Source organism: Hirundo rustica, chromosome 6 (genome assembly GCF_015227805.2).
Source record: "Hirundo rustica isolate bHirRus1 chromosome 6, bHirRus1.pri.v3, whole genome shotgun sequence".
NCBI lineage: Eukaryota > Metazoa > Chordata > Aves > Passeriformes > Hirundinidae > Hirundo > Hirundo rustica.
In genome coordinates, this window is record NC_053455.1 from 23,282,097 (window position 1) to 23,414,080 (window position 131,984).

The 131,984-nt window shown below is 48.0% G+C and overlaps 8 protein-coding genes across 11 annotated transcripts; 5 read left to right on the forward strand and 3 right to left on the reverse strand.

Moving 5' to 3' along the window:
- Positions 1-7,351: 7,351 nt before the first annotated feature.
- Positions 7,352-10,033, reverse strand: FOS (Fos proto-oncogene, AP-1 transcription factor subunit). Its single transcript, XM_040068472.2, has 4 exons — positions 9,747-10,033; positions 9,100-9,345; positions 8,878-8,985; positions 7,352-8,757 (listed from the first exon to the last, which is right to left on the reverse strand). Exons 1-4 carry the CDS (start codon positions 9,885-9,887, stop codon positions 8,143-8,145), a joined length of 1,110 nt encoding a protein of 369 aa, XP_039924406.1. The 5' UTR covers positions 9,888-10,033; the 3' UTR covers positions 7,352-8,142.
- Positions 10,034-33,026: 22,993 nt separating this feature from the next.
- On the forward strand, positions 33,027-48,798 carry TMED10 (transmembrane p24 trafficking protein 10). Its single transcript, XM_040067044.2, has 5 exons — positions 33,027-33,303; positions 37,332-37,452; positions 41,792-41,865; positions 46,069-46,195; positions 46,633-48,798. The coding sequence occupies exons 1-5, from the start codon at positions 33,076-33,078 to the stop codon at positions 46,752-46,754; spliced, it is 672 nt and encodes a 223-aa protein (XP_039922978.1). The 5' UTR covers positions 33,027-33,075; the 3' UTR covers positions 46,755-48,798.
- Positions 48,799-53,097: 4,299 nt separating this feature from the next.
- NEK9 (NIMA related kinase 9) lies at positions 53,098-80,282 on the forward strand. Of its 2 annotated transcripts, none has more exons than XM_040067024.2 (22): positions 53,098-53,352; positions 54,511-54,688; positions 57,741-57,796; positions 58,645-58,715; positions 62,464-62,569; positions 65,540-65,671; positions 66,660-66,770; positions 67,332-67,396; positions 68,345-68,395; positions 69,125-69,317; positions 70,539-70,683; positions 71,654-71,854; positions 72,242-72,288; positions 73,115-73,270; positions 73,699-73,807; positions 74,343-74,504; positions 74,877-75,047; positions 75,260-75,319; positions 75,893-76,083; positions 76,314-76,478; positions 77,164-77,376; positions 77,777-80,282. In XM_040067024.2, exons 1-22 carry the CDS (start codon positions 53,164-53,166, stop codon positions 77,897-77,899), a joined length of 2,895 nt encoding a protein of 964 aa, XP_039922958.1. In that variant the 5' UTR covers positions 53,098-53,163; the 3' UTR covers positions 77,900-80,282. The 2 variants fall into 2 exon arrangements, with proteins under 2 accessions (XP_039922958.1, XP_039922959.1); XM_040067025.2 differs by lacking the exon at positions 53,098-53,352 and adding an exon at positions 53,832-53,910.
- A 1,203-nt stretch (positions 80,283-81,485) lies between these two features.
- Positions 81,486-85,230, reverse strand: ZC2HC1C (zinc finger C2HC-type containing 1C). Its single transcript, XM_040067026.2, has 2 exons — positions 83,509-85,230; positions 81,486-82,841 (listed from the first exon to the last, which is right to left on the reverse strand). Exons 1-2 carry the CDS (start codon positions 84,739-84,741, stop codon positions 82,575-82,577), a joined length of 1,500 nt encoding a protein of 499 aa, XP_039922960.1. The 5' UTR covers positions 84,742-85,230; the 3' UTR covers positions 81,486-82,574.
- Positions 85,231-86,117: 887 nt separating this feature from the next.
- Positions 86,118-87,321, forward strand: ACYP1 (acylphosphatase 1). Its single transcript, XM_040068429.2, has 2 exons — positions 86,118-86,274; positions 86,664-87,321. Exons 1-2 carry the CDS (start codon positions 86,191-86,193, stop codon positions 86,877-86,879), a joined length of 300 nt encoding a protein of 99 aa, XP_039924363.1. The 5' UTR covers positions 86,118-86,190; the 3' UTR covers positions 86,880-87,321.
- A 271-nt stretch (positions 87,322-87,592) lies between these two features.
- Positions 87,593-108,057, forward strand: MLH3 (mutL homolog 3). Of its 2 annotated transcripts, XM_040068431.2 has the most exons (12): positions 87,593-87,612; positions 88,402-91,746; positions 95,994-96,064; positions 97,052-97,156; positions 99,152-99,224; positions 99,868-99,939; positions 100,902-101,010; positions 104,303-104,462; positions 105,115-105,138; positions 105,320-105,401; positions 106,671-106,822; positions 107,559-108,057. In XM_040068431.2, exons 2-12 carry the CDS (start codon positions 88,470-88,472, stop codon positions 107,634-107,636), a joined length of 4,203 nt encoding a protein of 1,400 aa, XP_039924365.1. In that variant the 5' UTR covers positions 87,593-87,612; positions 88,402-88,469; the 3' UTR covers positions 107,637-108,057. The 2 variants fall into 2 exon arrangements, with proteins under 2 accessions (XP_039924365.1, XP_058277161.1); XM_058421178.1 differs by lacking the exons at positions 95,994-96,064; positions 97,052-97,156; positions 99,152-99,224; ... (5 more) ...; positions 106,671-106,822; positions 107,559-108,057 and adding an exon at positions 95,236-95,567.
- A 348-nt stretch (positions 108,058-108,405) lies between these two features.
- Positions 108,406-114,345, reverse strand: EIF2B2 (eukaryotic translation initiation factor 2B subunit beta). Its single transcript, XM_040068432.1, has 8 exons — positions 114,168-114,345; positions 113,419-113,539; positions 112,720-112,868; positions 111,860-112,023; positions 111,492-111,587; positions 110,501-110,638; positions 109,778-109,844; positions 108,406-108,888 (listed from the first exon to the last, which is right to left on the reverse strand). Exons 1-8 carry the CDS (start codon positions 114,328-114,330, stop codon positions 108,731-108,733), a joined length of 1,056 nt encoding a protein of 351 aa, XP_039924366.1. The 5' UTR covers positions 114,331-114,345; the 3' UTR covers positions 108,406-108,730.
- Positions 114,346-123,746: 9,401 nt separating this feature from the next.
- On the forward strand, positions 123,747-131,096 carry PGF (placental growth factor). 2 transcript variants are annotated; one of them, XM_040068518.1, is made up of 7 exons: positions 123,747-123,872; positions 124,044-124,083; positions 124,703-124,899; positions 126,315-126,391; positions 128,051-128,080; positions 128,171-128,233; positions 128,944-131,096. In XM_040068518.1, exons 1-7 carry the CDS (start codon positions 123,807-123,809, stop codon positions 128,963-128,965), a joined length of 495 nt encoding a protein of 164 aa, XP_039924452.1. In that variant the 5' UTR covers positions 123,747-123,806; the 3' UTR covers positions 128,966-131,096. The 2 variants fall into 2 exon arrangements, with proteins under 2 accessions (XP_039924452.1, XP_039924453.1); XM_040068519.1 differs by having other exon boundaries at positions 128,171-128,190.
- The last annotated feature ends 888 nt before the right edge of the window (positions 131,097-131,984 follow it).

Sequence of the window (131,984 nt, forward strand, 5' to 3'; positions counted from 1 at the left end):
TCTTGACTAACTGTATGGGGACTAAGATCTAGTGAAGTATTTGCCCTTGGAACCTAAAGGTACATAGATATGGATAAAACTTTTCTCAACTAGATGTTCCTAATCAGAATCATCCCTTCTGAAGGAGAAGGCATAGGTAGCTCGTGTGACTATTATTCTGTGGCTCCTAAAGTGTGGAAACCATCCCATCAGCTTGCTATGCCCCTTGACTTAGCTTCCAGGCAGATACAAAGATCTTGAAAATATGCATCCAGGTAGAATAACATGTTTCCATGAGTGTTATTTCACTACCAATTACAGCTATGTATCTGCCATTCAGTGAAAAACATCAGTTCATATTTCCCTTAAATTCCACCTCATATTTAGGATGATTTGGAGATAATTTATCAAACACTGCAGTCATGGGGATTCCTTTGGGAGCACTGAACACGTTACACAACCCTTGCAACAAGGTAAATCCTCAAACCTGCCAGAGCTTGTTTATACCTGACACAGGCAGCATCTACAATGCAAAGTGAAGCTGGGCCAGGAACTGTTCTGTGGTGGAAGGGCTGGGCAGTCACTCACCACACCCACACTACACAGCACTTGGATGGTGGTCACCTCCAAACTGCACATGGTCCCAAGTAACTCCTATTATTTCAGGAGTGTTATTTCAAACAGACAGATTTTAATAAAAGAGAACTTGTGCCATAGCCCAGAGGGATGATTTACAACATGAAGCTAAAGGACTTGTCCTATGCCACAGCACAGAGGTGTGTTTGACAGTATGAAACCTGCTGAGATGTTGCTGGATCACTCGGAAAAGTGGAGGGGGTCCAGTCCCACAGTCTTGCTCACTGCTCATTGGACTCATTCTACCCTCTGAAATACACCCAACCATCATCTTGGAGATTGCTGGTTAACACACACGAAAACTGTTTTAGAAACCAGAATTATTACTGTGTAGCAGAGCACAGTGGAAAACCTGGAGACAAATGCCCCAAGCTTGATTCCTGCCCTCTTTGATTCAGCAGCACAGGCATAGCCAAGGTAACCAAGTTTGTGGCGCCTGGAAATTGCTGACAAATAGCAGCAAAAAAACACAGCCATGTGGGGCGTGGGGGGAGGGAGGAGAATGAAGATGATGGGAGGATCTGAGAGGCCCATGGATAGTTAAAGCTTTGAAGAGCTGAATTCTTTGAAAGTCCTGGAGCGAAATCCTTATCTGTGCCGAAACCCCATTCTTGGCTTTGTACTCAGTTCTTATGTAATGACAGTGTATTACTTTATCTTCCCTGGTGTCCTCGAGGTTAGTGACACATCATCATTTAGGTTACATTACTATTTTAGTTCAAATGCCATACCACATGCCTAAATGCTGTAACAGAGCTTGTCCTTCTCCACCGTGTGCTACTGACAACTGTTGTTTTTCCTACAATTAGAATTCAAATGCTTCATAGCAGGAATTTCATCACTCTCATGCTGAAGCACCAATATACTTCAAAGCAGTGTCAAAATAATGTTTTATTTAAAAACCAAAATACCCTCTCAGTATCTGAATTCATGTACCTTTCAGATGATATGCTTTAAGACTAACACCGTTACTGTATTTTGTGGCCTTTGAAATACCATTACCCATTCAGGGGAAATATTTAATTTTGCAAACAAAACTAGATAAATACTATATTATGAGTTGGTTTCTCTTCCCTTCTTCCCAAGCATGAGAAGATTCAAGATGGGCTATTTAAAAAGCACTCAATCCTTACCAAGTGGAATATGCAATGCAATCAGAATTAAAATTACTCCTTTAATGTTGCAGCTGGTTGTCCATAGCCAACAAACCAAGATACAAAACATTTGTACAAAAACAGAGCTCAAATCTAATCAGTGAAGAAGAGCTGAAAATCTGTTGTGCACACTAAAGATGCCAGGGGCATGGCAGGGGACAGGACACCACACCACGGAACAATAGCTCCTTAATTGGAAATAATAAAGATACATTGTCCACATGCTAGTTACAGCCTTCTTTTGTTTTCTCATCATATCCTGTTGATATAATATCCAGGTCCCTTGTGAACATCCGCTGTTTCCAAATGAGAAGAATGGGTGTTGTTGGTTTCACTTCAGCACCTCACTGGGTCACCAGCCTACCTCTGCCTGGAAAGGCTACCGGATGCAGCTCCAAAGAACAACCTTATCAGCAAAAGATCTGAACAGATAAGGTGCACGGACATATGAGATCACATCTTTTGGTAATTTAAACAAATTCCAAACACCATTACAATATGGAAGCACAGGAAAGAGCGAAAGTTCAACTAAATCCTTACAAACCCACACAGAAATAGTCATATTTGGTGAAATCAAGGACAACTTTTGCCCCTCTGTTATCAGCCAGCCTTCTGACACTACCTGATAGCAACCACTTGAAGAAAGCAGTAAGGACAGAGTCAGTGGTCAATGTGTTGTGCTGCTTCATCACAGTATTTCCTAAGGCCCCAGAAATTTCAAAATCAGGACTTGCACAGACAAAGGTTGTGTATTTAATAGTCCTCACTACTTTTATTTGTGTTCATTTTCAGGACTTTTCATCTCAAAAACACACAAACAAACAAACACCTTGGAGTATCCACGAAATCAGGCAAAAAAGTTTTCTACAAGTGCCCACAACATGGGATGAGCTATCTTGTCAAGTTCTGGTTTATTCCATGTTTCCCCAAGTTTTGCTTGATGTACATCATTCTAACACTGAAAGAAATCTCCCCTAACTTGTGTCTGTGAAGCTGAAGAGTCCTAGTTAACTTACCTACTTCTGACATAGAAGCTGTCCCACACTTCCTAACATTTATCTACTTACTGTCTGAACCTCTTACGGCGCTTTGTATCCTTCTAAAGATCAGAACTGCACACAACATTCAAAGCACTGGCACACCATGGATTTATCCTGTGCCATAATGACACTCTCTGCTTTTATTCTTTTGCTCTTATTCCTTATCTCCTAACACTCGATTTGGTCATTTACCAAGCCTTGAACCGAGGTTTTCACAGAACTATTATTATGCCAAGATCTTGTTCCCAAGTGATAAATCAGCTTCTAGGCTGTTACTGTATGATTGAAATGAATTGCTTATCTCCCATTTAAAACACTTTAAATGTATGTAATCAAATTGTACCACCCACTCGCTTTGTATTGTGACATTTTACTACCTTTGCTCTCAGTCCACAGGCTGTGGAATTCAGATCCTTGTGGAACTTTGCATATTGACTCATTCTACCAAGAAATATTTTTGCTCCATCTTACAGAGACCTCTCTTTAATGCAGTGTCATCTATCCACATGAAAACTTCTCTTATTATACAGTTTCTTCAGAAGATTTTGCTCAAAGATTTTGTTGAATACTTTTTAGAAACCCAAGTAGAAAATATCAGCTGAATGTCTCTTGTCCACACGCTTTGCTGACTCCTCACAGGACTCCAAACAATGTGTGAGACCAGGAGTTCTCATTAGAAAGGCTCTGCCAGCTCTCATGGTACCCCATTTTCTCCCTGCACCCACTAGTTCACCTCTTTAAAATTTTCACTAACTTGGCTGGTACAGAGAACAGGTTCATTGCTCAGCAGCTCTACAGAACTTAACTTTTCATGTGTCTTTTTGTCTTTCTTTCTTTTTTTTTTTTTTTAATTGGCATATTAACTATCTTCCCATTCTCTGTTGTCAAAGCCCTTCTAAATGTAATATTACACAAAAGCCATTAGTAAGCATCTCAGCTGTTTAAGTCTTGACTTCTCTTAGAACCCCTGGATGAATATAATGCAGTCCAATTATTCAACGCTTTTTATTTTAGCCATTTACTTCACTACCTTTTCTACAGACCTTTAGCTTGAAACATATCCTCTGATAAATATTTCACAAAATCAAGTTTAAATACAGGAATATTCTTAAGATCCTCTACAGTGAGAGCAAAATACTAACTTAGTTTTTTCCAGAACCTTATCTCCTCTGAATAATCTTTTTTTTTTTTTTTTTTTTTTTTTTTTTTTTTTTTTTTTTTTTTTTTTTTTTTTTTTTTACTGTCCAGTGGCTCTGATAACTTTCTTGTTGGCAGGCTTCCGGTTCTATTTTGACAGAAAGCACTAGAATCAGATTTTTGTAACAATATAGTAGCAAAAAGTAACAAAAGGACAAACGTCAGGAAAACTGGCACAGCAAGTGAGCGAGTGTTCAAGGGTGTAGGTGCCTGGTCGCCCGGCTCACTGCCGCCACATTCACAGCGCAGTTCTTGTGCTGCAACTGTAGTAAATATATATATATATAAAAGGGGTAATTATTTTCTTCCACCTACTGGAGATAAAAGTCAGTTGTTAACTGTGTATGTAGGGGGAGGAGGGGGGGCGTGGTTTGATTTGATTTATTTTCCCACCACCACGGATCAATTCTTCCAGCTCAGAGCTGACTGTGGAGATTTCCAGGCGGAGGGGTGATGCCACAGAATCCTAGTTAGGGACAGCGAGAGCTACAAACCGTTACCTGTGAGCTCACCTGGGACTCGACACCCAACTGCGTGAAATCCCCATTCCTTCTCCTGACACCTCGCCCCGCAAAGGCAACGAGAGCGCCGGACCAGGAGGAACGGGGACGCCGCGGGGACGCTGCCTGGGCCCGTCCCGGTGCCCGTCCCGCCGCCCGGGAAGCGCCGCGCCGCCGCCTTGCCATATATGGGCACGGCCGGAAGCGCGCGCGTCACGCCGCTGGCTCGCGGCGTCCCCGCGGGGAGCGGGACGTCACGTCACGTCCCCGGCGCGCCCGCGCGCGGCGCCCCGGCAACCAAACAGTAAACACGCGCAGGCGCGGCGGGGCGGGGCGGGGCCGAGCCGGGCCGGGCCGGGCCGGGCCGTGCCCGCCGTGAGGGGCCCGCGGGGCCGCGCCGGGGCCGGCCCGCCGCGGGAGCCTCGCGCTGATCTCAGGTACCGGCGGCGGCCGCCCCGCCGCGGCCCGGGGGCACGAGCGCCGCAGGCGGGGTGAGGGCGGGGCGGGGGTCGCGCACAGGAGCGGGTCGGGACTAGGCTGCTGTCAGCACCGAGATCCGCAGCGCCCTCCTGTACCCGGGTACCGCTGTGCTGGGCTGCCCTCCTTCAGTCTACCATAAACGCGTGTCAGGATCTTCCCGTTGTTTCACACCTCTGTTTTCTGTAATTCGTAACAACAATTCCACTGTGCCTTGCGTTGTGTTGAATTGCATTTCTAAGAATTAATTACGCTGCTGCCCTGAGAAGGATCAGGAGCTAAGGAAGCATCAGAAATAACACGAGCGTTCCCTACGTGTCTTATCTCGTTCCATTGTTGTGTTTCACAAAGCTTTGTGCCGGTATCTCTGTGATGTATCAGATACAGCTTGTAATTGAAGCACATGCTTGTAACACACTGCGGGCAGAGATTGCTGCATTATCCCTCAGTTGAAGATAGTGGCAAGGTTCCCCCTGTTTTAAGTGCGACTTCACTGCATAATTCTTAAACGCTAGGAAGCAGATAAATCACGTTCGTAACACAGCATAAATTTTATTAAGCACATCCTGAATTCTGGGTTCTTTGTGGCTGAAGGCAAGGAGTAAGGCTTGAGCCCGGGGTTAGACATAACGTGTCTTAGATAGTGCCACCCCTGAATTTGACATCTTTGCATAACAAATGCAAAAGCTTACATAGACTTGGCACTTGCTATCACTTCTGTTAGAAAGAGAAGCCTTGGTTAGGCTGCAGGAACTGCTGTCTCTCTGAATTTAGCTCTAGATTTTATTTTAGTCTGTCCAGTGATCACGAGAGATGATGGGGCCAGGATCACTCTGCCTACTCGGAGGGAACTGTGGTATTTTTGGACTTTGTGGACCCCTGTTCCTTTGTGCCTCTGCTGAATGTCTGGTGATTTCAGCAGCATGCATGGGCTCCCAGAGACCTGAATTGTTAAGCTCTGAACTTGATGGTCTTTCAGCAAGACAGCACATCGTGATTCTAGATTTACTGACTTGACAGGGTTTTTTGTCACATAAGTCTGACTCTCTTGTAGCATCACCTACCACCTACATGACTGCTTCATGGTTCAGTGCTACTATGCATTTGCTGCACCTGGGTGTTGCCTGTGTAAACTCAAGTGGCAACGTGAAAGTAGCTGCTTCTCAGTAGCAAGTGGGATTAGTCTTTGTCACTTGTCAGCTCTGCCTACAGATTAATGTTGAGAGATGAGAAACTGTGCTTGTAATATTTGCTTTTAAACAGGGCAGGCCTTGTTGAGCAAGTCATGGAGCTGCAATACTCACTACTGAGATGAGATACAGCCTGTGTGTTCTGATTAGGGAAGGGGTGGAAAAAAGCAGAGCCTGCTGCAGTGACCAGGAAATGGGGACTTAGAGAAACCCAACTCTGAATGCCAGCCTACAGAGATGCCCTGAGACTGTAGTGTCAAGATGGCTTTTGGCTGTACACATGTGCCAGCACAGGCGACACCTTTATTTTCACTTTGAAAAAGGAGTTCTCAAATTGGAGCGACAGGGCTGGAGGCTGTCAGGGAAGCCTTGCTACTCTCAGGGGACCCTTCATGTGTAGCTGCTAGGGAGGGAGCAGACTACTGCTCTGCATGCAGGGATAACCTGGCCCAGCTGCTGTCCTGGCAGCAGAGCACATTTCACTGCACAAGTAGCAGGGGGGAACAGAGGGTAGCAGCCCCTCTCAGCTAACTCAGCAGGAGAGACCACATTTTCAGAGAGCCTGAGGAGGCAGCACATTCCTAGAATGTGTGTGCCATTTGCTATAACTCATTTATTCAAGGATTGGGCTGGCTTTAATGGAAACTGAAGAGCCAGTGGTTTGCCTTATACCACTCAGCCCAAATTGAGGAGTGCAGAAGCCTTTCTCCTCCCCTCACATCTAAAGAAGGTAGGCCATAGCTACTCCTAGAGGAGCCATACCACATCAGGGACACCCAGAGCCAGGAAGAAGGAAGCTGGGCTGCTGGAAATAATCATATATGCCCCAGCCTAGAGGTGTCCTTTCATCACCTTTCTAGCAAGACCTCCAGTTAGCTGGTGAAAGGCCACAGCAGGTGACACACAGACACAGAAAGGGACCAGACCCAGACAGATCAGCTGGGAAAGGCCATAGGGAGTGACCCTGCTACCTACCAGGATGGGTGTAACCACAGCCAGCCCTGACTAGCACCAGGACAAGGACAGGGCTGGCCTAAATGGTATTCCCACCCTGATGCACCCTAAGCCTCAGGCAGATTGCAGTTGTCTGCAGTTTATAAAGCCCAGACAAAATTAGAGGCTAGGGAACCCCTTTGAGGTTGCAGGGAAGCAAGTGCAAAAGGTAACACAAGGACAGCTCCAGCAGTCAACTTAAATGCTTTTATTGACAATGTCTCTGAACAATAATAAGCAAACAATGCTTAAGTTTCATCCAAATTCACTTTCCACATGTCAAAAAAGACCTCAAGGTAGAAAAAAATAAAATAAAAATATAAATATCTGAGAATCCATCTTAATAAATAAATTAAAAACACAATAAAAACGTTTTCATGGAAAACTTATGTCAGAACATTCAGACCACCTCAACAATGCATGATCAGTAAAGTTACAATGAACATCAATGTAGAACTACAGTACATGGATATAGCTATTTATCTACCTACTAGAAAATAAAATAGAGTCTCTTTCCCCCCACGTAAGATGGGTCATTGCTAAGTCATCAGAACACGATATTGCCAGGAACACAGTAGTTATTGTTAATCAGCTGCACTAGATACGAGTTGGAGATACCCAGCACCAGGTTAAATTCCAATAATTTAAAACCAAGAGATTAATTAGTTAATGCTAGTGATACTAAGGAGGGGAGGGAGTCACCTACCCAGCCATGTGGGACATGCTACAGACTACCAGCTCTCATGGATGGGCCACTGGGGACAAGACAAACTCCATGCGATTTGCTACATCTCTGGAAGAGGTAAGAGACCTCGGTGCATGACGCTCTGCCAGGCCCCGGGGCGCCAGGCCAGACAGGGGGTGGCGATGGCAGGGCCCTCCCCAAGCCTGGGGAGCCCCATGGGGCACAGCTGCAAGTCCGTGGGGGTGAGTGGGCAGGGGAGGGGGCCCAGCAGTCAGTCAACGCTGGAGCCCTTCACAAGGCCAGGAGGGTGGGGGAGCTGAGGGAGTCAGACGAGGGCTCATTGCTGCTGCTGCCCTTCCGGTGCGCGGCAGCGCAGCTGGGGAAGGCTTCTGCCTCGGGGTAGGTGAAGACGAAGGTGGAGGTGTAGGTGCTGGGACACGGGGTGCAGGTCACCACAGGGGTGCAGAGGGGCTCCAGCTCACCGCTGGTCCCGGCCGTCAGCGACTCCCAGTCCGACGGGTAGAAGGAAGAAGCCCCAGGCAGGTCCATGTCGGGCACAGAGCGGGAGGCCTCCCGCGGCCCCGTGAAGAGCAGGTCGTCGAAGGGTTCAGCCTTGAGCTCCAGCCCGCTGCTGCCGGTCTCCTTGGGAGGCACGGCCGGCGGCGCTTCAGGCATCAGCGGCAGAGCAAAGGCGGCCTCCTCTGTCATGGGGGGGCTGGGGGTGCCCAGGTCCAGCGCGGTAGCGGCACTGGCAGCTGCCAGCTCCTCGGAGAAGCACAACTCCTCGGGCATCTTGCAGGCGGGCCGGTGGGCCGCCAGGATAAACTCCAGCTTCTCCTTCTCCTTCAGCAGGTTAGCAATCTCCGCCTGCAGCGCGGACTTCTCCTCCTCCAGCTGGTCGGTCTCCTGCAGAGAGAGCGGGCTGTCAGCCAGGGCCGGCATCACTCCCAGCTGGAGTCCCCTTCCTCCTGTCATCCCCGCCCCGGGTACTCCCTCTTCCCCCGCCACCTCCCAGGCAGCACTTACCGCCTGCAGCGTGTCGGTGAGCTCCCGCCGCCGGTTGCGGCACTTGGCCGCTGCCATTTTGTTCCGTTCCCGGCGGATCCTTCTCTTTTCCTCCTCCTCCGGGGACAGCTGCGGGCAGAGAAAGGCCGTTCAGTCCCGCTGCCAGCCCGGTTCCCCCCGGCCAGGGAAAACCGCTGGCGGCCCGTCCCCCCAATTTCCCCAACAACTCCAATCCGCACTCACCTGTTCGACTTTGCCCCGGCGGCCAATGCTCTGCCCGCGGCCGCCCGGCGCCTTCAGCACTGCGGGGCGGGAGTAGGTGGTGGGGGCGGGCGCCGAGACGCCGTAGGGGTGCCCGCGGCTCTGGGAGGGGGCCACCGAAGAGATGAGAGTAGGCTGCACCAGCCACTGCAGGTCGGGGCTGGTGGAGATGGCCGTCACCGTAGGCACGAAGCTGGAGCTGGAGGCGGCCAGGTCGGTGCAGAAGTCCTGTAGGTCAGAGGAAGGGGGGGCTGCCGTCAGCGGAGCGCCCGGGCCGCTCCCCGCCGTCCCCGGGGCCGCGGCGCCGCGCTGCCAGCGCCGGCTCCACACGAGAGCGGCCTGTTATAAATATCTCTGACGTCCGCGCTGACGCAGACGCTGCTCCGGAGTCTCCTCAATGAACTCGCGTTTTATCAATGAAGCCGCTTTACACACCCGTCGCAGAGCGCGGCCCGGGCTACGGCACCCCCCGACCGCCACACCTCGGCACCGGGGCCGCTCCCCATGCCAGTCCCCGACCCGACCTCCTCCGCGGACACGGCCGGCCCCGCGCCACCCGCTGCCGTCCCGTCCCCTCCTGAGCGCTCCTGCCCCGGCCAAGAGCGCAGCCGGCACGCTCGGCGACTCACCTGCGGGTTGACAGGCGAGCCTATGCTGGAGAACGAGTCCGCCGGGGAGGGGTAATAGGTGAGGCTGTCCCCGGCCGGGGAAGCGCTGCTGCAGCGGGAGGACGGCGCCTCGTACTCTCCGGCGAAGCCCTGGTACATCATGTCGGCTCGGTGCGCGCAAGCCGGAGGTGAGAGGTGAAGCGACGGTGGCGAAGCGTCCTTGGGGAGGAAGCGAGGAGGGGTCGGCTGCGTGCGTCCCTGTGCCCGGTCCGCGCCGCGCGTCTATCCGCTCCACCGCCGGGGCTGCCTGAGCTGCTGGAGTACCGCGCCGTGCCTCCCTTTTATACCCTATTGCCGACGTCACCGGGGACGCGCCACCCGCGCCCACGGGGGGGGGCGCCCGCCCCGCGCCCGCCCCGCGCCTCCTCGGAGCCGCCCCGCGCTCCGTCTGCCACCGCCCCCCCCGGAAGAGACACACGGCACGGGGCGGGGGCCGGCCGCAGGGGCGGGGGGGTCCCGGGGCAGAGCAGGCGGGAGCGGCCGGGGAGCTTCCCCCCCGCGCGGAGTGGCACGGCCGGGCTCGGGAACCCACTGACGCAGATATCCTTATATGGGATACATCCTGTGCGAGGGGGCGTGACTGACGGGAAGCGCTCCAGGCTCCAGCCAAGTGCGGCGGGCGGGCGGGCGGCGCGCGGGACGGGACCGGACGGGACGGTTCGGGACGCGACGGCCCCTCCCCCCGCGCCTGGCGGGACTCTGCGAGGGCTCGGGGACACCGACACTGCCCTTGAGGCCGCCGACCCGCCGCAGGTGACCCCCTCCCCTCAGCGGGGCCCCGCACAGCCTTGCCGCGGAGCAAGGTCTCCAAGGAAGGCGGAGAAGAAGGGGCCCTGCCGGCCGGGGGTGCGCTTTGCGCTGCAAGTCAAGCCCCATCTCCAGCAGTGAGCGGGGTCTGCCCGTAGCTGGGCACAGGTACTCGGCGGGCCCCACGCACGGAAAGCTCAGCTTACACCCCTCCCTGCAGCGAGGAGCGCGTTACGCTCGTGTGTCACTATTGACTATTATGTACATTTGTAATCATCGAGAGTGAGGGCAATGGCACAGGACGGCGGGAAGCCCTGCAGGGAAGCCTGAGGGGCCGCAGCCCCCCCGGGAAAGTTGGGAGAGCTTGGGAGCAGTGTTCGGGGGAGGCTGGGATAGCCGCCAAAAGCATGGGCAAGAGGCCACCGGGAAACCACCGAGGAGGAGAAAGAGGGGCGAGGCTCGTCCTTTCCTCCAGTTTGGGTTTTGTTTTGATCCTTGTTGCAGCGAAGCCCGGAGACACCCACCCACGACGGGGATGTCAGGCAGCCCTGGCTCAGGTCAGGCTAAGGTGGGAGCCAGACCGCAGACTCGCCTTGCACGGGAGCCAAGAGATCGCGGCTATAGATAGTAACAGGGAAGCTGCAGCAGGGAGCGTGTTTACAGCAACAAACAGAGCCTGCAGCGCAGTCTCCAGGCAGGAGCGTCACCCAGCCAGGCTGGGATCCTGCTGGCAGCCTCTCCCTCTGTTTGAGCTCATGGGCTAAATGCAGCGCTTGATGCTGCTGCTGTTGCTGTTGCTGCGCGAGCAACCTCCGTTCTTAGAGATCTGGGCCACGGGGGCGGGAGAACTGGGCCAGCTGCTATTTCTGAACTGCCCGTCAGAGCAGAGGGGACAGCCAAGGACTGCCGCAGCTCACGGCCCATGCCGCTCCCTGGGAAAGGACCTGGGGGGGCCCCTGCTGCTCTCATCAGTACTCAGTGCTGGCCCGTGGGCTGGTTCATCTCGGGGCAGGCATGGGTCACCCCAGGTTCCTGTGCTGCCAAGGGTTCTTTGCCCCGGCCAGCATTCCTCGCATGCCAGCTACTGAAATAGTGGGGCAAGCACGGTCTCTTTAGCAGCCTCAGGCTGCAGGTGAGGAGGCCCTCAGCACTGCCCAGAGGAGAGATGTGCCAGCAAATTAGCAAAAGCACGACCCTGCCATCCCTGCCAGCGGTGAGCAATAGGCCAAACCTCTGCAGCCACATCCCCAGCAGCGCCTCGGTCGACAGGTTGGTGCCCAGCATGGGCAAGAGCCTCTGACACAGTTTCCAGTCTCAAACATTTGCCAGGCACATTTCAGAAAAACACTGTTTAACCCTGCTGTCTAGAAACTGCCCCAGGGTTCCTCTAGCCAAACTGCCTTCCCCAAAAGGTGTGTCTGGAAATCAGGGGGTAATCCACTTCACCAAACCCCTCCAAACAATATTTTTGTGGTGCCCATGCAAACCATCTGTTGCCATCTCCACTGGTGACCAAGCATGATCTGTTTGTACCAGTCGGAAAGTGCACAGATGCTGCACATTTCTAACACGTGGAGGCAACGAAACAGAGAAAGCGAAAACACATGACGTGGGTTTGTTGTTTTCTCCAAACACAAGGTGCACATGTTTTACCGCAGTATGTGTGAGAACACAAAAAGGAAGCAGGCAGTACCGCAGGGACGAAACAGAGTCAGAGCATGAATCCTCCTGCCTGTGTGAGCGGGTTGCCCTCCCCACATGCCAGGCTGATGGAGATTCCTCACCTCCCTTGCAAGCTGGGAACAGGAAGAGGCATTAGACCCTCACAAATCAGTGCAATCTGTGGAGTGGACCATGAGTTCAGTGAACACTACAACATTATTAAACCTGTACAACCAGGGCCAGCAGGATTTTGCCAGGCTCTGGTGCTGCTTGGCTGGGCCTCATCTGCAGGGACACACCCCCTGAGGGCCTTTTCCCTTGCTTCAGACAGGCCCACTGCACCTCTGGGTCCTGTGCTGGTGAGGAGGATGTGGCTGCTGACTACCACCAGGAGAAAGATGGCTCTTCCCAGATGCCTGGCCAGACAGAAGAGGCCAAGTCCACTGCACTTCTTGGGCATCACAATGGTGCCAGCAGGGCAGAAGGACAGCATCTATCTGATGAGGATCTTGTCCTGCATGCCAATAGAACCCCTCCACCTTCCTGGACTTTGCTTTTCCTCCTATCAAGCAGGGAGATGGGAAAGCTTGCAGCTCTGAGGCTTACAACAGAACAGCGAGCTCCTAAGCCTCAGAGTGCAGAACTGGAACTTGGCCCTACTTTCACACCCCTCCTTTCTCTGAGCTTGCAACTCAGGCTGGCCTTGGAAAACTACAGCAGAAAAGCACCTGAGGCATGTGAGCTAGCACAACTCCACAGCCAAAACCCACTTCAGGCACAAGAGATGGCTGTGCCTGAAGCAGCCATGCATCAGGGGAAAGTTCAAGCCAGCAACATGGCCCTTTGGTAGTCTCATGACCATCTCAACCCACTCTTTGTCAGCAGCGCTGATTGTAGCATGGTTCCATGTTCCCTCTCTACACACACAACATGATGGACATCTACCTCCAGCTAACCAGGGACTGTTGGGGTTCATTGGGAAGGAGACCAGAGAGCCAGAGTTCAGCAGCAGAGCTATCACGCAGGGGACACTGCTGTGGACACAAAGAAATAACTCCCCTGCACTGAGAAGTCATCACTGCCTGGCCAAGTGACGTCATCACTATCCTGCCCATACTATCAGAGGATCTGCACAATAACCTGAGCACCTGTTGGGGTACAGACTTTATGGGCAGGATCCAGGAGCACGAGTGAAATTCTTCCTGCATACCCCTGCACACTCACTGCTCCTGGTGTCCTCCAATGCATTCACTCCCAGCACGGCACAAGGGATCCCATCCCTCCCCTTGACCCCAGAGAGGCTTGTAAAGCCAGGCAGAGGCTGCAGGGCTCAGAAGAAAACAGGATGGACAAGCAGAAAAGGGGGTTGAAAAACAAGTGGTGGGAGCCTGCCCCCTCTGTTGGTGTGACTGGGGAGCAAAGGGTGGAGGAAGGGCTCATAGCATGTTATCTGAGTGGCCTGAACTCCCTCCAAGACACACTGCAGCTGTCACCCTCCTACCTAGCCTGGGAGCCTCCAAGAAGACAGGATTCCCACCTCTATTGGCCTTAAAGGTACAGTGCATACCCAAAGCAAAGTATAAATAGTAATTAATAATCACAGCAGCTGGGTGTGTGACAGGGACATCTTAAAGAATAAACACCATGAGCAGAGACATCCCGGCATCTCGTGGTCGCACAGCCGCGTGCCATGAGCCGCCAATTACTGCAGATGATGCTGTCAAGCCATCCCACATATTCTAACCAATTTTTGCCTGCACCTTGCTGGATACTAACTCACCAGGCACAGCTGGACGTTGCTGCACGCACTGAGGAACCCATGCACCGCTTACAGCCAGCAGGTGTAAAAGAGCTTTGCCCGTTGAAGCGTTTCCTCCGCACCCTGTTGCCCCAAGGCCAGGTTATCAGCCATCACTCCACTAGCCAGGGTTCATAACCCAGAGTAATTCAAGCACAAAGTTCTCCAGATAAAACTCCAAAACTCCTGCTGCTGCCTCCACCAATGTGCCGTGTGTGCTATGGCAGTGCGACAAAGCCGGAACACCGTGGCCATGTCGGCCTCTTATCTCCCCACCACCTCCAGCACCATAAGCCCATCCCAGAGCATTGTGCATGCTCACAGTTATAGTCCCAGGGCACTGATCAGCAGGGAGGAGAGGACAGGAAAATGTGCTCGGTGAAAGGCAGCATGTTCAAACCCAGTGACAGACAGGATGATGCAGGACTTTTCTGATTATCAGACAAGATCCAAACAAGGTGAGCATAGCTGTGATTTATTTCCTTGTTCGAACACCACAAGATGCCTGCAATAAAACCCCACACAATCAAGAGAAAGCTTGGGCTTCCTGTTGTGTCCAAGAGCTTTCTGGGGGTGGGAGCTGTATGGTCACATTGCACAAGCTACCTCCTTCCTGCGTGGCTGGGGAGCAATACTGATGCTTCTGCTGGGGGCTGGGTAAAGGGGTCCTGCTACTCTCTTGGTGCAGTGGCTCTTGAGTAAAGTGGGTCAAAGGCAGCAAAGGAGGAAGTGCTGAGAAGAAGGAGGAAAATGCCACTGTGCTTAGCTAAGGAGATTTTGTTACAGATGGAGAACAAAGCAGCTGAAGTGAAGGGACAGGATGTTGAAGATTGTTTAGCACGGGACAAAAAGAAATCTTCGGATTGTTGTGACTGGGAAGTGCTCTGGGGAAAGAAAGGCTCAAGGGGACTCAGGGCAAACGAAGGATTGCAAAGGATAGTCTGGGAGGAAGAAGGACACTCTGAGCCTTTGTCACTGCCTGGAGAAACAACCCTACTTCACTGGAGATAGTGCCCATGTCACCTTTCTCCTGGGCCATTCAGCCTCAGATGCCAGTATGCCAGGTGGGCTGGCTGCCCCGGAGGACAGTCATGAGCACAAGTAAGGTCTCCCTTTTTGAGACTCTTGTAGTGATGGGGCTGTCACAGCGACTCACAGAGGCTCAGCCCACTCTGGCTCACAGGCAAGTCACAGTTGCAGTCGCTGCTGCTGAAAGCAAATGGCAAGACTTGAAAGCAAGGTGTTTGTACCTTTTTTGGTACCTCTGGTTGGACAGCCAGGCTGCACTCAAGGCAGAGACAAAGGGAGCAGTCAGCTCAGTGCAAAGATGCTGCCACTGCAGGAATAGAGACCCCAATAACAGAGAAAGAGAATAAATAATAAGGCATGGCTACACGGTGAGTTGGCCTTCTCTGCCCTAGCAACAAACATTGGGAATACCCCAGGAAGCTGAGGTTCCTTAGATGGTATTTAAGAAATGTAACAAATACAAAATTCAATATTATTAAATTGTCTGGGGTGAACAGTGCCATGAATATGTAAACATGTAAACAGTGCAGAGCACTGCCAGCCCAGCCCTGAGGCTTTGATCCTCCCCATGCATCCAGATCTGCCAAGCAATTTGGTTTGGCAGGAGGCAGCTGCTGGAAGCAGCTTTTGTGTTAACTCATTCCTAAGTATCTGCGCAACCAGAGTTAAGCATATCCCTGTGCAGAGAGACTTGGGAGTAAGACATTTACAGATCATCTGTGTGCTCTGCTCCACCTCTGCACAGTGAACAGGGTCTGGAGGAGAGTCTCTTGCTCACAGCTCATCCCAAGTCAAGAAAAGCTCTTGCCATCGTCCAGGCCCGTAAAAGCCTCTGAAGCAACTGTCCATTTTCTTCCCCGTCAAGGTCATATGTTAAACATGTAGACAATAAACACATCAGAGAGTCTAGGCCTGGAAACTGTAGGACCTCTCACAGAAGAGTACAGCAGTCCAGTTTGGGACTGTTTGACTTGGTGATTGCACATGAAGGACATGTCCTCTGTACTTTCCTCCCAGGAGCCTGGCTTCCAGGGGCACAACTGCGAAGCCAGTGAAGTCAGGTTAACTTGCTTTGTCTGTTTGCCTTAGGATCTCAATAGAGCTCAGTGGGCTGCAAAACTGGCATCTCTCACCCACATGAGACACCACTTGACGGTGCTGGCCTCCCTGGCCAGTGCGGATGTTGGCAGGCACCACCCTAGAGAGAAAGGCGCCCTGCGCGTCAGCACAGAGCCCCAGTAAGGTAGCCTGGAGGGGTCCCCATTCCCAGTTCCTCTAAACAGGGGTTCCTTCCTGCCTTCTCCAGGCAAACCCAGCATCTCCCAGGAAGCTGGAGACAGCCTGGAGAGAATAGCCTGGTGCCGGTGAGGAACTGGAGTATGGAGCTGTGAGTTTGGACTCGTGCAGCTGAAATGGGGCACCGCGCACTTGGCCCCACTCAGCACACACCAACCTGTCAGGGCCCACTGTCTCCCTCCTGCCATGCAGCACAGCTGTGCAGGACCCCTCCAGGTTGCCAGGCCCACCTGGACTAGACACTGGAGTTTTGGGGTGTTTGCTGATGCCAACATCCCAGCCAGGCTTCCAGACCTCCCCACCCTGACAGCCTGCAGGTTCAGAGTGGCGGGTAGTGTGTGTGGGATTGTATGAGTAAGTATGCGTGGCAGTGGACACATTCGGTGTGTTTGCACGTTACTTCCAGACAAGTGCAGAATCCAGAAAAAACAATAAAATATTGTTAAAAGCTGTGCTGTCAACCTGGCAACCTCAGAGAGACACGAATCACTGCGATGTACTGGGGACTGGCATTTGGTTAGCAGGCGGTGAGCATTTGTAGCGCATCACTTGTTTGGCTTTATCCCCTTTCCCTTTTATTATCATTATTACTATTATTTGCCATTATAATTACATTTAACTTTGTTTTCAATTACACTTCTTATCTCAACCGACAAGTTTTACCTCCTCCCCAAGTTTTACCTCCTCCCCGTTTCACCGCGGTGGCAGGAAGAGAGGGGAGTTGAGCGAGAGGCTGCGTGGTGCTCGATTTCCACCCGGGATAAGCCCCGACAGTCCCTCTGGCCCCCGCCGGGCCCCTCAGGCCCGGGGCCGTCAGAGGCGCAGCCCCGGCCCGAGGCGCGGCCCGTGGAGGGGGCGGTGGCGGCGCGCGCGGGCCCCGCCCCGCGGCGCCCCCGGCCAATCGCGGCGCTGTTGCCGGGGCCGGGCCGGGCGCCTGCCGTTGCCCGGGAGACGGCGGGCCGTTGACAACACACAAACCCGTGACGTCGGCGCGTGGTTCCCGTGGAAACGGGATGGCGACGTCATCGCCTCCCCCTCCCGCCTCCCCCCGCCGGAGCGCGCGTCAGCCGCGCGGGAGGGGCGGGGCCCCGTCGCCACGGCGGCGGGCGGGGCGCGGTCGCCACGGCAGCGGGAGCGGCTGTTGTTTGTTTGGGAGGCGGCGGCCGAGGGCGGGCGGGGCCTGCGGCGGCCCCGGCCTCTCCGCCGGCGTCCCGCCCACGCGGCTGCCGGCGGGGCGCCTCGGCCCGGCCGGGCTCGGGCAGCCCCGCGGGCCAGGATTCCCCGCGGGCGGGAGGCCGCGGTGCGGGTTGTGGGTTAGCAGAGCTCCCTCCGGCCGGCAGCCCCACGGGCGGCTTGTGGCCGCTGGGCGCCCCCGCGCCGTGCGGGCGAGGGCTGGTAACCTGAGCGCGGAGATGGGCCCAGGGTTAAAAATAATGCCGCCGAGAAGGAGGGTTTATTTTTAACTGGGGTCGGCGGTGCGGCCCTCTGCACTGAGGAGCCTGGCCGGCAGTGCGAACAGCACAGCTGCGGGGAGAGCTCGGAGCTGGGAGGGTCAAATGGATGGATGGACGGGCCACTATGCAGGTACTGCTCTGAGAGAATTAAGTGCACATGAGTTCTTGCCCTGCACGGGGTCAGCACCGCCCGCACATGTGCCACAGGTCTGCTGTGCCCATCATCCAGGTTGCTGATGTAAAGTGCACGTCCAGCAAACTTGAGAAATCTAGCCTTGAAACCAGTGGAAAGAAACTGAGAAGTGAACCACAGATGTTGCAGTGTTTTCTGGTCCATCTCTTGAAGAGTGGCCTGATCCCCCAGCATCCTTTGCCAGTCTCATCCTCTGAAAAGCCTGCTCTGCCAAAATTGCCCAGCAGCCCAGCAGACTACCAAGTGCCATCCATGCTCCTGTCGCCAGCAGCGGGGGTGCCCAGCAGAGGCCAGATAGACCAAATGTTCTTCCCTGCATTCCGGGGCGGCAGGGGCTGCTCCAAAGAGCCCTGCTCCTGGTGCAGTTTCCTCCCCGGCAGACGGCCCCTGGATGTTCCTTCGGGCGTCTTTCTCTCTGACATCAGCTTCCTCACTTACAATACGTGGCGGCCAGAACCCTTCTAGGTGAAACACCCGGCGAAGAGGGCGGCCGGCGGACGGACCCACCCACCGGCATCCCCGGTTTCCCCCGGCCAGGACCGGCTGGGTGGCTCCCTGAAATCCCAAAAGCTGTCATTGCGCTGGGGGTTGCGCAGGCGCTGCTGGCAAACGGGAGAGGAGGGAACCTCGGGGCCGCCCCGGCCTCGGCCGATGAGCCGGGTGCCTGCGGGCTGGGAACTCCCAGCGACTGTTCCCGCCGCCGCCATCTGCTGAGGCCAGCAAACTGGAAACCAGCTGCTTGCCCAACCCTCACCAGCAGCCAGGCTGTTGTCATTGCTATTTGCTTTACATCAGCTCTGTTTGGTTTGGCAGGCTGAGGGCAGCAGGTTCAATCCGGGCGATTTTACGAGGGCTGGTTCCTGTCCCACGCCCCTCGGTGGGGAACACGGCGTTCGTTGAGGATACCCTCGCCCTGCAGCCCCAGGGCAGGAAAGGGTGCGGCTGAAATTAGTGTTTGCTTCTCAAGGGCAAGCCTGAAGTGCCGGTGTTTGGGAAGGTAATCAGCGGGCGTGAGAAAAGGCTTTCCGCACGGTCACGGCAGCTCCCCGCATTCCGCGGGTACCCGGTCACCTGCTCCCGGACACCGCTGGCCGCGTGGGAAAGTGCGGGTAGGTGGTCAAAGGCAGGGATCACGCCTGGGGCTTGGAGGTGCAATGCAGAGCATGTCCAAAGTCACCCGCCAGGGCTGGAGGGATGTCCCATCAGGACGTGTACCGTCCCACAGCCTTTGCCCCGGGCAGTGCCTGCTACTGACACCCGCACGGGGGGGAGGGAATGCTCCTGATGCATCCAGGCAGCTGGTGCCCATGATGTGAGGGCTTCTCCACCGTGTTTCATGGAGGTTTGTTTACATGAGAGGATGTTTACGTGAGAAAGGAAAACTATCACTAATTACTCCAATTGTTCTTGCTGCTCCCCTTGTCCCAAAACAGGCTGTCTGCTCTCTGGTCCCATCCCAGTGCACAGGCAACAGTGCTGCTAGCACAGGCACTTACAGCTCCTGGGCTGCAGGGAGACAGAGACCAATTAGCCCAGTGTCCTCCACATTTGCTCATGCCTTATCTCAGTCAACTGGATATTTTCAGTGCCCTATCCTGCCAGGCAGGGCTGCCGCTGGGTTACCACCCTGTCTACTATGAGACCTCACCTGCAGGAAGGGAGGGAGCAGTGGGGCAGAGGACAGGGAAGAACCAGCAGAGCAGAGGACAGAGTTCAACACCCAGAAGTACATCTGCCCAACCCAGTCCCTGCTGCTCCATGTGTCACACAGGAGCTCCCTGTGTCACACAGGCCCGGCTGAGTGATGCCGCAGGACAAGAGCAAGCAGCTGAACACCTGAGATGTGAGGGAGGTGGTAATGTAGCCCTGTGGTGCTCCTAGTCCCCTCCTGCTTGAGTCACAAATTTCATTTCTTTGTTATAGGCATAGGAACATGTAGACATATGGCATGTCAGTTCAGAGAGCTGACTTGAATGGAAACAGAACAATTTATTTCAGCAGGTTTTATTTCAGAAGGTCAGCTCAGGCCACTTGCTGCTCAGGCTTGCCATGGGCTGAACTGCCAGGATACCCTCCCCACTGTGGGACCCCATTCCCAACTCCTTACAAGGTCCAGTTCTCAGCTGTGGGGTGGAGAGTTGCCCTCTTGTGCTACCCCAAGAGAAAACCCTTTGCTGTCTTTTGTCACTCTGTCCTCTGCCATTTTATCAAGCTGAACTGATTGAGAGCAGAGTCAGGAGTCAGCCAGTGGATGGAGAAGGCTAGGTCCCATGCCAGGAGGAGTAGGAAAAGCCAGCCTATGGCAGCTTGGCTTGCATTGCTGCAGAGCTGCAACTTGAGTGGATGAGCACTTGCCTGTGCTGGCACGACACAGGGTGTGGTGCTGGCAGTTACCCAACCCTCTCTCTATCAGCTGATTCAAATCTGGGAGGCACAGCCAGCACCTTCCAAGCCAAGCCGGGGTGCACAGTGCTGCTCAGGAGCCTTCCAATGAGCTGTGCTGGAAGACGACTTATCCCACAAAGATAAATGATGGCTCCTCTGCCAGAACAGCTCCTGGGTCTGTTTTGCCAGGCAGTTGTGTATAGTGTTGCGCTGGCACAACAGGGAGGATCTAAGCAAGGTCTGTGGAGTTGGTATTGCTTACACCACTTCAAACAGCCTCAGCACCAAAGAAGTGTAAACACAGCCACAGAGGCAACTTCAAGCTAACAGGGCTCCAGTTATCAGCAGAGTCTCTGAGTACGAGCCTGGGGCACATCTTTACTGAATTGCTGCACTAGGAAAGGAGAGCTGGAGCTGAGCTCCTGCAGGAGGGCTTGTCCTTTCACACAATATTTGAATATATTTGCACTTCTCTGCAGAACTGAGAGGAGGCTAGTTGGCTGCTCTCCCATTCCAGTATATTCCAAGTCTATAACATTTTCGCTCCCTGAAGTATTTTAGTTTCTTCGTGCATTTCTTGTTTGCTCTGGTGCCAGTTCTGGCAAGTTTAGTGACCTTTGCCCCCGGGCAGCATTCCACATCAGTATTGGAGGGGGTTGCGTTACTGCATTACTGTGCAGTAGCATTACTCCTCTCCTGTGTCCACACTCCATCTGTAGGGGCTTACAGAGCTGCTGCACTCTCCATACAAATACTCTCCCTCCACGCACATTCGCATAATCTTTGGGATGCTCCCCCATATCCTACACTCCTCCTCTCGGCTCTGATTATCCTCTCCCTCCCTAGCAAGAAGGAGCACTCCGGAGTGAACTACTCACTGCGATCGTGACTGTTGTGAAACAGTTTATCTTCCTACGGGAGCGGCAGCCTTGCCTGTCAGCCTGTGCCTGGCGCTCACAACGCCTCCAGCACTCACAACCCCGCTTCCTTCTCCCTGACGTGCACATATGCACGCTCCTGCACGCACAGCCGGCCCTCCTCCGGCATGCCTCTTGCGCCCGCCGCTTTCCCCGGGGATTGTGCCAGCAAAGGGGATGCGGTGGTGTGCTGAGGGGGCTGGGGCTCCTGGCGCCAGTGGGGGACGCATGAGGAAGATACGGGTCCTGTTGGGAACACCCCAAGGATGTAGTTCTCCCGCCCCAGCCGGTTGCAGATTGGGTGGGTGGGTGGTGGTTACACGTGGACCGCAGCCCCCTCGTCCTGCGGGTTATCCCTCGCCCACCGTGCCTCCTCGGGAGCAGCCAGACGGAAGGTATGGGCACTCAGGCAGGCACATGCCCGGAGGGGGAGGGAGTCGGATGCCGTGGCCGCCACAGAGGCTCGGCGGTGTTCCCAGGAGGTGACTCTTTAGGAAGTGGGTGCGTCCTGCCGGTGCCACGGCGGGAGGCCCAGCGGGAACTGCGTGGGAGCAAGTAGAGCCACGGAGCAGGCTGGATCCTAGCCTGACCCCTGGTCATTAGGGAGAAGGCGGCTTTGACATGAGTCAGCAGGAGAGCTGAGTACAGGGTAAGCAGTACCCAGAGACTGGAGAACCAGGGAGGTGCCAATCAACATCGTGACACGTCCTAATTATTTTAGCTGGTGCTATTAAATTTGCTTGCTTGTACAAGAAACAAAAGCAAGAGGCATTCCCCAAAACTCCCTCCGGGCAGTGGGCTCTAGCACTTTACTCAGATGTTGGCAGACTCTTCCTATGTCAGACAGAGAAAGGAGTCCTGGTCATGCCGCCTCTTGCCAAAAATTCCCAAGCCGGCAAGCCCAAAGCTTGCTGCCCTGCCTCACTAGCCTGGGACCAAGCACCGGAGCATCGCTGACGAATACACCGCCCGTGAGGGCCAGGCGTGGAGAAGCCACAGCCCACAGAGGCGAGAAGCCCTGCGTAATGCCTCTGCTTCCTGCGGTTGGGAAATGGCCATTGCGCGCAGGCTGGTCAGCTAGCACGGGACGGGATCCCCGCCGGCTGCTCACCACGTAGCGCCTTACGTGCGGGAGGTCAGCCCAGGGAGCGGCCCCTGGGGGCTCACAGAGGCTCGGCCAGTGTCAGACAGAGGTACCCCTGAGTACCAGGAACCACAGGTAGCCAGGGCAAGAGCCCCCCCACGTCTCCTGCATCCAATGGCAGCAAGCTGCCCAGCACCCAGCGCTAGTGCTTGTCTGGCTCTGCCAGGCGCCTCTGTGGCCCCGTGGGCCTCCTGCACACCCGCGCAGGCCCCACCGGGAGGGCAGCCTCCTCCTCCTGTGGCCGCTGCTGCTGCCACCTAATGGAGCCGCCGCTCTTGCCCGGGCGAGATGAGAGCGGCAGTGCTCTGCGGCGGCCGGCCAAATCCTGCGCACCCCGGGCAGCCCGCTGCCCGCTTGTGCCCGTGCCCTCTGTGCCGCTGGGGGAGCGCGTATGATGTGCTGGCTCTGGAACGGGTGAAACCCCCGAGCGTATGTCAAACGCACGGCGAGGAGGAGAGCCAGCGTCTCCCTGAGGATGGTCACCCCGAATCTCATTGACACGCTCCCCGTACGCTCCACACCTGGCACACACGGCGCGCACGCACCGCACACCGCGCCCACGCCGTCGCACGGAGGTCTCGGCTGCCGGCAGCCAGCGTCCGAGCCTCTGGTTTGTAGCCGCTGGAAGCAAAGCAGCTCCCAAGCGACGCGGGTCGTGGCAAGATGCTTTATATAACCCACCGCCACAGAGAAAACCAAAATAGCTGCCTCCCTGCTGCTCAGTTCGTCTCTTCCATCAAACACGGATAAAATTAGAGCAGGCCGTGACGTGCACCTACGTCTGCGCAGGGACTCCAGGGAGACGGAGGGAGCCGGCTCAGGGCTCTGCCATTAGTGGCACAGGCTGCCAGAGCTTTCAAGTAAGATCTGTCAGCAAGGCTGGTGTGTGGCCGCAGGGGATAGATGTGTGGAAGAGGAGGCGGCAGGGGGGAGCACGGCTGCCGAAGGCTCACGGGGACGGCTCCGTGTCTCGTCGCTGCCTTTTGGGAATGCAGGCTCACACAAGCCGTGTTTCGGCGCTGCGCTTGACCCTCGCTTTTCCAGCATGGACACCACCGTGGGCGGAGCAGGGCTTGTCTCAGGGCTCTGGATTCACAGTGTCCGAGGCCAAACTGCCGAGCAGAGAAGTACTGGAATAGGAATACTTCTGCCAGAGCTTTCTAGCCAACTTCCTTCAGTGGGCTGGAACCCAGAGCTGCTGCTGTCCCCTGGGAGGTGACCTGCGGAGCTGGCAAACTCCCCTTGTCTGCTGACTTCGCAACCTGGTAGATCCATAGGCTGTGTAGTACTGAAAGGAGGTGAAAAGCTGACTCAGAAAACGCTGTGTGGAGACTCAGACCTTTCAAGAAGGAGGAAAAAAAAAAAAAAAAAAAAGCGCCAGGGGAAAAGCCTAGAAAGAAGCTGGAAAACCCACACTCCTGTATGGACACATAGATTAGGTCAGAGACTTTCCTTGCTCATATGAGAAATCTCAATTGCTCAAAGCTCCTCATTACTAGGTAAAAGTAGTAGTGTTATTGACCAAAGCACACACAGATGGTGTCTAACTTCTCTTTTGGATGTGTTGGCTTTGATATATTTTGCCTGGTTTACAGTTTGAGCAGAGGAGAGGAGCCAGGAATGTGGTAATCTGTTACTCTGACATTGTTCTGCTCTGTGACTTTGGGCACAACTTTCCCTGATGTCTGTGTGTCTGTATGGGTGCTTTGGTGTCCCATCCTCAATTCTGGAGCTGATGTTCTCCATCCTCATTCAGTTGACAGGTTGAAGGCTTGTGAAGGGGAGCAAGTTAGTATAATGTCAAACACTAAAGATGACAAGAGCCCTGGAGAAAATTACTGTGTTTTTCCTTATTTATGGAAAAACAACAACAACAAAAAGGACTAAAGGCTTAAAACTGTTTTCCTATCCTGAGGAGCATGTGCCCACTTGTGAAGGCAATATATGTTGCGTCCCCTGGACCTCTGTCACCTTCTCCCTCCACCTTTGTCATATGACGGTGCTGAATACATCTCCTTTTGGAGAGGTGGCTTGGATCCCAGACGGATCCTGGAGACAGAAATCACTGATATGTGTATATAGCAGCATGGCAAGAGGTGAGTGAGGCAGCCACAGGAGCAGTTCCTCATGCTGGGCTGAAAAAAACCAAAACTCCAAACCACTCAGAACAAATGAAGTCTGTTCATCTGTTCATCATGAGTACCTGGAGGTGAAAGCTCAACAGGAGTGAAGTGGCTGGATGAGAGGAGGAATATCTGTGTCACATGGTGAGGTCCTTCCTCACTCAGTCCTGCCCTCAGCCTGGCAAGGCCAGCTGGAAGTTGCTTGCATATCCTTGGGGACATTGTTTGCTGAGTATCCATTGACTACTGTTATCTCACTGGTTTCTGAGGAATTGCCCTGCTGCAATCCAAATGTCAGCCATACGGTGCAGAGCACTTGGTGTGTTCCCTGTGTCTTCTGTTATCTTCTTCTCCTTTGGCCCATGACGATTCCATGGGATATGGAGTGCCTGGAGTGGCACAGACTGGTGGTGTGTATTCAGTGAGGCAGTTCAGAAAGTGTGTTTGGGAATCAAATAGCGAAATCCAGCTTCCCTGGGTTGGTACCAAGGTCTGTGTGACTCCCCCAGCCACAAACTCCTCACTGTACAACTCAGTGCAGCCTCATTCTCCTGCGATGCTAATCCCAGCGGGTCCTGCCCAGTGCTGCCCCTGACAATGACCCCACGTGCAGGCACAGCTCCTGGTGCTTCCTGCCACTAGGCAGGAGGCATTCATCTCCTGGCTGCCTAGGTTGCCAGGTTCTTTCATTCCACTGAAATGGCTTTGTTTATTTGTAGGAAAAAGCCTCTGAGAGAGCAGAGAAGACAGAACTGGAAAGGGCCAGCAGGAATGGGACAGGCCAGGAGGGGCTACAAAACATGTCCTTTCCTCACAAGCCACAAGTCAGCCCTGCTCAGGACAGGCTGGCTGTTGCTAAAGAGTTATGTGACACCAAAGGCAGGTGAGGCAGCCAGGGACCAGCTGCTGGGAAAGTGAAGAGAGGGTCACACACAGCCAGAATATTGTAAGCCTTTTGTGCACTCACACCTTGCCTGTGCCTTCTCCTACAAATCAGCTCTTAAGGATTGGAAGATGTAACATATGAAATATCAGGGTATATTTGTAGCAGAAAAGGGCAGAAGAGCATTGTGATATGGTCTGGGACTTCACTGAGGCTGTTGGAGGACTGGTTTTACTAGCGGGATCTCTGCTGGGATGAGATGAATGGGAAGCAGGATTAATTTGCAATTCCTCTTACGTCAACACTTGACAGAAGACTTAATGACAGGGATTTCCCTCTGATTATCCTGGGGGAAATGGAGATCATTCTACGAGCTCACCCAGTGTCAGGCAAAGAGCCATTCTCAGGCTGTTTGAGTCTCTTTACATGTCAGGAATAAAAATTGTTTCCTGTGAGCAGCAGCAATGAGTGTCAGACCACAACTGTGGTCTGAAAAATATACTTACAAGAGGAGCATCTTTTTCCTCAAACCCTCAGCATATTCCTCTTTCATAACTGTTCTCTAGCTCAAAATAACCTGTCCTGGCAGCTGGTGTTACTTGCATAAAGAGGAAGCTGATGTCCTCAATGAGGTCAAAGGGAAGAGCACCCTGTCTAGACCAACATCCCTGGGGATTTCAGTCCCTGCCTCCTGGAAAACCCCCTGGTCCAGAATTGCCCGGGTGAGTCAGAGCCACTTGCACAAAGCCAGCACTGAGACAAACTCCAGAGCTATCCCATCACTCTGACAGCTCTGTGGAAGGCTTCTGCAGGGCAAAGGAAATTTCCACTTTGCTCTTACCACTTGATCCTCATCAGTCTTCATAGCCATGCTGCAAGATGGATGAGAACCTGTGATTACACATCCTATCCATCCTCACCGTGTGTTTTTCCATTCCCCCAGCTAGAATGCGTTCCTTGTGCAGCTCTCCAAAAGGCCTGTCTACCGATACCCTCCATATCAGACCCTGCAATGGCCAGCCAGGTGTTTGGTGCTCACTCAGACAGGCACACTGGCAAGGCTTGCATGGTCCCCTGGCCTTGGCTACGATGCTTAGGAGTGACTTAGTGACTGGTTGCCTATGGCCAACAGTGAGCAAAGCAGTATCTCCAAAGTACCTCTTCCCTGGGTTTTGGGGTGCCTCCTGCACCCCACCCAGCCTAGCAGCTCAGTTTGCCTTTGCAGAAGGAACTCCTCAATGCAGAAGTTGCCCATCTGCACCAAGTGGCCATGTAGGCTGTGGTTTGGGTGAGCCATCCTGCCCCCAGAAATTTTGCTGCAGAGGAGTTATTAATATTCCTATTGCCCACGTGCCATGCTGACTAGCTTCCAGAGATAAGTGCTCTGCTCATGTGCCTGTGGAGAGAGGGGACTTCCCAGGCCTAATTCAATGCTTCCCATTCCTGCTTTCTTACACACCAATCTCTGCCGAGGCTATGAATATGTCCTGCTGAATCAGTGTACATCCAGCCAACTTCCCTTTTTCACAAGGGGAAATATTTATAATCTAACAGTCAAGCCACCACGCAGTGCAGCTGGTGGAAGACATCCAATAAACATCCCATCTAACTGCTGCTTTGCTGCCAAGCCTCCTCTCAAGAACTGGTGACTTGAGCAGCATTCAGCTGCGCTGTTGTTGATATACAAGAGCTAATATTCATTATGCCGTTTGTTAGATGCTGGACATTCTGACAAGTTGCGGGAAGGAATGTTCTTCATGTTAATCTTCAAATAATCAGCAAGGTTGTTTTGAGTTGAAAAAAAATATGTCAGTCTGGAGGAAATCATTAAACATTCTCTTCAGTGGGGAACCGGGCTTGGTATTCTCCATTAAATCTATGGATGAAGATATCTTTGAAATATATAGCGTTGCTGCGCATAGATGTCCTCTTTTTTTTTCTTACCAGGTGATATGAGGATAATATAATTCAGAAATCATGGCTCCACAGCTACACCTGAGATTAATTTTGTTTCAAATTAGAAATTTGAGCTCTCTATTGTCTTAGTATTTCCTCCCTAGTGTTCTTGCACTTACTCTTAATGTATAAGAAGGAAAGATCTAAGACCAGATAGATAAAAATGCTAAATATCTGAAAAGTTAAAAATAATTAAAATTAGATCTTGAAGAAATACAACCTCTAGTAACAAAACGTTTCGACATTTAATCATCACTGTCATAGAATAATAAAAGACTTCAAGCTTCCTGCACAATAGAAGCTTCTTGCTGTCATGTGCAAAGCCTACACAAGCGTGTTTGCTTTTTTAATCCCTGAGTATTTTTCACATTGCTTTTGACATGTGAAAATCTCTCTGGATGGTTACATTAAGAATTCAGTTCAGAATTTTTCTTTTAAAAATGCCACTGAAGTCACAGTTTGTCTCAGCTGGAAATCATGTGGGAGAGTTGCCCTTAGACACCTACTCAAGCCTTTCCTGGTACCTAACTTGATATTTTTCCTCATCTATTTCCCTCAGTTGCTGTCTCCTCACAGCTTAGGTAGCCACCTTCCTTGGTAGTGAAATTGGCTATGTTCCCATCAGGTACAACTGGAGGACAGGTTCTGTGAGAGGCTTGCAGTTACCAAAATCTGAATCAGATTTTAAGGAAATACCTTTACAGGCATTGGACAGCAGCACTGGAAAGCATCTGATTAAAAGAGTCCAGCAATATTAAAAAGTATTGAAATTTATATGGCTAGCAGAAAGATCCAGATTTTTAAAAGTGAGTGCGTGTTTTAAAAAGGATAGTGTGCCTTCTTCTGAGAGCCTCTGGTTAGGTCTAACTCTGTTGTTTGATGCTGGAGTAAATAACGTCCTGTCTTTCTGCTGCGGACTTCTCCATTGTCCTATGCCACATCCATTTCTAGCCTTTATCAGAGAGCGGACAGTAGAGGAGCTGGTCTGAGTGGTCTGGAAGCTGGCTTGGGGGTCCCCATCAGGTGGCAGGGATGAGGTGAATGAGGACTTGAGCTGAGCTGCAGGGAGGTGGACCTGGCCAATCACCTCTTATTTAAGATGCTGTACGTTGGTAGGGACACAGCTCAGTCAGACCTCTGCAGAGAATCAATACACAATGTAACTGCTGATTAGACCTTGATTTCAGCATAAATTCAGTTTGAAGAAACCTGGAGTGATATTTATCTCACCAGATTTATATGTCTGGTTCAGGATGAGAAGACCTCTCTAGAATAACTTCTTTCTCTCCATTGCTTGGAAAAGGGATGCAGCCCTCAAAGCCCATGAAATGCAGAGATATGCATTTAATCAGATGGATCTCAGCTATGGTCTTTTAAGAAAAAGTAAATGTAAAGTTATGCCCCAAACATCAAATGTACTCTCTTCTGTGTTGTTTGGAGCCTGCACTGTGATTCACAACTGAAAGAAAAATAATGGTATGATTTAACACTCTGGAGAGTTTGCCTGTTGAGACAAGACAATACTCCAACCTTCTATTTTTTTAGAGTCGTGGCTTAGGTAACAAAACCTCTTTTGTAGAGATTCTTGAAAGCCTGTGTAAACAGCAATTTGTTACCCTCCCTGAGCAGAGGCATGTTTATCGCAAAGGTCAGAGGAGGACAGGGCTGGGGCTTGAGAGGCGGTAACAAGCCAGCTGCTTCTTGCAGAGTTTGGGAGTTTCTAGGTGAACTCTGTATTGGTGGTTGCTGGAAAAGTTAATCCCAACACTGTTGCTGGTGAGCAGGAAAGCCCAGCAGGCCTTTGCTGGACAGGGAGCTGGTATAGCTCATGCTGCTAGGGCTGTGGGAGAAGCAGGCCTTTGCCTGGAGCCATCTGTTGGCAATGGAAAGGGATATGGGCTTCCCTTGAGCTTCAGGAGGGCAGTATGTGAAAGCTGCTGGGAAGTGAAGTGAGAGGTTTCCTCAAAAAGATGGGAAGGCTGTCAGGCAACTACTTAAAAGCTAAAAACCTTCCTGGCAGCAGGAACAGCTCTGGGGACAGATGAGAGAAGAATCATGAATGCTCACTTCCTCAAAGTGGTTTGTCTGTGATTGAATCTGGGCTGCCTTTGATGAAGGATGTTTTGTTTCCCTGAATGAACTCATAATTTAGATTAAGCCCCATACACTTGATTTCAAGCAGTTGACATCCATGCAGGATTTTGAAGTATTTTGTAGGAATAACTTTAGGCACTTGGTGAAATGGAAGCAAATACATAAAATATACTGTAAAAATGGTTTGTTTCTTCAAAGGATTCAACTTAAATGATTCTTGATATCTAAAGTTGTTTTACTCCATGCCTCTTACCCAGACACAACATATTTTAGCTATATGGCCAGCACACAGTACATGTAATCTCTGGGACAGATTACAGGAGAGACAAAGCAGTGCAATGCCGTTTTATGGATGTTTAGCCAGTGATTTATTTTTAGTTGATTGAATAACATCTCTATCTGGATTGTGATCACGATGATGACTGTGAGAGTTATATCCCAGCAATGAGTTCAAATATAGCCCCTTAAAAGAAGTGGCCTTGCACTTTCTAGAAGTGGTGGATGGATAATTTTACATGGTTAGTAAAAACACTGATTAGCATCGTAAAGCATATGTAATTTTTATAGAACTTTCTCAGTAGCTTGTAGTGGATTGCCAGGTGCAAGGCAGAATGCAAAAGGATTAGAGCATAAAAGTAAGTCTAGAATAGTTTTTAAGAGGAACATTGTTTCAACTTTTTATTGTCCAAAAGAAGAAAAAGCAAAAATGCCACAGCAGCTGACGCAGAAGCAGTGAAATAAAAAGGTCTAATTACGTAATTCATACACATTCATACGCATTGTTTCATGGAGAGAGCAAATTAGTGTTGTTTTCTGCCATTTACCATAGACAAAAGATACATTTTGGTGTGGCAGGAATTCACTGCTGCTAACACTCTGTGAACTTTGTCAGTTGGGAAAAATTAGAAATTTGGTGGGAAAAGGCATATTTTCTCCAATGGCCTTTGCTGTCTCAGGCTATAGAGATAACCAAAGGTTTTAGCTCTTTTGCTAAAACAGAGCTGAAAGGTGAATAATTAATTGCTCTCCTCATCGTTTTCAAGACAGCAATAAAACTGCATTAGGGATATTTGGAAAGATAAAAGATATCTTTTATCACACGAACAGAATGGTTTGAATTTTGTCAGTGTGTCAAGATTTGCAGCTGATGTTAACGTTTACTTTGGGGATACACCCATTTGTCTGTGGATTGGTGGCAGTGAGAACGAATACCTGCTTCCAGCTGACTGCCGAGCTCCCACAACGCTTCATGCAGCAGATTAAGCTAAAATAGGTCATAGCTTCATCTGGAAAGTTGTGTAACAAGTTATCAATCTCTCCTTCACCTCTGTTCAGGGTTTTTGAATTACAGGAAGCATTTCATTTTGTTAGCCTCCACTATGTGGAAACATTAAGGCATGTCTCTGCAAGACTGTTATTTCCTAACCTGCAGCTGAAAGGATCTTCAAATGCTTTCCCTCTGCTGTAAGTTACTTTGCACACTCAAGGGAGATTGCCCCATTGCATGTTTAAGTGCTTTAAAGAGCCAAAAGCTGGGGATTGTGAAGAGACTCACAGCGGCTCTGTACCATTTTATTCCATAACACACTAAAGCACTAAAGGCTCTCTGAGGGGAGTTTATAATTAGATCTGAACTTGCCTATGTGGCAGTTTCTAGAATAATGCATCCACAGAAGGAGACTACAACAGAAAGCAGGAGATAAATTTGTTTGTCATAAATGTAACTCATCTAAAAAGGTACCATGACAAAATGGTCAAAATAGAAAGGGATTGTAGCCAGTCATATATGAGCTTTTTGATGGCCGAATTCACACTTTGATTTCAGAAAACTTCTGAAACTACTTCACTATGAATGAACCACTTTCCCTGGAAAAGAAGGCATTATAGAATATTTTAAACATGTTACAAGGCTGGATACATATCATTGTTTGAGGAATGTTCTGCATGATGAAATTTGTCCTGCTGTGCCTGTTTCATCAGGAGTTTTATGGTACAACAATATCTTCATATTCTGGTAATCTGTGTTTCTGAAATTTTGTGAAATCATTGCTACTTCTGCCTTAAGTGCTGCAATGGAAAGAATGTTTTCATTTGCAAATTTACTTTGACATATTGCAGAAAGAGCAAAATATTTATTATAGTTACATTTCCAAATAATTTAATTGTCCAAGTAAGGGAAAGTTTGTCAACTGATAAGAAAAATAAAAATGTATTGCAATGTCTATCAAGTGACTGTAAATCCACTTTAAACAAAACCTGGATTTTAAAATAAGGGCAAAGTGCTGGGAAGTTTTTGTTGTTTGGGGGGTTTTGTTGGTTGTTTTTTGTTGTTGTTGTTTTTGGGTTTTTTTTGTTTTGTTTTAAGGTTCTTTTTATTTCCTTCCAAGCAATGAGGTTACTCCACCACTGTACATTTGGGCTTGGTGCCTCTTCCTGCAGGAGAGCTTCATCATATTTTGTCAGTAAGTATGAGCACAGGCAGGTAAAAAGTGCTGAGCTGTTCTTTAAAATGCTCCACAGGTGAACATCCAGGCATGAAATTTGCCACTTAAAGCCTCTTTAGATTGAAGTTTATCCTTGTTATTGCTTGTCATTAAAGATATGTTTTCACTAGAGAGAGAACACAGCTGCTGATGTTTAAGGTATAAAAGTGGAACAATGATGTATTTTTCCTTACTCAAGCTAAAAGAAATAAAAAATATATTTTGCTTTCTAGCAATGTTACTATCCATGTCTTTCTTCCTGCTTTTCCTTACATCTTAGCACATGCAAATATTTGCAGCTGATCACAAGAGCTGACTACACCTGTGCACTTTTCCTCCTCCCTGTTCACAAGTTACGCTGCAGAACAAGTCACTGCTCCCACTTGTCGTGTTTTTCCTGGCAGCTCCACTACCAGGGCAGGAGTCTGGGAATGGAGATGATGCTGCCAGGGGAAACAGAAGCCCAAAGCTGGCCAGTGGTTACTTAATGCTATCGTCCTAAAGAGTAAAATATATCAAGAGGAAAAAAAAAAAGAACAAGTAGATCTGAGTGTATGATGGAAAAGGAGAGAAAAAAGTATTGTTCAGTCTTCAAAAATCATCATAATTTTATTTGCTGTTAAAAACACTTGGATACTCCTATTGAATGGTATTTGCAAGGTATTGATGCAAAGTAAGACATCTGATAAAACAATTTTCTCGTATGAAGAAGTCAAGAGGGAAGCTACTCCTCAAACAAGAAAAAAGCCATAAAATAAACTGCAAGTGTCCCCGCCAATGAAGGACTCCAGCAGTGAGGCAGTCTCACCGAAATTCAAACGGCTTGACACCCCCAGAGTGCTCCTCTGCCTCAGAGCACGGTTTGGCTTTGTTCTAATTTTCCAATTCTTTAACGAGCGAAGCCATTATTACTCGTTCCCCTCGGTTATTACGGGATTAACTTTATTGCTCATTTGTCTCCTAATGAACCAGTCCCCCGGCAGGGTCGCGCGTGGGCCCTCAGGCCCTCACCCCTCACCCCGTCAGGCGGCCCCGCCCCCGGCCCCGCCCCGCGGTGACGCCACGGCGGCGGTCACGTGCGGCGGAGGCAGGCCCGGCCCGGCCCGCCGCACTCGGAGCCGCCGCCATGCCGCTGCCGCCGCTGCCCGGCCGCCCCCGCCTCGGGCGGGCCCCGCTCCTGCCGCTGCTCCTGCTGCTCTTGCTGGCGGGCCCGGCGCGGCCCATCTCCTTCCAGCTGCCGGGCAAGGCGCGGAAGTGCCTGCGGGAGGAGATCCACCGCGACACGCTGGTCACGGGCGAGTACGAGATCGACGCCCCGCCGGGCTCCTCCACCGGACCCTCCGCCAACCTCAAGGTGCGGCCCCGGCCGGCCGGGGGGGCGGGGGTGGCCGGGGCGGGCGGCGCGGCCCCGCCTCCCGTCGCCGGCCGTGCGGGGCGGGGAAGGAAGGAAGGAAGGACGGGATGACGTGTTCCACGCGTGACACCGGCCCACGCGTGAGCCGGCCGCTGCCCGGCCCGGGCCTGCGCCGCACCGCACCGCGGGACTCGCCCCGTACCAGGGGCCGTCAGCCCGCCCAGGAGCTCCGGGGGCTGGGCAGCGAGGCCCCAGGGCAGCGTTTTAGCTTGAGCCAAATAGGAGCTTTTTCTCCCCCAAAGATCGAGTTGCAGCGGCCCGTCCCGCAGTCTGCCATTTAATCCGCACACGGTGCGGATTATCCGGCGCCTGGCGAGATGGGCCGCTGCGATAAAGCTGTACCAAGGCTGCTGACACCGTGTGAGCAGGAAGGAGTTATGGTGACGTGGCTTTCCGAGGGCTCCCTCCATGCCTAGGGCCTGGCACAACAGGCACAGTGGAATGGGGGCTGAGAAACCAGGTTCTGGTACACGGAATGGCTATTCTCATCTTGCTGTGTCGTGGCTTGCATGGATTTTCGGTAGGCAGATGTTTGCTGCAGGGAAGAAAATGATCCTGAAGGATCTTCAGGAAGTGCATGTTGGCAGAGTATACGTGGCTAATGCACGTGTGTGACACGCAGCTATTCAGCAGCTTCACTTTAATTCAACAACTTCACTTTTATGCTGCCCACAATCTGCCTTTCCTAGTCGTTCTTCAAAATTCCAACCTAATTGAGTAAGGTCTCTTGCTACATAGACAGTTCATAACAGCCTTCTGTCCCCTTTTTTATTTCTGTCTACTTTCTCAGAGGTTTCAATAGTAAGCACGCAAACAGAGACAGAATGGTCTGTTCAGGAGTTTCTGAACTTGGTGTTCTTGAGTATTTTAGACCTCCTGAAATCAGGTTGCCTTTCCAGCATCTGCCTGCCAATGCCTGAAGGCCTTGGCATTATTGGCAGTTGTGCTTGGTTATGGCTAGAGAAGGCTTCTTCTGGAGTCGTACTTTTAAAAAAAACCTTACTCTTCTGTTCTTGCATCATTTGTAAGAGGAAACTTGTCTGTGTATAGGCAGAGCCAGGCAGCGTTTAGGCTATAAAATGTTGATGTAGTATTTGCTTGGTAAGGCACATGTATTTCAGATGGAGTGCCATGTTCCCATCTGTCTCTTACTGCTTGGTAACCAAGCCTCCTGGTTCTCAGGTTGCCCACTCTTAGATCAGTTGACCCCAAGGTCTCTTCCAAAACTCAATTTCATGACATAAGACTTACCTAGGGAGGTGATGGTGAACCAGTGAATCCCATGTTTGAGTCTTGGTTGGCTTTGCTGATGAAGCTGGTATCAGGGTGTTAGTGCTTATGGAAGTCCTTTTTTGTTTGAACCATAAAATGAAATAAATTTTTAAAGCCCTGTATAGTTTGAAAAGCTACAAAGGAGAAAAAATAATGTATGCAGTTCTTGCTTTCCTTCTTATTGTTCAAGTATGCTGTGTCCTCCCAATATGCTGGGCTTGTTCTAAGTGCTGAAACCTCTCTGATAGGTGCCTGCTTTCTCTGTGGTCTGTATGGGAAAGGTCAGTTCAGGACGTGATGTCTGCAGGTACTTTCTGTTCTGCACTGGATGGCCTGCTTCTGCTCCTTGGATCGGGCCAGTGAGCAGAGGAGGGAGGGGGTTGGTAGCTCTGTGCGGGCTCAGTTGGGTTCCTGCCGGTGAGCTGAGGTTAGTGCGTGTGATAGCCCAGCGCTAACAGTGTCACCCTGTGTTGTGCAGGAATCCGCGGGTTCTGCTAGCTGGCTGCTGCCGGGGGAGCGTCGGGCGCCTGGGCTCTCCTTTGGCAGCCACGTGCCTCTGCCCCATTGTCGGGCCCGGCGGTGTCGGGCTGTTCGTCAAGGGCAAACAATGCCCTGTCTGTAGGGGATTGCCTTACCGTAAATAACGTTAGAATAGCATGAAAAATCCCTTTCAGGGTGACTCCCCCACAAGCGTTCTGGCTGGGCTCTTAGCAGCTTCTCCCGCCCTCGCACAGCCGGCTGAATGGGCAGTGTATTTGGCTGATCTGGGTGATGCTATTCAGTTTTGATGAAAGCGGATAGCAGAGCTTTTACTGTCCAGAATGCTGTTCGTGAGCTGCAAAGGGCAAAAATGGATCAAGCTGCATAAAGATTAGCTCTGGTGCTTAGAAAGGCTTAGGAAAATAGTGCTCAAAATAATAGGGGCATCTAAGAGCTGTGTTGTTATGACTACTTTTTTTGATGGAAAACCCAGTGTTCAGAATGTACGGTGTCACGCAGATGAGGCATCTTGGTTAATTGTGACTGCTCCACTAAACAGCACGTGCCATGTGTTGGCCAAATCACAGGCTTTTACATTGTGCTGGCATGGTCAAACATAGACAGTCCTCTACTGCAGATGGGCCTGGTCCCTAGGGCCAAGCTTCCCAGTGCCTTCCAGTGCCTGGTGGCTTCCAGACAGGAGGTAGCTAGTGGCTTGTGGCAAGGGGATGGCAGCACAGCTGCACAGGCATGCTTTCATGTGTTTGTCGCTTGAAAACAGGTACAGCTCTGAGCTGCTGCACAGAGAGTGATGCTCCTCATTGGTTCTCAGGTACTGACAGCGTATGGTGCAGGGGCAGCCACAAGAGAAAACCCCTAACAGGCCATTGTGGGATAATCTCTATATAGAGGAAGCCTGTTCCTAAAGTCTTGCCTGCTGTGGTTTATACCATAAAGTGTGAGAATTTATATGCTTGCTTGTTTTTCCTGCCTAAGGCAGCAATTCTCATCCATGGGTAGGTCCACACTTGTTTCAAATCCAGTGCCAGGGAGTTAATTAGGTCCTCTAATAAGAATAAAGAGTGTTTCCTTAGAATAGTTCTGGGTACATAGCCCTTTTGTATGGCCTTTGTACAGGGAAAAAAGCTGGAGTAAAGTAAAATGTCTGACTTACCTTTTTCATGCCACAAATTATTTTGTGTACTTTGGTCTTACATACCTTTAAAATTGTTCCCAAACTTTTTACTTTCTTCACCTCTAAGACTTTCAAAGACCCGTAGTAACCTTAGTGTCCGTGCTGTTTCAGACATACCTGTTAAAAATTAGCATCGAGGGAAAATGGGAAGTGTTCCAGTGGAATACACGCTGTTCATTTACATGCAGTGTTGTAACCTTCCATTTTTTTCACCCCTCTCCCCGGTCAGAGTGTTTCAGCTGGATGGAGCCTTTAATTGAGCACAATTACTCTCAAGTTGACGTCATGAAATGCATGTCCTTTCTTTTTATACTCTTTGTTGAAGCATTTTTGTAGACCTTCCACAGTTTTTGCCTATTCTTAGCAGTTTTACAGAGTTAGTGCAAAGCAGTCATTATTCTGTCTGTGTAGTCTGAATTGTCCTCTGAAGCAGCCACTTTTATGGATCTTGGCACCCAAACCTTGTGTAACTCAGGGCCACACTCGTGGTTCATTTCTAGAGGAATAGATGTACCCTTCTCCATTTCATTTTCTGGGGAACGTGACTCTTTTGTCCCATAAGCCTTCTCCCTGTCTGCGTTGCTATGGGAATTCATGAATTTTGCCTGCAAAATAAAGGCAATGAATGATAGTTTGCTTCAGTTGTAGTTCTTACATGTAGTCTGTATTTGGGATTCATAGGAGGAAGAGAAATTAGTGTGGGTTTCGGTTTGGGTTTTTTTTTTTTATTTGATGGTCAGTTGCTTTTTGGTGGTGTTTTTTTGGGGGGGTGGGTTTTGTTGGTTGGTTGGTGATTTTTTGGATCTAAGAGTTAATAATTACTTTATAGTCACTCTGACTTTGTCAGCTCCTGTTGTGTGGATGAAGGGGGGGGAATTGAAGTCACAAAGAAAGAAGGAAACTGTTGAAAGGAGAAAGCAGCAGATCCAAAGGGAAGGCTAGGATTACTCTTGCTGCACAGGCAGCATGAGCTCACGGCAGCAAAATACTGTGTTTCTTACCTTCATTGTCCCTCTTACAGATAACTGACTCGGCTGGACACATCCTTTATGCCAAGGAGGATGCCACTAAGGGCAAGTTCGCCTTCACCACTGAAGACTATGATATGTTTGAGGCCTGCTTTGAGAGCAAGCTTCCTGTGGGTAAGTGAAATGAAAAGTGTTCTGGCTGTTTCTAGCTTCTGATCAAGTTTGCGTAGCTGTGTGGAGTAGGAGTATGAGTAAAGTGATCCTGAATGTGGTCCACAGAGCACTTTTGACTTTTAAAGCTGACCTTCAGGATGTTGTGGCCAGTCTCATTGCAGAACTCATCTGCTCTGTGTGTTGCATTTGAAGTAATCCTCTGTGGCTGTTGTGTAGAGCGCTTGGATTTCCTCTGAAAGGGGAATTGGGCATTTCTCCCACAGAGGTCGCCACAGTTGCAATGAGTGGCAGTACCAGTGAGCAAACCACACTTCTTTTGCCAGTTTAATGCTTCTCCCCGTCTTGCAGTTGAGCAGGACAGAGCTGGGTGCCATCATCTCCAGGACTTCTCTTTCACCCCAGCAGGCCATTTCTTCCCCATTTGGTAGAATGTGACCTGTGCACAATGTGTTCTTGGCAGCCATCCTGCGGTAGGTTGACAACTATTTAATGAGGTTGGATTGTGTGTGTATAGGGAATGTGTCCTCGGTTTGCACCCACAACTGCTCTTGAAGTGATCAATAAAGGGAAGGGGAAATGAGCAGGATGTCAGCTTTGCATTTGTGCTACAAGGATGGTTGCCTAATGAATGCTGAGGCTTGTTTCCTGTGAGTGTGACGCATGTACTGCTTTGAATGGCGAGCTCAACTTCAGAACAAACTTGCTGAAAGTGGCCAGCATGTGGGCTCTAGTCTCATCAGTGGTGGTGTGAGCACATGCAAGTTTGTAGGTACTACATCTTTTCATGGTTAGTGTCAGAGTTCTGCTTCTTGGGCCCAGTATATCTTATCTAAAAGATCCCCTAGTGTTTCACAGAGCATTCACTAGCAGCATTCCTCAAATCAGTTGAAAGGCAGCTGCTCTTTTACTGTTTCTGCTCCAGATATAAGATGCAAATAGTTTGCAAGTTGAAAACTTTACAGAAAGAGAAGGCTATATTTTTTGCTGGGATTGATCTGGCTTGTAACACCTCTTCTGTGGTATTTTACAGATAAAATAGTGATCCCAAATGCTCAGGATTATGTTTTTGTTTTACTCCAAAGGTAGGACTTCCAAATGTTCCTTAACACATTGAGACATGCAGGCACTAGTGACTCATCTGGGAGTCACTCGTGGTATTTACTTTCCAACACCTGGATATTTGAGAAGTCTCCAGACAGTCCTGTAGATCTTTTCATAGCTTCCATGTGATCACATGCTGAAGTGGGAAAGGTTTCTTTCTTTAGTTGTGTCTAGACTCTTAGTTTGGTGCTTTTGAGCAGAAGTTTCTTGCCTAGACAGGGCCCCTTACAACTGTTTTGATTGTAGCAAATGTTTGTTACCTGACTCTCTTGTTGCAAGTTGGTTTTAAAACTTTCAATATGGTTGAGGATTAAGTATTTCTAAATGCAGTTTCTACCTTGATAACCTGTGGAGCACTGAGCTGCCAAAATCTAGAGCTCCTCAACGGAGTAGCTGGTCCTCTTCTGGAGGCTTTCTTTTTGGACCCAGGTGCCCCAAATTCCACCTAGAGTATCTCCAGACTTCCCATGTCTGCGCTGGAAGTGAAGGATGTATTAAAGTAAGGGGCGTGACACTCTGAGGCTTGATCATCTCCAGGACCTGGTTAAGGTACTTGGAAAGAAGTAGCCACGTCACAAGGAAGTACCTTGTTTCCTCTATAAGGTCAGCATGGGAGCGGGGCAACTTACCAAGTCTGTTTAATTCCCATGTTTCTCTTTAAAGGTTAGGGCCTTTTCCCAGTCTCATCAAGTAAGTAATCAGGACTTACTGCAGCAGCCCAGGAGGATGTTTGTGGAGTATTGAAAGAGACAAACTGTTGGTAGAGGAAACCTAGAGCTGTTGGATCTGAGGGGTCCAGGCAGCTGGGATTTCTCAATCCCTAACCACAGAAATGAGGAAGAGGAAGTGAGAAAGAGGTCTTATATCTAAGGTTCACCTTTTCAGAGTAGAGGAGTTCTTAGGGTGCTTCCTGGAGCTGTGGGTATTTGCACGATGGGCTTTTTTACTCTCCTCCAGACATAATGGTCCTGTCTTCCTGACCTGCTCCCAGGCACATTTACTCTCCCATGATATGCTAATCTCAGGTGAACAGCCTGGCCTCAACTGCATTCTCCCTGTAGGGCTCTTCTGTGTGCTAATCTTTAACTGGATGCTCCTTCTGTAATCCTTCTCTTCCTAAACTTTCTTAAGAGTGTTAGGACTCATTTTTTTTTCTGATATTCCTGTGGGAAAACTTTTTGATGGTTAGTTCAACCATCCTGCTTTTCCACTGACTTTGCAAATTAAGAGCTTCCCTAATTTCCCAGGAAACAGTTCAGATGAGATGACCTCCTGAACACCTGAGGAATGTAGGTATCAGTTTAGTTTATGATCTCTGAATCTTGACTTTTTTTGTCTTTGCTGCTGATCCAGCCTGCTCTGGTGGGCTGTGATTGCAGAAGCAAGGGGTTTCTGAGGATCTCATGAGTGTGAAGGGAGCTGCCCTGGGCTTACTAAACTTATAGGAGAGCAGCTTGAGTTTTTCCCTGCCAGTTCTTGACAACATTAACCTCTTGCAAAATGTCTGCTCTCCCTCCCTTTGCACCTGGCAGCTTTAAGGTTTCTGGTTTCTTACTGCTTCTTGGCAACTCTCCCTAGCAGTCAGGCAAATTAATTCTTCTAGTTCTGTTCTTCTGTTCACTGGCCTTTTCATCTTTCTTATCTCTTCGTGCAAACTTCAGCTCTCAACCCAAGTTGCTATAAATTGAGCACCATTAAAAAAAACTCTCACTGAGCTATGTGCTGTGAATTTTTTTTGCACCTACTGTTGTCTGTCCTACCTGCCTGTCTCTGTGCTTGCCAGTAACGTGTGTGGCATAAGGAGTCAAAACTTGCAGTTGAGGAAAGGAGTACTGGGGCTTCTATACAGCCTGTCTGTTAAAGAGCAGTGCTGGGACTTCAGGGGATCCGTACAGTAACAGGTCTTTTATAGGAAAACAGCAAAATTCCATCCTAATCATAATTATCTGTTGGGCTCTTCTATAGTGCATTCCCATAAGGAGACTTAAGCAGTTTGTAGTTGATGTGCACCATCTTATCAGTAAATTATTCATTGTCCTGCTAGCAGTAGAAGGCAGTTCTACTCTGGTGTTGAAGAGCTGTTCAGTGAGTAGGTAGAGAAGAAATTTGGGGATGTTGTATCAAAGATCTGGAATAACTTCCTAGCTCCAACTGGAGTGACCCATCATAAGCTGTACATTGATTTTGTTTGTGGACTGAGGGAATGCCCACCTGGCAGCCTTCTGAGGCAAAATGTGGGTATTGGACATGCTCCTGGATAGAGACTGAAATTCATAGTTTAAGTAAATTCAGACCTTGTGTTTTGCTGGCAGCCAGTTGAGGACAGCTGTATGTCCCAACATGCTGGGATTTGGAAATGTGTTACATACAGACATTTTCTTGGTGGGTGGTATAGTAGAGAATGGTACTCAGATATGCTGATGTGCAGCATTTTTGAGAGTATCTGATATGACTATCTTATATATATTTTTTTCCTCTTGTGAATGTTCTCAGATGGGACAGTTTGTAGCAGTTGAAAGAAGCTATAAGCCATGGTTTCCCTAGCCTGGGGGTTACAGCCTTGAAAGATACCTACTCTGCTGGTGACTGCAGCCTTACGTGCTGTTTGTGTGGCTCCAGCTGGCAGCTCTCCGAGGCAGTGTTTTCCCAGCTTCAGAAGCCTCTTGCTCTCTTGGGGTTTGCATTAGCAGTGTGGTTCTTGAGTATCTGAGATGGTTGGTAAAGGGATTGCCTTGGCTTCTGCAGACATTCCAGCATGTGAGGGTCAGTAGTCCTCATATGCCGTGTTCCTCAATTGGAGCAGTTTATAATTTGCTCCTTTGAATGTAAAGCCATTTGCAGCCCCAGTAACCCTGACAAGTTGCTGGTTCACCTCCTATGAACATGGGCTTCCCAGTTGAATATTTACCCCTCTGGTGACTTGTCTTTCACTAGGCTGTCTCATAGCAGCTGGTGTTCATATTCTATAATCCTCTGCAGTTTTTACAGTGATTTGCATCCTGTAGACACTCAGTGCTTTTAGTTACAGCTTGTTCTCATTATCTTTGGGAGGCTCTCCTTCAGCCAGATTTATTATGAAGTCTCTGTATTTTTAGGCTGGACTGTGCTGCCTCCGCAGTTAGCTGCAGACATGGAGGGAGGGGGAGGGATTTGAGTTCTTCCTCACTGGTGGGAAGAGCTGGTGATTTCCTGGCAGGCTGAATGTTTCACACAAGGAATCCTTTCATTATGCTTCCAGGAACAGGGAGGATGCCGGACCAGCTCGTGACTCTGGATATGAAGCATGGCGTTGAAGCAAAGAACTACGAGGAGGTATATCCCCTGGCTGCCTGCACTGCAGGCTCCCCTTTCCCAGCACTCACGTGATGCCTTTTGTAGATCTGGGCTCATGATGGGAGGCTGTTTTCCCAGTGGTGATGAAAGCCTGTCTACAAACTACAATTGCATTGGAGCTTTGAGTGTTACAGGAGGAGACAAAAAAAAAAAAAGAGAAAGACAAACATCAACTAGAATTGATTCTGTACTCTGGGAACTGGAGCCTAATGTGCGAATTTCTTTGCTAGGACAGCATGACCCAGCTTCTGGGCATAGGCACTAGAGGCAACAAGACACTGAGAGGTGAAGTTTCCCCAGCAGCAGAGGTCACTTTAAGTTAATATCGGACCTTCTCTTAAAGGTCAAGTTTCAATGTTACTGTTCTTACCTTCCTGCCTGTACGATGTACTGGCTCAGCAGGCCTGAAATGGTGCTTGTGTGTTTCTAAGAACTGTCAGTGTGTCAGTGTAAAGGTGCTTGGCAGAGTAGTAGCTGCTGTGGAATGGGTATTTGGTTTGAAGGCGTGACATTGGAAATAGGCATAAAAGCCTAAACATTTCCACCTTGGGAGGACATAGCTTGCTTACACCCAGGAGCCAGCTGTATATAATAGCTGTTACTTTGTGGCTGAGACAGTCATGACTGGTTTGGATGCTGAATTTTTACAGCAGCTATCATGCTTTTGGCTAACTAGAATTTGGGATCAGTCATCCCTCAGTACAGAGCCTGAGAAAATGAGAAATTATTGGTGGAGAAAGAGTCCTGTAAGTGACTGCTGTGTCCACTGTGCATAAGAGCGTGGGAGACGCCATAGAGAGGAGAGTGGGTAACAGAGGAGGCTGTGCATGGTTCCAGATAGAAAATTAACAAATTTCTGAGATGGTCGTGCTGGTGTTTTTATATCCTTTCAAACTTTGGGCTGTCTGGTCTTGCGTAATTTAAGTTGGTTGGAAGCACTTCCTATGTGGACTTAAAAGAGGTGCTTGGGGTAAGGGAAGAGCAGAGGAATCATAGCTTAAGTCAGTCGGGAGCACATCCTACATGGAGAGTAAAAATGTGCTTGGGGTCAGGGAACACTCATAGGGCCAGCTGTCTGCCAACTTGCTACTGAGGGTTTGCAAGATGTTGAAATTTTATGGGGTGAATCCCCGAGACCGTAACTGGGAGGATTATGTTTGCTGTATTTACAGAATCCCTTTAAATACCACCCCCCAGCATACTCCAGAGTTACATTACTGCAGTGCTACCTAGAAGCACTGTTGCTGTACAGAAAGGTTCTCTTTTATGCCTGTGTTACTGCATACTCACTGGTTGTACTGATAAAACTGTCTTGGAATAATTCCACCTCTTATGCTCATTGAGGTAAAAGATCTATGGAGGAGTACAAGAAAAGAAGAATTCAGACTTGCAGTCCCACTTGATACCAAATGCAGATCTTGGCAGCCCCGGCAAGCATCCTTGACTTGTGAGGACCTTTCAGAGTGGTAGACTGTGTTAAGCCTTTTTGAGCAGCATGTCTACAAAGGACCCAAATGGATTTTTTATTTGTACAGCTGCTATAGATGTTTAACCACACTGCTTTGCAGTGTGTTTTCTTTTTTTTTTTCACTATCTCTCTTCTCAGTTTGCTGTAGTAGTTGTGAGTTTTGACTTGGCAGGTTGCTGTAAGGCCTCAGAGGACAGGAATATTGCTTGGGTTTCTCTCATGGAATTGCAGCCTTTCTGAGCTTTTTGCTTGTGTTATTCATCTGTTATTGGGTACCAGTGACCTGTTGTACAGCCCTAGTTCTTCTTGTTGAAATGCTGCAAGGAGACTTTATTCAGGGGGTTTAATGAGGGTCACTGATACTGCCTAATTCTGGCTTAATAAACTTTTATAGATCCAGATATGCTTGGAGCAAAGCAGCTGGAATAGTGAGCTGGATTAGAAGATCTAACTGCAATGTCATACCTTAGTTATCTGGATTTGGGAGGAATAACTATCCATTCAAGAAGTAGAAATGAAGTTACAGAAAAGTAGAAAGATTTCTGATGGCACTAAGGATGCTTGATAACCTAGGTTTTTTTTCCCACATCGACTATTCCTTGTCAACTCTTGGCTATAGTGTGTTGCTTTCTATGCTAGGAAGAGAGTTAACGCTTTGACAAATCTTCAAGTAACCCCTGGGAAGCTCATTGGAATTGTTATCCTGGTGCTGGTGGTCCCCATGTTTTTTCTAGGATGATGATGTTCCACCATCACAGATACTTGGTGGGCTTTTTTACAAAATCTCTTGGGGCAGCTTCATTAGGGGTAAAAGGTTCCAGGACTGCCCAGGGAGGTTGTGCTGTTTAAAGAAAGACTGGACATGGTTCTTAGTGCCATGGTCTAGTTGTCTTAGGTTGCACTAGATCTCAGAGGACTTTTCCACTCTAATTGATTCCGTAATTCAGGATACTCATCTTGGAATACATGCGGGACTAAAAGTAGCTCAGATGTTTGTAGCTACACCTATTAAGAGCAGCTGAAGGGATGCAGATGGAGCAGATAAACCTTGGTTTTTCCCAGTTGCACCCTTGTAGCCTTCTGTGAATGAGGAAATGAGCCCTCAAGGAAGATAATGGAGCTGGTCAGTGCAAGGCTAGTGTTGTCAGTACAGCTGCCCACAACCTTGTGTGTGTTACAGACCTGCTGCTCTAGCAGTGTCAGCAGAGTCTGGGCTGTAGGCATGCAGGCACTGGTGCCAGTTTTTCATCAAAGCTCTGCTGGCAGGCATGTGGCCAGGCCACAGGATTTTGTCATTACAACCTATTGGCTAGAAAGCAGGAGAGGGTTAACCTACTCCTTCCTACCCCTCCTCTCAAACACACTCCAAACTGACACTGCTGTGCTGGCAGAGCTATAATATACAGCTTGTCTCAGCATAAAAATCCTCAGATGATTGTTTGAAGGCTTGCTGCTTGTCAGGATACGTATGTCATATGGAGACCCTTCAGTGGAATGGCTGATTAGCTAGCACCGGCTTGGTCACGAGTGTCTCTTCAGCTCTGGCTCTGATGCCCAGGCAGCTGCCTCTGGAAGGGGCATTTTGGGGATACCTTCATGCTGGGTGCCCTGTTGGCCTGTCTGTCAGCATGGGTCACTGAGAGATGGCCATCATGCAGCTTATATCTGAATAATCCTGTGTGGCTGAGACTGGTGGTGAACTGCAGGTGCTTTGTGTGTTTTCTGTAACTTATCTTTCTTCTGCTGCATTACTTGGGGACACAGCATCCGGCCTTCATGGCAGGGGCCTGTCACTTCTTGGTAATAGTGACAAAACCTATGCAAGAACCGCAGTTACCCAAACTCTACGCTGGCGAAGTGTCAGGAATTGCAGTTGGCTTCCTCTGAGTGTCCTTGTGTCACAGGTTTTATGTAACGTGTGTGTGAGGTTATAGCCACAGCCGGGGCAGAGACACGTCTACACGTTCAACTTGAGTAGTTGCTGTTGTGTGCTGTGCTTTCTAGTTGAATTTTGCAGCGGGTTTTTGTTTTTGGGTGCCGAGCGTGTGAGCCGTGGTGCCGCGCACTGGGCATTGCGCACGGAAGCGATGATCCAGCGTTCCCGACGGGAGCCGGGCCCGGCAGCGGCCCCGCAGCGCCACCCGGTGACTGCGGGGTCCCTGCCAAGAGCCCGTGCTGCCCTGGGGGTTCTGTCTGAGGGATAAAAGCCCCGAGCTCCTGTGGGATAATCAAGCCAGTGCTGCTGGGGACCGAGCTGCCTGGGCTTTCTGGGGCATTAGCGAAGTGAGTCTCGGTGCTAACAGCCTGTGTGCCTGTGGAACTGTATCGTACACATACGTAAGTTAGTCACCTCTATCTCAGTCTGTGACTTACACTCGCTGGAGGTTTAGTCATGTGGCAAGATCTTCTACCCACTCCTCAGAAGCCGACTGTGAACAAGCTAACATTAAGCCGAATAAGGAAGAAGTGTGCTTGTATGCCTGCTGTGCTCCTCCATTGTGTAGGAGGAGTAGTAGGAAAGTGTGTTTCAGAAAACAGGTGGGAGAAGCGATAGTGTTTTATGCAATGGTAGTTTCTGGCTTGTAGAGGTATTTCCCCGGGGGAAGGATGCCCCAGATCTGTAGCGTGTGGGGAGGAGTGGTTCAAACTGGCAATAGAAACCCATGTGGGAACTTCTGGTTTTGGCTGAGTGATTTGACTCTTCTGTTTTCTAGATTGCTAAAGTGGAGAAGTTGAAACCCCTGGAAGTAGAATTGAGGCGCTTGGAAGATCTTTCAGAGTCTATCGTTAACGACTTTGCCTATATGAAGAAACGAGAAGAGGAGATGAGGGATACAAATGGTAAGAGACTGTGTGCCCCTTCAGAGGGATGGAAGTCTAAAACCCCTCATTTCTGCTAAATGTGTTATTAGGGCAGCATTTGAAGATCAAGCAATTATAGTGGTCTCTGCCTGTTCTGTTCCTAGTACGGGAAACCTGAAACAGTCATTGACTCTTGTTGTTCTGTCTCTAGAAATCATTTCTTTCTGTCTCCATTCCTAATGTGAATTACTCTGTTCTATTCAATGTTGCCCATTAACTACAGCTTCACCTTGTTCTCTCTTATCCTTCTTGTTGTTCCCTCTGCTTTTATTCTTGAGTGTTGCTGGTTCTCAGGTGCCCTTGCCTTCATGCTATCTTGTTTTTTCATGGGGGGGGAGAAGTCCTGGGAACTTTGCCATCTTGGGGTGCATCCTGTGATGCCAGACTCAGGTGCGATGGTTTGTTGTCTGTTTCAGAGTCAACAAACACCCGGGTTCTGTACTTCAGCATTTTCTCCATGTGCTGTCTCATCGGACTGGCCACCTGGCAGGTTTTCTATCTGCGTCGCTTCTTCAAGGCCAAGAAGCTGATTGAGTAAAGGAGCAAATCTTCTTCCCCCTCCTCTCAAACCCAGCTGGACACCGCTGGGACCTAGCCATGGCCTCCTGGAGCCATCTTACAGATGATACCCACTGACTGGAGCTTTTCTGGAGGAACTTGGACCCTAAAGGGGGAGGAGAGCCTGAACATTGGAGGCAATGGGGAGACTTGTGAAATCCTCTTGGATGTTGGGGGTGGGGGAGGTCATAATGGGTTTGGGTACTCCTGGGGCAGTGATTAATAAAAAAAAAGATGTTTCCATGACAGCTGCAGCAAGTTTTTTGCGCTGTCTGTTCTCCTTTTATAATCATGGCTTGATGATGTCTCCCATCTGTCTGTGACTGCAGTGTTACTCAGAACCACCTGACCCTGCTGTGCTCTTTAGGTGGCAGTGCAAAGCGATAGGATTCATTATTCCAGCAGGGCCTGAGAAGAGAGGGTCTTCCAAGGTTTGGTCCCTGTGGTGGACCTCTGTGTTTCTCCCTGTGGGAGCTGGTGTCTTTGTGCTGACAGGTCAGAGCACTTGAGCATAGGGTGATTCAGCCTGGAGAAAAGGGAGCCTTCTAAGGCAGGCTTGGAAGTGTGTTTGAGCTTGGAAAGAAGCCTGCTTTGCTCAAATAAGCTATCCAGCCTTGGTCCCACCCTTCCCCCACGTTTGTCTTGGTATTGCCTCTCTTGTTTTGGAATGGTGCAGCAGCTTTCCTGAAAACCTTGGTCAGGAACAGCCTTTTGTGCAGGAGGCCTCGGTCAGATACAGTCACAGAGCAGATGGGAGCAGATCATGCTAGGAAACTTGGTGTTATATTGAGCAGGAGACTTCTCATCTTTCCAGGCAGCTGGCTGAATGCCATTTTATGAGACCTCAAAGCAAGGTGAGCTGATGCTCATGTGAGCCATGAGGGCCTGTACCCTGCATTGAGGTCTGAGGGTACAACAGTTCTGTGCACGGTAGCAGAGCAGTTGGAAAAATGTGGATGAACTGAAAAAAGGCAGTACAGGGTGGGAATAGGCTAATTCTGCATCTGAGGGGACAGTCTGAACTGTGCCCTCAACAGAGCTCATATTTTCCTGTGCAGTACTAGATAGCAAGAGCCAGCAGCTTCTCACCATTTCTCAGCTGTCCAGATGGTACTATGTTAAACAAACCAGGCTGAGAAAAAGCAGGCAGGTTAACTTCCTGGACTTGCTGCAGTTTTAAGGCAGTGATTACAATTCTTTCATCGTCTCTGCATTCCTTCAGAGCAAGTGGTTCAGCTGCAAAGCATTCTGGTGTCCTGTGTCTAGATACTTCTGGGTAGAGATGGGGTTGTCATGGCCCTGGGTCCAGCCTAGCAGTTTTGAAAAAGCATAATTCTATAATTTCTGACCTGAGTCTGATCTATTACTAGGAAGGAAACAGTTGTCCAGGGTGAGGCAATAGAAAAGAGGATGTACAGATGATCTCCTATCATCTAAATACATTAGTTCTTTGCCGTTCCCAAGTTCCTGGAATTGTTAGTTCCACTGCAAGTACTTTGATTGCTTTTAATTTGTTTGTTTTTTGATAAAGCCATATTAGGATCCTAAGTCCACTCCTCTGCCCTTGCATCCATTTTATCCTTGTATGTTTTTGAAAGCTGTTACAGTGCAGAACAGCAGCAGTGCCACAGGACTGAATTACAGAAGTCATTTGAAGGTGGTTTTAGGTCCTACAGTTTGAAGCCTGTAGATCTATTAAGGTTTTGCTTTTGTTTTTATATAACTTGAGAAGACGGTACAAGAAAGGGGCTTTTCCAGTCTTGTCTGTTTTGATACCCTCTCCCCATCCTTATCGTAAGTACAAAGTACAAAGTTACCGTAACAATGATGGTTAGGCCTTAAGTTCCCCAGGTGACTGTTACACTCTCATTGTTCTGGCGTTATGTTTTGATCTTCACTGTGCTGGTGTAGTTACTGGGGAGCAGGTGTGGGGCACTGGTGTGGATTTACCTGTAATGACTGGTTGGGGGACTTTTGTCAGCTTTCTGAAATAAAAATTTTTGGGAGAAAAACAACCCACCTCATCTTCTTGCTGTGAGTCTTGTCCTCTTTGTGCATGTTCCCACAGACTCCTGTTGCCTGAAAGTTGACCTGTCGCAGGAATCAGCAAATAAACAGACTCCCCACGAGCCTTAGGCTTCTCTAGTAACAATTAATTCTAGACTTGGGATGAGCACACAGGCTTCTCTGTGGAGTGGGATCAGCACAGCAAGTGAGGTGTCCTAATACAGGTTACCAATTTTTGCCTTTCTCCCTCCCCCCTTCCTCATTACTTGCTCTATGGGAAGGAATTTTGAGGCTGGTGGTGAAACAAGGGCTGGTTCTCTGGGTTACAAGATCAAATTTTTCGCCATCAGCTGTCACGTAATATTTCGTTCCTTAAGACAAACTGAAGTACTTTCAGTTTTGTACTTTAAAGGAGATTGAAAACTTGCAAAGATGAGTTGGTACTATGTGAGTGGCAGATACTGAAGAAAGTGGTTAGGTGTTTACTGAAATGCTGTCAAATCTCCTCTGCTGATCCTGCAAGCCTTTTGTTGTGCAGTAGCCAAGGGAGATATGCTGCATAACAAGACTGGGGACATATAAAGGCTAGATAACTAGTTAGTACTATCAGGGAGAATTTCAGGAAGGGAAATCCCCTTTAGATCTTTAGATAAGGATTAGCCTCTGCAAGTTTTTTCCCAGCTGAATTTTTTGAGTATGTGAAATCATACAGCTGCTTGCATGTGGTAGGTTGGTAGTGGGTCTTGGTTGTTTTACAGCACTGAGGATGCAGGGGTGGTGTCTTCGTTCCATTTCACTTCTGGGAAATAGGCTCAAGTTGAGCTGTTGCAGATCCTTGGGTCTGAGCCCATCTTTGTGTGACAGATGCATCGCTGGTAAATCTATGATTGCCTGTAGCAAACTGCATCAGACGTTTCCAGCCTCTTCCACCCACTTGTCAGTGTGACTAACGATTTAATTATCGCAGCACTTAACTGAGCACGTGAGCATTCCTAAGTAAGGTTTATCTTTGTGTATTCCGCCTCCTGCTCAGCCACGTGGGCTGCACCCTGTACAGGGTGCCCACAGCAGCTGCTGTTTGCGTACATATGTGACGGGATGAACATTTTACACGCTTGCTCATTTTTTACAAGCTGCTCAGGTATGTGAGAAGTAACCCAAGTGTATAACATCTGTGTTTTCTTCTAACTGGCAGGTGAGAGACGTTTGACTCAAACTAGTTTGGCAACTGGATGTCAAGATTATGAGGGGATTCCTGCCCACACATTTTGACAGGTCCTGAGGCAGAGGTTTGGGAAAGCAGTGTGGCCTCTCTTTATTTCTGTCAGTTCATGTGGTATATTTCTGTCACCCATATCTTTAGTTGTGTCCCTCTACTGTACTTGTCTTTCAGATGCCTGAGATGGCCATGATTTTAGTGAACAAAGTCTTTGGAAAGTGAACTTCTCTTATGTTGAAGGTGGCTTATTGGGAAAGAGTCCACAAACCTGAAATGGATAAATCTTTCAGAGAAGAAAAAAAAAAAGGTTGGGTCTGGTGAAGACTACAGGAGTTCAGTGGTGGCAGGTTCTTTCTGCTGCCCCTTATCCACCTGGAAAAATTTTCAGATTTGTGTTTGTTTCTTTTTCCCTCAAATCACTGCATGTGGTGATGTGGTAGCTCGGCAGACCAGAGGCAGGTAACCTTTCCTCTGCTGGAAAGAGCAGAGGGTTTAGAAAAACTGCCAGTTGGCTTTTCTTGGACCTTTTTGTTAACCTGAAACAGGTGAGCCTTTGCCACTGCTCTAAAACATTTGTATTTGCTCGGTAGTGTTTGTAGGAATCCTATTTTTGCTTTGCGCTGGAAGAACTGGCAGGAGCTAGAAATTTCTCTGTTCAGCTGCGGATGAAACTTTCTGCAGAATTGTAGTAACAGATTCATGTTTGCTCCTTCTATTGCCAGAGGTCCACATGTTTTATCACCTCAAACTCAATGCATTAGCATCTGCATTTCCAGCTCAACTGACATAGCCTGCCAGAGGACCTGTGATCTCTTGGTGCCCATCCCAGTGATCTTGCTATGAGGATCATTGGTTTAGCTCATGTTTGGAGAAATGCTTTGTCCTAAAGGACTGTTACCTATTTCAGTTTCTGCAACAAAATGTACATATTGAATAACTTCCTTTGGGGGCACATAACCCCCAAAAAAGCAACGATAGGACCATGCTCACATTGCTTTCTCTCACCTCTGTGGTTTCTGGCACTTAATTGCCTTTCACAGCTGGTATTCCTGAGGTAACTTTCCCCTGAGCTTTAAAATCAATTGCATTATGTGATCTTTGCATAAACTGCACCAAGATGTTCTGTTGGAACTATAATGGTAAGAACTTGTTTTTCCTTGGCTGTTTGGTGGATGCTGTTCCTACAGCTGCCAGTAGACGAGGCAAGCGGAGGAGGCAAGGTGCTTGTGTTTTCCTGCTATGTCCCATGGCAGCTCTGCTCTGATCTACTGCAGTTTTACTCTCTAACACTTTCTCACCTATACCAGCTGCTTGGGCTTTTATTTTCCCTGAGTGTGCTTTGGACAATCTTCCCTCACACGTAAAGTATTTCCTATACATACGCAACTGGATTTTCATGGTGTTGTCTTCTTAATTATAATTAACTATTTGAATGCTTTGCCACTTCTTTCCCAGCATGGGCTGATCTTTCCTTAGTAATATAACCAATGTACTGCCTTGACTCTGAAAACCATGAATAAGATCTTTGGAATAAGGCAGATGCTTGCTGTGATTTGGTTTAAATGACAGTTTTCCTACCCTCACCCAAATTCATCCTTCAATACTCATTTTGCAAGAGGGAGAATGACACATTGCCCCTTGATGGGGGCTTGATGGTCTGATTTCTTTAAATGCTTGAGTAAAAAATACAGTTGTAAAGTCAGGTATGCATTCTTCAGTCATATTCCAACAAACCTGAGTGAACAGTGACTGCTATTTACCTTAGGGGCATCTTGCTGTGATAATTACTGCCTGCTTCTTAAAGAGTAGGAAAGGCAAAGCCGTGGGGTGGCCAAACCTCATCGTCGCTACTGCTGTAAGCATTTTGTAGAAGAACTTGCCAGATAGTGTAGATAATAATGGTCAAAATAGCTCTACTTTTCAAATAAAATTGACTTTTTCAATTACTCTTCTGATTTTCTACAACTATTCCAAATTCCTTAACCCCAATTTCATGAGATTTTTGTCATGTAGATTTTTTTTTTTTAATTATTACTATTTGCCAGGTGACATTTTGCCAAGTACTCTCCTTCCAAGGGAGGGAGTAAATTATCTTTAGCAAGACACATCTAAGCTTTTTCATCCATTACTGCAAGCTTCTTTATTCTAAAACTGACATGCTGTCTTTGCTACTCCTAAGGACGTCATTTTTGTATGGAAATAGTTTCAATGCATGACAAAGAGCTGTTGATGTGTAAGTTACAAATAGGTGCATATAATGCTAAACAGCTCTTTAATCTTCAGCACCTTGCAAGGAGCAATGTCCATTCTTTCAAGCATCTTCCAAAGGTAGTGAAGTAAGAGCTAACTGGGCTCCGTTGTGCTTAGGTTTAGGGCTTTGTGCTTCAGTCTCCTGTAAGCATTGGATCGCCTGTCTTGAAGTGAACCTTCTCCATCATTCAACTCGGCTTTCCCATCTGTAAGTTGTGACTGCAGAACTTTGAAAATAAAATGTTGAAACAATTATGGTGCGCATCATTTGTGAAGAAAAATTAATCACAAACACTTCTTCATGACAGAGAAGTCATTGCAGCTTCAGCTCTAAAATTTATGACGTGTTTAGTTTATTTCTTTGTCAGAGAGAGAATCCATGAACTGTGGGTGGCATGGAGGGGGAGATGGCTGTGCTACGTGAAATGTGTATCTGCTGCAAGTGCTGCCACTACTCCACCATATCTTTGTGTTTGGGGTACACTCGCGGTGTTTATCCACGTGTGTTCTCCCTTGTGTCAATTATTTTTCAATTATGTATATTATGTGAAGCATGGCTAAGCACAAAGAAAGAGTAACACCTGTACAATAAGAAACAGTAATTACTTTTTTGATATAAATCAGTTACTTCAGACAGATTTTTATTCCTAAAACCTTTCTAAGAAACTAACGTCGGACGCTTGTCCTCGTGGGAAGTGAACTGGCGCCCGGCCGCGGCTCCGTGCGCCCCGAGCGCGACGCCGGTCCCGTTCCCGGCGGCGGGCGGGGCGGGGGCCGGGCCCGGCGGGGCGGGAGCGCGGAGGTCGCGGCGGCGGCAGCGGCGGGAAGCGGTTCCGGGTCGCCGTGGGGAGCCGACATGGAGCCCGCGGGGCCGCGCTGAGGGAGCGCCGGGCCGAGCGGGGCCGCCATCGCCATGTCGCTGGGCGAGTACGAGCGGCACTGCGACTCCATCAGCTCCGACTTCGGCAACGAGTCCTCGGGCAGGGGCGGCTCCCGCGGCGGCGGCGGCGTGCCCGGCGAGCAGGAGGAGCTGCACTACATCCCCATCCGCACCCTGGGCCGCGGCGCCTTCGGCGAGGCCACCCTGTACCGCCGCACCGAGGTAGGCAGGCGGCCCCGGCGGCGGGAGAGGGGCCCCGTTCCGCCGCCCCCGCCGAGGGGCCCCGCGGCCGCCGCGGGAGGGGCGGGGGCCGCTGCCAGGGCCAGCGCGGCTGTCGCCGGGGGCCGGTGCCCGACGAGCCGCAGCAGGACTCGGCCCCGGGGGTGACAGAGAGCCCCCAGGATGACATTCCCCGGCACCGCTCCGGGAACAGCCCGGTTACGAGGTGACAACTTCAGCCCTCAGTGTCCAGGGGTGCAGGGTCTGGGTTTTGTAACGTTTGGGCGCTGCCAGTCTCTGGGTCCCCTGAAGTTTCGCAGGGAGATGTGGATATTCTTCTGACGCTAGTAGACTACTCATTTTTCTGTTTTGTTCCAGTCACAGAGGACATGGGGGCATCTCATACAGGTAACTCACGTGTTCAGCATTTCAGTGTAATCAGGGGAGACTGGATGAAAAGCCAGTCCTCCCGTTGCTCCCAACTCCATTAATACCGTGCAGTTCAGTTGTAGTTGTGGTTTTAGTGGCTCTCAAGGAAAAATGCTTGATTTAGTTCCAAAGGTAAGTTCTTCAGGTTTTTTTCTGGCCACCCTGAGGTGTCATGGCTTGGGCAGGTGTAAGTGAACACTGTTCACTTGAGAGATGGCTTGTAGCATGGCTGACAACGTGTGTGGGCCTAACAAGGGTAAATTAAATCTAAATTCATTCTCGTTTCCTTATTGGCTTGTTTTGGGTTTTTTTTGTTTTGTTTTCTTTAGGCTTTTTCCTTTGAATATTTGTAACAGCTTATGGTCTTGTGCAGTATCTTACAGTTACAGCATTAAAAATACAATGTTCTCCCTTTATTAAACAGGAGTATGTTTAGTCTTTATTGAAATAAAACCCTCTGTCTTTCCCTTAGTTTGGTGTTTTGGTTTTGGGGTTTTTTTTTGTTTCCCAGAGTGAGTGTTGGCCAGCTAGAAAGATGGCTTCGGGCCACCACTATTTCTAATGACAAACAACAAACCTCAAAACTTAAGTTGTGAAGAATATTTGTCTGAAATCTGTCAGAGACAGGAAAGTCTTTTACTTTTCCTGCTATTTTAATTTCCTGCTATAAAGGCACGTACTGTTCTCTTCATAACAGTGTGTTTTTAATTGAGAGATGTTTTTGTGTTTCAGGATGACTCACTTGTCGTGTGGAAAGAGGTGGACCTGACCCGGCTGTCAGAAAAGGAGCGTCGTGATGCTTTGAATGAAATCGTTATCCTGGCCCTGTTGCAGCATGAGAACATCATCGCATACTACAATCACTTCATGGATAACACCACGCTCCTGATTGAGCTGGAGTACTGTAATGGTGAGATCCCTACTCCCATTTATAAACAGGCAGCTGCCACGTGTTTGGGTCACCCTCCTGCAGAACCTGCAGCAAGTATTTCTTGTGTGGTATCATCTGGAGAGCAAAGAAGTGGAGGTGAATTCTGCAGCATAGCTCCTGAAGAAGAGACTGAGAACCTTTCTGATTTGTGTCTCAGGTGCCAAAAAAAGAAACCCGGTAGTTAGTGGAGGCAGTCTATGCAGCAGATGATTTTTTGAGTTTTCTGAATGGCTGGTGCACTGGAAGGAGTGGACAGTTGGTGATAAACACTTCTAGTGCACCTTGTTGTGTTCTTTTAGGAGTGCAGTGGGAAAAGACCATGAGACTATCTGGGCTTCTACCAGTACAAAGCAGGGCTGTGTTTTCAGTACTGTCACTTAAACAGGTTTATAATTTGGCAATTATAAATCAGAGCTTAAAAATGTCCTGGTACATTGCAGTCAGGACTTTTCCCCTCCTTCTGCTTTCAGCTTTTACATTTACTATTAAAAAAACCCGAACAACAAACCTGGTCCTTCTGGTGGTGGAGAAAATTTTAAAATTCTGTCCAAGAGTGGCTCAGGTGGTGGTGTTGGAGTTGCAGGGGAAGCAGTCCTAGCTTGGATGGAGCGATAGAAGGATTTGCAATGAGGTTTTGACTAGCAGCTGCTCTTAGAGGCAGGAAGAGGAGCCCATACACAGCTTACACTGCTGGAACAGGATATGGGCCCAGAACTGCAGTGTGGTTCCTGTTTGGGTGAATGGGACAGCTCCCCAGGCAAAGTATCTGGTGTTTGTGTAGGGCTTGTGTTAAGCCTTGGCTCATCAGTAGAAACATTTTTTGCTGGAAAAGGATATCATCGTGTTGTGATCACCTTGTACAACAGATTGCTTTCACTGGAACAGGTTGGAGAGCACAGCAGAGTGGTGCAAAGTCTACTTGAAGGGTGTCAGACACCCTGGTTGGCAGCTTGGCCAAAGCTGGTTTTTCTTCTCCGTTTTTTGTTCTTGTGGAGCTTGGAGTCCAGTGCAAGCATAGAGGAATGTTAGCTCTTTGAGGCACCTTTTATTTTAGGGGTTCTCTCTCTGTGTGGATTACTTACTTGCCCTGAAAAGACTGCGTGCTTGAGGCCATTATAAATTTGTTGGAGGGCATAGAGAAGGGCTGCATAGTATTAATGTCTCTGCAAATTTGTAAATGCCTCTGTTGGCTTTGAGATAATAACCAAGAAATGAGTGTATAGCTCGTGTTGCCTGAATGTATCTGAATGGTAGAGAACAAGGCACATGAGAAAGAAGAAATCTTGTTTGGACTTCCACATAGTGGTTTTGCCAATGCATTAGTAGTTGTTTCTTTGGCCTCTTTTTTTTTTTTTTTTTTTTTACAGTGTACAAGCCCGAGATAATTTGTGAGTAATTTTTAAAGTAAGGCTGGACTAGTCACTGTCAGACGCTCCTCAGTATAAGGTTTTACTGTTTAATTGGCTTGTCTCTTCTGAAAATCTAGAAAATAATTTCAAATTTCACTAAACGTTGCCCGTTTTACAGAGGAGGAAGCCAAGTTATTGATTTGTTTGCCTTTATTTCCATGTGTATATCATGGTCCTGTAAGACTTGGATTTACCATGGCATAACACCAGTAAATACAAATGAAATATATTTGAGAAGAAATATCACATAAAATACAGTAATTGAAAAGAGAATAACCTATGTTGGAAGATTAGATGAAACAAATACTGAATTAATTTGGTTTTCATATGTGTGCATAGAGGTATTGTTTATATAAGTCAAGAGCTATATAAAACAAGAGCTAACTTGTCTCCTTGTGTAGGATTTTGGCAATGTAGTACCTATCATGCTGCTCTTTGTTTCAGAAAAGCTGCAAAAAAGATGGGACAAAGAGAGAAATGAAGAACATATTTGACTAAGAGCCTGCAAAGTTTGAATGGTTAGATAAGACATTCATAAGAAGAGGCAGAAGTGAATACTTAGGTTAAATTGTGAATGTGAAGAGTGGTTTGTAGCTAATCTGTAACGTGAACATAAGGCAGAAAAAAGAAATATTGAGAAGTTACAGCAAGGCGGAATGAGAAGAAATTAAGTGAAGGGAATCTTAATTAGAAAAATCTTCCTGACATGGAAGTCTGAATTAAGTCCCTCAAACAGACAAAGGAAACCTTGCAGCCTGTTTTGGACATTTAGCACTTGACAGGCCCATGGAAATCATGCAGCTGAAGGCTGTCTTGCATCATGGGAGTGGTGCTGGTGATCCATTACAATTAAGACATAATATATGATCATTGGGAATTGGAATAGCAACGGGAGGTGATCAGAGTTTTGGGATTTAGTGTTTGGGTGCTGATCTGTCAGGGAGTTTCTCTACCTGCAGCCCTCAGCATCATTTCTTTTAGCTTTCCTTGATTTTCAGTCTGCTGTCTTGAAGTCATGGGGTGCACTGAAGATTTCTGCTGATTTCAGGCTTCTGTTAGTGGTGCTGCCGTTGTCAGTGCTTTGTGAATTCTGCACCAAGGTATTTGGCAGGGCAGATAAAGGAGAGGCCAGTCAGAGCTGGGGAGTAGGTAGGGAAAGACAGTAAATTGTGCTTTCAGGGACTACTGTGACTTAAAAATTGTTTTCTTTCTCTTTTTTAATGTATTATTTATATGTATAATGCTGAACAGGACAATCTCACGTGATTTGGTGTACAGCTAATACATGTTTACATACCCCAAGAAGCACTTAAAAAAAAAAAAAAAGTAGAAATGTAGGGACTGCTGGCCGAGCTTACTGATTTGCTTTTCAGAGTGTATTAAAGGGTGGTGTTAAAGAATTGTCTCTGCCTAGATTTAAATATACCATTGAAGTTCTTAGATGGAAGAACTTAATTTTGTGAGTGCCTGACCAGTTTAAGTGGAGAATGCTGAGAGAGAGCTATAGTGATTGATCAGATCTCTTAGGGGGTTTGAGTATTCCCAGCAGCTCTTGAGCAGAGTAACTGCTGCCATTAACTAAGATGAACCTCTCTGTCTTTCTCATTCACTTGTAATTACAGGAGGGAACCTCTACGATAAGATTCTGCGACAGAAAGACAAGCTATTTGAAGAAGAGGTAATTTGGAATGGTTTGAGGGAGCAGTGGGGCTGGCCTAGTGTGCTGGGGATCTGTAGGGTTACTTGCATATTTCTTCAAATTTTTTTCATTGTGATGGCAGGAAATTTCTGTGCTTATCCGGGGGCTGGCATCCTCCTGGTTCAATATTGCAAGCATTTATGGGCTAGCTGAAACTTATTTTCCTTTTAAACTGTGTATAAGCAGGGTATAGTTCCAAGGGAGGAAGAATGAAAGAGAGCTACCTTTCTTCACCTTATCATCTTGGCAAACATTTAACTTTTAAACCTCTTTCTATGTTTCTTCCTAGTGGGCCCTCTATTTCTCTCTCTTCTTAATAATTTCGTAGGGTTTTTTCCCCAAGTAATTTCCTTGAATCTTTCTTACTCTTTTTCTGTCTTTATTTTATTTAAACTAACTTTCTGCTGTCTGCTTTCACTGCATGCTGAGCTGATTAATGATTACAGTTACTTGTCTTATATGGTGACTTCTAAAGCTTTCTGGCTCATGGAGAGTATTTAATGGTCCCAATTCATATTTTGGACACCACAAGTGTAGATGTTTCCCAGATGGTCATTAGTTTTCATTCTTAAGTCTTTCCACTTACTGGATCTCTGATGCTTGTCAGGACAGACACTATGAATAGAAGTAGAACAATCTACCTATTTCAATAACTTTTTTAGAGATTTCCAAGCCAGGAAATTCTAAAATTTTCATAATCCTGAAAGAGCATCTAAATGTTATGGCCAGGCCCTCTTGCTGTGCCTCAGTGTGACAGGAACATGTAGGGTTTTGTGGTTTTTAATTTTTTTGAGCCTCACATTATGCTTATATTCCTACCTATGCAGATGGTGGTTTGGTACCTCTTTCAAATTGCATCAGCTGTGAGCTGCATTCATCGAGCTGGAATTCTTCACAGGTGAGTGTGGCATGCAGAAAGCTGAGGTAACCAGTGCAGTTCATGGCAGCGAGTGAAGAACTTCTTTGCTTCTTTGTTTAAAACAAGCACTGAGCTTCTCTCCGAAGTGGAATAGCATCTCTGAGATGTTAAGAGTCCCTTTTTTATTGGGCTAGAAACCATCTTGTGATAAATGTGCAGGAAATCTTGTATTTGAAGATGGAACTGCAGCTGTGTGAGCAAAGAGTTTATCTACATAGGAAGGAAGTAAATTTGCCTTTTATTGCCATAGCACATAAATGGTGTTTGTTAAAGTGGGTAGGAAGAGCTTTTACCACAGGCCAAAGGTACTTCCAACCTGTTCCACTGTTAATAGCTGCAAGCCGATGTGTGCATCATTCTGTAATTCCTGGAGGCTAATGGTGACGAGGACTTTGCATTTGTACATTGCTCTAATATAACCCATGCGAAGATTTGTCCTGCCTTTGTCTGAATCTTATTTCTTTGGCCTGTTACTTAAGGAGCTAATAGAATCTGTTAGCTTGTAGTGATAATTTTCACAGTTCTGAGATTTTGATGTGTTGCTGATTACCTTTTTCTGTTGCCCTTTTCTGTTTGGGAGCAATGTGATCTGTGGATTTAATGTCTTATGTGTGTTTCAGGGAGGCTGCAATGCTCTGGGGAATATTGCACATATAGACAGCCACTTCCAGCACAGCTGGATCATGTGCTATACTAACTTATGGGCATAGCTGTGTGAAGATGTTTTCTGTAGGATAGCATCCTGGCTGCTGCCATTCTGAATCTTTAGTAACTGGCAAGCCTTGCTAATGAGGGGTTGGTAGCCTACACTCAGTAAAGTAGTGCCTAAGATTTTGGCCTGAAGCAGATGTCATGCCTGTCCTGCTTTGCAGTGATTTCCTGCTTGCCACTTCTGTACATGTGTGGCCCCAAATCCTTCCATAATAACGAATTGAACAATTATTTAAATGTTTGCAGTGATTTCCTTCTGCTGCAGACATTGTCAGAGTGACCCAGGACTTTGCGATGCCCCAAGTGGATGAATGCAAAGTGCTGCTTTACTTGACGTTTTCCTGATCTACACTGGGAAGTTGTTGATGGTACGTTAGGAAAAGAGGGTGTTACCAAGTGTTGGCCATGAAAAGCATATCGTGCTGCGGGGACTTCTCTCTATTTCCAGCCTCTTGTGTTGATCTGTGAAACTACACACAGATTACTGTGTCTGGGAGAGAGTGTTTTCTATCAGTTTTAGAGGTCAGTGTTTTTGTGGCCATCAGCCTTTCTGTCTCTTGGGCATAGTATGTCATAGAATCATGGTATCACTAAGGTCGAAAAAGACCTCCAAGATCTCAAGAGTCCAACTGAACACCACCACGTCAACTAAACCATAGCCCTAAGTGCCATGTCTGGTTGTTTCTTGAACACTTCAGAGATGGTGTCTCTACCACTTCCCTGGACAGCCCATTCCAATTCTTAAAAACCCATTTAGTGAAGAAATTCTTTTGCTATCCAACCTGGACCTCCCCTGGTGTGTCCTGTGGCAATTTCCTCTTGTGACAACTGTCACCAGTTACCTTGGAGAAGAGACTGACTCCCATCTTGCTGCAACCTCCTTTCAGGCAGTGGGAGAGAGTAAGGTCTGAACTGAGGCTCCTTTTCTCCAGGTTAAACCCCCTGAGCTCCCTCAGCTGCTCCTCATCAGACTCGTGCTCCAGGCCCTTCACCAGCTCAGTTGCCCTTCTCTGGATACTCTCCAGCACCTCAGAGTCTTTCTTGCACTGAAGAGCCCAGAACTGGACTTGAAGTGGGGCCTCAGCAGTGCTGGGTATAGGGGAGCAATCCCTGCCCTGCTCCTGCTGGCCACACTATTTCTGACATAACCCAGGACGCCACTGTCCCTCTTGCCCACCCGGGCTCATGCTGGCTCACGTTCAGCTGCTGTTGACCAGCACCCCAAGGTTCTCTTCTGCCAGGCAGCTTTCCAGCCATTCTGCCCCCAGCCTGTAGCGCTGCCTGGGGTTGTTGTAGCCCAGGTGCAGGACCCGACGTTTCACCTTACTGAAGCTCTACAATTGGCCTCAGCCCATCAGTCCAGCCTGTCTAGATCCCACTGCAGAGCCTCTTCTACCATCCAGCCCATCAGCACTCCTGCCCAGCTCGTCTGCAAACTGACTGGGGGTGCTCTCAATCCCCTTGTCCAAAACGTTGATAAAGATGTTAAACAGGACTGGCCCAACACTGAGTCCTGGGGAACCCCACTGGTTACTGACTGCCAACTGGATGTGGCATCCATCACCACCACGCTCTGTGCCCAGCCACCCAGGCAGTTTTTAACCCAGGAAGCAGTGCACTTACACAAGTCATGGACTGCCAGCTTTTCCAGCAGCCTTTTCCTGCATCTCTAAAATTCCTTTCTTGAAGTATCTCCAGCCTTCCTAAACCCATTTATTTTTAAGAGTAGTTTCCCAAGGGTCTGTCTGAACCATTGTCCTGAAATGACCAGTCTGCCCTCCAGAACTCCAAGGTGGAGGAGTTTTGTTGACCCCTTTCCTTACTTCACCGAGAATTGAAAACCGTCATTTTGTTGTTGCTATCTAAGACAGCCTCCAACCACCGCATCTTCCACCAGCTCTTCTCTGTTCAGAAACAGCAGGCACTGCCCCAGTAGGTTTTCTGACCAGCTGGATCACAAAGTTGTCTTCCATACCCTCTAGGAACCTCCTAGACTGCCTCCTCTCTGCTGTGTTGAGTTTCCAGCAGGATAAAATCACCCACAAAACCTGGTGATCATGAAACATCAGCCAGCTGCTTATGGAATCTCGTCTGGCTCTTCATCCCAGTTGGGTGGTCCTCCACCTGATTCTCACCCACAGGCACCGAGCCATGTTGTCACTGACCTTGGGCTCTGTGCAGTTGAAACGCTCCCTAAGGCGCAGAGCCACCCTGGTGCCTCTCCTCGCTCACCTGTCCCTTATGAGGAGCTGCACTGCAGCACTCCCGTGGTGTGAGTCCCCCCAGCACATTTCCATGATGACAGCTATGTCACAGCTTTCCTGCTGAACAGTGGCTCCCAGGTCCTCCTCTTTGTTACCCACGCTGTGTGCATTGGTGCAGGTACACTTCAGCTGGGGTGTCGATTTCACCCCCAACGCTGGCACACAGCCTCATGTCTAGCCAGCCTGGCCTTACCTCCTTTCCCCCTTCAAACCTGGACTAAAGCCTTCTCCATCAGCTCAGCCAACTCATGGGCTAGAGTCCTATGTCATGTGATCTTGAGGAATAAGGACATTATGCTTAGGTACTAGAGTGGCATCTGTTTCACACCCTCCATGTGTTTATATTTGCATACATACATATTCATACTTACACTTAAGATTTTAGTAGCTCAGCGTCTCCTGGCTTGGGTCTATTTATAAAACTAGCAAAAATAAGATCTGCTCAATGACCTTCATGCAAGAAGAAGCTGAGAGGGGGAAAGAACTGTCTTTGATCTGTGGCCTTTACGTAGGTGTCTGAGCCTGAGCTTTTGAAACTGTGTTGTGTTTGTGTAGGGAATGTGATAAAACATGGATAACTGCCCCAGTACTTGGGACAAAATTGCCTTTGGAGAACTTCGTGTATAGATGTGTGACAGAGTGTTGGCAGAGTAGCAAGTAGCTCATTTTTGGGGGGAAAGTGTAGTAATGTGTAGAAAACTCTGAAATCTGGAAGCGTATTTGAGTGTTTGAATTTCTTTTTCTCGTTTCAGAGACATAAAGACCTTAAATATCTTTCTAACCAAGGCAAACCTGATTAAATTGGGAGACTATGGGCTGGCAAAGAAGCTGAACTCTGAGTACTCTATGGCTGAGACTGTGAGTATCTGCCATCTTTGTGTGCAAACTGAGTTGTGTTTTGCTTTCATCTCTGCATGCCTTGCAGAAGACCAGGGACACTGTACATTCTTGCTGCTTGTTTTCTGTTACTTTCCTTTCCCTCACCCCTCAATTTCCCTCAGTGTTATGGTATCATAGAATTAAGGTTGGAAAAGACCTCTAAGGTCATTGAGCCCAACTATTAACCTAGCACTGCTGTGTTCACCACTGAACTATGTCCCCAACTGCTGCATCCACAGGTTTTTTTGAACACTTCCAGAGATGGTGACTCAACTACTTTTTTGGGCTTCTTGTTCCAATGCCTGACCCTTTCAGTGAAGAAATTTTTCCTAGTGTTTTGTGTGAACTTCCTCTGGCACAACCTGGGCCATTTCTTCTTGTCTTGTCACTTACTACTTGGTGACTGACACCCACATCAAGCTACAACTTTATTTCCTAACTTCATCTCATTAACTTTGGCATATTTGCTGGTGTGTTGCAGGCTGGAGTTATCCTTGCTTCCAGATTACATTTTGGAGGTCTGTCTCTCTGGAAAGCAGCAGTAGACTAAAGATAGGTGCCACTATAGGAATAGAATGGTACCAGAGCTAGTGTAGCCGTGCTAGAGAGCACTGCTCTTCTTTCCCCTAGGTGTGGTACTTCTAAAGGTGAATCTGTGTAACACAAAGGCAGTGCTAGCTGTAGGACAGAGGCAGCATTATAGTCACATCAGAACAATGCTCTCCCTCCAGGCTGGTTAAGTTTAACTAATTTAACAGTTTAACAAATTAACCAGTTTAACAAATTAAATTAATATTGTCATGCTGCTGTGCTAACAGGTAAATTTTGCCTCAGGTGGATCTGAGATAGCTTGGATGTGTGTGCCTGTCATTGCGCTGACATAGGCATGTCTCAAATCTCTTTAATATTTAGGCTCTGAACCGAATTATGAAGAAGTAAGAAAGGCACTTGTGCTTCTTATGGTAACCAGATGTATGATTTATTGGTAATGTTCCTGAAGGGGGGCAAAGCTTTGTAGGAGAAATGGATTCTACCAGAAGGTTGGCCTTGTTCCAGACCCTGCCAGAAAGCATTTTTGCAGCCAGTTATGACACAGGGTAAGCTGTATTGTAGGCACCTAAAAGGTTCAGCTTGGATTTCTCAGCTCCATTAATTTCTGTGGTGAGTGTTTGGCTTGGAAAGGGAGACATTGTCTGAGGTTCCTCTCTGCTAAATGCCTTTATTATAGTTTGGGACACGAGCCAGCTCACGCTTCCCCTTACCAGACTGTATTATTCAATTTAATGCCAAGGTGTTGGTGGTCTGTTGGGATGTGTAGTTAAATACTTGCCAGTCCCCTTCCAGAACATGAACATTATTGTGCAGTTCCACTATAAGTGGGAACTCAAGGCTACTGCATAAAACCATCACTAGGCTGGGCTGCAGCAGAACCACTTCTGGTTTGTCACACTTTTCATGGCCTTCTGACTTTCAGAGGCAGTTCAGTCTGTGAATTTCTGGGTTTGTTTTTTGCTTATTTTGTCTGTATTCATCTATACTTACTATGCCTGCAAGCACTGTTTTTTTCCTTTTTCACATATGAAAAGTTTTGAACTACACACCTTCAACTAGATTTTGGTTTTATATATGCTGGCTGTACTCTGGTCTAGTTGCTCAATTTGTAACCTAACGACCAGTGGCAGACTGGAAGTAGTTTTTTTGGGACATGAGTGCAGAACCTGTTATTATCAGTATTTGTAATTGTAGCAGTCAAATTGTGATTTTGTAGATGTTCACATCTTGCTGACTATACACTGATTTCTTAATGTATCATTTTCTACCATTTACCAAAGAAGATACAGAAAATACATCTGTCTTACAGAAAGCTTACATTATCCTTGTTTAAAAAAGGTTTAGGTGCAGTGTCCTAGTTCTCTGTGTGGTACTCAAAATCTTAGGGCTTCTAAACCTTCCCATGGCTGGGACTCGTGTAGCTCTGTAGCAGTCACGCTCTGTAACAGGAAATGGGAGGGAGATGGCAGATCCTGAATGTGCCCATTAGGTAGCCAGTGTACTTGCAGAGTCTCATGAAGGGCAGGCTTTGTAGTCCTTGGAGCTTTGCTGAGAGAGTTGAAAAGAGGTCATCTATAAATATTTCTCCTTTTTCTAAATTCTGTCTTATTTTGTTTTGCTGTCTGGTTTCTTTCTAAGGAGTGAGCTCCATTCTTCTGGAAGTTTCATTCTCGTATCTTTTATCCTGTTTGTTCTATGTCTCCTTGTTGTGACTTTGAGCTAAGCCACTACTTCTGCAGTACCTGGGAGGCCTTTGTATTTATGTGCAGGGTTTTGGATTTTTCGTGTGGTGGGGGTGTTTGTTCTACACAGAGCAGTTGTTCAGGAGAGTCCACTTCTGAAGTGAAAGCCTTTTGGGTGGGACTCAAGCCCGCTTTCTACGTACTGACCCAAAAGGAACCCTTCTTTTCTTTTGAGACAGAGCAGCCTTTGTCCTGGCAGTATCTTGTGATCAGACTGGCTCCATAGCTAAGGTCTGGCATCTGTATTTGGAGGCTTTGCTAGATCCCTTTTTCTTCAACCTCACGTGATGATTTCCATATGCCTGGTCAGTACTTAAGGCCCTGATTACCTCTAAATGATATGTATTTAAGAGAGGGGAAAGTCCTTGCTGTGTTTTTGTGACTATTACTCTAGTGAGAAGTATGTACCACGTCAGGTACATGAGGAGAGAGATGTCTAGGATCTTTTAGGAAGCTCAGGACCAGACAGGTTTGTGGATGACAGGGGAAAAAGTGTGTTTATTGTTCCCAGCCTTCCACCACGTTAGGGAGGTATATCACTTCAGTGCTGTGTCAGATCCGTGTCTAGCCTGTCCTGTGTGAACATAATGGATACAGAGCTCGTGAATTGAAGGCTGCTGGATCATTTCTGATTTTTGAATGTTATTTTTCCTAGCTGGTGGGAACTCCATACTACATGTCCCCAGAACTCTGTCAGGGTGTGAAATACAACTTCAAATCAGATATTTGGGCTGTGGGCTGTGTCATCTTTGAGCTGCTCACTTTGAAGAGGACCTTTGATGCTACTGTAAGTCTGCAAACCAATATAGACTGAATAACCTTATTTTTTATTGTCCTAAGATTCACACTTGGCTCATAGCTTTCTTCAGTTGTGTTTTTCTTTCGTCGTTGTTTAAATCTGCTGGTTAAAAAACAGTGGCTGAGAGTGACAGCTACAGCCAGAGAAAATGTCTGCATGATTCCCCTTACCCTTTGTGCAGATTTCCCTTCTGCCTTCATGCAGCAGCCTCTCTGGCTTCTGCCAAACCCACCCTTGTCTGCAGCCCGTGTTTACTAGATGCAGAATAATAACTGTGCTAATTTGTATCGTGGTTGTGAATGAAGTATCCTTTCCACTACACGGAGGAAGTTTGTGACTGTGTAGTCTTTTTGCTCTTTTAGCACTACTAGCTCTGTATTTTCTGTGTAGCATTCTGTAGCAAAAAGTTCCAGCCTTCAAATTTCATAAGATCTAATCCTGTTACTCTTTCTCAAAGCTTGGTTGCAAGAGAAGTCTGGTCAAGCTGGCATAGGGAGGGTGAAAGGAGCATTGCTGGCTAACACATGTGATTTCTAGCTTGTGCCATGTGATGGGAAAAGCTGCTAGTTGCCCTACGGAAGATTTTGTAACCCTGAAAGAGAAGGTGTGGAAATACCATCCTTTCCTGACTTTCTCCAGTGATGGCTCTCATCCCCAGCAACTTTGCTGCTGTGCTGTGCTGTGCTTAATGGCAATATGTGGCATAGGAGATTGCATGCAAAGAGAAACCTATTCTCCCTGCACTGTTAGAGAGTTTGGTGAAAAGCTAGATGTTGCCACTAAGTCCTAGCTATCAGAGGTACCATTTCTGAAGGAATTGTTATTGGATTTCTAGAGAACCTGCTAGGCAGAGAAGAAGAGGGGTGTTTCCTGTCAGAGATGGAGGAAGAAAATAGCAGTGGCCTGTAGCATCTCTCCCCATTGGAAACATTGTCCAATTTGGTTCCATTACAGCTGTTTTCTGGTTTCTACCTAGAATCCCCTGAACCTTTGTGTGAAGATTGTACAGGGAAATCGTGCCATGGAGGTTGATTCCACTGTCTATTCCTGGGAGCTGATCCAGATGGTGAACTCCTGCCTTGATCAGGTTGGTGAAATACTTTCTAACTTTCAGATACCCATTCCCAGCTGTCTCAGCCGTGGAATTCAGGGGTGAAGCACGATGACACGTCTGCTTCAGTATGTGAGCTGTTGATGCAGGGTAATTTTTGTGAGGCTTGAGGCATCACTAAGGTTGGGCTTTCTCCAGTCCTCTGAAAGCTTTGTCTCAGTCCTCCAGACTCTGGAGGTATGCTGGGTTTACTCTGATGACAAGTATTTAATGGGCTGGCAGAAGCAGTTACTTTTTAATGCAGTGCTGTGGAGGTAGGAGCATCATCTCAGTACGGTCTCTTAGGGCTCTGGCTTTCTGTAGGGAATTGATTTATTGAAAGCAAACAGTATTAATACCTTTAGAGCATGCAAGTTCCTCCTGGATGTCTGTGGTATTTATCCCTATTCATTCTAAATATTTGAATTAATTCCTTTCCCTTCTAAAGGGAGTCAAGGAAGGAAGTCCATGCAGGCTTGAATGAGGTCTTCTGGCCCAAGATTTTGTTGTAGATGATGAGTATTTCCCAGAGAATTACTTGTTGCTTCTTCCTTTCAGGACCCAGAAAAGAGACCCACTGCAGATGAATTGCTTGAACATCCACTTCTCAGCAAACGCAGGAGGTAATCAGATGGTCTTGCCTGAAACCTAGATAGCTGATGGGGAAAACAGGAGGGTTTGTGCAGGCTGGTGGTGTTTATGCTTTCATAGCAACATCCTTAAGTGAATTTAGACTGATGTGAGGCAGATATTTAAGTACTTCATTCTCTTTAGGGGAAAAGTGCATTTTTGCAGTCTTGTCATCTGATCTGATGTTCGGTTGGTGCATGGGAAAGGTCTCTGCATCTTTAGAAGCTGTTTTATTGGGAACCTTGTGGTATTCCATTCTGAGACTCTTTGAGGACTGCTTCTTTCTACTCTTCAAATTTCTGTGTTTGAAGAGTCACAGAGATCCTCTTGTGGTCATTGGAAAACGCCATTTTGAATATATATATTCAAATTATATGGATCGTTCAGTATAGAGACCCTCACTTTTTCCTTTTGTCGCTTCCCTCTTTGAGAGAGACTTGCACTGAAAGTGGCCTATTTTAGCTTAGTTTGACCATCAGCCTGCACACACTGTCTTGTCATGAAAGGGGGACACTAATTCTGGGCTGTTTCTATTCCACATAGGTTTATTTGGGAACAGCAGACTTAGTCATTTATACCAATACTCTTGTGCTTGGTGATCACAGAGTTTGAGTTTTGTCTTGCTGTTTGCATTGGTAAAAGCCCAGATCCTGATAATATTTAGCCATTTAAGATGATTCTTGTGCAATGTGGGTGTTGGTTGGCTGCATTTTCACACAGACGTAGTTTGTTGTCCTCAGCTCTTCTAGAAGTTTGTTAGCTGTGTGGTACATTACTTCTGCCCTACTTACTGTGTATTGCTGCGAGCTGGTAAACAGCTGCCATGTTTCCTCCAAGAGGCAGCAGCATTTTATTGGAAAGGAAAACTCTGTGTGCTGCTTGCCAGTAATTTGCATAGAGCAATGCTGCTGTTTCCTAAAATCCTTTTTCTTCCTTGGCAGGGAGATGGAAGAGAAAGTCACGCTGCTTAATGGGCCAAATAAGCGACCAAGGTAATTATTTAGACATCTGTTTGAAAGGAAGTACAGAGAGAACAGCTCCCCAGAGAGGAACTGAGAGTGTTAGCCTTTGACAACTTTAATGGAATGGTGCAGTTCAGAAGATTCCCGAATGCTAGAAATTTGACACAGCAGTTGCATGTTTACTGTGCTGTGTTTTACTCTCCCTTTTATATCCTACTTATTTGTATGGCTGGAGCTGTACTTCAGCAGGTCCCATCCAGCTGTAATCTGTCCTACTGAGGAGGTAATCTTTACACTCTACATACCTGAGTTGTAATGTAGATCTCTCCTTTCACACAGATTCCCTTCAGCAGGAGGAATATGACTGTCTGAATGATGAATATTACATTAATACAAATATCTTCTATAAAACGTGATATAGCAGAGATTCAGCATAGTTCCCAGCAAGCATGTAAGCAGGGTTGCTCTGTGAAGCAGGTAGTTTCTGTGACATATAGAGCTGGTTGTCTGTTATTTATCAGATAGAATTTGACCATTTTTTCCTCATAAACTTGGAAGTACTAAACTATCTGAGCACCTTAGGTGAAGTTGTCACAGTTCATGGACTGTTCACAGTTTGCTGGAAGAACAGATTTGAAAATAAAAGGCATGAATGGTTGTGAAGAAGAAACTGCTAGACAACAGCAGTAAGATGGGTGATGACAGAGAATGCAAACTCATTATTAAAAGCATGTGTGTGTTTTGGGGGGGCTTGTGCAGGTCAACTACCATGAACGAGGCTCCCATTGCAGTGGTGACTTCACGCACCAGTGAGGTGTATGTCTGGGGCGGTGGTAAATCCACCCCCCAGAAGCTGGATGCCATCAAAAGTGGCTGCAGTGCGCGCCAGGTGTGTGCTGGGAACACTCACTTTGCTGTGGTGACAGTGGAGAAGGAGCTCTACACCTGGGTGGTAAGTGAGACAAACTGCAGGAAGCGGGTAAGAGTGGGAAGGGAGGGTTCGCATCTACTGCTGACCATTCGTGAGCCTTTTTCAATCAGATGGGCAGGAAGCTTGGAAAGGGAGAAATCTCACTGCAGTGGACACTGGGGCCATCTGATTTGGGGCTGACCCAAGTCTCTCAAGGCAAGTGTGTTTCTAGGAGACATTTTCCATTGTGACAGGAAGTGTCTTGGAGACTTGCTGTGCGCTTGAGGTTTGTAGATGGTGGTCTCGTAGGCCCAAACGCTGAGTCAAGCATCTCTTCATTCCATTCCTGACTACTGGATGTGTAGTGGAGACTTAGTAATTCTCTGTTGGCTTTTTTGTTTTCGAGGAGGGTTTTTCAAGGTCAGAGTGGGTGGGATGAGTGACTTTTTTGTAATACAGTTGTCATCTGCAAGGCAACTTGCATCCGAAAGCAGAGGGATCTTATGCTAAACAACTCTGCTTTTTATGAGGAGTGGAAATTCTGGAATAGTTTAAAGTGAATAAAAAATGTTGGCATATAATGCATTTTAAACAGTTGAATTCAGTCTTCTCAGGTTTAGATGGTCTGTGACATGGAGGTGTTCTCCATCTCCAGGCTTCCATGGGTTTTTGTAGTGATTATACAGAATCTGTTGCAGCAGCTTAGAAGATAAGTCAGTGAGAAAGAAAGAAGATCCAAATAGGAGGGGAACAACTTGGAGTAATTTGCTGGATGCTCCTGAAAGAACAACCACTGAAAACTTTCAGCTGGCTATTAATAGTTTTAGTTTCAAGACTACATGTTTTGTTTTTCCTGTATAGTTACTGTGTCAGGCCATTTCAATGACATTTGTTTCAGGTTATGCATTTCTTTGCAGCCATTAGGATTAAGAAAAGTAGTTCAAAAAGTTGAAGGATGAATTTCTGCCCTACAACAGGGAGGAGGTTCTGTAGCCTGGCAGATGAGAGGTCAGCAGCTGGTGAGGAATCCCTGCTCCTGAGACTGGATCACTCCTTGTTAGTGAATCACTGCCAGAAAGCCTGTGCTGCCATTGAGGTTGTTGCCTGGTGTTACACAGGGACAGCCATCTCTTCCCGAGAGCAGACAGAACATTTTCTCTTGCTCCTTGCGGTCTTCTGTTGTTTGCTTGAGGTGCTGTTAACTATTGACACCATCTCTGGGATTGTGGAAAGGTAATCTCACCAGGTGTTTCTGTCTTGCAGAATATGCAGGGGGGCACCAAGTTGCACGGGCAGCTGGGACACGGAGACAGAGCTTCCTACCGGCAGCCGAAGCATGTTGAGAAGCTTCAGGGAAAAGCCATTCGCCAGGTGTCCTGTGGAGATGATTTCACAGTGTGCATCACAGGTGAGAGCTGGAGGTCCTTTGGTTCAGACTATAATGTATGCATAGGCACTGACAAGTCCCCTCACTTTGCTGAGCTGTTGAAGGTGTTTGCCTTCACCATCAGATTAGCACAGCTTTGTGCGCAAAGGAGAAAGCTCATCCCTCAGTTTTGAGGATAGTACCACCATCATTATGTTTGGAATAAATTATATCTCAACATTTGAGGTAGATCAACATTATTACGCAGAGGAAGATATTGACTCCCAAGAAGGAGGGGATTTTGCCAAGGATGTGCTCCTTTTTGGTGATAAAGCTGGGTGTTGTCCACAAATCCACATGTCTGTGCAGAGTCTCTGCGTTTACCAGTGCATGTGTTGCCATCATACATGCTTCTACTAAAGACAATGAAGCCTGCAGTCAAGAATGTAGGTATGTTTGAAACTCTTTGGACTGTGTGGGGAAAGAATCACCCAGTGATGAAAAAGAATGTGCATCTAGGATTTGCTGTTTAATTTAGAATGCTTGACATCTGGTAGCTGTCTCTAGTCCCTGCTCATACTGTAAAGGATGTGTAATGTGTGGTGTTGTCTGTTATAGAAGAATCTGACTCTCGCTTTACCCATGCAAATGATTTTTGAGAAGGTAGTTTCAAGCTTATTTTGCCAGTGCTGAAAAGGCAGAGATTTGACAGAGATAAGCTCAGGTGGTCGTTTTAAGGAAGGGGTGACTTAGGTAGCCATAGAATCAATTTGTGGGTTACTGTTAAAGAAATTGGCAGGCTCAAGCAAATATTTTTTGGCACTGAAGTAGCTGCAGGTTGACATGTAAGATCCATCTTAACATGAACAAGAAAGGACTCTATAGTCAGACATTCTTCTGCACTAAAGAGGATGGTTTCAGAAAAGAAGTTCCTCTGACCATGTCCTAAGAGGTTGATATACAGCCTAATACGAGCCCCGTGTGCTGACCAAGCTTCCCTTTTGTCCTTCAGATGAGGGCCAGGTGTATGCCTTCGGCTCAGACTATTATGGATGCATTGGCGTTGACAAGGCTTATGGCTCTGAAGTGCTTGAGCCCCTGCAGCTGGATTTCTTTCTTACCAATGCTGTGGAGCAGGTCTCGTGTGGAGATAACCACGTGGCAGTGCTGACCAGGAACAGAGAAGTCTACACGTGGGGCTGTGGGGAGTACGGTAGGTAGAGACTCCCTGAACCCCGAAGACACTGGGACATGCCTGCCAGAAAGTGGCTTGGTGCAGGTGTGTAATGCAGGGCCTGGGTAAGGGCTGCCTGGTATATACCTGGGGGCAAAAAACATTGTTTCTTTGGGACTTTCTTTCCTTGAAAAAATGGGGAGCTTGAGATTGAAGCCTTAGGACTTTACTCTGGAAAGCTTTAGGGTGCCACTTGGCTTCCCTGTGGGTAGGGCAATGGTTCTGTGGGTGGGGTTGGATTCCCTTGAGGATTGGCAGGTGATGATGGATGTAGGGGAGCAGGGAGATTATTTTGGGACTATACCAGTTCTTAGATACGGGCACCTGGTGAGGCCATTTTTAACTGCAGTATTTGCATTGATGCAGGACGCTTGGGCTTGGATTCAGAAGAAGATCACTACACCCCTCAGAAGGTAGGGCTGTGACTACTTCTCAGGATCTGCAGGGGCATAAATCCAAATTAGTTGCTGTTTGGAAGTGCTATCTCTCTGAGGCTCAAGTGTTTTTTCTGAGACATTATAGAGTTTGCAAGGGTTTTAACTTTGTTTCCTCACTTCATTTTGCTTCATTTCTTTCCTAGAGATTGTGGCAGAGTCATACCAGTCACAAAACAGATAGCATCATAGCTTAGAGCTTCATTGTTCTGATTTCCATGATGGAACTGGAAATGCCAGCTTAATGTTGTAGAAATCGTAGTGAGAAATACCAAACGGCTTACCTTGGGTCTGTAGAGGAAACGGACAGCAGTGCAACTACTGCGAGTCTTTGAATGTAATATAATGAGTTAAAGATTAGTTGAAAGTAAAACCCTCTTGAAATACAGTGCTGAGGTAACTGGAGTATTCAGCCCACTGGGGGTTAGAAACAAATGAGGATGTGCCTGGAAGCCAAAGATCTGTGATCACACAGTATCACACCCACACGGCACAGACACAAACCCAGCCCTGCTCATCTGACTGGGTTTGGTGTCTGTAGAGCCCATCTGGCCAGGCTGCCTATGCATCATATTTCAGGTTCCTGTGCTGGTCACTGGTGTCTGCCTTGAATATCTGCATTGTGACCAGAGTTTCCATATGCTACAGACTTTATGGTGTTCTTACACAAAATAACTGTATTGGCTATTGATAGTGTCCAGACTAGCTGTGCCACTGTTCTACCCTCATATGTTTTCCTTGTGGCAGCTTCCATGTAATAGGTGTTGGGATTTTTATTTTCTTAGGATATATTTCTTCCACCTAGGTGGATGTTCCGAAGACCTTAAACATTGTGTCCGTTCACTGTGGCTGTGATGGAACTTTCCTGCTTACCCAGACAGGCAAAGTCTTGGCATGTGGACTCAACGAGTTCAACAAGCTGGGCCTGAATCAGTGCACATCAGGGATAATCAATCATGATGTAAGTGTGTTTGGATCCCTGGCTCCAGCTCCCAGTAATCAGTAGTAGTATATGGGGAAATGGAAGTCCTGTGACAAAGCATTCATTAGCTTTGGGCCAGTGCTTTAATTCCAGTCAAGACAATGGATACTGAGATTGTGGGAAGCGGCAATTTGTTCCTCAGTTTTCTGTCTGCCCTGTGGGCTTATGTCAGATCTGAGGCAGTGAAACAGAGTGAGCAGCTCTGGTGACTTATCCAGTGATATGTATTCTGGCAGTTTTTTATCATACTTGTTTTAGGACTGTCCTAGGTCTTTGACTTTAGGTCCATTAAACCTAAACCTAAACTTTGGGTTTAATATCGTGGTCAGACCTGAACTTGCTTGATTAGGTCTTAGCTGATGAATGTGTGATTTTTTCACTCTGTGCTTACCCACATCTTTTGTCAGACATACTGTGAAGTGCCATATGCCACTTCCCTTACTTTGGCCAAGCAGCTGTCCTTCTACAAGATCCGTACCATTTCTCCAGGGAAGACACACACAGCTTCTATTGATGGTGAGAGCTTTGTGCAGTAAGAACTGAGTGCTGGTTGCTGAATTACATTTTATCAACTTTGCCCTTTCAGCCTGGCCATTGACACTGAGGGTTTTGCTCTTGGTAGCAAGATTTATGCCTGCTCCAGGGACTCAGGATTCCTGTTTCTCAGCAGTCTTGTTTCCTGGCCAGCTGAAGCAGCAATGTCAGCCTTCCTATTTTTTAAGGGGAGAAAAAAAGTTTTGGGAAGAATCATGCTCTGGTCTAGCAGAGAAATCATTTATGACAACTTAGGCTTTGCCCAAGTGGCATCAGTCAGAGAGCTGCGAGGAGTCCCAATCCCCAGCATCAGAAAAGGGAAGCAGTGGGAGAAGGAACTGGGGAGGTGTTTCCAGAGAAAACCCATTCTTTTTGGCTGGCACTGTCCCCTTCCAGCCTGGCTGGCCACTCAGCAGAGCAATTCCAGTTCATGGGCTGTTGCTGCCTGTGCTCTGTATGCATGGTTACTTGCGGAGTTGGGCCCTCACTGTGACTTTCTCCTCCCTCCTCCTCACAGAGCGAGGCCGCCTGCTGACCTTCGGCTCCAACAAGTGTGGACAGCTTGGTGTTGGGGACTATAAGAAGCACCTGGGAATAAACCTGCTGGGAGGCCCCTTGGGGGGTAAGCAGGTCATCAGGGTTTCTTGTGGAGATGAATTCACCATAGCTGCTACTGACGGTGAGTGAACTTTGCCAAGGTGTGGTGGGTTACTTTAAACTTAATCTGCAGAGGGGCTGACTGGCTCCCACTAATTTTTTCTTTTACCGGCCCTGCAGTGCGGCACTGAAATAAAGAAATCCTCCTAGACTGGGGCTGTCTTGCCCTGTTAATTGCCTCCATGCAGCCCCAAGTGTTTGCTGTCCCTAAGCTGCAGAGTACTGACTTGGTGGCTGCCTGTTAGGTTTGTTATTGGTGTGTTCTCACACTGTCAATATGGACCTGGTGGATTAAACACTTTGGGATAGCAGTTACAGCAGAAAGACTTCCTTACAGTAATTACAGGCTGAGAAGGAGGGAGAGAATTGAGTCCCTGAATTTCTCTCTCTTTAGACAACCATATCTTTGCTTGGGGTAATGGCGGGAACGGGCGTCTGGCAATGACATCGACTGAGAGAGCTCACGGCTCAGATATTTGTACCTCGTGGCCTCGGCCAATATTTGGATCATTGCATCATGTTCCAGACCTGTCGTGCCGTGGCTGGCACACCATAATCATTGTTGGTAAGTGTAAATTTAGGATGTAGTTTGGGGTTCTTGTTTATGATGATATATTCTTTTCCCAGGAGAGTATAAATCTTGCCTGAGAACAGAACAAATTTCTGGGGGAGATGTGGCAAGCTGCTCTGAGCCATAGGCCTGCAACACTGACTTTGTAGGAGTTATCTTGCTTTCTGTGTAGCACTCTAACTGAAAGCACGTTTCTCTCCTTGCAGAAAAGGTGTTGAACTCCAAAACAATACGATCCAACAGCAGTGGTCTGTCCATTGGTACTGGTGAGTCACCTGCCCTGGGGAGCTCTGGTTTAAGTCCACTCAGTGGTTAGTTTGAGTGCATGAAGTTTGGCCCTGCAGCACAGTGTCTTTATGTTTGAAAGGCCTCACAGAAGAGCTCAAAGGGAAGAAATCTAGTTGGTTCCATGAATGGGAAGGGAAGGCCCAAACCTGAGGAGGCAACAACTGAAACAGAGGAGAAACATCATAGGTGTAGAGAGGCCTTTGTAGTTGAGGAACTTCAATTTGACAAGGAAAAGCTGAGAGGAATTCCCTGAAGGGAGCTGATATGGGAAGGGGCTCTGTGGGGCAGTTGCTGTAGAGACGGAGCCCAGTTTCTTGGACCTGTGGGAGGCCTGGGGCCAAGAAACTGAAAAAGATTACTGCACACAAGTGCTTACGGAGAGGCCTGCAGGGAGCGTGAGGACCTAAACTGCTGAGGGAGATAATTCTAGCATGTGCTCCCACCATGACCATACAGTGCAAATTTGTGCATATTCTCTGCTCCATCTGGGGGTTGGTAACAGAAATAGCATAGGTGGGGAAAAGTATAAAGTTTTCACTTTTGTTTGCTAGTGGCTCAGAGCTGCACGACTGGGGGAGGAGAGGAAGAAGATAATGAACAGGAAGCGGAAACCCCCAATCCCAGTGGTGGCTTTCGGGGAACCATGGAAGCAGATCGTGAGTTGGGGGGCTGGATCAGCACTACAGAAGCTAAGGGAGGCAACAGTGCTGACAGCAGCTCCTGCCCCGGCTGGCTGCGGCAGGTAATGTGGTTTCTCAAAAATGCCTTGCAAAGGGGATCTAGGCTGGGAAAACTGGGTGGCCCCTTCCACTTCTGAGGGATACTCTAACAGCTTCTTAGAGCTGCGTTGCACAGAGCCCTTAAGGCCTCGCTGCCTCTTTAACCACAAGAGGGTGTTGGTGCATCGATTGAGAAGATGAAATGACCTGCAGGAAGTTGGCAGGCCTGACAGAGCTGCTTTCGTGTATCCAGGAGCTGGAGAATGCTGAATTCATCCCCATGCCTGACAGCCCCTTTCCTCTGAGCATGGCATCTTCAGAGCCTGAGAAGGAGACTCTTCCTTACCAGAAACTTCAAGGACTCAAAGTGGCCTCTGAGGAACCTGTTGGATTAAACAAGCCCAAAACGGACCCCTGGGTAATGTTATTAAAGTGGATGCTTGGCTAAAAGCTCTTGGGGACCATAAATGGCAATGTTTGAATTATGGGGAGAGCTGAGAAGAGACTGTTGGATTGGCTTAATTTATCTGGATGAGGAAAGGAGGGCTGGTGATAATCAGAGATGATGCTGCAAAGAGAAAATTTCCCCAGGATCTAGAACACAAAGCTGATTCTTTGTCAGATTTAAAGTAACGAGATCAGTTCTGTGGGAAAATGTATATTATGCAATTGGAAAAAGAAAAGAGAAGCCAAGGGCTCAGAGGCCTAGCAGAAAACAGAAATTTAGAAAGCAGAATTTGTTGCAAGATAGGAAGAAGAATTGATATAGAAAATCAATGAGAAATTATAACCTGTGAGACTACCTAACTCTAGGAGTTTTCTGTCCCAAGAGGAGGCACGGATCCTGCTCATAGGGACATAGGGGTAAACCAGATGGATTTTGGTCATAGGAGGACAGGAACAACCTACCCAGGGAAAGGAGGAAGCTATTGGCTTTGTACAGAGTACAGAAGGAGAAGTAGCTTGTTGACCCTGCCTGCTAGAAGTTTGTCAAGTCAGGAAACAAGCTGGGATAACACTCTGGGCATGTCTTTTTCTTGTGGTATATACAACTCCTGGCCTTGCACTCAAACCTGGCTTGACTTCCTTCCATGTCTCTGCAGCCTACTTGCCTGAGTCCAACATTACCATGTGGTGAAGGGAAGGATGCATCTCCTGGTTCAGGCTGCATGTGCAGTGCTCTGCAAGTGGAGGTGACACACCTCCGAGGCCTGGTTTTGCAGTGTCTGGATGATCAGAAGAAGCTGCAGCAGGAAACCATTCGTCTGAGTGCCCAGCTCCAGCGGTTCTGTAGGAGGATGGAGGAAATGCAGCAGGTGAGAATCCGTCATCTGGGTGCACAGCCATGCTCAGGGCTCACCATGCTCCTGCAGATTGTGCAGGCTGTGCAGAAGGAAACAGCTCTTAACAGCCGTCTCTATCAGAGCAGAATTTAGTGGGACTAAGAAAGACGCCTGTTTCTTGTATAAGCTGCTGATGCAGGCTGTGACAGTAGTGAGACAGGAATGAAGCCAAGAAGAGTTCCCTCTGACGACAGCCCACTCTTTGAGGGACGTGGGATTTACCTTTATTTCTCGTGATGAGAAGGGTTGGGCAGTCAGATGTTGCAAAGAGTCACAAATGGCTGTGGAGAATACAAACTGGGCCTTGTCCAGCTTCTAGCTTTTCTGCAGCTAGTCCTGGCACTGTTTGGGTAACTGCTAAGTCTTTTGACAGGTGAAGGTTCATTCCAAAGGAACACAGACAACCAAAGAGGAGATGGAAGTGGATCCGAAACCTGACGTGGATTCAGATTCCTGGTGTCTCCTGGGAACGGACTCGTGCCGCTCCAACCTCTAGTCTCCTGAGCCCACTGGGATCCATCTAACTTCACAGCACACTAACCGAATGCAGAGAGCGGCTTTTCTGGCGTCAGGTCACTCGCAGACAAGGAGCGAGGCCGGAGGCTCCAGAGCAGCACCCATGTACGTTTGTTATGAACTAGGAGTGAGTTTGAGAGGGGGAGGGCCCTTGAGCTCTAGGCCAGCTCAGTGATGGAAGCAGCAGCAGCAGCTCCTCTTTGTACCTTACCTGTCAATTCTGCACGTGAGGCAGAATGGCCCCATTACGGCGATGGCTCCAGTAGCAGCTTGTGGCCTTTTCATTGTTTCACTGTTTCCCAGGAGCTGCCTTTGGGACCCCAGTATTCATCACTGCATCTCTAGATGAGAGGAGGAAACATGTTTTGTACTGATGCTGGCTGAACCCTAAGACTCGCCACCTTCCTTTCAGAGGGGTGAAGGACTAGGATTCTCCTTACCATGTGGTAAGGCCCTGCCGGTGAGGCTGCTTCCCTCTGCCCAGGCACAGAGGGACCAGAGAATGTATCATTCTGGAGGCAGTGGAGATATTCCTCTTAGGGAGATAATAGTAGACAGCATGTCCCTGGCCTTGAGGCATGGCTTCTGGCCATATGGCTGTGTCCACTGGTCTGCATAGACAGAGTTTGAAGGCTTTATTCTGGGTGCCGAGGGCTTTCCAACTTCCAGGCAATGCACCGAGATGAGTGAATCAGGTGTTTCCCATAGCAGTAGAGGGGTCTGTCTGAGATTTGATCTGCAGTTCTCAATTTCAGACCACCTGCCTCCCAGCCAGATGCCAAGCATCTGGGCCTCAGACTAAGTTACTCATTTCTTGCTCCAGCTGTTCAACTTGGTTTGGGTGCCAGAGTTTCTGGTTTCTTGGCATAAGCCTGTAGCTGCTCCCTGCTTGGCTTCTCTTCTGCTCAGTCCCTATCCCTACACTCTGTGTGGGTGTGGGAAAAATCCGTGTTTTTCCACTCAGTGTTCTGATGAAGCTGGAATGCCATTTCCTACCCAGAATAGGTCACTACTGCTGTGGTCACAGGATGTAGCCTTCCCCAAAGACCATGATTGATCAAACCTCAGCCCGGAATTCACCTTCTTGCAAGAAGTGAGAAACTTTCCCAAGAAAATTTGAGATGGGAAGAGGCACGGTCTGATGCTCAAGATTTACTCATTTTCTGGTAGAGAATGAGGTTAATTTTATTCCCCTTAAATTTATTAACCAAAGTGACTTTGAAGTAAAGCTTATGGGATTGGTAGGATCCCTGGGAGCAGCTAGCTCCCCTGCCTTACGTGGCGCCTCCAAGGAGTCCTAAGTTCTCTCACCTTTGCTGTGAGAGTGGGGTTATGATTTCATCAGGCTTAAATGATCCCCATCAATGGCATGTTACTAGAATTGCCTTAGGTCTACTGGAGGTGAATATCATATCACCTCTGACAGACTTCTTTCGAGAGACTTTTCTAGGGAATCCAGCATTCCCCATTTGTCTCTAGAGGTGGATGCCAAACCATTTGCTCGTGACGTAATGCTCCTTAAATACTTCTTTGGTGCCTATTGCTAGTATCTGAGAGCTGAATCAAGTGCTGTCTTCCCAATACAGTGTCCAGGGCAAGGATCGTTCCAGTGTGCCTGTCCATTGCTACCAAAAGCAGGACAGGAGGAGAGCCCTCCTGGGAGGTGGTGAGAATCAGGTGCCCTGGTACAGCCAGGCTTGTTTGCCCTTGTGACTCTGCTCTCCTTTCCCCCACGTGCGTTGGAGCCAGTTCTCAGGTCAGGGTCCCAGCCTGAGGGTCGTTGGTCACATGTAACAGTGCCTTTGAGGACTGAAAAGTTGAGCCTGAGCCATGTCCAATAAGCAAGCACCAAGCTGATGAGAGTCGCTCTCCTGCAGTGCACTGCTATCCTCATTTCTCAATGCTCTGCAGTTGGGAAGCTAGGTGCACAGACTGGATTCCCCTTGGATCTAGTGGAGGATTAGGGCTCCCGGCAGAGGATGCCCTGTGCTCCACAATCTCATATGTGCCTTAGAGGATTCACGCTATCCAGGTTGTGCCTGTTACAGACCACGGATTTCACACCAGCCAGCTATGCAACAAAAAAAAGCAGTTTAAAGGTAGCACCTTTGTCTTGGGCTGAAAACAGAAAGGCAGGCAGAAGTGCCTTTGAGCAGTTTCAAACCCTTTTTACTTCTCCCGTTCTTGCAGTGCTAGCTCCATATGTGTTGGTCTCCTGCTAGTGTTGCTACTGAGTTGTTGTAGTGGAACACAACTTATGCCTGCTCTGACACTCTGGCTGAAAACTAGTTTGTCGTTGTCTTTGAAAGGTTAAAGGGTGGAGTGGTTTGGAATTTCTGTTTAAATAAATGTTTAAACTCATACTCCTGTGTGTGAACTCTTGGGGGGGTTTTTTTGGTTTTTTTTTTTTTTTTCTTAATCCCAAGAGAGGAAAGGGAAATATGCATACAGTCATCTGGTTTTTGTTTATTTTCTGGTTTTGATTATTTTCTTTTGCTTATAGAAAGAGGGTGAAAGGGCTTTTAGGTTCTTTGCTCTGGTTAAAAAAAAAGTCAGTTTCTCTCTCGCTTCCTTAAGAGAAGGACAACAACCAAACAAAAAACCCATTCTTTTCTCCTACTGCTACATCTCCTCCTAGTGACGTCAGAAGCTTGTGTGAGTGTGTTTATTTCCACAGTTGGGAAATGAGTAACGGGAAGAGAGGCTTAAAGGGAAGAAGTACCCGTTTCTCTCAGAAGATCTTCACTGATCAATAAGGCCTACAGAAGGGAGAACCTGCCTGACACCTGCTCAGCCAACTGTTCCTGCACACTGTACTTATAGCCTGCCACTTTTATCAGAACTTTTATTGAATTGTGTAATATCTTGACAGGCAAAGCAGAGTTAAAGACTTAAAATTCACTAGAGATTTGGATGCTGAAAATGCAGCATGTCTCTGAGAGGGGAATTGTACTTGCAGGAGCAAATGAAGAAGCTGAGCTGGCAAGAATAACACAGCTTGAGTAGCATCGGGATAACTAACCATGATAGCAAAGCAGCACCCTAAATCTCTGTGCTGAGCCTGATACTTTGTCTAATGTGTAACTAAGTTTCAAACCAGTTATTAGATTCTCTCTGGATACTGAAACAATAGCGAGGGGGTGAACTGCCCAGGTTAGCTCCAAAACAGGTAACAAATGAAGCCTGGCAATTTAATTTTAATTATTTTTGTTTAATCTACAGTTTCAATCTTTTCAATCTGTGTTAGCCATTTGCCTGTCAGTTATGAGAAATCCCCCACATGTGGGTTTATTTTACAGCATCAAATGCTTTTCTGTGTGTATCTACATGTCACCATTTACACTGCTGACCTTTAGGCTCCACTAAATATTGTCAATAAAATACAGTGCAAGGGAAACAGTTAATATTAGGAGACAGGCAGTGGTGCTGAATTTTTTTAGCTAGTGTGTTCAAATCACTTACACCTTTCATGAATTCAAGGAGGCTGGCATAAAGGTTTTCAGTTAACTCCTTTCTTACCTCTTGTCACCTCTTGCTATCCTGTTTTTCGAAACCCTGAAGTTAAAGCATTGCTTTTGTTTCTCCGATCAGTTTGAATGCAGTAAATTATTTTCCCTTCTTTTGAGTCTGCTTTTTCTTTCAGGTTTGTACATGCATTGTTGGCTGGCACAGTGCAGCAATGATCCTTTCTGGGACCTTCATGCTTTTCCAGGATGTGCCAAGGGGTTGAGATTTCTGCTCATGTATCTATAGGACATATCTATGGAAGTTCTTCAATCTCTTTCAGGAGTCAGGTTCACTCATTGAAAGCTGGAGTATTTCTTCATATTCAGCTTCTGACTATTCCAGGTTAATTTAGTTGGTTTAGATCTTTCCCTAGGTTCCCATGAGCTGCTGCTTTTGCTACCAGAGGACTTGTAAAAGGAGCTGCTGACGTTCTTTTATTCCTTGTTCACTTCTTGTTGCAACTTTCTCATACAAAGTAGTCATTCTTACTGTGAGTACAGAGACCAGTCCGAGACTGGTATTTAAACACAGACCACTCTGTGTTAAGTTATTTAAAATAACTTTTACACAAGAGAACTAGTTTAATATATTTAATAATCAGAGTCTAGAAAAATAACATCTTGAGAAGAAAACAAAAGAAGGGATATGTTTTTGTCATAATTCCCTACCCTTGCCGCAACCAAGATGAATATAAGCAGATGACTTAAGGAAGGGTGCAAGCTTTGTTTTTTAGGGGTTCCTAGCAACTTGGCCTGCAAGAAAACTCCATTTTTTAAAATATTAAATCTGATTGCAGTGGTTGTTCTGTTGCCTCGAGGGCCTGACTGATTGCAGAGTATCCTTGTTGTTCTATGCACATGAATTGGCATAGGGATTCAAACAGAAGGTGCCTTTTATTGCCAGCTTTTCTAACCCCTGGAAGTGCTGATCCTGAGCTTCTTATGCTGGGGAAAGGGGCATATTTTGTGGGGCAACCTAGGGTGCAAGTCAAAGTATACAAGCTCCATTATTCAGCTTATTCATCCTGAGCTGTTCACTTGCTGTACATACAAGCTTGCAGCCAATGTTGAGACTAGAGAAAACACAAATGTCTATAGCTGGGCATCTGGCAAAACCCAGGCAGGCAGTCACAGTTGGGTACTGCCTCATCAGCGCCTCCTCTGTGGTGGAGGTGGGGGCCTGTTCTTTATGTTTTTGCATTTGGGAATATGTCTCTCAGCTACCTGGGGAGCAAACTTGCGTCCGCAGTAGGTGCAGGCAACATAGTCTGGATTTTCGATGGGAGGCAGTGGGGGCAGGTCAGACACCTTCCTCCCCTTCGCAAGGGTTTGCTGCACCTGGCGGGCCTGCGACATGATGTGGATGAGAGCCTCGTGCTTCTGTTTCCAGTTGTTCTTTCTGGGTGGTGTTTTACTCTGCAGAAGGGAAAGGCAGTCAGGGCAACTGGGACCACCATCAGCCTCCATTCTCAAACCTACGCTCAGAGCCCAACCCATGTCACCGGACCCTGTGCATTCCCTGTTGACATAAAACCAAGCCTGAGAAGCTGAGTGCTACAGAGGGAATCAGAAAGACCAGCACAAAGGAGGATGTAAAGGAAATACTGATGGAAACATCAGTATTTAGAAAGAGCTTGAGGATAACCAGAAAAGCAAGCAGTAGGGCCAAGGAACTACAGGGGGTTGCTACATCTGCTTTGCAGGAACAGAGCTGCATGTCTCCACTGCCTTCATTTTAACAGACCATGTTATTGTCTGGATTTTCAGTCAGTTCCCTTCAACCCCTGATGTCACAGAACTTTACTGCAGCAGAAACATTCTGCATCCTAGCTCAGCAAGGAAGTGAGCTTTCTCCAGGAGTACACCCTTGACACATTATAAAGCCAAATCTGGACTCCTGCCTCCATCTCTGAGATTTTAAATGGATCTACTTATCCATTTGGCAAGAACCTTTCAGAGGCAATAGCTGTACTATATCCCTTAGCCCCATTTACATGGGAAGGTGTTTGTATCTCAGATGTTGAAGTGGAAGGAGTGTGAACAGTAGACATGGATCCAGGTAGGCAAAGGGACTGCACATTACCTGAGGACTCCTTGAGATCTTCCGCTGCTGATACTGTTCCAGTTCTGTTCCCCTAGCTCTGGCCTTTCTGGAGTCAAACACTTTCCTCTTGGAGTCTTGGTTCTTGCCACAGATACTCATGTGTTTCTCAAGCCTCATGCAGAGAAACTTACGTTTGCAGAAGCTGCACTGTCCAAACCCCTCCTGCTCTGCAGCACTGGAGGCCTGTGCGTGTAGCATCTCTGCAGATGGGTGGTCAACAGAATCTGGGCCTGAGAGCCCAGAGAGAGAAAGGCTATGCTTTGGGGCCAGTTTTGAATGAGAAGCTAAATGCTCCATGGTTATGTTGTCTTGTATTTTGCTGTTGTTTGTTTTGTTGTATTTTGCAGCCACCAACCACTCCTTGAGTTTCTCCACAGCCAGCTCTTGGGGGTGGGGAGTGGTGCCAGGCTTGGGAATAGTGTTCTCTGCAGAGTGTGGCCCACTGAAGATCCCAACACCTGGCCTGTCTGCAGCTCTGAAAATTTTCTCTTCAGGGTGCCTTGTGGCCTTTTGCTCATGGGTCCTCTCCACTTCACTTTCTCTTCTCTCCTCTACCTTCATAAGCTCCTTCTCTCTTTGAATCCTCCTAAGTGTCTCCTCTGTCCTCTTTAGCTTCTCTCCAAGAAGGGCCTTTTTCTTTTGAATTGCCTCTTCTATGTTCCTTCTATCTGCCTCCAGCTTTAGGATGTATGCCAGCTCCCTCCTGCATAGATGGGGAGCTGATGGTTCTGGCTCTCCTGTCCAGGGGCAGAGCACTGCAGCTATTTGAGACCTCCCTGCTGGAACCATCCCTTTGCTTATTGAGCTTGATCTACTATTTGGAGCTTCCTTCGTGTATGGGGAACTTCCAGTGTTGAGCAATGGAGCTCTTGCCCTCTTCTGGTGAGAAATTGGTTGCAGGGGATATGCACGGTCCACTCCTTCTTTATGTCGGCCTAATGATTTAGCTGACAGAGTACAGGCCTGGCTGATGAGATACTTGCTCTCTAGTCCACCTGACCAGAAGCCTCCACGCCTGGGCTTGTCCTGAGTGCTTTCTACAGACATAGAACAGGAATATCTTTGGTTCTTTCGTGCATAGAGATCTTTTAAACTCTCCTCTTTGTCAAGTATGAATCCATGCTGAAAGTTGTTCTTCTGGTGTTTCAGCTGGGAACCAGGAGAAAACTTAGTAGGTGCCACCACAGGAGCCACTGGTGGAAGAAAGGCCATTCAGTGCCTGAGAAAGAGCCTGAGGTTAGAAGCAAAGCCATTACAGACAATTTTGCCCAAAACTGGACAAATCTGCTCCTAACAGTTTATGCATGGAGGCTGTAGAAAAAGGTTATAATAAGTATTCGTAAAGGTTTTGTAACTTTTCTGCTTTCTGTAAATCTTTACATTCCTTCCATCTAGGGAGCTCCCATGCTGCCTCTTCTAGTCCCAACCGTTTATACGGCCAGAAATAAGACACACTTTTATTTCTCTTTCTATCTGAGCCCTGCCTTATCATGGTAGCAGCAGAAATATACCGCAACGACAGAGGAATTGTTATACTCCCCAGGCGGTTTCCCATAACGTGTCCCTTCAGTTCTGGCAGTGTGATCCATCACCGTGTCACACAGATCTGACATGCAGGAGTCCAACCAAGCTCGGCACAATCTTCCTGCGGCTCGTTCCACCACATCCCCCGAGGTGTGTCGGGTGCTCACGCCGCGGGCCGAGCGGGGTTACCTGCGGGGCTGCGCCCGGCGCTCCGCCGGCCTCTCCCTCCTCGGAAGCTGCGTCGCCACACGCTGCTTACGGCCGAGAAACCCGACCCCTCCTGCGGCTGCCGCCGCCGCTCCCGGGCCCCGGCGCGGAGCCGTGCCCGCTCGCCGCCCCGCGCGCTGCTGGCGGCCGTTGCCGGGAGGCCGGCGCCGCTCCGGTGGGCGCGCGCCCCGGGCTCGCGGCCGGCCCCGCGCCCGTTCCGCCGCGGCACGAGCGGCGCCCGGGGGCGGTGCTGATGCGTTATTCACGAGGCGGCCCCAGAGGTGGCGACGCCTTGGGGAGGCTGACCTGGAACAGAGACTGGACGGAGCCAGAGCATAAAGGAGATATTTATTGAAAGGCCTCTAGGATCCGCTTTGGCAGCACAAGAGCCTGACCAGGGCTACACCCAGGGTGGACTTGAAATGGTCCCAAAATGGACAAACCGTCACGAGCTCTTACACTTTTATAAGTTTTGGTCTATTTGCATATTGGGGTTTAATTGTCCAATTACAGCTTGGGGTTGTGAAGCCTCATCCTTCTTGTTTTCTTCAGTCCACCGTTGTTTACGCTTTTGGGCCTGAAACTTGTACTCGTTGTCCTTGGTCTTCAGCAGGAAAAGAATTTGTTTCGTCTACCTACTCTGCTAAGAGAGCTTATTAGCACTTAATATGAGGCTCAGAACTACACCCTTAGGCAGCACAGGATCTAAAACCCGTGAAAGTTAAAACTTAAGGCATCAGTATTACCCGCGAGCGGTCGGCACGCATTTTCCGTGAGGCGGTGACCGAGGGGCCGGCCCTCCGCCGCCGCGGCTCTTCATTGGCCGCAGGAGGGAGGCCCCGCCCCCGGCGGCCCCACGCGGCTCGGGCGCGGCGGGGCGCGCGGCGGCCGCTGCAGCCGGGCGAGCCGGGGGGAGGTGGCGGTGCCGCCATGGCGGACGGCGAGGGCTTGGTGTCCGTGAACTACGAGGTGTACGGCAAGGTGCAGGGCGTGTTCTTTCGCAAGTACACCCAGGTGCGTGCCGCGGTCCCCGCGGGCGGGCTGCCCTGCCTGCCGGCGTGCGCCGTGCCCGCTGTCAGCCCGCTGTGGGCGCCTTGGAGGGGCCGAGCCGCGGGCGGGCGGGCGGGGTCGTGGCTGCGGCCAAGGGCTGAGCTCCGGCTGCTGCTGAAGGGGGCTGGCATCGCGGTGCTGCTGGCAGCCCGGCCCGGTTATGTAAGCATGACTGAAGAATGAGTTTCAGCCCCAGTTTTTCGCGTGAAAGAGTATATTGAATAGTCGAGTGAATCCTCTGCTGCTTTCCTGCTGCCTGAGCCACGGGAAAATTGGCTCCTGTATGTGAATGTTGTTCTCTTGCTCTCTTACAGTTTGGATTAACCTCATTTTGCTCTGCATTGTCTTCTCAGGCGGAGGCTAAGAGACTGGGGCTTGTTGGCTGGGTCCAAAATACCAGCCACGGCACCGTTCAAGGGCAAATCCAGGGTCCAATTGTCAGGGTGCGGGAGCTGCAAGAATGGCTCAGGAAGATAGGAAGTCCCCAGTCTCGTATCAGCCGAGCAGAATTCAGCAATGAGAAGAAGATCGAGGTGCTGGAGCACAAGGAATTCCAGATTTTGAAATGACCTTGTCTAGGAAGAAGCAAAGTCTGGAGCATGAGCTGTCCTCACGGAACATTTCCCTTCTTCCTCGCTCATTCAGTCAACCAATGTCCAGCTCTAGAGAACTTTATTTTATTAAATTTCTAATTTATTGTTTTGCTGCACTGTTAGTTTGATGCTCAGCTTTTAGCAGAATTCCATTGGGTAGAGGAAGAGGTGTGTTGTCTCTTTTAAAGGGGTTGTTCAGGGCCAGAACCTCTGTTTCCAAGTGTACATGGCCTGGGGAGTTGTATATGAGATAAATCTGAAATTTGTAGAGTGTGGTGCTCGTGTGAAAGAGATCACAGGGTCAATGCCGATAGAAAACATCGCTAAAAACATTATTTCTGTGCACTAAATGCCTCAGAAACAATTTCTTTTATTCCAGAACTTTGTATTTTCGTAGAATAAAATTGCTTGAATTTCGCCTCCTGTGTGGTGTGGATGTTGGGTGGAGGGGCTGAGTGGATGACGGCCCTCGGAGCGGGAACTTGGTGCCAAGGCTGCCTCTCTCCCTCCCCGCTCGGTGCCGCTGTGCGGGAATGGCCAATCATCCGTGCTTCCCGCAGCCGGGCCGAGCTCCGGGCCTCACTGGGCCCCGTCGGGCGGCAACTACAACTCCCGGCGTGCTCTTGCCCGGGCCCCGCCCGCTTGCGTCGTCGCCCCGCGCGAGGGGCCCGGCGGCGCGGCGCCGTCTCGCCGTTGCGGGGCCGCCCCGGTGCGGTGGGTGCTGAGGGGACGAGGGCGGGACGCGGGAGCGGGGTCCGGGGCGGCCGGGAAGAGGAAGCAGAGGGTTCTCCGGCTGTGAGGGGAGGGCACGACCAGCGTGTGGTGGCCAGCTGAGCCGCGGGTCCGCGCTGCCCTCCTCAGCCCCCGGGGCCAGGGAGCCTCGGGAGACCTGTCACAGCGGCGGCGCCGGGTCCCCAGGCACGGCTAGCAGGCCCCTTGAATGCCGCTAGGAAACCAGTAGGCGCCAAGGACTTGAAAACTGTAGTTTCTCTTTCGTATAAACAGCTTGCTCTTTGCCTGACACCCATTGCCAAGCCTGCTTTACTCCTTTCCTGCTTAAGTAGCAGCAGATGCTATTTTACCAGGACGAAGCACTGAATTTTTTGTGGGGACGTAGAGGTAAAAGTAGGAGAAAAGCAGCTTTCTGCCCAGTTCTTGGTGATATTTACTCCATAATTCTGATGAAAATTGCAGTAGAAACCTTTTGCTTGCAGGTCCTTTGAGTTTTGCCTCGTACGGTGGGAATGTGATTTGGATATGCTAAGTTTGAGAACACAGCACGTTATTAGTAAGGTGCTTTGACTCAGACTCTGGCCATCTGCCCTGAAGGCACTGACAATGTCTAGTCAGAGCCTGAGCATGAAAGTAGTCACAGAAAAAGCCTCTGAATGCCAAGAAAACTAAGAAAAGTGTATGTATGAGAGTGAATGAAATAAATGAATGTATTTTCAGGTCTTTATTTTGTATTTCTTTAATTTTTTTTCCCCTTTTCTCTCAGTGTTTTAAGGAACATGGAGCAGTGAGCTTTCTGAAGTTTCCTGGGTTTGTAATCTATTAGATTTTGACATGATCAAATGTTTGGTGGAAGACGTGCGAGCCAGGCTGCGTTCTGGAGTCACTGTTAACTCATTCGGACAGTGTGTTGAGGAGCTTGTCCTCAATAGCATTGATGCCAAAGCAACGTGTGTAGCTATCAGGGTGGATTTGGAAGCTTCTAAGATCCAGGTGGTGGACAATGGCTCTGGGATGGGGAAAGAGGACTTAAAGGCTATTGGAAAGCGCTACTTTACCAGCAAGTGCGGCTCGGTGAGAGACTTGGAGAACCTGACTTTCTATGGCTTTAGAGGAGAGGCTTTGGCAAGTATAGCCAACATGGCCAGTGTAGTGGAAATCTCATCTAAGACCAGCAGGACAGCAAAAACATTTATGAAATTGTTTCACAATGGGCAAGCACTGGAAGTATGTGAAGCTGAATCGAGTAGACCCAGTGGCGGAACTACAGTCACCGTGTGCAATCTGTTCTATCAGTTGCCAGTGAGGAGAAAGTGTATGGATCCTGTGTTGGAAATTGAGAGAGTGAGACAGAAGGTAGAGGCTGTTTCACTAATGCATCCTTCTGTCTCCTTTTCTTTACGAAACGATGTTTCTTGTTCTATGGTGCTTCAGCTCCCTAAGACAAGAGATGTATACTCTCGGTTTTGTCAAATTTATGGACTGGGCAGATCCCAGAAGTTGCGAGAAATAAAACACAAGTCTGGTGGATTTGAGATAACTGGTTTTATCAGTACTGAGGGACATTACAATAAGAATATGCAGTTCTTGTATGTGAACAGAAGGCTTGTTTTAAAAACAAGATTACATAAACTAATTGATTTTTTATTAAGAAAAGAAAGTGTGATTTGCAAGGCAAAAAGTGTCCCTGCAAACCGACAGGCTAATTCAAGTCCTGGTCGCCATCGCTGTGGGCCAGAGTTGTACGGGATCTTTATCCTCAATGTAACCTGTGCATACAGTGACTATGATGTGTGCCTGGAACCGGCAAAGACTCTGATTGAGTTCCAGAACTGGGATGTTCTTCTAACTTGCATAGAGGAAGGAGTGAAAATATTTTTGAAACGGGAGCATTTATTTATTGAACCATGTAGTGAGGACATCAGAGAATTTAATGAGCATAATGACTTTCGTTTGCATAACGCTCCAGTTCTGAAGCCTTCAATTCTTGACAAGAAGAGCATCCAAGAAAGTTTTAACAAAGCATGTAATGAAATTGTGGATTCTTATGAAATGTGTGCCTTGCAATCAAAAGATGTCAAGAGGAAATCCATTACTGGAAAGAAAAGTTCAAGTCTTATACAATCAAGTAAAAATGTACAGGAAACTGAAAATGCCCCAGTTCAGAGCACTGCTGCATCATCTGATCCATGTAGGAACAATAAAGCAGAGATTTCATTGCCAAGCAAAGATGACACAGTTTCTGATATAATTAAATCAAATACCTCAGAACAGAAACCAAAATACAGTGACAGTTCCCAAAAAGTATCTGATACTCATCTGAAACCTTCAGAACATCTTCATTCTTCTTTCAGTGGAGGGACCAGATCAGAAATAAGAGAAGTAGATGGTTGTGGTGACCTAAGGGATTGTTCAGAGAATAATATAAAAGATGTGAGCAGCCAGCAAGGTCAAGTAATACAGGAAAGCAAAAAAGTCTGTCTCTTAAATAAGGATATTCAGTTACTGCCTGAGAGAGAAAACCCAACTGAAACAGCAGCAGGACCTGAAACTGTTTCTGGAAGTTCATTAATGAGACTGTGTAATGCAAGAAGAAACAAGGAAACAGCTGAAGTGAAAGATGACGCCAGAAGAGAGGCTGTTAGTTCAATACCGTTGAAGTTGAGCCTTACAGGCCTTATAAAAAGTGTTGTGCAAAATGAGCCCCCACGTGACTGTGAACAAACAGAAACAAATCTTGCATTAAACACACAGTGTAGGCCTGGCCCTGTCAGTGCCAAGGATATTTTTGACCAAAAAGTGAGTGGGATTCAGTTTTCAAATGCTAAGGGTATTTCCAGTAATACTAATAAAGAATATAGAGCTTTTACCAGAGAAGTGTGCATGGCTGATGGTAGTGAGAACAAACCTTTGTCACATCAGGTGAGGGAGGAGATAGCTATGCCTACTGCTACTAGTAAAAGACCTTATGAAACACTGTATAATACAGAAGTGCCGCTGGCAACTTCTTCGGGTATTCCTCACAAGAAAATCGTTATCAAACACACTAGAAGGCAAATAGCTGTGCCAAGACCTCAGCCCTCTAAGAAACTGAGCTTGTTCACACAGTTGGGATCATTAGAAAAGTTCAGGAGATATTATGGGAGAGTTAAGTCTACACTACCAGCACCGACGTCAGAGCGAAGTGAATGCAGTCTCCCAGTTCTTAATTCAGAAAATAACTGTGACTTTTCAAAGAGCGGGAATGACAATCATGATAACTTCATCAGTTGTGCAAATCCACCTGCAGAAGATACACATTCTAATAACATTAGCCAAGGTTTTGGTTCCTTGGAAAAGACTTTATTTTGTAGTGGAGAAATGTCACATGACAAACGAGCCCTTTGTCAGAGTCCTTTGACCTTGTCTGATTACTCTCTGGTTAGTAACAAAAATACAAGTTGTAAAAGATCTCCGGAATCTTTATCATCTAAACTGTCCAGAATGAAAACTGATCACAAAGAAGTAGAACAACTTGCTGAACAGTTCCAAACAGATTCAAATTGCAAAGATGGCCATTCCTTTGATCTTGAATCCTCAAATAGTAATTTTTTGTATAATGCTTGTCAAACGTATAAATCCTCAGTGGAAAAAGTGAGGAATTGTAAGTCCAGCATTTCTAAGGAGGCTGCGTGCTCACAATCAGATGGTGTGATAGCAGAGTCTATGAAGAGTCCTGTCAGCTCATCGCCACTCAGCAGTATAGGAGAGTACACAGTCTCTTCAGGCAGTGTTTTATCATTAACTGCTAAAAATGATTGTACTAACATCAGCTGTAAAGATAAAAATAAAATAGGTGAATCCTCAGAACAAAATATGAAAGATACTGAGGTTCCCCATGTGACCTTACAAAGGAACTTGGAATTCTCTGCTGACAACACAAGCACAGGCAGTCCCAGGAATGATTCGTGCTCTGTCTGGCTGCAAGATTTTGATGCTTTATCGGGTAAGACAGTATACATCAATAAAGCAACTGGACTCAGCACCTACGGCACTCCTCCTAGTGAAGGATTTCAGACTGCCTGTATCCAAGATATTACAACAATGGCTGTGAATGTTGTTTCAGAGAATGGTAAGATGGGTGGTTGTTTTAAAAATGGTATGAGGAAAACTGTTCTTCTAGGTGCATGAAGTGATCTTGCTGGCTGCACCTGAGAGTTTTTAGTCACTGGCTTTTAGGTAATAGCTGCATGGAAAACAAGAAAGGGTTGGGAACTATGGAGACAGTAAAACATTAACAGTAAAGATTTTAAAAGATCATTTTTATTAAAATGGTAAAAAGAAATGTCAGCATCATGTCAATTAACAGATTGCTGCCCAGTTTTCACTGGGCATCATGACATTCTCTGTGATAGCAGTTACATATAATTGTTGTCACATATAAAATGAGAAATATACTTCAAAGTAAGTGTACCAGAAGAGTACCATGTTTTTTACCATTTTGTCCTAAACAGTTATGTTTCGAAGAATGTTAAAGAGAGCCTTATATTAAAAAGGTATTTTTTCAAACTGCATACAAAATTTAAAGCAACCCTTGAAAGATGAATAAAACACCTAATTCATTGAGAATGTGTAGTCTCCTGTCCATGGGTTTTAGAAGGCAGGCTGTTCTTTCACACTTTGTAGCAGATGTTGTACAGCATTGTCGCTCTTTCGATGGTGGACCTTTTCCACTACTGGAAGAACCCTGCATTGTATTATTTTTTCAGGGACACAGTGTTCATGAGTCTTCCCTGATCTGTCTGTTGGGTTTTGACTTTCTGTATCTTTCTAATCTAGTTTGTCTGTCTAGTACTGTCTTTGATAATTTTTCCCTTCAAGGGATATATCTGTGTTCTCAAGTTGTTCTTCATTCTGTCTATAGGCAGATGTTATGAGTGAAGATGCAGCCATTCTCTGCGTAGACTTTATTTTCTACTGCATAATTTGTTTTGAAAAAGTAGTTTGGACTTCTTTCTAGATAGTTATCATGAAAAAATTTGTCTAATCGAATGTCGTGGCCTTTGGTTTGTTCCATTTTTGTCTGTTAATTCCTTGTTTGTCACCAGTCAGAAACACTGCTGCAGTAAGTGTTTCAGTTGTTGAGCTATTCCCTTTTACGTGTAATAATTGATGCCAAGAGTTTTTAGTATTTATTGTGTTCCATTGAAGAAAACTTGATGCAAGTTTTTATTAAGTAAAACTTGCAAGTGCAAATATACATGCCTTGACTAACATTTTAGTTTCTGTGGTGTACCAATTTTATTGCCCACAGCACTCTTTAGTAACCAGCCAAAGCCCTGAGATGTAGAACTTGACCTTCTGTCCAAAATGTTGGAAAATGCATTCATGTTTAGAGAGATAATACCTCATGTACTCTTAGGCTTTCAGATGATGTACAGTCTGTAGGCTTTGAAGACATGTTGTATTGCATCTTTTTACCTCCCATGGCACTGTTCTTAGCCTTAGCCTTGGTTTCATTCTCCGTTGTATCTGTAGTGCCAGTCTTTTTAAACTGTCTGTTCTTTGAGGAGATGACTGATTTTATTCTTTTCTTAGGTTGAGAGTTGGACCTCCCAAACCTTCACAGGGTGTTTGAGCTGTGGCTAGGTCCTATAGGTCTTAGGTTTTCAAAGTTCAACAAACATGTTCTTTCATGTTTTTGAGGCAGAGGATGTTTGTTCCTTTCAGCCATAGGAATAAACCTAACTGTGTCCCGATGCAGCATTCACATCTCTTAATGCTGAGTGCTGTTTTGGACTGCTGTTAAGACCCAGGGGCAGAATGATTTCTTCACTTGTATGCTTTCATTTTGCTTTTTAGAGCAGTGTCAGTAACCCCATGGTGTTGACATAGAATTTCATAGCCCCTAAGAATAGCATCTCATACACAATTCTGGGGAAGCTACACTGCTTAGCAATAGGTGGAAGTAGGTAAGAATAATCCATATCCTCTTTTTCATGACAGCAGTGGCTGTCTGTCATCTTTTCCAGCCACAAGCCACGTGCTCAGATGTTAGATTTTGTAGGCCAGACCCAGTCATCTTCATACTGATTAAACTGATTGCTACTGGAAAATTTATCAAACTTCGTTTCACCATTGGATGCCTTTTTGAACAATGCATTTGTAGTGGGAAACTATCCTAGCTCAACCTGGTCTTTGTTGTTATGCCAGTTATATTTGCAATTTTTGTTCCTTACGTTGTGCTCTGCCATTACACTGGTATATATTCGTGATCTAACTGAGGCAAGTGAGAATGAATGCTCAGATATGATAACTGTATGGGGTTTGCCTGCATGAAGCATATGTATTATTATCCTCAGCACCTTTTCTGATGTTACTTGTCAGAAGAATCATATTAATAGTATCTCTGCCAAGTCTGAAGTCTCACAAGCCTTGGAGCAAGTAAATCCTAATTTTATGAACAATGTGTATTTTGAACAAGGATTTTCCCTTCAAGAAAAATCAGGGAGATGACTCTTTGTCTATTACATGTGTAAAATACTGGACTTAAGTTGATACAGATGATAGATTCTTCTGTGAACCTGAGAGATACTGTCTTTTCATGTCAACAGCTATAAAAGTCTGTCAGAGTCTGCATTAGGCAGCATTCTTCAATTTGCCATAGTTTACCAGGAGCTACATCAGACCACTTTGTCCTCTCCTCTGGGTTTTGTGACAATAGGATGCTGAGTTACTCTCCAGTGTTGGGTTGCTAGTTTGGATTCTCGAAAGGATTCTCAGTCGCCAGGGTCACTACTCCTCACTGGAGTGGATCCAGCAGTCAGGAGTCTATGGACTGGCCTAAGATTTTATACAGCCTTTTCACGCTGAGCTTATCAGCACACAGCTGGTTTTCTTTGGCTTTATCACTGTGCCTCTTTTCCTGAATGCACGCCCTTAATTTCTTGGTAGAAAGGAACTTTATTAATTCATTATTATTTCACAAAGAATAAAAGACTGAATTGTACCAAAGGAAGGGTGAAATGTTTACCAAAGTACTGGAAATCTGAGCCACCTTTCTTAATACTCTTGATAACAATACAAGTTTGTAATATTAAATCATTTCTGGGTGGGTGGGAACATATTGTTGGACTAACTGTTATCACATGTGGGCTCACTGACTTGGAGTTTTCAGTTTTACAAATTCCTGATAACTGTATTAAGTATTGATAGGAATGGTGATAGACTGACACTTTTGCCACTCCTTAACAGAGGGAATTCAACAGTGTTTTGATCTCTGATAGACTACTATATGCACCCTTTTTCTTTGGGGAAAACACTTCCGATTGCACCAATTCTAGAAAAAATTCTTACAAGTTTAAAGCAGAAGCCAATTTTTAAATACAGTCCTGCAGAAACCTTGGTAATATTTTTACATTTCCCGAGGCATGTATGTCTGATAATTCTCAGCTTTTTACATGCGTTGTTATTTCTCAATATTAGGTTACAAAATCTGTGGGATACTCAAAATTTTACAGGGCTAAGCACACGCTCCTTTATAAGAATATAATAATTGTATCGCTTTTAATAATTTTGCATGCTGCTGATTATGCAGCAGTAAATTTATTTTTTTGTTTAGGGTTTCAGTTCAGATGCCATCCCTTTAGAAGTGAGATTGTGCTTCCCTTCCTTCCTAGACCTCAAAAAGAGAAGACTCAGGCAAGCCAGAATCTGAGAGGTAGGGCCAGCTTTCCAGGACACAGTGTTCTGTGGTAAAAACAAATCAAAGAATTCTCCCAGATGTCCCAACAGGAACCCAGAATTACTCAAGGTCTGTTAACAATGGGACTGTGTGAGTCAGATCTAGAACTGGGGAAAAAAAAATTCGGGTTGAAGGCAGGTTAAAGGATACTTATTTACAGGATGAAATACCCAGTTCTTTGTTGAATTATGTCATGAGTTTAAAGAATAATTACCTACTCCCTTCTTTGTACTCATTCCAGCCTTGGAATGTGAAAAATAGCTTCAATCCTTGCACTTTTTTTTTTTTTTTTTTTTGTGGTGGAAAGGATGAAATAATCTTTTTGGTATGTAACTTTGTCCAGAGGGAGTGGGTAGCTAAACAGGTCTTTCTTTCCCTACCATCCCTTCACCCCTTTTCCAGGCTTATTGGATTGTGCTGCAGCATTTTTAGGAGTCAGAAAGATGCACATTGTCCTTCCTAGTTTAAGCAGACAGTACAGAAGCCTAGTGCCATGTTCCATTATTTATTTGTACACTCTCCCCTTTTTATGAAGGAAAAAAATGAAATAGTGCTTGTGTGAGGTTGAGGTACCCAGTGACCATTCTACTCACAGATGGTGGTAGTCCCTGTATTATCTATGTGTTCTTTCCTAGACGCTGAAGGGAACTCTCTCCATTCATTGCTTTTGGAATGGGATAATCCTGTTTTTGTTCCCTGCCCAGAGGTGAGTATTACCTTGCATCTCATGCTGAAATAGGAATAATTTTAGATTTTTGTTATTTTCTGACATTGGGTCTAAAATTGCAAACATACTGGTTGTTGCGTATAAGTTATCCAGAGATATATTACACTATGGACCTGGCAGTTTCGGTTTTTATAGATGGTTTAGATGCAAGTCATTGTCGTGGATTTATTCAAAGAGAAGCAGGTATCAGGCTATCATTTCACTTTACATAATTTCAAAACCAAAACATTGTAAACTGCCTTTCCCTCTTCGGAGATAATAATCTCAAAATTAAAAGTTATCCAATGACAAAATTGTAATATAGTGTCTGTCTGCTTTGTGGACAGGGATAAAATAACCCAGGTTTGAACAGGTCTTAAAAATGTATTTCACCATAGCTGTTTTTAAAGCCTGGCAAGATTACAGCATGTGAGAGGGAAACAATGTTGGAGCTTTTAGAAAAACTTCCTTTGCTGTCATGAGGTAGCATTATCTTTAATCCTCATGTTTTGTGTGTGTAAACATATGTATGTAACCATTTCCACCTGCAAACAATAGGCATGGAGTTGCAAACCACCTGCTGGTGAGTTTCTGGAAGGGAACAGTTCTGTTCAGTCCTTGCAGTGACGTGTGCTCTGACTCATTCCAGGGTAATACATCCTTTGTAATGCTATCCCCTGAGAGCTCACGTAGGCTGATAATTAACTTCAGCTTTTGATAGGTACTTGGAATCAGCTGGACACAATTTCACTTTGAAATTAGCAGGTTATAGCCAGATGGGAAAGGTACACGTGGATAGAAGCAGAGGAATTGCCAGATGATGTTTTTAGTTGGCGTTATTCTTGTGTAGAAAGCTTGGTTTGTGAAATGCGTAGTTATTTCCAGTTTTTATTAAAGTTGGTTCATTTGAAGTATTTGCTCTGTGTGTTTGCGGTATTTTTGCCCTATCATTGGGCCTTTCCTTGATGTGGAATCCTGTTTTTACAGATTGCAGTTGATGTTACCAGCGGTCAGGCCGACAGTCTGGCTGTGAAAATTCACAATATCTTGTATCCTTATCGCTTCACCAAAGACATGGTTCATTCAATGCAGGTACAATATCATCTCTTACTAGCTTTCACCCCCAAATTCCCACTCAGCAGATGGGATTTGCTGATGTTTCTACCTGGTAGGAAAGAAATATCCAGGAAAACGGTTCCTACTCCTAATTTTCACAAGCACTAACAGAATTCTTGGTCATGTGTAATACCTGCAGACGTGTGTGCCATGCCAAGTCTTAGTATCATCTCATGATTAATGAGCTATCTGCAAGTGACTCTAAAATTACTTGACTAGTATGATTACCTCAAAATCGAGAGATAGCCCTGTTACTGCTGCTTAGAAACAGTATTAACTAAATGATAGTTCAAAGTACAGATTTTATATTTCTTGTAGCCATTTTCTTATGTGCATATTTCTCTTAAATCTGTGTCCTATATCTTCCTTTTTGGTTCACCTTAGAAATTTAATTCCATAGCAGAGTGATTTCAAAATCAGATCCAAAATTTAATGGAAAAACTTGCAATTGCACTCTAAGATTTATGTCTGTCCTTAAAAGTGATTTTTTAAAATGGCATAATAACATCAACTTTTACTGTTCCAGTGTTTTTTTAATCAAACACTTAGAGTGTTAGCTTAAAAGCTAATGTAAATATATGTCTTCAATTTACATATTTGATGGTTTGCTTGGGTAGAAATGCCAGAGTGGATTCTTTCCCTCTCTTGCATCCCAGTGACAAAAGGCTTACAGGTCCAGCTGTACTCTTACACAGTCAGTCTGCTGACTTTGAGATTGCAGGTTCTGACCGTGTGAGGCATGGTAATGCTCATGTCCAGGGTGGACAAGGATCCAAATGATCCCCTTCCTTATGTTGTGAGTTCATGAATAACAGGAGTAAATAAAGTTACTGTAGTGAATGGGTTATGTTTCGCAAAGAAAAGAGGGAAAAGATGGAGAATGGAAGGTACCATTTGTCTATTTTCTCATAATAAGAACTGTTCTTTAAAACTTACTGAACGTTTCTGTGAGTACCTGTGTCGTGTTTTCCTTTCTATGCTTTTAAGAAGGCAAAACTAGAGGAAATTACTACTTCCTATCTCTGAAAAAGTTAAATACTGCCTTCAGTACCCTATAGCAATTTTGAAAATCTCTACAAAAGATCAAAAGCAGAAAATATTGCATCATGCAACAGGAAAGGAGTAAAAAGAATCATTAGTCTTGCATCCCTGCAAAGAAATAGTCATCCATTAATTTTTAGCTACCAGGTGAACAATGCACATGTTGTGAAACAGAGAATTCAGGGTGAGCTGTCTATGTGACATTGGGAGAAATTCCTCCATAACACTGTATCTAGATGTTTGCAATCTAACAATAAGATATGGAAAGCATTGTGCACTTCATCTGGGTATTGCCTGTTGCTCTGGTTGATTTCTGATGCTTGAGGGGAAAGTGGAATCAAGTCACAGAGGAAAATTCTACATCAAAAAATGAAGGGAAAAATTGCTTCCTTTCTTCTGCAGACAACTAGCAGGTTAAAAAATGTTGTTAACATTCACTTTTGGTGATATCAACAAATCAATTACTCGGGGTCACTGTGCACAGCTTTCATTCCCAACTCAAGGAGGTTTCTGCGTTACCATTTAATTCACCTTAGAACAGTTAGTGCTCATGCCCTTACTACTATCTTTGAAAAAGTTTATCCAGATTTTTTTTTTTTAATATTTTGAAACTTTCTCTTAGATCTAGACTAAACTGATTCATGACCATTTAATGGTCATTTGACCTTCTGCCAGTATTACCTTTTAGCTTAAGTAATTTCTGCCTTTTCCATATTTAGTTTCCCACTGTATTTATAAAGAATAACTATATAGCTTCTCAGTCTAGTTTTGCTAGACCTTGTGGGTTAGGAAAGATGTGGTTTCCGCTCCTCTAGTTGTCCTACTGGCTATTTGTTGGTCTTGATCCATTTTGATTGTTGTTTCTTTTGTTTGCCTTAATTTTAAAAATAACTTTACTGCTCTGTAATGAGTTCTGTGAGTATCTTACAGGTTCTTCAGCAAGTGGACAATAAATTTATCGCTTGTTTAATTAACACTAGGGATGGAATGGAAAAAAAGTCAGGTAAGACTGGTTAATAGCATGAAATTGAGGTGGCTGTCAAGTGGACTGCAGAGGGAGCACTGTCCTATTTGTAATCTCTTCTTGCCTTGGGATGATATTGTTGGTAGAGGAAAATCTTAGTCTTTGCTTGAGATTTCTTGGATCTTCTTTATCTTTATTTTGGACATCGTTGAGTGTTCCTACTGCCTTCAGATTAATGTTATAAAAATAGATTGTACTCAAATTACTAATATCTTTCAGGCTCTGTTCACAGTGTCTGGACATATTCATTGTTGAAGCTCTCTGAAGCTGTACAAAAAAGGCATTCAAAATCAGTGGTTTTTGTAACATTTTAAAAGACTGTCAAACAGAACAGTTTGTGGGTGACCTCAGCTCTCATTCTGAATTTAGATGAAGATGTCAATAGACAAGACTTTCTGAGTCAATTTAATTTCCTAATTTAACCACCCTTTTGGACCACTGAATTTCTGTTCTCTAGTAACTTTATGTTCTGCCAACACAGCCTCCTCCTCACTTTGTTTCTGTGAAACAAGCTGATACTTATCTTCTAAATGTGGCCTCTGGGAAGTAGTTATTCTTCCTGACTTGTGCAGTTGTCTGGTACAAAGTTGCCTATTTCTCATCTGTTGTGCTACATTTTTAGATGGAAACCTCTTGATTTTGGTGGACCAACATGCAGCTCATGAACGGATCCGCTTGGAGCAGCTGATTGCAGGTGAGGTCTAAGAAACAAAGATAATCAGTGCACAGAAAAGTACAGATGAGCTCTGTGGGATGTACAGAACCAATAGGATATCCATTTGTCATCTTTATCCTGATCCCTATAAGAGTGCAGACATTCAGTATCTGTAGCTGTCATAATATTAGCAGCTGAAAATTCTTACAGGCTTTCCAAAAATAAAAGATATACTCCCTACCCACAGAACTATTGAACCAAAATAGTCCTGACATAATGAAAGAGCAGGAAGACTGATAGGAAAAACAATGAAGAGGAAATAGAACGACATCACTAAGTTTGTGTGGTTGTTATACAGTGAAGAATAAGACATGGGATGCTGAGTAAAGAGCCTAGTTCATTTGGTTCCTTTTTAGCTGAATACTATGTTTAAAGCCTAAAATTTCCACAGTGTGACTGTTTGCAAAGGGATAATAGTCTTCTGTGTAAGCTCATTAGCCATTGGTTTCAGTGTTAAAAAGCACAATAGCCATCCATCAAGCACTTAAAAATCATTGACCTTCTCTTACATCAACAAACAGTGCACAGTTCCTGCAGAGTGTTCCAGGAACTCTGCTCCTTCTGGTCAGGTACTGAAAAAAGGTAAAGACTGAAGGGAGAAATGCTTAATGAATTGTATTTTAACTCCATTTATATCTGACTTTTCTGTGGAAAAATTGTTCTCTCTGAGTTGAACCAAATATATCAGTAGGTTTTTTTGCTATTTAGGGTGACTCTTTTTTGGAACTGGTGGGAAAAAACAAAGTAGCATTAACCAACCCTTCCCCAGAGACTGGATGTCTGGTTTGTGACATTCCCAGTCCTCCACAAGTTTCAAGACAAGGCATTCTGTGGTCACTTGTTAATCCAAGCAGGGGATTACATGCCAAACCAGAGGGTCACTAAGGGTAATGTCTCCGTAAATATTTTAAGAGGGATACTTCTAAATGTTTCATTCACAGATTCCTATGAGAAGGAAGCTGCAGCATGTGGCAAGAAGAAAATACTGTCATCGTCCATCTCTCCTCCTTTAGAGATTGAAGTTACAGAAGAGCAAAGAAGATTTCTACGGTTAGTAGTGACAAATAGCTCTCAGTTTTTGGGGATGGTTCTGTTGACCAGGAAGATTTCTATGTATTGCCAGGTTACCATGAAATTCAGGAGAAAAGTTGTTGATTCTTTCCTGAGCAGAGCCCAGTTGGCTCTTTCTGTACTGAGGGAAATAGATATGCTTCTTAGGCACGTTGTTACAACATCTCAGGACAAAACCCTGGGGTGTGCCATTTCTGTGCCTTTGCAATGTGCTCTGATTTCCCTGGGAAAGTAAATCTTCATGTGTGGGCCAGAAGACTGCCAAAGCAGCTTCCAACAGTTCCTCCTGTCTGGGGCTGAGGACTTGGGAGTGCAGAGAGGAGTGCAGTGCCCAGAGTGTTGGCCTGGGTACTGACTTTACAGGCACTTTTTGAGAAGAGGAGAACGGGGCAAGGAAAGTCTGTATTGTGAATCCTTCAAAAATACATTCCTTTTTCCCAGGTGATTGCCAAGAGTAACTAATGAACACTGTTTCCCAAATGTTTCAGAATGGTGACCTAGCTACAATTAGGATATTTTTGTACTTCAAGAGTTTAGATACAGATTTATTGTTGGACTGTTGAAGACTTACTGGACACTTATCAAACTTTCTTTTCCTCCAAATCCCTGTCTGTCACCTGCCACACGCATTTGTGAGGTTTTTTTCAGTGCATTGTTCTGAATTTTCAGATGAAGTTGCATCAGTACTACCTCATTACTGTTCTTTTTGTGTGTGTGTGATTCCTATGGCAAGCTCAACAGCTGCTGATTCAGTCCTTATTAAGATTCTTGCCTATTACAGGGATACACTTGCTTAGTGTTGTTCATAGTTCAGTAATATTTAGATGCCTTTGTTGTTCCCACCTCTCAATGATGTTGTTGCTAACGTCACAATATCTGTAATGCCTCTTGTTCAACTGGTTTATTTTTGCACTCATCTGTGAATGTCTTTCATTTCTAATAGCTCTGCTTTAGAGAATGGATGGCTAAAATTGAATACAATATACCAAGTGAGAGAATCCCATTGATTCATACAGTAGCTTTGCAGCTGTGCCCATATTTTCTGTTTATTATATCCACACTTGATATTTTGTCTGCTTTTTTGGCTACTGCTGCTTGCATGAGCTGCTTGTCTGTGGATGGTCATGACAAAGAAACAGAGCAGTGGGGGTTATTTTTTGAATTTGTGTTGTTTGTGTAGAAGCCAGTCAAAAGTAGAAACAGATTAAATTACTTCTGATAATTTCTATTTATTTGTCTTTAGGCACAGTAAATTCATTTTTTCTGCCCATTTTTCATTCATCCTACTGATTTAATTCTTCATTTTTCTACTTGTTTTAAATTCTGATTGAGTTCAACTTTGTCTCTGGTCAGCTGACCTAAATAATTTTGTGTTCTCTACAAATTTGTTTGCTTGACCATGCTTCTTCTTTTCCACATCATTAATAACAAATCATGAGGATACAGATCAGGACTCGTGTTGAACGCTGACCATCTGTTGCCAGCATATCTTGCATCCATAGTCTCTAAATCATAATAGATGTTGCTTCTCTATCCATGACAACCTTTTGCATTTCCTTTTTTATCCACTTTTAAGTGGTGGCATTAAAAGATTTTTGAAAGAGCTAATAAATTCTGAGAGCTGCTTTTTTTCATCAGGTAAATCAGAAACATTCTACAAAAATTAGTAAGGAAGTAAATCAAAAAGGCATGTGTTCCTTCTAAGGAGACTGGTTGAATAATCAGCACAGAGGGATGCTAGTTGTGATTTTCAGCAAGAAGCCTACCCGTGCTGGCTTACTACTAGTTTTATTGTGTGACTTAATAATTTTTCAGTCGGTTAGCAGTTCATCCCTTTGCAATTGCTCTGTGAGACTATCATTACTAAAAAGTTATGAAATAAAACTATTATATGAAAATCTAAATTCTGTTGTTATTGTTACTGTCAGACTATGACTGTATTCTGTGGTAAAGTTTGGTGTAAGAAAATTAAATTGTCTAAAAGACCTTTCACTTCAGCTATGCTTGCAATTTAATTGTTCACCTGCAGCTTTGGTTCCGTTATTTGTCTACTAAGCATTGTAGCAATGCATTGTTCTGTTGACTCTCTTGAACTTCCTTCTTTATTTTTTCTCTTAATAATAATTAAAAAAAAAAAAAAAAAAAGCCCAATTTACTTCAATAGCTGCTGAGATTTTGTCATTTCATTCAAAATGGGCTTTTTCACAGAATCACAGAATGGCTAGTTTGGAAGAGACCTCATTGAGTCCAACCCATGCCCTAACACCTCAACTAGAGGTATGGAGGTATGGCACCGAATGCCACATCCAGTCTTTTGTTTAAACACATCCAGGAATGATAACTGCACCACCTCCCTGGGCAGACCATTCCAGTACTTTATCATTCTTTTAATGAAAAACGTTTTCCTAATATCCAAACATTTTTGTCTTTCTGTGTACTTGCTGAAGGCTATACATGTCTTCTTTCTTTGAGTAGAATTTCACAAGCCATGTTCATATGGAGGCTAATAATTGTACTATTCTGATGATTGATTTAGGTAAGTTTAGATTTGCTTCTTCCATTTTTTTTTCAAAGAATTTCTTGTCTAGAACTAACCTTTACCACCTTTGTTTTAAGTGAATATTCCCTGAATTAATAAAGCATATATTGTTACAGTTGTTTTCATTTTGAAGATAAGCTCTCATCTGTCTGTGAAGTCTCATTTTTGTGTGTACTTTTCCATCCACAGGCTGACACATGTCATAATTAACTAGAGGTTGTTCTTTCCTGTGTCCTCTTTGCTTAACAGGATAAAAAGTTCATTAAACCGTCATAGATTTCTTATGATATTTTTTCCATTTTAAATATTTGCTAATACATGTCAATTGAAATCACAGTTCTTTTAGATTAGACTTAAAGTAGTCTTAATGCTGTGTAATTTCAGTATTTAGAATGTTTGTGTGTTGAACCAGACAACTTGTGCATCTTCAGAAAAGGCAGATTTATAGATTTAGAAATAAAGCCTCTCTTCACACAATACAGGAATTCTTAGATCTTGAGGTTGTGGAACATGAAAAATGCACAATTGATTGGAGTGAAAGACATGTCTGAATGCAAGCTGAAAGGACAAAATTACTTGGAGTCTGATGAGGCATGGATTTTGAGATGGGAAATTGCTACAGGATATGACATCAGGAAACCATATATGTGGACTACAGAAATATTTACATGTGCTGTGGAGTCATAGATACAGTGGTTGATGTCTTATTTCTGTTGGGTTTTTTTCCTTCAGATGCTGCTACAAAAATTTGGAGGACTTGGGTCTTGAATTATCATTTCCTGAGACAAACAACTCCTTGATTCTCGTGAGGAAAGTGCCAATGTGTTTTATAGAAAGAGAAGCCAATGAATTACGACGCAAAAGACAACCTGTCACTAAAAGTATTGTGGAGGTCAGCTGTGGATATGGGTAAAGTTATGATAGTGGGTGTTGTTCTGTATTCAGGCCCAGGGTATTACAGGATCTCTGTTATGAAGGAGACAATGAAGTCCCCTGGCAAATGTGAGTGCCGTCCCTTTTAGTAGCTAAATAGTCCCAAAACTGAAATCACTGAACTATAACTGAAATGATAAAAGACTGTTTCAGACTTGGACTAGTGAAGAAGCTGAAGAAAAACTATATAGCAAAGATATTTCAACAGTTTACTACACATGGATGCTCAATTGGACAGTAAATCCTAGAAGGAATAGAGAAATTATCAAATAGAGGAACAGTAAAATGAATAAGTCCTAACAAATAATATTTATGCATCAGCAGTATTAAATTTGTTTCCATGAAATCTCTACATGGGCAGTGAGGCTTAAAACCAGTTTCACATGTTCTGCAGTTTTGAGGGAGAAACTCCTGAAGTGATTACTTGCAGTGGGAGGTCAGGACTTCCACCTAGATCTTTCACACTCTGGTCAGTGTACTACCAACAGTATCACTTTTTCTGATTCTGGCAGTCACACAGTAAATCATACACAGATGTTAACAAAATAGGGTAGGGGGATAGAAGAGAAAAAATTGCAACTGATGATATTACCTTTCTTTTTTTTTTCTAGGAGCTTATTCAAGAACAAGTTGAGGTGAGTTGACTGTAACAATCCAAAGTTTACTGTGTGAATTAAATGGGAGCATATTGAGCTTCAAATGAGAGAATGGACGAGCTAATCCCATAGCTTTTCCTCATTTTTAGTCTCCTTTGTGCTACAGTTCTTTTTCTCATATTAAATGGAACGTAACTTGATGTTCCCTTACTGCTTTTAGCTAGTGCAGACCACAAGAGGAGGAGCACGAGGGACACTGCCTCTGACGTTTCTGAAGGTGTTAGCTTCTCAGGCCTGTCATGGTAGGAAAACTGTACTTTTCTTTCATTATCTTTTTTTTTTTTTTTTTTTTCCCCAAACCTTTCTCTCTACACAACATTCTCCCTAGGGCAGTGTTTGGATGTGTTTGCAGTTATTGCAGGGTTAAAGACTGTATTTCTTAAGGAAGAGGAGACAATGCTCATGGACAACACTGAGAGATAAGCAATACTCCCCAATTTATTCATGTATGGGCCTAACATACTTTCCAACCTTCATGTGAAACATACACTTCTGAGATGCATTCATCTGTGTGAGCTTTAAACCATTCAAATGACAGCTCTGTGATGAGCCAAGGGGGAAGGTGCTGGAATCTGCTTGAAAGCAAGCAGAAAAGAACACTTAGCCACTCTTTCCAAATTTTTAATTTAAGTATCCATAGTGATAGTTTAAGTGTGTCTGCAACATTTCAAGCACTTTTGGAAGGAGTAAAAATTTACATCTCAGGGAACTGTTGCTTTCCAGCACCTGGCATTGAGCAGGCCTTACTGGTGTAGGCAGCACTATCTCCAGCCTCTTGTTGCAATTCCCGTGCCATATACAGTATCAACAGGATCACGCTGAAAGGGCGAACGTGAACCAGAAGTATCTGTTTTCTCAACAGGGTCTCAGTTTACAATTGGCAGTCAATATGTTTTGGGTTTTTGTGTCTAAAAAAGTCCAACGGCTGAAAACATATTGCAGATGGTCTTGTGCATCTGTGAAGGCTAAAGTTTGCAAACACCTCTGAAATAACTCCCTAATGTTCTGTTTGAATTTCCTCTTGTTGCCTTTTAATGTTCACTTGTGAGAAAAGACTTAGTGCCAGGGCTACCACTTGGTCTCGGAGGTGATTCATGTCTGTGGCAGCCACAGAGAACTACTAAAGCCTATGTAACTGTTATTAACTGTTGTCTTGGTTTAATACTTCTTGATCTGTGAACTGTTTCCAACTTCAGCTGTAACACATACACACACAAAACCCCCCCACTTTGCCTCTTGCAATGTTACCTGAAACACTAAAATGTAATAATCTTACCGTCCATCAGACTTGGACTACCTGAAAGTTTAAGCCATGGAAAGCTGACCTCCTTATACAGCAGACTCTTTAATTAATTGTTAAGCCCTAAGTCTGCCATACTGCAGCCTTTGGGTTGCCTTCACAACCTCTCAGCTAATCTTTGGGAGATGGCTTGTTTTCACTGAAAATCACAGCTGTAGAAGGAAGTGGAGTCCTCTTTGGCAGCAGGGGCAAAAATGTGTCTCTTTTTCAGGAGCTATTAAGTTTAATGAGCATTTGACTTTGGAGGAGAGCTGCAGGCTTATTGAAGCTTTGTCATCTTGTAAGCTACCCTTCCAGTGTGCTCATGGGAGACCTTCAATGCTGCCTCTTGCAGACATAGAACATTTACAGCAAGAAAAACAGGTACTGTGTGGGGGACACACCTCTGGTAATGCGTGTCCTGGATTATCAGAGGCACATCATGTGTGTGTTAGAACTAGGATCCTCCAGTTTGAAAACATCACTGCTGGCCTTATATTGCTTGACTTATTACATACTGTTATCAATAAAATGAAACTTCAGTACATAAGCTATCTGTCCTGTAAACATTTTACCAAGGATCTTACCATGTATTATTTGAACAGTCACACTGAGTTGAATAGTGTCCTTAAGGTTAAGCATACACTTAAAGTGTTTGCAGTTTTCAAGTGCAAAATTTGGAAAACATGGAAATTCTGAAATTCTGCTAGTGGCAAAGATGCTGATTAAACAAATGCTTACTTTCCCAAAGTTTAAGATGCTATAAAATGGGGATAAAGCACAGGAATAGCAACATTTACTATAAAATCACAGAATGATTTGGGTTGGAAGGGACCTTAAAGATAATCTAGTTGTCATGAGTGGAAGTGCCTTCCACTAGACAAGGTTACATTTAAATTATATTTAAATCAGGTTACATTTAAATTTGAAAAAAAATCATTACTCCTCCCTTTTGCTATTACTGTGCTTTATTGTTATTAAATTGGATCCTGTTGAAAGTCAGGTGGGACTTTGAATTAGATATTAACTTGGTAATGACTATATTAGGGCAAAGAGTATGAAAACACTGAAACTTACTAACTCGGTTATGACTTGTGCTTCCTAATTCTTCTCCCTCCAGCCTAAACCTAATTTGACTAGACTGAGGAAGATGGCACGAGCATGGCAGCTATTTGGAAAAAAAAAAGAACCTATTTAAAAAAAGTTAAGACTGTAAACTGCAACCACTAGAAGCATTGGTATGATCCATGTGCCCTGTTGTTAGACTACAATACCCTGTGTGGATCCAGGTTCTGAGCCAGTGCAGTCACCGAAGACTTCCTCTGACTACTGAGCAAAGAAGCAGAGACCAGCCAGGAGAACATGGCAGGAGAAGCCCACCCTTGGAGCCTGGAGAAGCATCCTCAACATTAAGGAACAGCGCTGTAAGTCTGGGCCTTATATCAGTGCCGGACTGTTGGGTGCAAGGAGTTGCAGCCAGCTGCAGTTACTAAAGCAAAGCACTTTATTTCTGCAAGCACAGCATAATTCTGCATAATAGAGAGGGAAATTTAATTAGTATATTTTATAGTACTTTGAAAATTGGAAGGTATTTCTTAATAAAGTTCACACTAAACTCACTCCTTGGGCTCATGGCAGTGGTTGGAATGAGGCTCGACCAGCTTCATAGTACATATAGGCAAACTTAGAATCAAGAAACACTTAACTTGGCAATGAATGACACACCCAGCTTCGTTCTCCAGCTCCTTGCAGTTTGTGTTGTTGAGTGAGAGATTTCTAACTCCCAACCTAGCCCCATGGAAATAACTAGGTAAATATCCATTGTTGATGGATTCCTATTCCCACCCCATTCACATGTGAAAACACACTGTAAAGCCTGCTACTGCATCATGTAGTGAGGGCAGGCAACTCACTACACTGGTAAAACTCCTGCTAGTTAAAGAAACAAAACAACTGCATATGGAAAATGTGCTTAACAGTGAGATCACTGTAAACAGCTTTTATTGCAGTATACTTTGAAGTAACAGCTTAGCTGCCCCAGAGTTACACATATGCCTTGCTATTTAATAATCAAAGTGGGTTAGCAGCTCCATGGTTTCTGACACAGCACGTGATAAAAACCTGTACAAGAGCTCTGCCTTCTCTCGCTTTTGGGTAGGAAAGACATTGTTGAGCAAATTCTCCACTGGCTCCCCACAGCAACCTGTCTTTTCAACGTACACTTTAATTAGCTGTTGTATCTTTCTAAAGAGAAAGATACAAAGAGTCTAAATAGTGATGTGCTTCCCAGTATTAGAGTTCATAGTCATCTGGATGGTAGAGCTCGCTCATGAGGCGGTAGATGTAGGAAGGTGCATTACCCCCAATGTTAGAAATGAAGAGAGTAATGAGCTCCGGAGGGACATAGTCAAACACTGGGCAGTGAACATTGATTTTTGCCAGGATCTCCCCTGTGAAGTGAACGGCAGCAATATCAGTCAAAGCAACTCAAAGTACATTTAGTCTTTTACACATCTTCTGGAGTCCCTAAACAAACTGGCTATGCACATGCCACTCTGAAGTCAGTACTTGAACATCCTGAATACCTTCCAACTTCTTCACTGATGCCATTGAATTACAGGTATACAGCAATCTTGAACAAATGGCAAAACTGTTTCTATTCGTTTTTTGTTGGTACAAACCCCAGATCCCCTCTGATGTAGACTGACTAACTGCCAAAAAACCCTACCACTAATACAAAATTCCTGATACTGCCAAAGTTATTATTTAAAGAAATGCTCAAAAGGCCAAAACTAAAATCCGGTGCAATGCCTGCTATCTTCATTTCAAAAGTCTTGGTCACATAGAAATGGGGCTTTGAAAGGGACTTTGCTAACTGAAAATGGGCTTGGGCACTGATGCCTTTCTAAAGATGGTCTTTGTGTGGGAAGCCCATGACAGAGCCACTGTTGTTTCAATGGCTGTATCATGTAACAAAGTTTCAAGAAGTTACAGGAAAGAACGGAAGCTGCCCATGCTGTTGGGCATCTGCCCTGTCCCACAGGAAACCGCTACCTACCTGGAATCATTATCACCATGCTATAATAAAACACTGTTTCAAAGCGGAAGCAAAACTGCAAAGACAGTGTTCAAAATAAATCCTTTTTCTCTACTTTACATAATATACAGTCTTAAACTGGATGGTTCACAGCACTCTTTTCTGTCAAAGACAGTAAGAAAGGATTTTCTGTCTTGGGTTATAACATAGTCTTGACGTTTAATTTTTTTAAATGAGTTACAAAAAAACCCAAAACTATAGTCTGAACCAAGCTGACCAGATGGATAAAGAATAACCAGTACCTTCTGTGAACGGCAGCACTTCCTGTGGTGACACAAACTTGTGGAATGAATCTTCTTCATTAGGGAACTAAATTAGAAAGAGTACAGGAAGGTCAGGAAAAAACCCTATCTGATTATCCTTGTGAAAACAGATCCTGGCACTGATGCAGAGGAAGATGACTTGCCAGGTGATATTAACTCTGTTTACAATAATTACATAGTGCTCGCATCTAGAACCTCTCTAACATTTACAGGTGAAAGGTTTTTCCTCAAAGCTTTCAGAGCCTTCTATGACATGGCTGCCCTTATCAAAGCCTAATGAACTGGAGGAGTGACTTCCTCAGTCTGCAACTTCATCTGAAAATATTGAAAAAGTACTGAGTGTAAGAAAGAGTTTTGAATGTCTCAATCCACATTCTCTGTCTTTCAACACTAGTGGTATTAACTGAAATCTGTCATGGTTGAGGAAAAATAAGTATGGCAATGCCAGTCTCATCAGTCTAGGCAGTGGTCTACATCCTTGTACCCAATGTAGTTCTTTGCACCTGTGGCAGAGGACGGTGCTTCAAGGAGATCCTGAGGTGGGCCAGATTTGGGTGAGGATCTCCTCTCTGAAGTAACAGCACTAGATGAGGGAGATGGCTCATTTACTGACCTTGCCTTGGGACAGATGATGCCCTCCACCCTAAGCTCCCACAAGTAAAAGCCCCTGCGGGTGCAGTCCTGAAGAGCTGCTGTACTTACCTGCGGTGAAAGCTTGAACATGGGGGCACACACGATGAGTGGAGTGGAGTGGTGCTTAGCTGCCAGTGCCAGAGTGTGAGTCCCACTGACAGCAATCAGGGCGCCATTGGCCAGGATTGTCTTAGTACCAATGATGACCTTAAAAGGGCAAATCAGAATCAGATAGCATGTTCCACAGCAAAGTGGGGAAGGAACACTTCCTGGCTCAGACCCTGACAGATGAGCTGGGGGAGAACTGTGTCAGTACAGCCAGCCAGCAGCTGGAGTTATATGGCAGCTGAATGCCTGATCTGTTTCATCTGGCACTGGCTCTGCACTGAAACGTTCCTTGCTAGCAAGAGCATGACTCCAGCACAGAGAACTTCAGAAGACAAACATATGTTCTACTGCAGGGAACACCAAGCAGAAACTGGGCTGTGGTCCCTGTTGTTCTACAAATCTGCAAAGTAAGCTTTGTACAAGTAACTTGACTACTCACTGCAAAAATTCCCTTGCATTACTGTTGAAGGAACAATATAAAGCAGCGCAGAATAATGATAAGAATTGATGTGGTTGGATTTTAATATGTTACAAGTACTTTTTTTTCCCTCCCACTTCGGGGTGCCAAGTTTTCATCTTTATAAAAGTACAGAACAGGTCTGTTTAACAAGACAAACCTTAATGATTCCCTTGACCAGTCATCTTCTGCTTCAGGCCAAAGAATGTTTCTTTCCTTTGGAAATGCTGCTTTTTGTTCCATCTCCTTTGAAAACTTTGAGGCTCTCTTGCAACTGTAGCCACTGAGCCAGAAAAACCTATCACCATTCAGTGAGTCATCATACTGACCTGGAGTTCCAGACTGAATCTCCACCCCAGCAGTGAACTGGGACTAGTACAATTTTGAGTCTTCAGTGAAGAAACATATCCATCACTGCTGGGACTTGCGGCTGATTTGAGAAGCCTAAGAACCCAACCTGCTATGAACTCCCTCCTCCAGTGGAGCCCTCCTTACCTTGTTGACTCGAGACATGACAGCAAAAATAGCTGCATCACTCATGACAGTAGTTTCAATATTCTCTTTAGACAGTCGGACAGCCATTTCGTGACCCTAAAAAGAGGGAGAATCCAGTTGGTTCCTGAGACATAGCTCCTGCAGTGCAATTGTAGAGCTATCAGCACTCAATTCTCGTCTGAACTGCAAAAACACCAAGTGATGAAACCTGAACACAGCCTTTCAACTCAAGGATGCTGGGGTAGGATAACGAGCTGTCTCCAATGTCTCATCTGCAGAGGAATTTCCATAATGTTCATCTTGATTCCAGACACAAGATTCTAGTAACAACGTGTGGCACACTATGGTACAGCCAGGCCAGGCCTTACCTGGCAGAAGGGTGCACACTCTGCCACGATGACCTGGAACTTGCGCTTGCGAGCGGCTTCCTTCAGGAAGGCTTCAACAGTGCGTGAGTAGCCAATGGTCATGATCACCTCATTGGAGTGGATGTGCTCCAGTGCCTGCATAGCAATGTTATCAGTGGTGCCCTCTGTAACAGGAGGAAGACGTGGGTGTGAAAGCAGCTAGCAAAAGCAACACTTATGCTGCTAGGACTGTCCTCCAGCAATTGCTTTTCACGAAAGCAATGTTATTAGCACGGGTAGAGCTTTTCTCCCCATCCCTTTCACCAATGGAGTGGAACCAAGAAGCTGGCCCTTGAATGCCACATGCTCCCTAGCTATACCCTCCGTATATATAAAAATAGCTGTACTAAAAACTACATTGTGAGGGGAGTGGATTGTGTCAGCACTACTCCAGACAGCCACAAAACTTCAACAGATTTGTAGTTCAACAGCTGGGCAACTTGGGCCTCAGAAGGTGGCTCGGATGCCTGATTTGTCACAAGTATCACAGAAAAAGAAAATTGTATCATGGTTCTTTGTGACAAGGATCAGGTTATATATGCACAGGAATTTTACTCTTTTTCAGAGGACTCAATACTACCCAGAAGACCAAGAGTGCAGGCCTACAGCCCCCCATATTCCTCCTTCCACAATCTAGCCATCCCCCAAAAGCCAAACAGGACTTAAAACTGAGTCCTGAGGGCAGGAGGGCTTCAGTCCCTTGGTTCCCTCAGATTAAGCCTCCCAGATCTTTACTGTTTTACTTTCACCTAGAGAAGGGGGAAGCATCAGTCCCATACCATAAGAATCTTCACTCAGGAGCAATTCAGCCCCATTCATACCTAGCTCAATTAGCATCTCATTAATAGCTTCAATAACGTTAGCTCTCAGGGAGGGGTAAGGGGTTCTGAAATCTTCGCTCAGTCCTCCAGAAGTCAGGAGTTTGTGCAGGGATTCCTGCTGGTCACTTTCCTCACTGCGCCCATGAAGCCTGTGGAGAGAAGTGGCCTCTTCAGCCTCAGGAAAGAGCACAGAGCCACAGCCAGACTGAGCACTGTCCCCACAGTGTGGCACACCTGGATGTAAAGAGACAGGAAGGAAAGCCACCCACAGCAGGCACACCATGCCACACCAAAGAGCCTCCATAGCTGTCTTGGCAGAAAAACACCGAGATCTCTGCCAGAAAGTGCCTTCTTAAGTCATGTGCAAACACTGCTGTCCAAGGCAGGAGCAGGCTCGAGGCTACTGCTCCAGTGGCATGGATCCCCCTGGGTACAGACAGAGAGAACAACCCAAGGCCAGGACACAGACTGTTCTCATGCACTCACAACACATACACCAAGTGGTATTTCTCCTAAAGAGGAAATGTCATCACGCACAGTGGAAACAACAGGGTTTCCTTAGGCGTTAAACACCCTGAATCCCTCTCCAGGAGAGGTGGGAAAAGGGGGTAATGGAAACTAAAGGGGTTTTACAGAAGCAACTTAAAAGGCCAGTTCTGGGCTTTCAGAGAAATACAGGGAGCAAGAGGAGCACCTTACCTGCCATATTCCTCACGAATGACCTTCAATACTCGTCGCACCATGTTGCCCACTGTTGTCTCCGACGGCTGGGCTGCCGTCATCCTCTGGCCCTCTGTCCGGATCAGATCCATGAGCTCCCCTAAAAGAGGGGAGGGCCTTGCTTATGGCTTGCTTATGGCCTTGCCCAGAGCAAGCCCATGTGAGCATCAAATCAGTGCAGCCCCCTCAACGCCCCAGGGCCAGCAGCTGCTCCAGCACAACGACCACAGCACCAAGAAACAACAAGGGGAGAGCAGAGAGCCCCTCACAAAGAAGCCGTTTCACTGGTGTGTTTTGCAGTCGGAAACGCTTGGACACAACACAGAATCAGCATCGCATTCGGTCTTTCCTTTGAAAGAGGAAACCACCTGCTGCTGGAAAGGTCCGTGCTCGGACTGACGCCGCTGAGGGGAGAGCAAGGCTGGAGCAGGGCAGCTCCTCAGGTAATGAGGCCCGTGAGCATGGCAGGCTGGGAAGGGCTCCGCCGTGACAGGACGAGCACTGGGAATCCGCTGCCAGCGAGGCCCCAGCTCCCGCGAGGGAGCACCGCATAGAGCCTGCCCCGGCTTTGTGGATCCCTCCGCACCCGACAGCCGCGACCGGAGTGCGACAGCCCTCCCGCGACTCGCTCCGCCGCCGGGCCCCGCCGCCGCCTCGCTCCCAGCGCTGGGGGAGCCGCACCCGCAAGGGAAAAGCGCTGCGTCCGCCCGCCGCCGCCTGGTCCTCACCGGCCCGGCTCCATCGCCCGTTCCCGACGATCTTCCGCAGCAGCGACAGCGTCTGCCGCGCCGTCTCCTCGGAGCGCGGCCGCTCCCCGCCGCGCCGCAGCCGCGCCGCGAAGGCCTCGATCTGCTCGGAGAGCTCCGAGCCACGCTCGGCGGCGCCCGGCATGGCCGCGGTACTTCCGCTTCCGGTCCCCCGCCGTCCCATTGGCGGAGGCCGCGGACCTGTACCCGCCCCCCGGGGGTGGCCCCTGCCAATGAGAGGCGCGTCCGGCGGTGGGCGGGGCCAGCCCGCCGTCCGGAGTAGGCGGAGCCGGCCCGGTTTACTTTGGAGCGGGCCGCGCTCCGCGTCTTGGGAGCCAAATCAAACGGGCCGGGAATGGCGCAGTTCCTGGCAGTCCGATTGTTCTTGCTGGCAGAGCCAGAACCGGCCCTGGATAAGGCAGGAATGTAGCTCCTTTGTGTCTAGTTCCTGGAGCGGTGTGTCCAGGGAACGGGCAGGAGCCGTGGAATAATTCTCATGGCGGTGCTCTGTCGCTCTGCTCTGTGTCCTGTTGTTTGAGATTAGGAAATAAAAGCAAACAGGTTTATGCCGGCAGCTTTCAGTGATTGCTTCATGCCGAGGCCTCTAGGGCCTTGGATGTTCAGGACATCTTTTTTGCGTTTGTCTGGCTAGCTTGGGAGCCGCCCTATAGCCAGCTCCTGTCCGGAGACTTCAGGATCCCCAGCAAAACACCAACAGCTGGTGTGCTGGCTCTGAGGACTTAATGCAGCTGATTTGTCACCCAAAGCCTGCAGGGGACTGAGAGTCCTTCCATACCTCTCTTTTCCTCCTGCTTCTTCAAGTGCCCCTGTGTGCCTGGAAGCCAGAGAGCCCAGCTTGGGGAAGGAAGCTTGCCGCATCCCTCCAGTGCCTGGTATCTGGGTTTGGCTGGATGTGTATGAGGGGTGCTGCAACTCTGGATGGAAGTCAGAGCTTCACTCTGTGATGAGGTTGTCCCATCCTTTGTCTCTGGAGAAAGTCAGTAGAGGGTGACAGGGTTTGCCCAGCTATTGGCTCCACTGTGCTGGGCCCCACTGTGCCAGCTGGAAACATGGGAACATCCTTCTTCCCCACTGCCTCATCTCCTTCACCCCAGATTTAGGTGTATGTTTTCTTCCACAGTTCATAAATCAGAGGCTCCCTGGAGCAAGGTCTGCCCAGCTCTGCATTTGTGCAGGGAAGCCCCATTCCCCCTCTGCCCCTCCGCACAGCCACTCACAGGCAGGGCTGGGGAGACTGTCTGTGCCCATCAGCTGCCTGCTGCTGGTGCTGCAGTGCTGTGTGCCAGCTGCCTTGGTGTGCAGAAACAGCTCCCACGCGTGCACCCAGGGACTGGGACCTGGGGATTGGCCAGAAAAATAAAAATCAGTGCGTTGGAGCTTTCCTTTGTTTGTTTACTTATCTTGCTAGTAAACAGAGCAGCTCTTGGAGATTAGGCAGGATGGAGAAGAGGAAGGGAAACCGGGCTCTGAGGTTATGACCTCCTTGTGGATGCTGGGCTGTTTACATTCCCTGCTTTGGTCCCAGTAACTATTGCAGAACAGTTTTTTCCCAGCGCTTTGCCAGGCTGCAGAGCTTTTCCCAGTTGTGCTGTTTCTGTTCTTTTCCCTGCAGCACTTTCTGGTGGGCACTGCTGCCACAGCTAGTTTAGGCAGCTGGCAGTCTGGTGTCCCTTGAGAAACAGAGTCCTGCACTTGGTCTGCTGCCTTGTGTTTCATGAATGAAAGCTTCTGAATGGGGATTTCAGGAGCTGTTAGCTCTGCTGAGCTGAGCTGAGCCAAAACCTGTGGCTCTCCGGAGAGCTGCAAGGCAAACCCCAGGCTGCTCAGAGGAACCGTGGCTACGAGACATCCAGCTGTCACTAGCCAGGCGCTGCTGTCAGGACCCAATGAGTTAGACAAGGAGTGCCCACCAGGACTGAAAAGCAGGCATTGAGGAGGAGTGGCAGCACAGGGAGTGTAGGGCAAGCGGGGAAGGAAAGATGCATGTTGGTGCCCTGGTGCACTCTGCTAAAATCCCACTGCCTTGCAGGCTGTGGCACTGTGGCAGAAGCGATGGGAGGTGGGGAGATGCAGCCTTGTGCAGCCAGAAGGAGTCTCACCTGGTGTTTCTGCTGGGGGTTAAGGAGCAGGATGCTCCTCTGTTGCCACAGCCACAGGGAACTGTCTCCTGCACAGCCCACCCTCCTTCCCTTCCCGGGTGCACCCTGGACAGAGTTGGTGGCTGCAGCTTCCCAGCTGGTGCGCAGCAAGCAAGGAGGCTGACACAACTGCAAACTGTGCTGGCTGCTGATAGGGACAAAAGAGCTGAGCAGGGAATGATCTGGCCAGCTGAGCATGGCAGCATGTTTTATGGGCCTGCAGAGGAGCAGAAAACTGTCTCACCTTCTTGGAGAGCTGCCAGCTGAGCCAGGATGGCATCCTGCTCTGTACCATCAGAGCTGACTGCTGGAGACACTGCTTCCCTCTGCCTAGGGAATTCTACACCCCTAGGGGCTGAATGTCAGCCCCCAAGCGCTCATGTGAGGGAGGACAAGGCAGGACAGGGGCTGGGTAGAGCCTGGAGCACTGGAACATCGTGTGCTGGGAGGTGTTTGGATTAGAAACTCTCAGCGGATAAGTGGGCTGGATAAAATGCCAGGGAGGGGAATCAGTTTGCTGAACTCTAGTAATTGGACTCATCTGCAAGAGTTGGGTAAGCAAAGTGTGCTGCTCACAGTCAGCACAGGCAAAGCAAAGGAGCCAGCAGAGGAGAGCCAGCTGAGCCATGGCCCAGCGGGAGCAGCAGGGCAGGCTGTCAGCTCAGCATGGGCAGTGAAGGCTGGGTGGGTGACATGGGAAGAAGCAGCATCACTGCTGTGTGCCTAAGCCACTTGCTGAGCACCAGTGCTGACTTAAGGAGGTCACAGTACATGGGTGTGGGGGGAACACAAAGCAGAGCCTAAGAGGAAGGATGTACTAAGGTACCTTTGGTGTGACATGATTGCTCTTTGGAAAAGCCATGCTCAAAAGCCTGAGACAAAAACTAGTCAAGACCAAAGCTCTTGCAGTCACAGACGCAGAGGCAGGAATGAATCTGCTGAAGGGAGCCCAAACCAGTGTTTTCTGTGTGCTACAGGGGAGAAAGTAGGTCGCTTAGTAAGTGAAGGGGATGGAAATGATGAGCTGAACTGAGTGTGGAATGCATGTTTTAAACTCAAGCTTCCAGGGAAAGAAGACAAAAAGCCCAAACAAACAGCTGCTGATCAAATGCAGGTACGTGAATAGCTGGAAAGCTGAGCTCTGTGGCTTTTCAGGCGCACGCACACGTTGTCTGAGTCATCGGCAGTTTTGGCATGCTTGAAATTCACATCTGACCTGCAGGTACCAGGGCACGTGTTCTGCTGGTCTTCGCTGACGACTCTGGTAACAACGGTCTCCTAAACTGGTCATCCTCAGGAAAGCCTGGCTGCCATAACTGCCTGGGTGGCCAAGGGGAAACAGGCGGGGATTGCTAAGCGGAATAACAGGATGGGTTCAGTACCTCAGGTTAGCAAAGGATTCGGTGCAGCTCCTGGCTTGGCCGCCTGCGCGTACGTGCGCTTGTCTCTGCCTGGAAAATGGCTGCTGGCTCATCCTCACGTCAGCACCGCACACAGAGGCAGGCCGAGCCCATAGCCAGACCCTTGCGGTACCAGCCGAGTCCACGTTCCCTATGGAAAATGAGTAGGCGGTTCTGAATCCGGCCCAGGGACCATCTCTCCTGCCAGCAAGTTTGTAATTTGCTCCCCGCTCCTTTTAGGAGCCTTAAAAATAGTGACCAAGGCTGGGAAGCATGAAGGCTTTTCTAGGGCTTGTTGTGGAAGCAGCTCAGGCTGGGTTGCCTCTTGCTCTTCCCAGCCCCTGGGAGAGGCATGGGAAGCTGGCGTCTAAATGCTTGCCCTGGATGTGGAGCCTCACTCGTCGGCTCATTCATCTATGGCAGGAGCCCAGGTCTCCCCTCGTGATACAGGCAGCTGGAGGCAGCTGGTTCAAAGGCCAGGCTGGTCAGGAAGAGGTGAGGGAAGTGTGGGAAGTCACCGCATGTCATGTAGGAAAACAAGATCTAGCAAGGGATGAGGGAGAGTGCTACAGAGCTGGGTGGGAGCTGTTGTCCTCAGCGTTGCTATTAGTGTCCTGGACCTTCATACCCTGAAAAGGCATTGGCTTTTTTCCCTGCAAACGAAGGCACAAGTGCTCAGAAATCTCGGTGGCACCATGCAGGTGTTGGCTGTGGCCCTGCCACCACTTTGAAGGTGTGTGGTGGGCTGGCTGGGCCACAGAGGAGGTGCTGCTGCGGGCTCATCCCTCCGGGCTGGCTTCAGAGAAACCCCAGAGCAAACCTGGGGTGGCTGCAGGAAGCCAGGCCCTCGGAGTGAGACAAAGTGCGGCCCGGACGCTTTGTGGTCGCCGAGGGGTCCGTGACACCAGCAGTCTGGGCTGCTTCCTGGTCACCAGCCAGCTCCCCGCAGTTCCTCTGCTCCCGCGCTCCCGGCGCTGCAGCTGGCCCCGGGCTCGCTTTGCTCATTGTCTGCTGCGGGCGATGGCAGCTGCTCAGCGGCTGCCAGGTTTCAGGGAAGGGGAGAGATGAGCCACTCCTCCACCCACATTCTAGGGAAGCCTCTGGGCTGAAGCCCTGCCGATACACACGTTCGCTCTCCTCAGCGGGGAGCGTGCTGTGGAGCTTGCATCCCCTTCCTCCCGCATCCCACATCCCCCCCTTATCAGCAGGAGTGATGCTGAGGAGCAGAGCTTGGAAGCAGCCCTGGCTGCTGCCCTGTCCCACACAATAGCGGAGTCTGCTACTCGCCGTCTCCTCGCCTGTTTGCCTTCCAGAGCCAGGCAGAATCTCTCCATCCCTATTATTTTGCTTTGTGTCAATATTATGACAAGTAGAAGCAGGAGGACTGCATCCACATGATAAGCGGCCAGAAGCTCTGGGCCGGGAGTGGATCGGGTTCCAGTTTGGCAGGGGAGAAAAGCGCCTGGCAGCCCCTGCCCACCGACCGGCTGGGCTGGGAAAGCTGGAGACTAGGGGCGGCAGCAGCAGAGCAGCAGCTGCTTTGTGCCTTTGTGCCTCTCTTCTCTGTTCAGTGCTCACTGCCCTTTCCCCGGGGTAGATGAAATGTGATAAATGTGCAGAATACGCTCGGTTCTCTGGTGGAAAAGTAACCTCTGCCTCTTTCCTTAGGAGAGCGCTGCTCTGCTCCGGCTGGGAGAATCCCACCCCTCCCGCGGTTGCCGTACCCTGTGCCTCCAGCCGCTGCGGGCCCAGGGCGTTCTGTCTCTGCCGGTGGCAGAAGGTCACGCACACTGCTGCACCAGTCCATCCTGCCCTCAGCCTTGGTTTTTCCAAGCACAGCACTCTACACTACAGCTGCTGGAGAGAAATTCCTGCAGGCTTTCTGGGACTGAAGACTCAGCTCCCACCCAGGGCTTCAGGACAGGAGCTTGGACAGAGCAGGGTGAGTTGTGCTGTGGTTACTGTGTCTCTGCTTCCTGCTCTGGTCTCTCAGCACTTGGTGTGTATGGGGCTGTTGTTTTGGCACGGTAACTGCCCTTGCAGAATGCTTACCTGTAGGTGCCCACGTATGCTTGGGGCTGTGGTGTGGCTCTCCAGTGCCTCACCCTGCTCCAGGGCTGTGCTTCTCTGCAAACACCCGTGGCCTGGTCAGTCCCTGCAGCGTGGGGCTGCCCAGCCACTGGCCACAGAGCGCTAAGCTGAGTGGCAATAGGTCTGCCCATGTTGATCTGTTCCTGGAACGCTGGCTGGATGAGGGCCATGGCTTCCCAGGGCTTGGGTTTGGCAGTCTCAGGGACGTCCTTCTTGGTAGCATCGTCCCTGCCCTCATGAGGGATTTCTGTCTTAGAGCAGTACCCAGCCTTGCCTGGGTTCTCTGCCTGGAGTGCTCTCAGGCAGTGCTGGTGCTCATCCCATGCCCCTCCAGAACTCGTGTCTGACCCAGGCGAGCCTGCAGTGCCCGTGACCCATGGGGACCCCAGGCATGGGGCTGGATTGTCAGGTGCCTGCAGTTTTGGTTGTGGGTCCCCAGGGAGGCTGAGCTCCCCTCCCCAGGAACCAAAACAAGCAGCAGAGTTCCTGCCACGTGCGGCCGGGGCTGACTAAGGCCGGACGCTTCCGCCTGCGGCGGGCAGCAGCGGCCGGGGCTGTGAGCCACCACCATTGGGGCGCACAGCCCGGCCCATTTCCCCCTATTGTCATCCTCCCCCTCAGCAAACACATCCCCCTGCACACCTGGGCTGGGAGAGGCACTGACGCCACCGCAGCAAGCCGCCAGGGACAGGGGTTGTGCTGCCCAGGGCATCTCAGAGTTGGAGCTTGGAGCTGCCGCGGCACGGCTCTGAGGAGTCCTTCAGGGCCCAGGTGCCCGGGCAGGTTGTTTGTGAGCTGTTTCCTTGAGGAGCAACACTGGCTATTCAGGGGTCACTGCTTGCCTGCAAGGGCACTGGAGAGCCCTGCATCTCTCAGAAGTCAGCAGCAGTCTCCTGAGAGAGAGGCTTGGGCTCCCTCTGTGCCGAGAGGCTGGAGCTGGGGATGCCCCAGCAAGGCCATTCCCGTCCTCATTCTCACTGTGGAGACACAAACTGCAGATGATTGACCTGGTTTATCTCAGTGCTAGCTAGGGACCAGCTCACTGATAGTGGAGCTGAGGAGACTCTCTAAGAAGGGATCACAGAAGCAGAGAAATCAATCAAATGAAACAGCAAGGGTGAGACCTGGGGGCTCTGAGATGAAGGGCAGGTGTGAGGAGCTCAGTGCCCTACATCCTCATGCTACTTTGATCTCAGGAGTCCTGGCACGGTGCAGGACACAGGGAGCTGCTGGCGGAGTTCTTGCCTACTGGGGTCAAACATAAGAGGGTGACTGTTCTGGGCGCTGGATCATGGATGGTTTGGCCTTCCCTTGATAGGAGCTTTGATGAGACTGAGTCCTGTGTCCTAAATAACAGCAGAACAAAAGTAACACCCTGAGGATTTCAGAGGTGTTCTCTGAGGGCTTCAGGGGTGACTCAGGAGGTTCTGGCTACAGTCGGCTTAAGAATGATGCACGGACAAGTTTTTGTTGGGTTCTTTCCATGTGAGATGCCAAAGCTGAGATTTTGCAGGAGATAAGGTGCCCGTGAGAGAACTCTGATGCTGAAATGGGGCTGTTCTGGAAAAGATTACTTAAGGACCTTGCCTGCAATGAATGGGGTGGGGTTTTGCAGGGAAGGGCAGCTGCTTGCTCTGGGCTTCTTCAGCACTCATGGGCAGCCAGGGCCCTTGCTCTTGCCCCTCTTGCCTACCCCTGAAGGTGTAGGAGTCATGGAGGTGACCCTGTTCCCATGGCATGCGTGTAGCTGGGTGCCAGGGCTGGCCTCCCCCACTTGACAGCCAGGGCTCACCCACAGCAAGGACATGCCATCATTCCTCACCCACCTCCTTCCTCAGCTCTGTGAGCAGGGCAGGGAGGTGGCACGGGCGGGCATTGGCGCATTCGAGGTGAGGCTCTCAGTCAGCAGCCACTGCTTGAGGCTCAGTGCAGGGCAGGCATTTGCTCTTTAAGGAAATGTCTCTATCTGCCCTACATCCCTGGTTGGTTCCTTGAGCTTCCTCTGTCCCTTGTTCCCAAAGTGCGTAACTCTGCTCCCCAGAGCCGAGTGGGAGGTGGCGTGAGGGACATGCTGGTGCATTTATAGCATCGACCTCCAGCCCTATCCTGCAGCTGGGGAAGGGCAGATTTGGTCCCACGGGGAGGAGATGGCAGAGGGCAAAGCAAGCAACTGTGACCTCAGCCAGCTTGATGTTTCTCCCATATGCAGGGGGATGTTGCTGATCACAGGTTACCGGTGTCCAAATATTATTTCTTTTCTCCTGTCTCTGTTCCACACTGCCTAGAAAGTGGATGCTCATCCCAGGAATGTAAACTCTGCCCAAGGCCTCTGAGGAAATAGCTTCAGACCAGGAACAGGACTGCACTCAGCAATTAAGGGCTGATCTCCCCAGCCACACAGCTCCTGGGGGAGAGCCCTTTGCTCCAGCGCCAGAGGCTGGCCTTGTGTCTGAGAGGTGGCCCCAAGGGACCTTCCTGCAAGGACAGGCATGAGGCCCCGTGTGGTCACGGTCTTTGCAATAACAGGATTCTGTCTGTCCAGTGAGTTGGCAGCAGCTGCTGCTCAGAGCAGCCTCTGCTCTCGGGTGGGAGGAAATGCTCTCTTCACCCCATCTCACAAACATCCCTGGGGAAGTGGGGAGGGGTCCCCTTGGCTCAGGAGGGTCTGTAGGGTGGCAGAGGGAGAGCACAGGCACACTCCAGTCATCACATGAAGGATGTTGCCTGCTCTTTGCTGCCCACCCAGGAGAAGGAGCATGAACAGGAGCTGAACGCTGCCACAGCAGCCCCCAGCAGCTGCTGAGTTGGTGCTGTGCTGCTGAGTGATGAACTGCAGCACACCCTCCCCGCGGTGGGGCTTCGATTTCTGTCTGCTTATCTCTGCAGCATCTCCATGCTAATTTGCCGGGCCTTGCTCCAGCAGCTTTGTCACACATGCAGTGGCAGCAATGCCTAGAAGCTCCTGACTGAGCCCAGCTCCTGCTGGTGCCTGAGTCATGGCCGCTTCCGTGGCCCAGCGGGGCTGAGGACAGGCAGCTGGCATGTCCTGCATCCCCTGGGGACAGATCCCACAGGGCTGGGAGCAGGTCACTGGCATCCTTATGCTGCAGGGACAGACCTCACGTAGTGCTGGGTAGGAAAGCCCTGAAGCAGCCTCCCCACTCTCCCAGGAGGACAGAAATGTGAGTCCTGGCACGGACACAGAGCCATTATTTCCCTGGGACCTGCAGCCCACGGGGGATCGTGTTGCCTGTTGGCATCTCGTCACACCTCCCATAGCTCCAGCTTCCCTGACCTCTGGGGCTTAAAAATAGAACAGAAAAGGCCACAGACCTCCTTTGGGTTGGCAGCAGGGTTTGACCCCAGACCTGCTGTGCCCTCTTCCTTTCCGAGCTGTAGACCAGAACCGGGATGCTGTCCCTGAGGCTAGGAGGGGCTGGAAATCCTCTGACAGGGATCCAAAGGCAGGGGCTGATGGAACAGGCACGGAGCAGCTCGAGGGGAAGGGGGTGGGTGGGCAGCCACGGATCGACTGAGTGGGAACAGGGCATCAGTAGAAGAATGAAGAGGAGTGGGAAAGGGGCTGTTGTATGGGGCTGAGGGAGCCGGGTGGGCGCGGAACGGGTGGATGGGCACGGGGCAGCGAAAACAGCAAGCCGAGAAGCCCAACACAGCCCCGGCAGAGTAACGGCCGGAGGCGGTGCGGGGAGCTGGAGGAGGGCTCCGGGAGCACCGGCAGTCCCCGCGGCCGCCGGGGCCGGGCACCTGCTCCCGCCCCGCGGCGGGGCCGGGGCGGGGCGGCGGCGGGGCGGCGGCGGTGAAATACGGCGGCGGAGCGGGGCGCGCTCCCATGGCCCGGCGGCGGCGGAGGCGGCACTGCGGGGCCGGTGGCCCGGCGGCGGGGCGGCATGCCGGGGGCGGCGGGGCGGTAGTGGCGGTGCCGCTTCTGTACCGGGGCGGCGGGAGCGGCGATGCGGCTGCTCGGCGCCTTCCTGCGGTTGCTGGTGGCCGGGACGCTGGGGGCACCGCCCGCCCCGGTGAGAGCCGAGGGTCGGAGGGGGGTCGGAGCAGGGGCAGCCCGGGCCCCCGGTGCCGCTGTCCGGGGTGGCCGCGACGGCCGGGACGGCTCCTCCCGGCGCTGGGCGGGGGGCGGCGGCGGCGGGTCGCCCCGTGCCGCCCCTCCAGAGCTCGCCTTTCCCTCCCCGCAGGCCCCGGAGGAACGGGGGACCGCCAGCACGGAGTCGCCCGGTGAGTCGGCGATGGGCGGCCGCCGGTGTCCCGGCTGGGATGGGGCGGCAACCCGGGGAGGGCTTCGCGCAAGGCCGGGGCGCGCTGGGGGCCACCCGGGGCTGGGCTACCTCCGGAGTCCCGTGCTGACAGCCGGGGAGGCGGCGGGGAGCTGTGCCGACGCTCGGAGCAATCCGATCCCCCCGGCTCCTCTCGGGCACCACCGCGGGCCGGAGCGGAGCGCAGCCCCATCCCCAGATCCGCCCCTCCGGTGCCGGCGTGCGAGGTCCCGGGTGGGAGCACTGCGTTTCGGCTCCCCGCGCTGGAAAGCGCCAGGGGACGGCTGTCCGGCCGAGCGAGGTGCGAGGAGCGGGGGAGCCCCTTCACGGCGGAGGTCGGGGGTGAGCAGAGCGCCGGACAGAGGGCGAAAGAGCCTTTTGGGGTGGCTGTGTGAGCCCCCGCAGAGTGATGTGCACACTAGGGTGACGGACTTACTGGGAGCGCAAGGCGGTCCTTTGCTTCTCTGGGCTCCGTGATGTCTGCGGGACCCCCGCGGCTTCTGCACCTGCCCCGGCAGCGGCCCGGCTGGGCTCTGCCTCTCTGGGCGCCTCCTTATAGTCCCTCTCCCTGCCTCTTGCAGTCCTGACTTTTCGGGAGATCTGGAATCGTAGTTTCTGCCGGCCTCTGGAGCAGCTGGTGGACGTCGTTACCGAATTCCCCAACGAGGTGGAGTACATTTTCAGACCCTCCTGCGTCTCCCTGCAGCGCTGCGGAGGCTGTTGTGGGGACGAGGGTCTCCGCTGCGTCCCCGTGGAGACGAGCACGGTCACCATGCAGGTAGGCGCTGCTGCTGCCGCCGGGCCGGGCCGTGCCGGGGAGCGGGAGGGCTGCTCGCAGAGCGCCGGCAAGGGGAACTTGCAGCTTTGCGTTCTCTAGACATTGTAGCAGCGTGGCTAGCAAGGAAGAGGACTCGCAACTGCTCAAACGCGTGCCAAGCCAGTAGAGTCCCTCTGCCGGCTCTTCGGGCTTGCCCCTGGGGTCAGGTGTCACCCCTGGTGGTACTGGCCTCACTCCCTCCTTCCCCGACTTCTCTCTGTGTGGTCTGTCTCGCTCATCGCTGTCATTTTTCCGGCCCTTTCCTGTCCTCTGGCGGGGCTGGGGGGTGTTCCAGTGGCCCGTGACCGCCTGCTGGGACAAAGTAGCTACTACCCTTGAATTGAAGGGAGGAGTGAGGCTCTCCTGTGTCAGCGGATGCTTGGCGTGGCGCTGACAGTGAATGCTCCCGCGCTGGGGCATGATGAGCAGGAAGGGCTGAGCCAACCGTGTTTTCAGTCACCACTGTGATCTGTGGGGTGGGAGATCCCGGGCTGTTCGACTGTTCCCCATGAACCAGGCAGCAGTTGTCCTCACACTTGCACTGAGCTGCCAGAGATCAACCTGCTGATGAGGCAGGGACCAGGGAAAAGCTCTGCTTTGCCGTGGATGATAGACTAGGGAATGCCTGCAATAAGTCACCAGTGATTTTGGTCTCTCTGAAGTTGAAAGTGTGTTGGAAGGCAGGATGGCATTTCCCAAAAACTCTTGGCTGAGGTGGATCAAAAGCCTGGTGTGAACAGGAGGCAGCTGCCCAGGCACAGGTCTCCCTCTATGGGAGGGAATCCTGCTGCTGTGTACAGGGTGGAAATGCCAGACGCTTCTGCAGGAGCTAGTGTGGATCACACCAACGATGAACATACCCTGTAAGGCCTTTGGATGTCCAGCCTGAACTTCAGGCTGGGCTGTGACATGTGACAGGGCAAATCCTGTACCCCTGGACTAGGGAGGCTCTGTGGTACTGACTCCAGTCAATCCTAACTCAGTGCTGTAGGAAAGGGGTCCAGGAGGAGGCAGCAGCAATGGAATTGGTCTGGAAAACATGACTGGTATGGAATGTTTCTGTCAGAGAAGGAGGGTATGCAATGGGGTCAAAAATGTGAAAGCTCTCCAGAAAGGCAGAGGTTGAAAAATCTCTTCTAAGGCTGGGAAATCCCAGGACCATGGGGCGGCACTAGCGGAGCCTCCCGAGCTGCCGGGGCAGCTGGGCCTGGCCAGCACTGCCTACGTGTGGAGGTGGAGCCTCTGTTGTTGGAGGTCCCGAGGAACAGGTTAGACATGCATCTTCCCAAGAGCCTGGGGTGGCAAGGCAGCGGCGCAGGAGCCCTTCCAGCCCCCTCCTGCTACTGCCTGAGAATTAACCTTTGCTCTTCTTTCAGCTCCTGAAGATAAAGCCAAACGGGGAGGCACCCTATGTGGAGATGGCGTTCACCGAGCACAAGCAGTGCGAGTGCAGGTAGGGACTCCTGGGTTACAGCAAGAGCAACCCTGCCAGCTCACCCTGTGTGTGGAACAGGGACACCCTGGGGCACCCTGGCTGTGCTGGGACCCCTTCTTGCTGTCTTTGCGCTAGGGTTTGCCAGTGCTTGTGGCGCTTGCTCAGCCGCAGGCTGCACCACATCTCTGCACCTGCTCCCCATAGAAGAGGGGTGTGTGCCATTGTGAAGATGGGTCAGGCACCCTCCACCGTGTGCAGGGCTGTGCTCCCCATCCCTGCAGCTGCCTTGGCACGCCTGGTATATGCTCCTTTAGCCAGAGGATCTGCCTGTGGCTAATGGAGCAAGGCTGGTGCTCTGAGGCAGGCGTTTGGTGTGTGACAGCACGTCCAAGGTGCTGGTTCAGCAGGGAGCTCCATGGCTGGGCGTGCCTCAGTGTGACCATGGCCCAAAGAGAAAGCTCCACAGCTGAGTCTTGGGCCACCATTTACGGGAGGCTGCCCCATACAGACCTGGGGGTATGGCAGAGGTTTACATCCAAGCCAAATGAAAGCTCAAAACGTGCAGTGCCACCCTGGCCTGGATATCCAGTGCTGGCCTGGAATGGATGTGCAGCACCAACCTGCCACAGACTCCTGGCACCTCATCAACCCCTTGGGGTGCTCACTGTGTCCCAAAAGTGGTGAAAGCCTGGGCAGGACGGGGCCTCTGCCTGAGGACTGCAATGCTGTGGGAGCAGCTCCTGTGCCACCTGCAGCTGGTCCTTGCCGTAGAGACTCCAGCATTGCCTGCATGGGGCGTCCTGGTGATCACTCTTCATCATGATCCAGGGGTGATTTGGTATTGCAAAAACTGGGGCATGAGTGTCCTGCTGGGCAGCCATTAGACATGATCCTTGCCTGGAAGAAGGTCCTGAGGATTCCCGGATTGGTATTCCCCTGCAGTTTTATGAGCAGCTGTACTGGAGCAGACCCAGCTCCACACAGTCTTTGTCTGGAATGTCTGTCAGTAGATGCAGAAGGGGGAGTGGGAACAAGCAGATGTGTTACTTGCCTTCTTCTCTGCTTCCAGCTATTTCCCATGCAGGGAATTTCCTAAGCCTTTTGTGGTTTTCCTACCTAGGGTAACTCCCAGGGGATCTCCTATGAGCACTTGTGTAGGCTGCCTTCTGCAGCAGTTTTTGGCTCCTTCTTAACCCGCTCTCCACACCTGTACATCACTCCCTTTTGCAGGCACTGTAGGCATGGCAGATGTTCCAGCTGTGGCCCCTGTGGGGGGATGTTATGGCTGAGAACCCACTACTGAGACTTTGCAGCAAATCCCCCACGTTTGTTACTCAGGGTGTTCCGCCTTGTTTAGCAAGATGTGAAAGCTGTCACTGAGAGCAGCCAGGACTGAACTTGTCCTCCCCAGCCTCACTGGCAAAATGTCACATCTGCAGGGGAGTCACCCAAGCTCATCAGCTCCTTTGCCGTCTCTGCCTTCTCCCTGCCTACTGCAGTCAGCTCCTGACTGAGGGGTTGGTAAGGTCAAGAGAAGAGATATTGTTTTTGTTTTAAACATGAATGATAACAGGGAGATTGGGCTGTGCATTGGGGCATGTCAATGCACCAGCTCCTGCAGCTCAACACGTAGCACTGCCTGATAACCACTTCTTTGTAATTTTTCCCACTCTGCAGGCCTCGGCAGGATCTGATGAGGTTGGGAAGGTAAGTGACATCAGGGGCGTTGTTACTGGCTGGGATTGTGGGTCTCGTCTCCCACACATCAGCCCTTCTTGTGGTACTTTCCTTTTGAAGGAAGAGGTCCAAGGGCCGAGGTAAGAGAAGACAAGACAAGAAGGGACGGAAAGACTGTGAACTGTAAGTGAGCAGGGGCGGGTATGGCTGGTGTCTTCTGGGTTAATTTTCTTGGGATGAGTCTTCATTAAGCATTTAGTTCTTTACTGACACTGTGAGCAGTGAAAGGTTTGTGCAGAGCAGACACAGAAGGAAGCAGGAGGGAACAGTGGCTGTGGGGAAGCAGGCCTTCTACTGAAGACTCAGTCTGTACTTAGTAGTCTCCAGGCTCAGCAGCTCAAAGTTGGGCAGAATGGGGATGAATGGGCCGGGTGACTTGATGGTGCCTAGCTCTATTGCCATCACAGACCATGTTGGGTTTCATGGATCCGTGAATTTCCAGTTTCAGCCTCATCTCACTGCCAGCTGTGTCCTTACTGCTGTCCTTGACTGATTGTTGTTTGGGTTACTCTACTCTTTCCGTCCTTTATCTCACTTTCTCAAACTGCTTGCTGTAACAGCACAGGCTGGACTCATTGTGGGCACTTTTTAGGTGTGACACCTGCGGCTAGCACTTTCCTCTAGCATTTCCCCCTTTTGTCTGAAGCCTGCCCTTGGGGGCTCAGCCAGCACCAGCCCCCTCACCCTCACTCCTCCCCACAAAGAGGCTGCCTGCAGTCTCTGCCCCAGCAGTTCTGCATCAGAGGGGGCAGGCACAAAGAAGGGGATCCAGGGCGGAGCAGGTGAGCCTCCCACGCTGGCAGCGCTCACCCTGTGCCACGCTCTCTTTGCAGATGTGGCACACCACGCAGGTAGCCTCTGCCCTGCCCCCAGCCTGGCTCCCACCACCTGGGCTTGAGCCAGCTGCCCTTGTCCCCCTTGGGGGACTTGTGGAGTCGTGTCCCTCCAAGCTGCAGTGGGGAGCAGGACTCCAGCACAGAAGAGCTGACTGCACCCGTGGTTGGCCCTGGTGGGAACACGGCCTGGAACCAAGGACTCCCTTGCCCCTTCTGCCCCACTGGCAGCAAGAAAAAAGGACTCTTGACCAAGCCTGAGGCTGAAGATGAGGAGCTCAAGCCAGTGTGTTGGTGTTTGAGGGCATTCTAGGGGCAATGAGGAGCCGAGCTGGTGGATGTGTTGCTGGAACTGGCTGGGGAGGACAGCATGATGTGGGAGTGAGTGGAGATGGCTCACAGGGCTGCACCTGCAAAACTTCTCTGTCCTGCCAGTGCTCTGCAGCTGGGGAGGAAGGAAATCTGGGGCAGGCAAGGCTGTAGGGCTGCATCTGTCCCAGTTTTGGCACAGGGCAGCCCAGGCAGGTGCCAGGGAGCTTGCCTGGGAAGCTGTTCTGGTTGGGAACAGAAGGGAACTGGGCTCCTCTTGTATTCACATCTACATCCCAGCTTTGCCCTGCTCAATAAAAGCTGGTCAGACATGGGAGCTGGCAGCTCCTGTCAGCTTTCCAGCAAGGCAAGGAACTTCCCCATGGGCACCCACTCAGGCTGGAGGAGGGCAGTGAGCCAGGGTTTGTCCAATCCTGCTGCAGCAAGGAACTGCCCTTGGTGTGATGCTGGAGATGGGAAACCAGCAGGTTGCTCCCTGGGCTGGGGACTATCCGTGTGCTGGAGTTCAGCTGGCTACTGAGAGACCCTTGGATGAGCTGCCCTTCTCCTCCACAGCACAGTGTGGGACTGGTACCTCTCCCTATTCCCCATGCCCATGCTGTTCTCACCGCAGTCCAAATGTCTGTCTCAGTGCCCTGTCCTCCCTGGCAGGGCTAATGCCAAGTTTAGGGCACTGGGGGCAGGAAGTACCCCAACCAGGGGTCATTTACCTGACATGGGGCCCCCTTTCCTTACCGGGAACACCCTCAGGGTATTGAGGAGCTGGTGGCTCTCATTGAGGCGGCTGTGGGGACTGCTGTTTGCTGCTTTCACCATCCAGCCAGCTCTCTGCCCAGGTCTGGGAGAAACCACAGCCCCTGGTTTTCCATGCTTTAAGCAGTTCTCCTGTGGCTCTTCCTGTCCCCATTTCCACCCCTGCTGCAGGGGGTCTGGAGCTGTCTGCCAAATGTATGCCATGCTGATCTGTGCAATCCATGTCCTGGAGCAGTGCATATAGCTGGAAACCCTAGGGGTGAGTTGGAATCTGCATATTTGTGTGGCACTCCTGGCACTGGGTTAAAACAAAATCAAGGGTCATTCTTGAAAACTTCAGATAAAAGACTGGAGGGAAAGATCTGCAAAGGCTTCAAGGTTACCCTTAAATGATGGGACCTGTGGTTTATCTCACTCTGAGGAACAAGGGTGGAGCCTAATGTAGCAAGAATTGTGGTCCAAGGTGGCTCCTTCCCACATCTGACAGGGCTGCCTGTAACGGGGTTTTACATTATGACTCTCTAAGCCATAATGCTGATCCTGCCTAAAGCTGGCGCAAGGATGTGGGGACAGGACAGATCCCTGCCAGGGAGAGCTGGAGGTGGGTGTTGAGGTGATGTGGACCTGCATACTGCCACCATGTCGCAGGGAATGGATTGTGTGAGTTGTAACTGCACAGCTGGGCATATCCTTTTGGATCCCGTTTCCAGGCTTACACAGTATCCTGGAGCACCGCCTACACGGGCTTTGCCACAGAAACAGGCCATGAAGTTCCTCCTTCACTACCTCATGGATGAGGGGAACTCGCTGCTCCCCGTCCCGTCCCACTCAAAGTCTGTATGGACCATGTGGTGGCCTGGTCCACACAGGCTTTCCCTATCACTGTGTGTCATTTCTGCCTGGCTGGTTTTTGCTCTGAGGCCAAGGAGAGCCATGTGCAGCACTTGAGGATGTATGTGATGGTTTCTGTATTGTTTTTAATACCCCAGTAGTATTAAATATTTAAAAAAGGAAGTTACATAAATCCAAGTATGTTAATTAATAAAAATAAGTTTATCGATGTAACACGAGGGGGTTGTGACTGATGATTAGGATTAAAACAGACTCGAGCACACTAACACACAGTGGCTTTTCCAAACAGTTGCCGGTGTCCAGTGTCACCTCTTTGGCCGCTGCCTGGCACTGAGATATCCCAGGCAGCTCTGCCCATCAGACGTGGCAGGGCCAGGCACCTGCCTTGCACAGACCCCTGTGTTGCTTCTCTCCCTCCATCACCTGAGCTGTCTGCGTGCTGTGTGTGGCCTTGTCCCCTGCTCCTCCTGTGGCTTGGGGTGTTGGGCAGCAAGAATGTGGGTTCTGGGAGGGTTGTGGCTGTCGCACTGCAGCCATGATAGGCAGGAGCAGGGGGAGACATCACTCGCACAGGAGGTTTGGGAGCTACATCTCCAGCTGTCAGGGTTCCCTCCAGCTCCATGGAGGTAACAGGAACCCAGTGAGCCCTAGCTCATGAAGTTTCTGTGATTGCTGCAGGCATCACACACCCAGGGAAATGCTAACTCCTTTCCCTACCCCTGCCAGAGGGGAGAGCGCTAAGACCCTACTGATCCCAAGGTGGCACGAACTTCCAGCAGACATCACACCCAATGGAGATACGAGGATCAGGGCCGGGGACTGCTGCTCGGAGGGGGAGAGAGGGGTTCCTGGCTTCAGGGCTTGTGTCCAACACTCGCGTTTCCTCCCAAGGGGACCAACCACTGTCTGCCTGTCCCTTCTCTGTGTGGTCCCACTTGTAGCTTTTTCATACCACTAGCTCCTGGCAGCTCTCCTTGGCCACAGCAGATGTGTGAGCACTCTGACAAGGTCAGCTACATCTACAGAACCCCGTGTCCCCCAGGCCCTGCAGTGTGGGGTTCTAGGGGGAGACTAGAGCCCTTGTAAAGGGACCCTGACATACTCCA

What these genes read in the sequence shown, in the direction of transcription:
- TMED10 (XM_040067044.2), top strand. Translation starts at nt 33,076, where the DNA reads ATGCCGCTGCCGCCGCTGCCCGGCCGCCCCCGCCTCGGGCGGGCCCCG. An exon ending in TGAGAGCAAGCTTCCTGTGG is followed by an intron (nt 37,453 to 41,791) that starts GTAAGTGAAATG and finishes TTATGCTTCCAG; the next exon opens with GAACAGGGAGGATGCCGGAC. An exon ending in AAGCAAAGAACTACGAGGAG is followed by an intron (nt 41,866 to 46,068) that starts GTATATCCCCTG and finishes TCTGTTTTCTAG; the next exon opens with ATTGCTAAAGTGGAGAAGTT.
- NEK9 (XM_040067024.2), top strand. Translation starts at nt 53,164, where the DNA reads ATGTCGCTGGGCGAGTACGAGCGGCACTGCGACTCCATCAGCTCCGAC. An exon ending in GGGCCAAATAAGCGACCAAG is followed by an intron (nt 68,396 to 69,124) that starts GTAATTATTTAG and finishes GGGCTTGTGCAG; the next exon opens with GTCAACTACCATGAACGAGG. An exon ending in AGGAGCTCTACACCTGGGTG is followed by an intron (nt 69,318 to 70,538) that starts GTAAGTGAGACA and finishes TCTGTCTTGCAG; the next exon opens with AATATGCAGGGGGGCACCAA.
- PGF (XM_040068518.1), top strand. Translation starts at nt 123,807, where the DNA reads ATGCGGCTGCTCGGCGCCTTCCTGCGGTTGCTGGTGGCCGGGACGCTG. An exon ending in CGCCAGCACGGAGTCGCCCG is followed by an intron (nt 124,084 to 124,702) that starts GTGAGTCGGCGA and finishes TGCCTCTTGCAG; the next exon opens with TCCTGACTTTTCGGGAGATC. An exon ending in CACAAGCAGTGCGAGTGCAG is followed by an intron (nt 126,392 to 128,050) that starts GTAGGGACTCCT and finishes CCCACTCTGCAG; the next exon opens with GCCTCGGCAGGATCTGATGA.
- FOS (XM_040068472.2), bottom strand. Translation starts at nt 9,887, where the DNA reads ATGATGTACCAGGGCTTCGCCGGAGAGTACGAGGCGCCGTCCTCCCGC. An exon ending in GCTCGCCTGTCAACCCGCAG is followed by an intron (nt 9,346 to 9,746) that starts GTGAGTCGCCGA and finishes TCTGACCTACAG; the next exon opens with GACTTCTGCACCGACCTGGC. An exon ending in GCCGGGGCAAAGTCGAACAG is followed by an intron (nt 8,986 to 9,099) that starts GTGAGTGCGGAT and finishes CTCTGCCCGCAG; the next exon opens with CTGTCCCCGGAGGAGGAGGA.
- ACYP1 (XM_040068429.2), top strand. Translation starts at nt 86,191, where the DNA reads ATGGCGGACGGCGAGGGCTTGGTGTCCGTGAACTACGAGGTGTACGGC. An exon ending in TCTTTCGCAAGTACACCCAG is followed by an intron (nt 86,275 to 86,663) that starts GTGCGTGCCGCG and finishes TTGTCTTCTCAG; the next exon opens with GCGGAGGCTAAGAGACTGGG.
- MLH3 (XM_040068431.2), top strand. Translation starts at nt 88,470, where the DNA reads ATGATCAAATGTTTGGTGGAAGACGTGCGAGCCAGGCTGCGTTCTGGA. An exon ending in TTTTTGTTCCCTGCCCAGAG is followed by an intron (nt 96,065 to 97,051) that starts GTGAGTATTACC and finishes CTGTTTTTACAG; the next exon opens with ATTGCAGTTGATGTTACCAG. An exon ending in ATTTACAGCAAGAAAAACAG is followed by an intron (nt 106,823 to 107,558) that starts GTACTGTGTGGG and finishes TTCTCCCTCCAG; the next exon opens with CCTAAACCTAATTTGACTAG.
- ZC2HC1C (XM_040067026.2), bottom strand. Translation starts at nt 84,741, where the DNA reads ATGGCCTTTCTTCCACCAGTGGCTCCTGTGGTGGCACCTACTAAGTTT. An exon ending in AGATCTCAAGGAGTCCTCAG is followed by an intron (nt 82,842 to 83,508) that starts GTAATGTGCAGT and finishes TCCCTTCTGCAG; the next exon opens with AGTAAAACACCACCCAGAAA.
- EIF2B2 (XM_040068432.1), bottom strand. Translation starts at nt 114,330, where the DNA reads ATGCCGGGCGCCGCCGAGCGTGGCTCGGAGCTCTCCGAGCAGATCGAG. An exon ending in TGTTCAAGCTTTCACCGCAG is followed by an intron (nt 109,845 to 110,500) that starts GTAAGTACAGCA and finishes TTTCTAATTTAG; the next exon opens with TTCCCTAATGAAGAAGATTC. An exon ending in AGTGCTGCCGTTCACAGAAG is followed by an intron (nt 108,889 to 109,777) that starts GTACTGGTTATT and finishes TTCACTTCACAG; the next exon opens with GGGAGATCCTGGCAAAAATC.